This window comes from Scyliorhinus canicula, chromosome 1, assembly GCF_902713615.1.
Source record: "Scyliorhinus canicula chromosome 1, sScyCan1.1, whole genome shotgun sequence".
Taxonomy (NCBI): Eukaryota; Metazoa; Chordata; class Chondrichthyes; order Carcharhiniformes; family Scyliorhinidae; genus Scyliorhinus; species Scyliorhinus canicula.
In genome coordinates, this window is record NC_052146.1 from 99,448,954 (window position 1) to 99,571,161 (window position 122,208).

The 122,208-nt window shown below is 46.1% G+C and overlaps 1 protein-coding gene across 1 annotated transcript; it reads right to left on the bottom strand.

Moving 5' to 3' along the window:
- Positions 1-5,682: 5,682 nt before the first annotated feature.
- Positions 5,683-121,200, bottom strand: LOC119974417 (lethal(3)malignant brain tumor-like protein 4). The gene is made up of 18 exons (XM_038813682.1): positions 121,111-121,200; positions 117,020-117,107; positions 115,486-115,580; positions 112,902-113,006; positions 104,652-104,787; positions 80,015-80,094; positions 79,733-79,884; positions 75,290-75,366; positions 75,033-75,118; positions 63,832-63,942; positions 33,582-33,696; positions 30,658-30,760; positions 27,385-27,555; positions 21,343-21,510; positions 21,160-21,245; positions 14,064-14,230; positions 12,296-12,358; positions 5,683-6,953 (listed from the first exon to the last, which is right to left on the bottom strand). The coding sequence occupies exons 1-18, from the start codon at positions 121,198-121,200 to the stop codon at positions 6,807-6,809; spliced, it is 2,040 nt and encodes a 679-aa protein (XP_038669610.1). The 3' UTR covers positions 5,683-6,806.
- Between the last annotated feature and the right edge of the window lie 1,008 nt (positions 121,201-122,208).

Genomic DNA, 122,208 nt, shown 5'->3' on the forward strand with positions numbered 1-122,208 from the left:
GAGCCACAGGGACTGACTCAGTGCTGGAGATCCGTTCACCGTGGCTTACCCCTGGTAGGTCGTCCCCCTCAACAGTATTCAAAACGGTATACTTGTTACTGAGGGAAAGAACCACAGAGGATCCCTGCACTGACTGCTCCCTCCCAGCCCCCCTCACCGTCACACATCTATCTTGATTCTTCAGAGTAACTACATCCCTGAAGCTACTATCTATGACCACCTCTGCCTCCCGAATGATCCGAAGTTCATCCAGCTCCAGTTCCCTAACGCGGTTTCTGAGGAGCTGGAGATGGGTGCACTTCCCACAGGTGAAATCAGCAGGGACACTGACGGCGTCCCTCACCTCAAACATTCTGCAGGAGAAACATTGCACTGTCTTCCCTACCATCCTCTCTAGATAAAAAAAGAAAAAGAAAGAAAGAGCTTACCTGTTATTCACTCTACCCCTTAGGTTAAAGGAGGCGGAAGGGTGGGGGACTACACTACAAGTGTAGTGTCTAGGGTTTAGGAACTGCCCAACTTAAATAGAGGTAAAAATAAAACACTTAACCAGCAACCACTGCGCCCCACACGAGAACAGAAATCAGCTGTTATGGGCCTGCGCAAACACTTTAAATCTTTACTACTTACCCAGCAGTCACTCTGTCCTCACTCTGACCGGATTCAGCTGGAAACTGCCAACACTAAGTTTTTTCTCAGCAAGCACTCACTCAGCAACCACTGCGCTCCACACGAGAACGCCTCAGGGAAAAGAAAAACTACTTACCAGTCACCAGCTAATCACTTACCTGCAGGCTGTGATGTCACGGTTCAACTTCTTTCTACTTCTACCTGCCCTCCAGTCTCCCTCTTTATCTTTACTTGGCTCGGATCCTTAGTGATTGTTTTTTTGGGGGTTAGAGGAGGAGGTATGGAGGGAAACACTGAAGAAGTATTTGGGGTTTAACTGTCACTTGACAACAGCTCCTCCACAAACGACCTTCAAGATACAGTGACCGCAATGCACTGAGGCAAATTTTCCCCGCAACAGCCAATCAGCAGCTCCGCTCTACTGCCCTCTGCTGGATGCTTGCCTTCACTTGACCACGGAGGGTGTCTTGATCAGGTACACGTTCTGGATGCAGTGACCGCAATGCACTGATGCAAATTTTCCCTGCAACAGACAATCAGCAGTTCCGCTACCCTCTGCAGGCCTGATGCGGGAGTAACGATTCCTGGCATGCTCATGGACAACGCACGTTTCAATGGCAACGGAGAGGGTCAACTGTTTTATTTTGAGGAGCTGCTCCCGCAGGGAGTCGGACTGGACCCCGAAAACGATCTGATCCCGGATCATGGAATCAGCCGTCAAGTCATAATTACATGACTGCGCTAAGATGCGGAGATGGGTCAAGGACTGAAAATTTTCATCCTTACCCTGAAGCCTCTGTTGGAAGATGTACCGTTCAAAGCTCTCATTCACCTCAATGTCGCAGTGGTTGTCGAATTTCAGCAGAACCGTCTTGAATTTTCTTGTCTTCGCCATCGGCAAATGTGAGCGAGTTATAGATGTGGATGGCATGCTCCCCCGCAGTTGACAGGAACAGCGACATCTTTTGGGCATCCGATGCTGCCTCAAGGTCGTAGGCCTCGATATACAGGAGGAACTTCTGTTTGAAGACTTTCCAGTTGGCGCCGAGGTTGCCGGAGATCCAGAGGAGGTTGGATCTTTTCCATGCCGCTGGATGGCTGCGTGCTGGTCGTTGCAGATTCACTCGAGGTAGGTTCATTAGAGTTAATAGCTCTCTGGTACCATGTGTTATCTGTGTTGGTCTAACATCGACTGCAACTGGATGCAGTAAAACGAGAAACAGGCTTCCGACACAGGAGATGGTCCAACACTGTTTTATTGAACCTGTTGATTGCTATACATAATCTGCTTTGGGTTGACACTCTATTAACCAAACTGATAACTTCCTACTGGCTTGACCAGACTAGCTCTCTACCACATGGTGATGATCATTGACTTGTGCACTGCGACTATCTTCCTGGCCATGTCCTGTGAGAGAGGGAGAGCCTTAATGCCCTGTGGGCTTTATAGTGGTGGTGTCCTGTCTGGTGATTGGTTGTTCTGTGTCGTGTGTGTTCATTGGTTATCCTGTGTGTCAATCACTGCCTGTCTGCATCTCATGATATACATGAATGGATATTATGACATAGGTGGACTCAATCTTTGTGACAAAGATGTCCAAGGAGTGTGAGCGGAGATCATATTGCGCTGACAGAGGGTTGTGAAAAACTATGCCAAAGATTCTCTTTGCATTCCAGTACCATCCCGATGTAGCGAGCAGTTTGTCAGATTAAAGTGTTAAATTTAGGCAGGATCATTTATTTGTGACAGCTTTAAAGACTCATTTTGGAACTTTGTTTACTAAGCAGCTTGTTCCCAAATATGTTAAACCACAGAGATCATTGCTTGACATTTTAAATTTATGAACCCACAAATAGCTTTTAGAATTACAGCTACAGCTTTAAAAGGTTAACAACTTGAACTAAGGACTGTGAAAGGTCACGTTCCATGCAGGTTCAGTTTGTGTCCTCCTGAGCAATGCTCTGGTTCCACTGAAATAATGTCGCAACTCACTAGAGTTTTAATCTTTAGAGAGGGACACTGAAACCATACTCAATCATTCTGTATAAATTTCTGCATTAATAACTTCAGCTAAGAAAAAACTTTTAAATTAAGGCTGTTTGAGACTGGCACCTTTGTATTCTCTTGTGCTGGCCATTGTATTTCTGCTATTAACATCTTTAATCTGTTACTGATTAGTGGTATTTTAAATAGACTTTGGGGTAAATTTTCCAGTCCCGCCCACCACAGGCATCGGCACGGGTAGGACAGAAAAGTTGACAAAACATTTAAAGGTCCGTTGACCTTAGGCAGGAATCTCTGGTCTCAGGGTTAACCCGACCGGAAAATCACACCTTTTGTTTCTTAATATTGACAGTACAGTACACCTGCATATCATAATACCACTTCTGCCCCAATATACATGTAGGAAACAACGTAAAAATAAAAATCTCTCCACAGGTTTTAATTGAGTAACCAGATGATCTTGCCAATGCTGCTAGTAGATATTATTCCATATTCTGCATGTCATATTAAGCAGGTAGACTTAAGTCTCCTGCTCATATATTGCTGCAGGGATGTTAGCCATTTTTCTAGTTTGTCAGCTTCTTGGCTCCTTCCAGTGCTACCTCAACAAGCTCTACAGGCTACATCAACGTATAGGAGCAACTCTTTTTGCATACTTTAAAACAATGTCTGTATGAAACGCATGAGGCACTCAAAACTTTACCCATCAAGAAAAAAAAATCAACTGTGCTCCAAGCTAGTGCGACCATAACTAATTGCATTAGGCTACAAATGACATAGAAATTACGCTGATTTAATAAAGGTAGAAGGAAAACATGCAAGCTGGGTATGTTTTGATTTTAGCTAGTTCTCTCATTTTCAACTAAACAGATTTACTAACTACGTGGTTCCTGCATCACAAAACTCTAGGGGCTGAGCATAATGGTATCCTGTCATTACAATTGGAAGGATGTTTTGGTTACAATATGTAACTAGTTGTTTCTCCAACTGATTTAAAGAAAAGCTGCAGAGCAAATTTGCAAGCCACTTCCAGGCAAAGTTTCCCAAAACTACTATTTCAGTAGTCATCGAAGACTGACTTTGAGACACTGATAAATACAATGAAAAGGAAAAATCATTTAAATTCTAAATCAATCATTGCTCACAGAAAATGTATTTTTCACAGGGATAACGATAGCATCTGCACAGGCTATAACCATTTCAGTAATGTTTTCTAAATGCAAAATTATTGAAAGGTTAATTTTAATCTAGTCTGTTCACCTCAATCACTCCTTGTAGCCAGATCTACGTTCCAAGCCCCTTCCGGTCTCTGGCAAAAACCATTTTATATTTATGGTGTACAGTTTTGGTCTCGTCTGTAGGTTGAAATATCCCAATGTCTATTCTAATAACCCTTTTCGGTGTCCTGTGGCTGCAAGAGTAGAATTATTGTGGGAATCGCATCTTCTCTAAGCTGCCTTCCAAGTCAGACACCATCCTGACTTGAGCTATATTATTAATCCTTCATCGTCTCTAGGGGCAGCACAGAAGCACAGTGGGTCGCACTGCTACTTCACAGCTCCAGGGTCCCAGGTTCGATTCCCGGTTTGGGTCACTGTCTGTATGGAGTCTGCACACTCTCCCTGTGTCTGCGTGGGTTTCCTCAGGGTGCTCCGGTTTCCTCCCACAGGTCCCGAAAGATGTGCTGTTAGGTAATTTGGACATTCTGAATTCTCCCTCTGTGTACCCAAACAGGCGCCGGAGTGTGGCAACTAGGGGATTTTCACAGTAACGTCATTGCAGTGTTAATGTAAGCCTACTTGTGACAATAAAGATTATTATTAATATTCTGAAATTTCACCCCACTTAATAGCACAGCAGGAGTATCAGCAAATATAGCAGTGGTTTAAACAGATGGGCCTCCACCACCATGTGGCTTTGCCAATATCACGCGTGATTCCTGAAAACAATAAATAAAAGCTCACATTTCCACAGGCAACCTGCTAATTATGCTTTTGATTTTCTGGACGTTGAATATGGATGAGCAGATAATCTAGGCCTATACATCTTTTGAAAAGGTCATGACAAACAATTATTTATTTGGCTTGGTTGCAAAACAAGCCTTTTCTATTAAAAACAATATTCTCAAGCAAACCGATAAATTTAACACATTTTTTGAAATATATACCTATTCCTTGCTGCACCACTGATCACTAAAACTTGGGAGCTTAAAAAGGTGTGCAGGAGCACTTCTGGATGCTCTATCCTCTGATTATCTCCCTGGCGGAAATGATCGGATGTTGCTTCACATCTTTCTCGCATAGGCTTGGGAGATCTATTGAGCGCCAAAAATCGGTACTGCAACTGAATATGTTGGTTGCAGTGCATTGAAATTACTTTATGAAATCTTGGCGGTAATGCAGCTTGATTTAATAAAACACTGTGGCAGTGAGTGGCAGGATGTGGGTTTTGCCAGTAGAGTGGTATTTTAAATTTTTAACAGGTTTTTTGTTATTACACTAATATTCTTGTTACTATGGAAAAGAGGACAGCAGTCTTGCCAAAAGAAAAGATGTTAAATATGCAAACTCCTTTCAAACCAACAAATCTTGGCACCAATTCCTAGTTACCACTGAAATTACTTTTCTTAAAAGGGGAATTCAGAGAGATCACATACAAGAGATAAAAGGCACAAAAAATAGTGCTAACATTCAAGAGAGTTAAATATCGCAATTTTTAAAGAAAATATTTTTTAAAAATAGGATTACAAGCAGTACTGTATTACCCAGAAGCTATCCCTGGCCCCAGAATACATTTAAATTATTCAATCTTAACTGCAATGTTGTAGAATGGATGATAGCTAGCTTCCAGCACATTCTTTATTAATAACAATAAGAATCAGGATAGTGTCAGTAGAAATGGGCAAGAGATGTAAAATGGCCTGGCAATTAGCTGTCACACATTCTGTTATCACGCTAACTCAAGACCTATTCAGTATTGTGTTCGATACAGTGCCAAATTTACTTTAAGTTACAAATCTACTTTAAAAAAACAAGAACTTCACAGAATTTGGGTTTGCAACTTTATGAGAAATACCAGACGAAATCTTCAACCAATGTTACACACAAACAATTCTACTAGGTTTTTAAAATCAGAGAAATACAAACATCCCCCTTTTATCTGAATCTTACCTGTGTTCTGTCACAGAAGGTGAACCTGTCTTCTTGACAGTTGTCCATTTTCTGAACAAAGTTACACCAGAACAGTGGAGAACTAGTAAATTACAAACATTTATAACATGTTTTTACTTTACAGTTTAATCTAGCGTAAACATTTCACCATAATGTGCACACACGAAAAACAATTGGATGACTCTGGCAACCACAATTCTCATTGAAACCTTCACATTTAAAATTCTTCTGAGAGTTAATATGAAGCAGTGTTGATTCGTTTGTGACTTTACGACTCAACAACGGCTCAACTACTCCACTTCAATATTCCTCACAACTCATTATACAAATAATCAGACAAAATTAGTTTATACCAGAAATGAATAGAGAGCACACTGTGTTCCTGCAGGTTATAACTGCAATCACATATTGAGATTCAGTTCATGTATTCATCTTAATTGTATAGTTCATCACATTGTCGCAGAGAAAACAAGTCTAACTGTGCTGAACGGTGAATTTGACTTAATAATGCTGGGACAAGGGTTTATTTTTTTGAATCCTCCTAGCTTCTACCACCTCTTTGCATTTACTGTTTTTCACATATATTGTTCCCAATAAAAGAAGTACTTGAAACCCAAACCAATTGGCATTAAGAAAGAAAAATTATTAAGGTGAAGACAAAATTTTCAGATCAGTTTGGGTGGAAGACACTGGAAATGAACATCAATGACATAACGATCAAGGCTGCAATGATCCCCTATTCATTCCCTACACGAGGGTTGTGCATGCTTAAAATTCCGTATACTTCGAAGAAATATCACTCAGAATAGCATAAAACAGGAAGACAATTCTTTCAAAAATAATCTCTTTTGTCTTTGAAGGCTGTGGTCTTCACCCACTGATGTTGGCACCACAGATATTGTTCATTACTAAATGTTAAATGAGTCAGAAAGTTGAGAAGAAAAATCATCTCAAGCTGAATTTAATTCCAGTCTGCAGGTCCTTGTGCTTAAAAATTACATTTACAAATCTTTAGAACACTCATTTTCTTCTGCATTTTTAAACATGAGGATGGAGTTGTAAATCTTCAGCGCAGGCCCCAGTTTGATGCTCATAATTTTGACAATGTCCGTCTGAGTCAGTAGCAAAAAGGCTTCTCCATCTATTTGCTGCATAGACAAAATTTAATAAAGCAAAAATGAATGGATTATCAAATTTTTTTGTTGACACTTTCGTCCCCATTTCTTGTTATAGACACTGGAATATGGTTTTACAGGTTCTGAATGTCCTTCAGCATTTTATCCAATTGTCTATTCTTTACACTTAAATACTGAATGTCAAAAATATATGTTGGTTGCAGTGCACAAAAATTACTTTTAAATTATATTAGCAAGCCTCTTTAACTAAGGGATGTTCTGCAGCTCAGTCTAGTCCCTCCCTATCCAGTATCCTTGCTCACTAATACACTTTGAACCACATGCCTACACATCACTCACACACACAGACATCACCGAATCAAGGGGGGGGGGGGGTGTTTGAGGCTACTATTTCTCCAAGGGCAGATGTCAATTACAGCAACCCAACTGCTATCACAGCTGAGATCAGCTAACACAGCATCGTGCAGGAATCAAATCCGCAACCTTCTGCTCTGAATTAGTACAGACCGGGTGAGCCTTTACTCACTCATCCAGCAGAAAGCAGGTAATATAGCATAACACGAACCCAAAGGATGAAAAGCATTAAGTGGACTGCCACAAATTCAAAGTGTTGCTTATATTTGCTAAATAAATCTTATTGGCTCCAATCCTAATTTCAGATTGTAATAACTAAGATACCAAAAAACTACAGCCTGGACGTTTCTTGATTGGAATCAAATATTTTAATCATTCAGTTCTCCAAAATACTGGTTGTCATGATTATGTGGAACATTTGAAAGCGCAAAAACAGCAGAATAAGAAAACACCAGCTTTTTTTATAATCTTAAATTTAACTCCGAGTCTAGAACATTGAAGAGAAAACTCCCAAGTGAAAAAAATACTTCGAAGCCAACGTTTTGGTTTAGTAATTCCAGCTCAACTATGGGAAATTCAAATAGCTCCTCGTTTGAGCCAAATACTTCGCTACAAAAAGTTTTCCATCTGTCGCTAAGCAGCTACAAAAAAAAATCTAATGTTCAGTTTGACTATTTTTAGATTGAAGCAAGACAGATACCCGTCAGGGCAGTGGCTAGCACTCCTGCCTCACAGCGACGATGACCCGGGTTCGATCCCGGCCCCCTGTTCGTGTGCAGTTTGCATATGCATCCTGTGTCTAGCCCCACATCCCAAAAAGATGTGTAGGGTAGGTGGATTGGCCACTCAAAATTGTCCCTTAATTGGAAAAAAGAATTGGGTACTCTAATTAAAAAAAAGACAAGATACCTGCCTCTGTCCAGATTGGACATCTAATTGCCAATGTAAACGTGACAAACTATACACACTGTTTATCAGCCAAAGCATAATATTACTGCATTCTGGGCTAGATTTCATGCTAGGATTAACTTAGAATTGTTGGAGGGGAAACAGTTGGTGGATTCACTGACATTAATAACATAGAACATAGAACAGTACAGCACAGAACAGGCCCTTCGGCCCTCAATGTTGTGCCGAGCAATGATCACCCTACTCAAACCCACGTACCCCCCCTATACCCGTAACCCAACAACCCCCCCATAACCTTACTTTTTTAGGACACTACGGGCAATTTAGCATGGCCAATCCACCTAACCCGCACATCTTTGGACTGTGGGAGGAAACCGGAGCACCCGGAGGAAACCCACGCACACACGGGGAGGACGTGCAGACTCCACACAGACAGTGACCCAGCCGGGAATCGAACCTGGGACCCTGGAGCTGTGAAGCATTTATGCTAACCACCATGCTACCATGCTGCCCCAAAATATTCAGAATACAATCTGTTTTACATGTGTTTAGTTTCAGCCCGCTTTTTAATGATCGTGTGTTATCATAGATTATCATAGAATTTACAGTGCAGAAGGAGGCCACTCGGCCCATCGAGTCTGCACCGGCTCTTGGAAAGAGCACCCTACCCGAGATCAACACCTCCACCCTATCCCCATAACCCAGTAACCCTACCCAACACTAAGGGCAATTTTGGACACTAAGGGCAATTTATCATGGCCAATCCACCTAACCTGCACATCTTTGGACTGTGGGAGGAAACCAGAGCACCCGGAGGAAACCCACGCACACACGGGGAGGATGTGCAGACTCCGCACAGACAGTGACCCAAGCCGGAATCGAACCTGGGACCCTGGAGCTGTGAAGCAATTGTGCTATCCACAATGCTTCCAAACCCAAAAATAAACCTCAACATGTCTTTTTGTATGAACACAGTATTAAGGGTACCCAAGGAGTTTGTGCACAGCAGCAGAAGAAAAAGAAACAAACACCATTTGCAATCTTAACCCTGATGCTGTGACCACCAAGAATTAGTGATGCAAATCGGTGCAGTCCCACCACTTCACCTGCTCGGCCTACTTTTATTGCAATTGCCTGGTATTAACTGGTAATTGGCTTCAAAATAGGGTCAGCAGTATTACAGCCCTGTTACCACCAGCAATGAAAGGGTATCCAAAATGCCCACCTGTTTCAGGTGTTGGACCCCTTTTAAATATAGAAATTGGGGTCCAATGACGAGTGGGGATCCCAACTGCCATTTTCCATTAGAGGTGGTCAGCATGTCCATTCTGACTAGTTTCACAGGTGATGGAACCAGAGGCCAATCAAAAGTGGGTGTTGAATTAGTTTTGTGCTCCTCTGGAACCCACAAAAATAATCTGGGCCACTGCCATATTGAGCACTGTATCATAGATTATGCTGTTTCTGCTAGTATTAAAGTAGACAAATTCCCTGGGCCAGATCGCATCTGTCCCAGATTACTGAGGGAGACAAGAGATGAAATCTCTGGGCCTCTAACAGAAATCTTTTGTTTCCTTGTTGACCACAGGTGAATTCCCAGTGGATTGGAGGATAGCCAGTGTTGTCCCATTGTTTAAGAAGGGTAGCATGGTAACCTGGGTAATTATAGGCCAGTGAGCTTGATGTCAGTGATAGTGAAATTGTTGGAAAAGATTCTCAGAGATAGGATCTATGCACATTTGGAAGTGAATGGTCTTATTAGCGACAGACAGCATGGTTTTTTACAAGGGAGACCATGTCTCACTAATTTAGTTGTGTTTTTTTAAGTGGTGACAAAAATGATTGAAGAGGGAAGGACTGTGGATGTTGTGTACATGGACTTTAGTGAAGCATTTGATAAGGTCCCTCATGGCAGGCTGGTGCAAAAGATTAAATCACATGGGGTCAGGGGTGAAGTAGCTGGATGGATCCAGAACTGGCTTGGCCGTAGAAGGCAAAGGGTAGCAGTGGAAGGATATTTTTCTGAATGGAGATCTGAAACTAGTGGTGTTCCGCAGGGATCGGTACTGGGACCGGTGCTGTTTCTAATATATTTAAATGACTTGGAAGAAAACGTAGCTGGTCTGATTAGCAAGTTTGTGGATGATACTAAAATTGCAGGAGTTGCAGATAGTGAAGAAGATTGTCAGAGAATACAGCGGATAGGCTGCAAAACTGGGCGGAGAAATGGCAGATGGAACGTAACCTGTACAAATGAGAGGTGATGCATTTTGGTAGACTCAATTCAGGTGGGAGCTATAAAATAAATAGCGTAGAGACACAGAGATCTGGGCGTGCAGGTCCACAGTTCCTTAAAGGTGGCAGCACAGGTGGAAATGGTGGTAAAGAAAGCATATGGCATGCTTGCCTTCATGGGACGGGGTATTGAGTACAAAAGCTCGCAAATTATGTCACAGATATATAGAATGTTGTTCGGCCACATTTGGAATACGGCGTCCAATTCTGATACCACACTACCAGAGGACATGCGGGCTTTGGAGTGTACAGAAAAGGTTCATCAGGATGTTGTCTGGTATGGAGGGTATTAACTATGAGTTGAGATTGAATAAACTAGGATTGTTCTCCTCGAGAGACGGAGGCTGAGGGGCGACTGATAGAAGTTTATAAAATTATGAGGGGTATAGATAGGGTGAGCAGTTGGAGGTTTTTTCCCTGGGTGGAAATGACAATTACGAGGGGGCACAAGTTCAAGGTGAGGGGGGAAAGGTTCAGTGGAGATGTGTGAGGGGTTTTTTTTAACACAAAGGATGGTGGTGGCCTGGAATGCACTGCCAAATGAGGTGGTTGAGGGAGATACATTAGCGACCTTTAAGACTTATCTGGATAGACACGTGAACAGATGGGGTATAGCAGGATATAGGCGATTGGTCTAGATAGGACACATAATCGGGGCAGGCTTGGAAGGCCGAAGGGCCTGTTCCTGTGCTGTACTGTTCTTTGCTCTAAAGTAATGTGATTGTGCTTGTGTTATTGCAGGATAGGCATCAGTGAAAGTTAATAAGGCAATAAGGCATTTGTAAATGCTGAAAAATAAGAAATGATATCAAGGCTTTGGAAAGAGGACAGAGTTTAAATATCATAATGATGCCTTTCATGGAGTGTTTGCAGAAGCTGGTATTGTTCTCCTTAGAACAGTGAAGGTGAAGGGGAAATTTAATAAAGATATTCAAAATTCTGAGGGGTTATAGTAATAGAGCAAGTAGGGAGAAACATTTTCCTCTGACAAGCATGCCTGAAACACAGGATTGTGGGTTCAAGTCCCATTTCAGGATTTGAACACAAAATGAAAGGTTGACACTCCTGTGCAGTACTGATGGGAGTGCTGTCTTTCATAAGGGCCATTAAACCAATGCCCCGTCTTCCCTCTCAGGTGGATGCAAAAGATTCAATGCCACCATAATGCAGAACAGCAGGAGTTAACCCCAGGGTCCTGCCCAATATTTGTCAATCAACATCCAAAAACAGATTACATGGTGATTATCATATGGCTGTTTGTGGGAGCTTACTGACTTTCCTCCATTACAATAGTGTCTACAGTTTCAAAAATAGTCCATTGGCAGTACAGCACCTTGGGACACCCAGTGGTCACAAAAGGTTCAACATAAATACAAGTTTCTTTCTACAAATTTAAAATAACTGGCAAAATAAACTAGAAGGGAAATTAAGAGAATTTTGAGTCTTTACATTTCTGAATGTTTTGGTTCGGGGAAAAAAGACTGAGGATAAAGATCAGGGAAACGTCTTTGGACATAGAGTCGTTACTCAATGGGCCACTTTGTTGCAAGGAGAAGTTGAGGCAAACAACATTGCACAGTTTAAGGGACAGAAAATAATTATTTGGAGCAGAAGATAATGAAGTGTTATTGGCAGAGAAAGGAACAGTAAAATTTGTTTCTGAATTGCTCAAGCAAGGAGCCAACATAGGCCCAATGGGTTAACTGACCTACCTTCTTCTGCACTGTAAACATTTATGGTTTTGTAATTGCCATTTCAATGCATTAATCACCACTGACTATTTACTAAGCACTTACCTCTTCCCTGAAAACAGTGGCTTGATCTTTACATCCTGGTAAACTTTGTACAAAATTGGCTACCTGTAGAATTCAAACATGCGCTCAAAACTTTGAACACTTTAGATTAGAAAATTACAACATCCATGAGCTTAACATATTACACAGCTTGAAATATGGGTTGCCCAAAACACTTCTCCTAAATTTTCTTGCAATATTTCTATTCTCCTCAACGTGTTTGGTCTGATTGGAAAGGAGCACCACGGCACCTTGCCCATTGGGATATTTCACTTTGTGGGGCCAAAGCAGAAGCAGCTATCCATACCGATGTGACTTCCATAAAAGGATGCAGGAATTCCAGATATGATCCTCTCCCGAACTCAGGTCCACTACAAACATCTCTGACGGAGAACCAATAATTCATCACGGACCCAAGAATCAGACCTAGTGTGTTATTGGTCTTTGTGGCTCAATTATTCATTGGATGAACTGATTCATCAGAATGGCAGGGGAGAACTAATTTTTAAAACAAAAATGTTCCATCCTGAACTATAGCTACATATAAAAATCAAGGCAAAGTGCTCACCTCGCACTTTCATGACTGAGATTTTTCATTGCCGTTCACGTTGGTGGGTTTGGAGGCGAGAGTGAAAAATATCACGAGAAGGACAAAGTCACGTTTCACGTTGACATAAAAGGAGGGAATGCTGGTCCCCTCCCCTCGTCAGTGGAAGGCCGCGTTTTCTGTCATTCAACTTCCAGAACTGAACTGGAATACATTATACATGTCATTATTGGGCCCAATCCTGGAATCATACCCCTGTGCCAAATAATGTGTTCACGGCAGCTTGGGTGACAGAACTGCACGATTACGACTGGTCTCAGAGGGCATGCACCTGGCGAGCAGTACTCTGAGGAGTTTAGAGGTGAGCACCGTGCACAGGGTGGAGTGGGTCATGCCAGTTTGATGCCCTGGGTGCAAACTGTTTCCTGGTGTGCTCATTGGGCATTGGGGTGGCCTTTAAATATAGCGTCCAGTTCACTTAAGTCCTGAGTTGTTGACAGGATGGACAAATCAGAGGCCGCCAGCCAGTGACAGTCGTGAAACCCCTGCTTGCCTGCTTTTTGCACTATGTACTGTACTATTCAGCATAAAAAGCCACCATTGCCAACAGCAGCCTCAACATTGTTTTTCCCACTGAACATCAGACTTTGCTGATATCGGAGACAATCTCATCCTTTGTTTCAAAAAACATTCCCAGAGTCATGAAAAAATTAACCTGTTGGTTCAGGGCAAACTTTGATAAATTATGCACCATTCAATACAAGTTAGTTAGTTCACAGTTTAATTTGGCGCCAACTATGGATTTGCAGAAGGATTCTTAAAACTTTAAAACGCAGTAGTGACTTTGAAGGAGTGAATTCCATGATTTTGCAAAATTATGCACTTCGCATCCCAAAATTCCCCACACTCACTCCCAATGGGTGAGGTTGCCAAACTTTATCAAAAAGTCCAGAGAATTACCCCAAAGAATACAAAAAATGGAGTGTATTTCTAGAAAATAGAGAAGAGTTGTTAAGTTGAAGAGAACGCATGCACACACACCACGAGAGAATTTCCTTGAGAGAGGAAACAGCCTGTGCAGAAGGCTGTAAGAGGGTTAAGGAGACCTTGAAATTAAAGGATTCCTGGTTTCAAACAAGAAATTAGAGAATTGACAGGCAGTCCCCTGCTTTGGAGGGGGAGGGGGAGTAAGCGAGGGGGGGAAAAACTGGATTCTCGGTTTACCTCTTCTATAGACCACTTTGCCACTTTCTTTGCAGTGTGACCTGTCACCTCAGGCAGTAACTTGCTGTGCTGTTCCCAACAGAGGTACAGACGTTGTGTGGGATGTGGAGAGACAGAAGACATAAACACGGACTGGTGAAGAGCTTGCTGGAGGTTGTAGTCACGCTCTACAGAAAGGCAAGATATTAACATTTTTGTAAGTAATCAAATCCAGCAAGAGACCCAAATACTACATCATGAATATATTTTTAAAATATCTAATTTGGGATCAGTTTGGATTGTGCACTGCATTGCCAGTTCATAGAACTCCAACCAATGATAATTGTGCTTTACATGAAACCTCCCTATCGGTTCATAGCTGTCTTTTTAAAACAGGAATTTACTCCAGCATAAAGATAATAGAAAGAGCTGAGAATAAAAGAATGTGGAATGAATCATTACCACATTGAAGTCTCTCACTCTAAAGAGACATTTATAAAGAGGGAGTGGTTCTAACAACCTTTTAAAAGCGATATTATTTATTGATTTCCATCCTTTTCCAACTGACCACAAGGCTGTACTTCTGTTCCCGGTTTATAAGCAAAAACTGAAGTGGGAGAATCCGTCAAAGAAAGTTGTGCATTGTTGGTCTGAGGAATCGGATGATCTCCAACGGGACTGCTTAGAGTCAGTGGACTGGTCAGTATTTAAAAACTCTGGTGACCAGCCTGAACAAGTACGCCACTACAGTAACTGACTTCATTAGTAAGTGTGTAGAAGATTGTGTACCAAAGAAACAAATCCTCGTGTTTCCCAACCAGAAACCCTGGATGAACAGGGATATCCACTGCTTGCTGAAGTCCACATTTGAGGCATTCCAAATCAGGTGACCATGACCTCTACAAGAAAGCCAGATATGATCTAAGGAGATCCATCAAAGATGCTAAAGGACAGTACTGGACCAAGCTCGAGTCCCACACGGAACCCGCCGACTATGGCAAGGTCTGCAAGAAATAACGGGCTACAAGATGAAGGCATGTAAAATCACCGGCTCCAACGCACCCCTCCCTGATGAGCTCAACGCATTCTATGCACGCTTTGAACAAGAGGTCAGCGAGAACAAGCCCTCCACCACAGAAGCCTCGGATGAACTTGTATCTGAGATCACCACTGCAGATGTCAGAGCAGCCTTCTCGAAGGTCAACCCTCGGAAAGCCACTGGCCCAGATGGGGTACCCGGACGGTCACTCAGGTGTGGTGCGGATCAGCTGGCGGGGGTATTCGCAGACACCTTCAAGCTCTCTTTACAACAATCTGAGGTCCCTATCTGCTTCAAGAAGATGACCATCATACCTGTACCAAGAAAAAGTCAAGCAGCGTGCCTTAATGACTATCGTCCAGTGGCTCTGACATCCATCATCATGAAGTGCTTCGAAAGGTTAGTCATGGCACGATTCAACTCCAGCCTCCCGGATTGCCTTGATCCACTACAGTTCGCCTACCACTGCAACAAGTCCACAGCAGACGCCATCTCCATGGCCCTGCACTCTACCCTGGAACATCTAGATAATAAAGACACCTATATCAGACTCCTATTTATCGACTACAGCTCAGCCTTCAACACCATCATTCTGATGAACTCATCTCCAAACTCCGTGGCCTTGGCCTCGGCTCCTCCCTCTGCGACTAGATCCTGAACTTTCTAACCCACAGGCCACAACCAGTAAAGACATGCAACAACACCTCCTCCGCGATCATCGTCAACACTGGTGCCCCACAAGGCTATGTCCTCAGCCCCCTACTATAATCCTTGTATACCTATGATTGTGTGGCCAAATTCCCTTCCAACTCGATTTTCCAATTTGCTGATGACACCACAGTAGTCGGTCGGACTTCAAACAATGACGAGACAGAATACATGAATGAGATAGAGAATCTGGTGAACTGGTGCGACGACGACAATAATCTCTACCTGAATGTCAACAAAACAAAGGAGATAGTCATCGACTTTAGGAAGCATAGCGGAGAACATGCCCCTGTCTACATCAATGGGAACGAAGTAGAAAGAGTCGAGAGCTTCACGTTTTTAGGTTTCTCGATCACCAACATGTCCTGGTCCCCCCCATGCCAACACTATAGTTAAGAAAGCCCACCAATGATTCTACTTTCCCAGAAGACTAAGGAAATTTGGCATGTCACCTACGACTCTCACCAACCTCAACAGATGTACCATGGCAAGCATTATTCTCGTACCAGCCTCCCCGGACAAGTGGAGGAATGTGGCGACTAGGGGCTTTTTACAGTAACTTCATTGAAGCCTACTCGCGACAATAAGCAATTTACATTTAATTTTTCATTTCATTTCTGGTTGTATCACAGCTTGGTATGGATCCTGCTCTGCCCAAGACCGCAGGAAATTACAAAAGGTTGTGTATGTAGCCCAATCCATCACACAAACCAGCATCCCATCCATCGACTCTGCCTACAATTCCCGCAGCCTCGCAAAGGCAGCCAGCATAATTAAGGACCCCAAGCACCCTGGACATACTCTCTTCCACCTTTTTCCGTCAGGAAAAAGAAACCAAAGTTTGAGGTCACGTACCGACTCAACAACAGCTTCTTCCCTACTGCCATCAGACTTATGAATGGACCTACCTCGTATTAAGTTGATCTTTTCTATACACCTTGCTATAACTGTAACATTATATTCTGCAGTGTCTCTTTCTTTCCCTCTTATACAGCATGCAAGAAATAATACTTTTCACTGTATACTAATACGTGACAATAATAAATCATATCAAATTTTCTCACTTTTCATAGAATTTACAGTGTAGAAGGAGGCCATTCAGCCCATCGAGTCTGCACCAGCTCTTGGAAAGAGCACCCTACCCAAGGTCAACACCTCCACCCTATCCCCATAATCCAGCAACCCCACCCACCACTAAGGGCGATTTTGGACACTAAGGGCAATTTATCATGGCCAATCCACCTGACCTGCACATCTTTGGACTGTGGGAGAAAACCCACGCACACACGGGGAGGATGTGCAGACTCCGCACAGACAGTGACCAAAGCCGGAATCGAACCTGGGACCCTGGAGCTGTGAAGCAATTGTGCCATCCACAATGCTACCGTGTGTTTCAGTGCTAAGTACTGCCCTGTCTATGACAGACAGAACTGTGCATCTGAGTTATGAACCTTGAACTTTGAGGCAAATAAAATGGTAGAATCATGGAATCACTCCAGTACAGAAGGAGGCCATTCGGTCCACTGAGTCTGCACCGACCATCCGAAAGAGCAGTCTAACTAGGCCCATTCCCCCGGTCTATCCCCCTTTCCCCACTGAACCTCTGGACACTAAGGGGCAATTTGGCATGGCAAATCCACCTCATCTGCATATCTTTGGACTTTGGTGGAACATGGAATTTTACAGCACAAGAAGTGATCATTTGGTTCATAATGCTTGTAGCAGCACATTGAAAGAGTTATTCAATTAGTGCCAAGCACCATTCTCCATCCCAATTCAAGTATATAACTAACTCCTTTTTGAAAGTTGCAGTTGAATCTGCTTCCATTGGTCTTTCAGGAATGCATTCCGGATTAACAACTTGCTGCATTTAAAAAAATACTGCTAATCTTCCCCTGGCTCTTCTAATTATCTTTAGTCTGTGCATTTTGGTCATTGATGCTCCTGCCAGTTGAAGCAGTTTCTCCCCATCTATCCTATCAAAACCTTTCATAATTTTCCCTTGGGATAATGTGGCTGAAATCAAATTAAATTGAAATCCAAATAAACTGACCTTCACATATTTAAAATTGCTGAATTAAGAAGGTGCACTTCAATCAAGGACAATCATGACAAATGTTATAAGCTCAGCATGCTGCAGGCACACAAGTACATATCCTGCAGGGTTTAATGGTTGCTTGCCAATTTCCAAGAGTTTAGCTTGTCTGTTGCATTTTAAATTTATCCCCATGATGAATAATCAGCATCAGTTCAGTTGGTGACGCCTTCTCACTGTTTGAGCCAACAACTTTAATGTAATCAAATGTCCCAAGGTACCACACATGTTAGAAATAAGACCCAAAGCACAGGAGAAGCTATTAGGTCAGATGTTGAATAGTTTGCTCAAAGAGAAGAGTTTTAAGGAGCATTCTAAAAGAGAAAGGTGAGGCAGTGAGTGGAGAAGGGAATTCCAAGGTCTGGCAGCTGAAAGCATGGTCACCAATGGCGAAGCCATTAAAAATCAGGGATACTCAAGAGGCCAGAACTAGAGGAGAGCTGACATCTCTTTGTGACTCCTGACCCACAGCAATATGGTTGACTTTTAATTGCTGTCTGAAAAGGCCTAGCAGGCCATTCAGTCAAAGGGCAATTAGGGATGGGCAATAAATGCTGGCCTTGCCAGCGATGCCTGCACCCCATGAAAAGAATAAATAAAAGATACAACTCGTTTTCACTGTAGTGCATGATCAAAATAGTAGCTGCCATTTTTTGCACTGTTAACTCTTCATCAGAGTGACTAAAGGACATTTGCTTTTCATTGACTATAGAATTCTAACATCAAACATGGGGAAAAAAAGCTAAAGAAAGATTGAAACTTGCAACCTCAAAACAATTAGCTTCAGTTGGACTTGTACTTCATTCCGAGTATAAGGCTATATTGACTTGAACATAATGTTAATGCTCTAGTTTGCCAACTGTTCACGATCAGAGTTGAGTTCAGAATTACCCAGAGTAGAACAGGAGCTACAAGTGATGGTTCAATTGAACAGAAATTGCAGAGTGCGCAAGCTGAGAAACGATGGGCCACAGTACCTGAATTTCCATTAAATTTAAAATTAGGAACTCACGGACCTGCAATTCCTGATCCATGCTGGCTATTAATTTTATTCTGCAAAGGAAATTCTGGCTGCAGAAAATGGGGAAAAGTGTTAGGAAATATTTCAACATTTTGACAGGTTTTGAGAGAAAATACAGAGACCCCATTTCCATTGGCAAGAGAGTGAGTAATCAGGGAACACAGATTTACGGTAATTGTTAAAAGAATCAGTGAGGAAGAGTAGGAGATTTTTTTTACGCAGAAAATTAAGATCTGCAATTTACTGTTCAATGGGATAAAAATGCATGAGATAGGAGCAAGACCATAAGGCCCATCGAGCCCACTCCACCATTCAATATTACTGCTTCAACTCCACCTTCCCACCACTCCCCATACCCATTGATTCTCACAGACACCAAAAACATGTCAATCTTAAATATACTAAATGGTGGACGCATTGACATAGAAAATTACGAAGATTCATAACCGTTTGAGTGACTAAATTCCCCCACATCTCAGTCTTCGATAATGGGTGGTGGAAGCAGACTCAATGGTAACTTTGAGTAGTGTAGCCATCTAAGATGGACACTGGGCTACAAAATGGAGAACCGCAAGGAACGCAGGGAAAAACAGTCATAGTGAGGACACACAGCTTGCAAAAGACTGTTCTGCATTTTGCACGTACAGAAACCAGTTTCCAAAGAGTTGCAGAGTTTCAGCCAAAGGTGCAAATGGGAAACAGATCTGCATATTAATGAGGTGATCCCGGCTCAGACTCAGGTACAATAGAAACATTTAAGTATCAATGGATACTTTTCCATAGACGCCCAGACAGAATGGCACCAAAGCAACCAAAACAAAGAGCCGTAGCGACCGCCCCAAACATCGAGAAACGACCCTAGGATTGGGGAGTTTGAAAGATATCGATTGGGAAAGACCCAATCGATACCTAGCAGGTGAAAGAGACTGCCCCAAGGGGCACGGACGTCTTAGGACCTATAAAGAGGTCAAGCACATGACTCGGTCTGTTGCTTCCAGACTCCGGCCCAGACCTGTTCCATCGCATCCTGACTCCAGTTTCATCACCGGCCGTTGAGCATCAGCCACCGAACTGTAAGTGCCAACACAACGATCGCTACGTGATCCAGACCTTGCTAGCCCTTGACAACTTTGCCGAATCAGAAAGTTACAGACCAAGAACGGGACAAAGGCCTTGCTCCCTGACCTTGCCTGTTCCTGTCTAGATAAGTATTTAGTTGTTGAGTATTAGAAGTAAGTTAGTCTCTTTAGCGTATGCATGTGTATTTATTATATTGGTTATAATAAACACCAATCGTTTGGACTTACTAATCGGTGTATGGATTTATTGCTTTGAACCCGACCTTGATATACTTGTGACGGTGTCTCAATACGACACCTGGCGACTCCGAGCATAATTACACATACAGAGCCATAGTAGTGTTAAGCACACGGCCTTTAAATGGAGGCGTGTTAATCCCACTCCAGTAAAACGAGCAACAGTAGGTAGTACTTTAAAGGGGGAAATGTGCACGGCTGTGAGGAAAAAATAGGGAAGTGGAATCAAAATGATGTCCCCTTCAAAGAGTTGAAAGGTATTCTACTTTGGTACATTTTACTGGTACTGCATGTTTGCAAAGCACATGTGAAATCCATAGAGGAATAAACATAGAAACAGAGAAAATAGAAGCAGGAGACGGCCATTCAGCCCTTCGAGCCTGCTCCACCATTCATTATGATCATGGCTGATCATCAAGTTCAATACCCTGATCCCGCCTTCCCCCCATATCCCTGGATTCCTTTAGCCCAAAGAGCTATACCTAATTTCTTCTTGAAATTACACATTTTGGCCTCAACTACTTTCTGTGGTAGCGAATTCACCACTCTCTGGGTGAAGAACTTTGACCTCACCTCCGTGTTAAAACTATGACCCCTAGTTCTGGACTCCCCCACTATCGGGAACGTTCTTTCTGAATCGAATCGTAAAAGGAGCAGACCATATGGTGGCTGCAGCTGCACCATCATTCAGTAAAGTTATGGCTGATCTTCTCTCCAACTCCACTTCCCTGCTCTATTCCCATAGTGCCCAATTACTTTAGTGTACAAGTGAAACATGTGTGCAAACAGCACTACATTTACCCTATCAGTCTGACAAGTAAATTTGAACATAGAACTGTACAGCACAGTACAGGCCCTTCGGCCCACGATGTTGTGCCAAACTAGTCTGAAACTAAGATCTGCAATAATTTGGATAGTGCCATCTGATTAACATTAACCTGCCATTTCTTTTAGTCTGTCCAACGTTGTTTCTTCGCCTTCTTTCACAAACTGGAGTTTTAAGTACTTTGGTGGCCGTCCAACTCTAAATACAACAGACACATCATTACAACACATGGAGCAATAGAAGCCACAAATTTTGTTTTAAAAATCAAGAGGGTAATCATATACAGATGATTTACTTTCTTGGTTTTGTCTTGCCAGCAACTGATGCTTCGGGCTTTTTGGCTGACATTTCTTCACAGTGATCTTCTCCAACTTCTTTTGTCTGCACATTTTCCACAATGGGATGACCCGTCAGGTGACCCATTTCGATTTGGTTCCCACTACTATTCTGCGAAACAGTTTTTCTGGTGAAATTGGGAGACGGCCAGAATTTATTAAAATTACAGACAAGCTTTTAAGGTCTAAGAATCCATATCAAGTACCCATCAACTGCATGAAAGAAAGGTTTGATTAACCAAAAAAGGGAAGAATCACTGCTCTCTCTGGTGGCGAGTTGGAGGCGGGAAGGGCATTTAATTCCGAGGAATAATTAAAAAAAAATAAAAATTTACAGTACCCAATTCATTATTCCAATTAAGGGGCAATTTAACGTGGCCAATCCACCTAGCCTGCACATCTTTGGGTTGTGGGGGCGAAACCCACACAAACATGGGGAGAATGTGCAAACTCTACACGGACAGTGACCCAGAGTCAGGATCGAACCTGGAACCTCGGCGCCGTGAGGTAGCAGTGCTAACCACTGCTCCACCATGCTGCCCAAAAGAGTACCGGAAATGACGCGCAAAACGGTGCATTTGTGAGGTCATCCGCGCATGCGCGGGTTGCCGGTATCAACTCGCGCATGCGCGGATGACTTCATCGCGCAGACGGCGCGAACTGCACATGCGCGGTGGCCGTCTTTCTCCTCAGCCGCCCGGCAAGACGTGGCGGCTTGATCTTGCCGGGCAGCGCCTGTCCCCTCCCGAGCACAGTCGTGGTGCTCCCGTGCCAATCGGGCCCCTTGATGCCCCAAACGGGCATCTGGCACCCGTTTCACGAATGCAGCGATCAGGTGTGGTTGCTGCCGTGGTGAAACGGGTGTGAAGGGCCGGCCGCTCGGCCCATCGGGCTCGGAGAATCACCGTACGCCGTGAAAAACGGGGAGTGGCGATTCTTCCGAGCCCGGGGGGTTGGGTGGGAAGAGAGAGAATCATTGGGGGCGTGAAAAATGTCGGGAGGCCCTCCCACGCCATGTGGGGAGCGGAGTATTCCGCCCCATATGTGTTATGTACAGGGAAGTACTGGCAAATGAGAATTGGATGCTAACTATGTCTCAACTTGCAGATATCTTCAATTCTAAACAGACTGAACCTCAAATTGCAAGGGAAGGATGATAATTGCTTTCAGCACTATGAAGAAATACATAGTTTCCAGAAGTTATTGAAAGTTTGGCATGTGAGAGCACAATGCCAAAACTACTACCTGTTCCCCACACTACTCTTACACATCGAAGAAAACAGTGTTCGTAAGGAATTGTCAATAGACTGGCAAAGCCTTATTCAATCACATCTGGCTGCACTGATCAACCATTCATGGTAGAAAGGTTGTTTATAAATTGACTCAAAATTTAGAAAAATTAATAGCTTTAAACGCAACCGCTCCAGACTGCTCTGTCATTCACTAAAATTATGGCTGACCATCTACGTCAACTACCACTTTCCCCCTCAATATAAAAATAAATTTACAGTACCCAATTCATTTTTCCAATTAAGGGGCAATTTAGCGTGGCCAATTAACCTAACTTGCACATCTTTGGGCTGTGGAGGTGAAACCCACGCAGTCATGGGGAAAATGTGCAAACTCCACATAGACAGTGACCCGGCGCTGGGATTGAATCCGGGTCCTCAGCGCTATAGGCAGCAGTGCTAATGAATCAATCAATCTAGTTTTTTTTTAATAAATTTAGATTACCCAATTATTTTTTCCAATTAAGGGGCAATTTAACGTGACCAATCCACCTACTCTGCACATTTTTGGGTTGTGGGGGCGAAACCCACGCAGACACGGGGAGAATGTGCAAACTCCACAAGGACAGTGACCCAGAGCCGGGATCGAACCTGGGACCTCAGCGCCGTGAGGCGGTTGTGCTAACCACTAGGCCACCGTGCTGCCTTGAATCAATCTCGTTAAACTTTTGTTGCACCTCTTCTATGCCAAATATATACTCCTGGTATGGTCACACCCAAGTCCTTTGCTGGAAATAGTGGATAGGGCCAGAACAGCAAGGTAAATTACTTTTCCGTAAGTTTTCTTGTTGCCCAAGAGGATCAGAAGTGTCCCTTCTACAAAGAAACCTTTCGCTTTTCCGCTCCGACTTCCCCACCTTGTCAAGGATATTTCTTAAACCGTAAAATTCTTTCAGAAAAGCCTCCCAAAGAGCTAATGGGCACATCGAACAAAAGTTGAAGTCGCGTTTGGTGGGGTGTTTCTCGGTGACTGCAGCGCCAAGATTCACCCCGCTATTTACTGGCACTTTGCTGGGAGAGTTTCTCCCCGCTAATGCCCCACTTAGGCAAACATCCTGCACTGTTGAGCTCATCTCTCCAGCAGGGTACCTCTTCACAGATCTCTAAACACCCATTCAGCCACTGCCCCCACCCCCCTCAAACTTTGTCTGGGGCCCGAGAACCCCTCTTCTCACCCCGGCTCTTATAGGCAAGACTCCCCCGGGCCTCATCCCTGGCGCTGCCAACCTATCACCTTGGCACTGCCAGCCTGGCAATGCCCCTGGCTCTCTGGCAGAGCCATGTGGGAGTCCTGGCAACACTAGTCTGGCAATGTTCCTAGCAGTGTCAGGAGGAGTGCCAGGGTACTACCCTGCTCTGTCCCCGAACACCCAGGGATCTCTCATGGCCTCGAGGTGCAGTCATACCTGGTGCACATTTGTGAACACCAGTGTTACACGGTGTAGAAGTGGATTTCATTTGGAACTTCGCTGATAGGGTTAATATAACAGTTCTGAAAAGCTCTGTGAAAGAGATGTCAACAGGTCAAGGGATGAAATAAAGGGAGTGTGTCTGACCGGCATCTGTAAAAGCAAAGATGTCAGAAGGTTATGGGATGGAATATAGGGAGTGTGGCATTGGTACTAATTAATGTTCTGACCCGTAACTGTAAAAGCAGAGAGGTCAAAAAGGCAAAGAATGGAATGAATGGGAACCGTTACTTTATTGCAGAGATAACATAATTAAGCTCGTTTGACCAGTTGGAACAAATAAACATTGAAATGTAAGGGGGACTGTCTTTGGAGTGAGTTGAGCCATATGGCCATGGGATACAAAAACCTTTGTATTAATATTGATAGTGACTTGTGCTAATGATTATGTCAAAAATAACCTCCCGACCTCGAAGAATAATTCCATATATGTACATGTTCTGGATCCTTGCCAAATCATAGGTGTATCTAGGAATTTAAAGGGACCACCCCTAAGCTATAAGATGTATAAAGATACCGTCCTTATTCTGGGATTTTGGCACTTCTCGAAGGTAGTTACCCGACTGCTTAGAGATTTGTCCCGGCCGTAAATAAACGAATATTCGTTACTGACGTGTTCGAGTGTTTTACTTCTGGACTGACGATCAGATACGTGAAAGCGCAATTCACAACGGCACCCTGGCAAAGTTTCACAGGCACGGCCGTTGACTCCCGGGTGCATATGGCACCAGTGTTTGAATGAGCCTAATAGTTCCTTTAAATGTGCAGATCAGGATCTCGTCCAGCTAGGGCAAGATCCAGAAGATGTTGGACGGAAAGAGTCGGGTGACTCATGATCAGCCCGGTGCAGAGCCCGTTTTGGGACTCTTGCGCAATTTACCCGTTGCACCCAGATCCGTACCGGGTGCAACACGGTTGCTGAATTGCGGCCAGTAGATCTTTTAGTGAGCAACAGATTCGAAAAACTTATTTTACTTTGCCTTAAAAGGTTTGATGGTGCTCAAATTCTTGAAATCTTTTCCTCCGCCTGGTTAGCTCAGTTGGCTGGTCAGCTGGATGCAGATCGTCAGCAACTGCGTCGGTTAACATCCTGTACCGGTTGAGGTCATCCACGAAGGCTCAGCTTTTGCAGCCTTGCCCCTTACCCGAGGTGACTGACTCGAAGGTTAAACCATCACCAGTCATCTCTCTCTTAAAAGGGTGGAGCAGCCTAATGATCTCTGGGCAATGGCAACTTTCATTTCATTACTCCCCAGCAATCAATGGGTCTCATTATCAGTGCCCTGCCCTCCTCAGATTCAAGGAGTTGTTACAGATGGGGAGTGAAGTGTTGGCTAGTGTAGACTTGAGAGATGAACAGACACTTCCAACACTGATGAAGGTTCAACTCAATTTTATTAACTACTTCTAACTAACTAACACACGATGACTGTGGGTCTAAATGGTGCTAACTTAAACTAGAGACCTAAGCCTTGTCCGAACCAGTTGATTCTCTCAGCAAGTGTTGTAAGTCTGTGCTGGGCTGGATGAGTTCTTGTTACACTAGGAGGCAGCACCCAGAATGAGCGGGAACCGTGGTGCCCTCTGCCTTTATAGTGTGTGTATTCTAACTGGTGATTGGCTGCGGTGCTTGTACATGTTGATTGGTCCCTGTGTGTGTCCATCAGTGTGTATCTGCACCATGATATACTGGTGTATATTATGGCAGGAAGAAACATGCCATGGAGGCCAAAAAAGTTGCACACAATTTTTATTCTGGACTAAAGAATACCAAAGGCCTTAACGTCTCCCAACATTGGTGGCCATTTCCACTGCAGGAGAGACTGGATTTTGCCACCATTTCCAGGCACAAGCTAAGGGGCTGGAGTGAACCTGTGGTCCATGAGGCTAAGTAAACGTACCTGACCCCAGAAAAATAGGTGGGCGCAGGAAGGTTAGAGATTGAGTTATAGTTTTCAGGATTATGTACCAAATGGGATTATTATACTAGTGTTGCTCCCCAAGGAGCAGACACAGTTAAGAGGTGATTTGATAGAAGCATTCAAAATTATGAATGCATTTGAAAAACAAAATAAGGACAAACTGTTTCCAGTGGCAGAAGGGTTGATAATCAGAGGATACAGATTTCAGGTGATTGGCAAAAGAACCAGAGGTCATATGAGAAAACATGTTTATTGTATGGCTTGTTCTTAAAACATGATGCTTGAAAGGGTGATGGAAGCAAATTTAATAGTAACATTAAAAAAACAATTGCTAAATCCCTGAAGGATAAAAAAAATAGGGCAATGGGAAAAAGCAGGTGAGTGATAGTAATTGAATAGGTCCACTAAGGAGCCAGCACAGGCACATCATTTTATGATTTCAAATGACTACATGGCTCCTTTACAAGTGAAGCAGCCCAATGCCTGAAATGAGAAATTATCAGTTCAAGTTTGTTTCAAATAAATTAGATACAGTAGAATGAATAATATTTCTGTTTGTGTCATTTCTTCACTTCCCTCTCCTTTAAGCCCCAATCTGAAGTTAACTGTTGAGAAAATGGTGAATCACGTAAGTATGAAGGGGCTGATTTGGAGCTTGCAATCTACCCATACCTTCAAATAAACTATTACAAACTATCTCTGAGACAAGAGACTGCATGTAAACAAATAAATCAAAAGAGGGGGGGATATTATTTTTAAATGGCCATTTTGTTGGAAATCCACAATAGTGCAGCATGAGGAAAAATGCTGTTATGCAATGAGTAGTCACGGTTTGGAATGCTGTGGACACAGATTTATTAGTTTCTTTAAGAAGCGAACTGGATAAATTCCTGAAGAAGAAAAAAAGCATTGCAAGGATTTGGGGAAAGAGCTGGCTTGTGGGGCTAATTGGACTGGTCTTCAAAAGAGTTGATGCAGACTCATGGGTTGAATGGCTTCCTTCTATACTATTCTAGGATCACAACAGATGGGAGAGTGGAGAATGTTTTCACGGCAAAAAACTTTGCTCTCAAGATTAATTACAATAAGCTATAACAAGCATAATATACTGGACAATCTCAACGGGTCTGACAGCATCTGTGAAGAGAGAAGTCTCTCTGTCAAAGTCATCCAGACTCAAAATGTTCGCTCACTTCGCTCCACAGATGCTGTAAATCCTGCTGAGATTGTCCAGTATTTTCGTTTTTTGTTTCAGATTCCATCATCTACAGTAATTTGTTTTTGTTAAAGTAAGCTACATCTGGTGTGTTACCACTACTCACGTAAGCATGGAGGTGTCTTCTGATGACTCGGATGTCAGTGAGATCACCTGCGTTCCCATTTTCTTTAGCTTTTGAGCAGCCGAGATAGGTGACTGCCTCTCTCCACTTAAACGGTCTGGTAAAACGGTTTCTTTGTTGAGGTTAATTTCCGAATATGGACAACTAACCAACCTAAAATAGAAAAACAACATATCACATTTTGGAGGGCTTCTAAACTTATATCACAAAATATTACCTGTGTACAGTTAATATAAAAGTGATCAACATTGCTGCCAACAGTTAACTGAGATCTACGCCTATTTCCTGTCACCTTTTTCCATTAGAAACGCCCATGTCCACACATACAATGGAAATTGCCTATGTAAATATGTCATGCTGTAATTCTGCTTACGCACCAGCTGAGGTGCTGTAGTTCTTCAGTTTTGCATCTTTCAACTGCTCAGCCTGTACTACATAGTCATTCCTATGTTCCAACCAATTCTACTTTCAAATTGCTACAAATTTTGTTTAACTATAATTAATATTTTAATGCAATAATTGTATTTTATAAAGGCCAAATATAAGACTGCAAAATGGAGACTGAAGTACATCTTTGTGCCCTGGTCAGACGATTCCCTGACCCTTCCACAGATCAACTAACAGTTTTATAAATTTTCTGCCTCTCAGATTTGCATCACCACTAACATTGCACCTTCCCCTAAATGATTGCCATTTCACATTCATGAAAAGGATGCAAATTTTTATTAAGAACTTAAACTAATTAGTAATCTCTACTCACTGTAGATGCCCCTCTATTCTAATGCAATAAATGTACGTTGCTTCTCCTGTTAATCTTACTGAAGAAGATCCGGGAGTATATCTCACTTCAGACTCGACCAACCTTTCTTTTACCAACAATGTAAGCACTGATAAATAAACAATAGTTAAAAGCTGTCAATCAATTATTTTTTTTAAAAAACGGTTAATGTTAGCACAGAGGATGAATATTAATTATTATAAATATTTAAACACAAAATCTTTACAATCCAGAAGGAGGCCATTCCACCCATCAAGTCTGCGCTGGCTCTCTGAAAGAGCACTCCCCCCCCCCCCCCCCCCCCCCACCCACCCCCCCGGCCTTATCCCCGTAACATTCCACACTTGCTCTTTTCAGATAGAAATCAAATTCCCTTTAGAATACCTCAATCAAATCTGCCCCCATCACCCTCTCAGGAAGCTCATTCCAGACTCCAGACTCCCGCTGGGTAAAACATTTTTACTCACTTCATTTTTACTCCTTTTGCCAATTATTTCCTGATGTACTCATGAGAGGGAACAGTTTCTCGTAAATTATCCTGTCCATACCCCTCAGGATTTTGAATCCTCTATCAAGTCTCCTCTCAGCCTTCGTTTATCCAAGGAAAACAGTCCAAACCTCTCCAATCTATCATCACAGCTACAATTTCTTATCCCAAGAATCATTCTCGTGAATTTCCTCTGTTCTCGCTCCAATATCCTTCCTCAAGTATGGCCCCCAAAACTGGACAGTCTCCAGGTGAGGCCCAACTAGTGCCTTACACAAGCTCAACATGACTTTCTTACTCTCGTACTCGATGTCCCTATTAATAAAGCCTAAAATACTATATGCTTCATTAACTGCTCTCTCAATATATGCTTGCCATCTTCAATGACTTATGTAAATATATACCACGGCCCCTCTGTTCCTGCAGAACCTTTAAGGGTTGTTTCCTTTATTGAATACAGTCTTTCCATGACAAAATGAAAACCTCACAGTTCTCAAAATTAAACTTCACCTGCCACTTGTCTGCCCAATTCACCAAATGTCAATGCCCTTTTAAAGTGCAAGACTATCCTCATCACAGTTGATAACATTTTCATACCATTTGCAAATTTTGAAATCATGCCCAGAATACCACAATCTGGACCATTAATATAGATCAGGAAGAACAAGGGTCCCAACAGTGACCCCTGGGGAGCTCCATTACAAACCATCCTCCAATTTGAAAAACAACCATTTGTCACTATTGTTTCCTGTCACTCAGCCAATTTCTTTTCCAAGCACCTACTTTCCCTTTTATTCCATGAGCTAAAGTTTTGTTCAAGTCTGTTGTGTGGCACTGTATCAACTGCCTTTTGAAAATCTGTACACACCACATCAACAGTGTTGCCCTTATCAACCTTATCTGTTGCCTCCTCAAAAACCTCAAGCAAGTTAGTTAAACATGACTTTCCCAGGGCAACAAGGTGGCAGAGTGGTTAGCACTACTGCCTCACAATGCCGAGGTCCCAAGTTCGATCCCGGCTCTGGGTTACTGTCCATATGAAGTTTGCACATTCTCCCAGTGTTTGCGTGGGTTTTGCCCCCACAACCCAAAGATATGCAGGCCAGGTGTACTAGCCACGCTAAATTGCCCCTTAATTAAATGCGTACTCTAAATTTATTTTGAAAAACAGGACTTTCCCTCAATTAATCCATGCTGGCTTTCCTTAATTACCCTGCACTTGTCAAAATGACTACTGTATTGATTTTGTCCCAAATTATAGTTTCCAGAAGGTTTCCCTATCACTGAAGCCAATCTGACTGGGCCGTGGTTGCCAGCTTTATCCTTGCACCCCTTTTTGAACAAGGGTGCCACATTCGCCATTCTCCTGTCCTCTGGCACCACCCATGTCTAAGGAAGACTGCAAGGTTATCACCAGTGCCTCTGCAATTTCCACTCTCACTTCCCTTTGGTGCATCACATCCCTGGTACCTTATCAATTTTCAAAAGACAGCTTTCCCAACACCTCCTTCTTCTCAATTATAAATTCTTGCCCGAGTAGCATCTCGTTCCTATGTAAAGACAGATGCAAAGTAAGAGTTTTATACCTCTGCTATTTTTCCTGCCTCCACAAGTCCTCTTTTTGTAATTCCCAATTGGCCCTACTCTTTCTGTTACCACTTATTTATTATTTATGCTTATTGAAGACCTTGGGATTCCCTTTAATGTAAGTTGCCAGTGTCTTTTCATGCCCTCGCCTTGCTTTTTGGATTAGTTTTCTTCACTTCCCCCTCTGGTCTTTCTATGTATAGCCTGATTCTCATTGTATTTTCTACCTAACATCTGTTGTATGCATGCTTTTTCTTTTTAATCTTCACCTTCTAGTGCTCTGGATTTATTTGTGCTACTTTTCCCCACCTTGACATTGCCTGCAATACTTTTTCTTTGAAGGTGAAACAAGTTATTCTTTTTTTTAAAAAGCAGATGGTACTCATAATTTCCCCTCACATACGTGTAGTGCGCAGCATATCTTGCTCCTTTGATGTGCCCTATTCCTTTACAACCAGGTGTTGGGCATCCTCCTTGTCCTGGACTTGCTGCCAAGTCAGTGGGGCCTAATTGCGGGGAGGGTAAAGAAAACACAATTACTTTGGTTTTATAACAAACCCATTTGACTAAATATATATTGCCTAAAATACATGAAATGCATCATAGGTTTGTCAGTATCGGATAGATTAATAATTGAAAACGGAGGCTGTTTGGGCAGAATTTCCCCAGTGCCAGGGTGGAGATATGTGGCTCGGAATATTGCACTGAGTGCTACCGGGAGAGCTCCCACCTCCAGGAAGGAACGTGGATCAGTTATTCATTGCAAGGTGGCAGGAAGCCAATCTGCATATTTAAGGCACAAATTAGGAGACATTCAGAGGGCACCAGCATCTTCACCACCTGCGGAGGCTGGCACTTAATGGAGACGGCCTCCCTAAAGCATTTCAGGGGCCACTGGAGCGGGAGTTTCTACACAATCCCCCCCACCCCCACAAGGATGCCCTGGGCCCCAACAATGCCACCGGAGGGGGTTTCGCTCCAAAAGGAGGAGTCTAATTTAAAAAATAATAATTTCACTGTTCCGAAGGTTCCCATTTTGAGGCACCCTCACTTTTACCAACTGTCTCAGCAGTGCCTACTTCTCCTGGTGAGGCTGTCAAGACTGTAGAACTGATGGACCTGCAATATCAGGGGTGGACGGTGAGCTCGAAGACAGCTAATTAGGAGCCCACAACCAGAGAAATAGCTTCCCCGGTTTAGCGCCCAGCAAGTACGGGCTTGAGTGCCCATGTAGTCCCACTGTCAGGATTCCAGATCCCAACCCAACGGAAAATCCTCTCCTTTTATCTTTCAATAGACATGACAGTTCAGATAATAACATTCCTTCATGTGATTTGGGGGGGGGGGGAGAGAGAAACAGGTTTTCCAATTTCAGAGATGAAGTTAATGGTTAGCAGGTGGTCTGTAATTAAATAGAAATAGCTAAATAGCTGGAAACAAGTCATTATTCCACTAATACCGAAAAGGGAATAACAGGCCAGAACCCCTGTCAAAGCTGGATGAAGAGACACAAAACATGAGGCAGCTTCCTCACCCACTGGACACCAACAAACCTTCCCTTGGCCGTGAACAAAATAGGGAATATAGTCATTAAAGTGGTTACTCAGGCCAGATAGAGTAAGGAGTCTTACAACACCAGGTTAAAGTCCAACAGGTTTGTTTCAAACACGAGCTTTCGGAGCGCAGCTCCTTCCTCAGGTGAATGGAGAGGCTCCGAAAGCTCGTGTTTGAAACAAACCTGTTGGACTTTAACCTGGTGTTGTAAGACTCCTTACTGTGCTCACCCCAGTCCAACGCCGGCATCTCCACATCAAGGCCAGATAGATGCAGAGAACCCACAAGAAAGCAGATTCCGGTTTCTTGCAATGAGCATGATTAGAACTGTGTAGAATGTCAAAGACAGAGGTGTACCAACTTTCAGATGCAATTTAAAATATCCAATAACGGACTTCAACATTCATCCTTCAGCCAGTGGCACAAAAACAGAACAAGCGGCCATTCATTTCATTAGTGTATGGGATCTTGCTGTGCACAATTAGCGGGTATGTTTGCCTGACAAAATCACAGACAGTTTCAAATTCCTAGGGGTGCACATCACCAAAAATCTGTCCTGGTCCACTCACGTCAACGCTATCACCAAGAAAGCACAACAGCGCCTATCCTTCCTCAGGAAACTAAGGAAATTCGGCATGTCCACATTAACCCTTACCAACTTTTACAGATGTACTATAGAAAGCATCCTATCAGGCTGCATCACAGCCTGGTATGGCAACTGCTCAGCCCAGGACCGCAAGGAACTTCAGAGAGTCGTGAATATCGCCCAGTCCATCACACAAACCTGCCTCCCATCCATGGACTCCATCTACACCTCCCGCTGCCGGGGGAAAGCAGGCAGCATACTGAAATGAAATGAAAATCGCTTATTGTCACGAGTAGGCTTCAATGAAGTTACTGTGAAAAGCCCCTAGTCGCCACATTCCGGTGCCTGTTCGGGGAGGCTGTTACGGGAATCGAACCGTGCTGCTGGCCTGCCTTGGTCTGCTTTCAAAGCCAGTGATTTAGCCCTGTGCTAAACAGCCTCAATATGAAAGCGCCCAACATGGGGCTCGAACCCACGACGCTGGGATTAAGAGTTGCATGCTCTACCGACTTAGCTAATAATCAAGGAGCACTCCCACCCGGCTTACTCACTTTTTCAACTTCTTCCATCGGGCAGGAGATACAGAAGTCTGAGAGCATGCACGAACAGACTCAAAAACAGCTTCTTCCCTGCTGTTACCAGATTCCTAAATGACCCTCTTATTGATTGACCTCATTAACACTACACCCTGTATGCTTCATCCGATGCCAATGCTTATGTAGTTACATTGTATATCTTGTGTTGCCCTATTATGTATTTTCTTGAATTTTGTTTAATTCCCTTTTCTTCCCATGTACTGAATGATCTGTTGAGCTGCTTGCAGAAAAATACTTTTCACTGTACTTCGGTACACGTGACAATAAACAAATCCAATCCAATCCAGGCTACACATCATTGTGAAATAATTCATTGGCAATGAAGTATTTCGGGATGTCAAGAGGCTTTGAAATGTGCTATAAAATGGATGTTTTTCTTTTCACAGTGGCTGTGAAAAATGTTGGCATCAAATAAGGAAAAACGGATTGTCTCTCCACTCTGGAGAGTACAGTTCACACTCCACTTTTAACAAAATCAGGGCAACACAATTATCAGACCTGGTGTCTCTCTGCAGTGAAAGGAAGGCATATTCTAACAAATGGCTTAAATGTAAAGTAAAAAGAGAAGACACAGCCAGGATTCCAACTTACTAAGAGGTATCTGTAGCGAATGTCCAGTTTTAGCACACCAGCCAGCAGGATGGATGTCTGGGCTATCTGCATCTATCCAGTGATCATAGTCATGACTCCAGCCATCCAAATGGATCTGAAATACCATATTGATATTATGCATTATTTATTCTAAATAAAGTAATATATAATGCTCATGTCATGCAAGTGCTCAGTAACAACTATTGCCAAATTCCTCTTGGTTGTTAATAGCGGCACCATCTCGAAGTTCCCCACCTCCACCCTCAGGAGGCAGCCTCCGAACACAGCTAACTAGGCCAGTTCAAAAGCACCTCCACAAGGGTAGGACCAGGGTTGGTTCACAAATAGATCACCTCCTGACCCCTCTGTGCCTCTCCTTCATCTCAAGATTTGAATTGGGGGTGCTGGAATGTCCACCATTCATGTGGATGGAGTCACAGCAACATTTCACAAGCTCACCACCATCCACGAGTAAGCAGTCTGCTTCATTGGCATTAAACTAAACATTAAACTCCATAATCTGTGCACTGTACCTGTAGTGTGCACCCAAAGTCTAGTGCACCAACACACCAACCGTATTCCAACAGAAACCCCAGCCAATGACCTCCACCATTAAGAACAAAAGCAGCAAGGTGACTGGATCACTTGTACCTCCAAGTTGCTTCCTAAGCCACGTACAGTCCCGATTTGGACATTCACCTTCATTCTTTGTTGCTCACTCACAATTCATGGAATTCCCTAACCAACAACATTGTGTGAACTGCATCAACAATAGATTTACAGCAGTTGCCATTAGAACAATTTCCAAACTCTCCTCAATGTAATTAGGGATGGTCAATAAAGATAGCATTAAAATGAAATAACTGTACATTCACCAGATATACATTGTTAAATCAATCAGATAAATACATCTCCCCCACCCCAATGTGGGGGGGGGGGGGGGGGGGGGGGGGGGGGGGGGGGGAAGAGAAGAGCGAGGGAGAGAGACCCGAGGTGTCCAGGCACGGACCACCATTGTCGCAGTCTGCAAGGCAGCCATCTTGCTGTGCAGCCAACTGACCGCCCTTCGTGGCCCGTGATTGTGCATAGTGACCCCCCCACCAAACTTGCCGCCATCAAGGCAGCACACGGCCCACCCAAGGGCAACGTCTACAGTTACCGCTGTAACAGGTCGCCGAACAAGGGCTGTGGAGCGTACTGCTGGCAGCAGGGATGAGCGTCAGGGTCAGAGGCCTGCAAGGTGTAGGGCAACCTGGCCAGGGGTGCAGAGGGTAGAGTGCTAGGGGGCAACAGCCACATGTGGGGAGAGAAATGTGGGAGCAGGGTCTGCTGTGCAGACCGGGACCACCGTGTCGCCCGGCAGACCTGGCCAGGCACGGGTGTACACACCATGCTACGTCTGACTTTCTGGGAGAGCGGTTTGCAAGCTTGGAGGAGTTGAATGAGAAGTTTGGACTGGTGTGGAAGGAGAGTTTTCAGTACATGCAGATGCGGGACTTTGCGAAGAAGGTTTTTTCGACCTTTCCAATAGAGCTCGCTTCCTCATTGTTGGAGGGCAGAAAAGCGGGGTCATCTCTGCTATTTATTGGAGGATTCTGGAGGAGGATAAGGTGCCAATGGTTGGGATTATGCTTAAGTGGGAAGAAGAATGGGGGCAGGGATTGTGGTGTGAGGTGCTGTGGATGGTGAATGCCTCAACCTTATGTGCAAGGCTGGGGCTGATACAGCTGGAGGTGGTCCACAGAGCGCACCTGATGAAGGCATGGATGAGCCAGCTGTTTGAGGGGGTAGAAGACATCTGAAAGTGGTATGGGAGACGCCATATGTACATAAGTTCTGGTCTTGTTGGAAAGGGTCTGGACGCTAGTTTTTAAGCACCATTTCTGCAGTTCAGTATGGGGATTTGGCGCCCGATCCCCTGGAGGCCATATTCGGGGTGTCAGACCTGCCGGAGATGTGGTGGGTACGGGGGCAGATGTTTTAGTGTTTTAGCCTTCGCTTTGCTGATTGTTCGCACCCTGTTGGGGTGGAGGTCAGCTTTTCCAGCATTTCTCGGCGTGGCAGGAGTACCTAATGGAGTTCTTCACCCTGGAAAAGGTGAATTTTGCCTTAAGGGTGGCGTGTGATGGGTTCCACAAGAGTTGGGGTTTGTTCATGTTGCAGTTTGGAGAGCTGGTTACCGTTGACCTCTAAGGGGTGGTGGGAGGGGGGTTCTCTTGAGAGGAGGTTTAATATGTTAGGTGTATTTTTCCTTTGTCATTGTAAAATGTTGAAAATTGGAAAGAAAATACTTTTTTTTTAAAAAAGACATGTCTGACTTTCACCCCCTACAGATAATGGACTTCGGAATTAAACCAGGAATAATGGCCTTCATCCTAGTCTCTGCAGCCCTGTGGATGCACTGCGGCTGTACGAGCTTGAGCTGCACGAGGCGGACCCTACAGCAGTGGAGTCTGCTTCAGACAAACAGGAGGCAGCCGATGAGTATTGGGAGCTGGCCACCCACCAGACCAAGGAGGTGGGAAGGTGGCACTGCATGAGGCCTCAAGTGTACCTGCAGCACCAGTCATTCGAGGGCCTGCCGGGCCAGGCATGCCGCCAAAGACTCTGGCTGAGCAGGGGGACAGTGCAGCATATCTGCCAGATCATCAGGTCTGGTCCACGGGATGAAGGATGATGACTACCCTCTCAGGGATGAGGTCTGGTGCTCCAGATTATCTGACAATGTCTGACTCCAGCCCATGGTAGCACTTTCATATTGTCCACCTGGGTGATCCTGCGTGCGAGCTGGCCATTCCATCACACGGTTCCATTAAACCCCTGGGGTGGCGGAGGTGGGGACGGTGAGGTGTGGGGCAGCGCCAGGGCAGTGAGCGCTGGCTGAATTAGGATCCCTGCCCACCCCCACTCCACAAACATCTCTCCTCGCCTATCTCCCTCCTTCCCACCCCTTCTGCCCCCACCCACGCAGCACCCCCTCAGCAGCCAGCCTAGTTTATGCCCTAGCCCCTATTGCTATCCTATGTGCTGCACCTGTGCCAACTTAACAGTGTTAGACCACGCAGCATAGTGGTGGGCAGCTGGTGACCTTCGTGGCTAATGGGCAGCTGGTGACCTTCAACCTCTAGTGTCATTCACTACTCCGGCGAGTTGGATACCGTTTTTCATTGGAATTGATGTGTTCCACGTAGCGCTGTTGGAAGCCCATTGACAGCTGATGAATTGCTCTGGGAACGGCAGCAATTCTGCTGACGCAGAAGTCCATCGATTCAGCCCCAGTGTCAACACTTCTATTCTACTGATGCTCAGTGAGCATTGATATGGACTTTGTTGCTCGTTATGCTTTCCCTTAATTTGCTGTTTTAATTACCTTTGCTCAAGAGTCGCCAGGTATCTTTCTGATACCACCACAGGGTTCAAAGCCAAGTACTGATCAATGACTCAATACACCAGTTAGTAAGTTTGAAATCTTGGCTGGTGCTTGGTGGGCCTCTCGGTGCTGAGAGCCAAAACCAAGGTGAGAGTTCTTCCAAGAGAGCGAACTGAACTTGGGGACTCTGTTTTATACCCCAAGGGGTTTTGCGCCCTTCTGGGCGGACCCCGGACTTGGTCCTAATTAATTGGACCATGTCCCAATCGTTCCTATTGATTTTCTCCAATAGCGGAGTTGTTCCCTGATCGTTGGGCCGTTGTGCTATGTGGCCGTTGGCCTGCCTTTGTTTTAGCTCCCATTGGCTCCGGGGAGTCTGTCCTGGTCTCGATTGTTTCAATGTTTCTTTTTGTCCCTGGAGATAGCTCATTAATATGCTAATGGCTATTGGTTTCAGTTCTGTCTGGGTTCTGCAAATCTTAATACACAGGACACCTTGCACCTGCTTGTTTTCTCTGGTGTTGTCCGTTTTCCCCTGCACTCCTTGCGAATGTCCATTTTGAATCGGGATATTTCCTGTGGTCAAGTTCTTATCAATGCTCACTTTCAAGGCTCACTCATAAACTATGTCAATTGGGCAAGCTACTGGAAGGCTGTGTTCACCTGTTGTATTATACCCAAGTAATAGTTGCTGAAGGCATGGAAAAGGGAGTGGGGGAGACAATGGAGGCAGACAAGTTGAAAATAAATACTTTACGGCATTTCACCAACTTGTTTTCTCTCATGATTGCTTTTTGTGTACAGTTCGTCGGGCATCAGCAGCCCTTTAGAACCTAACCCCAGTGACCTATGTTTCATGTGCGACCATTGATGATCACTTTAAAGGGTATTCAACCACAGGAAACATGACAAACAATTCTGTTCTCACCCAAATCCATGTGTTGAACACCTTCTCATGGGAATATAGCACAGTGGGCGAAACAGCTGGCTTGCAATGCAGAACAAGGCCAGCAGCGCGGGTTCAATTCCCGTACCGGCCTCCCCGAAAGGCACCGGAATGTGGCTTTTCACAGTAACTTCATTGAAGCCTACTTGTGACAATAAGCAATTATTATTATTATTCCAGTATTGAACAGCGTGCAGAATTAACAGGATTACCAGTTTAACTTATTGGCTTCACGTAGCAATAGACTTTCTAATATAAATGAGAGATGGATGGCGTTGAAGCATTGCAAGAGAAAAGTATAGTTTTTCTATTGATATGTGAAGTGTTCATCATTACTGTCATGAGTTTCTTTTCACGTCGGCTATGAGTGATTAATGTGCAACTTTAGGATCCAGAGTAATAAATATGGACAGAGCTATATTTTAGCAACAGGATCAAAAGACAACAGTTGAGAAAGCCTACTAGACATTAGAAACTGTTTGAGGGGAGTAGCTTTCAACTGTTTACATCTTCAAAGGATTTACTAACAGATACTTCCAAGTTTTATTTATGGCCTGCATCTTTGATGTGGGCACAATGTGATGCAAAAAGGAGTGTGATTTGCATAGTTCTGCAGAGAGGTAGAGAAATCAGAGAGCTCTCTTTCTGTATGCAGTTAGGCCAATCACTATCCTTCATATCAATAACATCTGCTTTGTCTCAGGATTGCCCAAAAGGTGTTCTTGCAAACCACAAGGCTTACTGAATAATGACTGAAAAAATAATGCCCAAATACTTTCATTTCCTCAAGCCTGGCCATTCTGGGGCCAATGACAACAAGCATATCATAGCTCACCCGAGATCAATTAACTCTGTGCATACCAGGGATCAAACCTGAGCCCTTCCTGATATGAGACTAAGTACCAAACCATGCAGTGACGCTACTGAATAAACTTAACAGTAGATCTTTAAAAGTAATTCCGTTACCAAAATATTGCATTGCGAATACCTCAGAATACTGCAGGTGCCAGAAAACTTCACACAACACAGGAAAGTCACAACATCCATTTTAAAAATTATTAGGTTATTAGACAGGTTTATTATTTTAAAACCGCAAGTGATAAAAAGGTGAAATAATTTAATTTGAGAGTTCCTCAAATATTGAACCGGTGAAATGTAGTTTCAAACTAAAATTAGCTTGATCATTCAAGAGTGCTGGGCAGCACAGTAGCATGGTGGTTAGCATAAATGCTTCACAGCTCCAGGGTCCCAGGATCGATTCCCGGCTGGGTCACTGTCTGTGCGGAGTCTGCACGTCCTCCCTGTGCGGAGTCTGCACGTCCTCCCCGTGTGTGCGTGGGTTTCCTCCGGTTTCCTCCCACAGTCCAAAGATGTGCGGGTTAGGTGGATTGGCCATGCTAAATTGCCCATAGTGTCCTAAAAAGTATGGTTTGGGGGGGGGGGGGGGGGGGGGGGGGGGGGGGGGTTGTTGGGTTACGGGTATAGGGTGGATACGTGGGTTTGAGTAGGGTGATCATGGCTCGGCACAACATCGAGGGCCGAAGGGCCTGTTCTGTGCTGTACTGTTCTATGTCTATGTCTATGAGTGCGAACAGAATATTTGTTTGAAGACTGTAACACGCAAGGCAGCACAGTGGTTTGCACTGTTGCTTCACAGCACCTGGGTTCGATTCCCGCTTGCGTCACTGTCTGTGCGGCATCTACATGTTCTCCCCGTGTCTGCATGGGCTTCCTCCGGGTGCTCCGGTTGCCTCCCACAAGCCCTGAAAGACGTGCTTTTTAGGTGAATTGGACATACTGAATTCTGCTTCAGTGTACCCGAACAGACGCTGGAGTGTGGCAACTGGAGGCTTTTCACAGTAACCTTATTACAGTGTGAATGGAAGCCTACTTGTGATACTAATAAAGATTATTATTTACTGGATTGGTGACATTTGTGGCACCATATCGTTCCCACCATTGCAGTAGTTTGACATCACACAATACGGGACAGCCCTGTCTGCGAACCAGTTTTCTATCCATCTTAATACACTACCACCAATTCCATGTGCTTTAATTTTACACATTAATCTCTTATGCGGGACAACAAAGCCCTCTCCTGGCTTTTATTTTGCAAATCGCATTTTACACTTCGCACAAAGTCAAAATGATCACATACCCTTCACTTTTGCAGACTGTTGAAAATGCGGAGGATCTAAACTTTAATCACAAAACTTTTTATTAATCCTGCAAACAAGCAGTTATTTGGGTCTGAATTATTAAATGAACATCGTCTGGACAATTTACATGGATTATTTCAATATGTTTTAGATTGGGGAGTCAAAGGCTTGGATTAAAGAATCAGTAGAAAACCCACTGTATTTAACAATTGCTGTAACTACTGGGATTATGCAGGCTGTTGCAGGTGGTGATTAAATTAAGACAACATGGAGTTTCACAAATAAATTCCACTGAAAGTAGAATTGCAGCATTAAAAAAAGACATCAATGGAACCATGAGAGTTCATCTGACAATATAATTCTCCTAGAAATAGCGGATGCATTGGTGATCATCTTTCAAGATTCTATAGACTCTGGGAACTGTTTCCACAGATTAGAGGGTAGCTAAAGTAACACCATATTTAAAAAGGAAGGTAAAGAGAAGACACGGAATTATAGACCATTTAGTCTGATGTACGGAGTAGAGAAAATTCGAGAGTCCGTTCTCAAGATTTGATAGCAAAGGACTTGGAAAACAGCGGTAGAATCAGGCAGGGTCAGCATAGATTTACAAAGGGAAATTGTGGTGACAAATCTACTGAAATATGAGGATGTAAACAGTAGAGTCAATGAAGGGGAGCCAGGTGATGTGGTTCATTTGGGCTTTCAGAAAGCTTTCAACAAAGTCCCACCTGAGAGATTAGCGTGTAAAACTAAAGTACATGGAGTTGGTGGTCATGCATTAAGATGCACTAAGACCCCATCCATTGATTCTGTCTATAATTCCCGCTGCCCCGGAAAGGCAACCAGCATAATTAAGGACCCCACGCACCCCAGACATAACTCTCTTCCACCTTTTTCCTTCAGGAAAAAGATACAAACGTTTGAGGACAACCGACTCAAGAACAGCTCCTTCCCTGATGCCATCAGACTTTTGAATGGACCTACCTCATATAGGGGCTAGTTTAGCACAGGGCTAAAGAGCTGGCTTTTAAAGCAGACCAAGGCAGACCAGCAGCATGGTTCAATTTGCGACAGGCCTCCCCGAACAGGCGCCGGTATGTGGCAACGAGGGGCTTTTCATTTGAAGCCTACCTGTGACAATAAGCGATTTTCATTTCATTTCATATTAAGTTGACCTTTTCTCTACATCCTAGTTATGACTGTAACATTACATTCTGTAATCTCTCCTTCCTTCCCTATGTATGGTATGCGTTGTCTGTATAACATGCAAGAAACAACACTTTTCATTGTATACTAAGACATGTGACAATAATAAATCAAATCAAATCAAATCATGGATAGAACATAGGGACATAAGAACATAGGGACTAGGAGCAGGAGTAGGCCATCTGGCTCCTCGAGCCTGCTCCGCCATTCAATGAGATCAGGGCTGATCTTTTTTGGACTCAGCTCCACTTTCCAGCCCGAACACCATAACCCTTAATCCCTTTCTTCTTCAAAAAACTATATATCTTTATCGTAAAAACATTTAATGAAGGAGCCTCAACTGCTTCACAGGGCAAGGAATTCCATAGATTCACAGCCCTTTGGATGAAGAAGTTTCTCCTAAACTCAGTCCTCAATCTATTTCCCCTTATTTTGAGGCTATGCCCCCTAGTTCTGCTTTCACCCACCAGTGGAAACAACCTGCCCGCATCTATCCTATCTATTCCCTTCATAATTTTATACGTTTCTATAAGATCCCCCCACATCCTTCTAAATTCCAACGCATACAGTCCCAGTCTACTCAGCCTCTCCTCGTAATCCAACCCCTTCATCTCGGGAATAACCTAGTGAATCTCCTCTGCACACCCTCCAGCGCCAGTACATCCTTTTTCAGGTAAGGAGACCAAAACTGAACACAATACTCCAGGTGTGGCCTCACTAACACCTTATACAATTGCAACATAACCTCCCGAGTCTTAAACTCCATCCCTCTAGCAATGAAGGACAAAATTCCATTTGCCTTCTTAATCACCTGTTGCACCTGCAAACCAACATTTTGCGACCCATGCACTGGCACACCCAGGTCTCTCTGCACAGCGGCATGCTTTAATATTTCATCATTTAAATAATAATCCCTTTTGCTATTATTCTTACCAAAATGGATAACCTCACATTTGTAAACATTGTATTCCATCTGCCAGACCCGAGCCCATTCACTTAAATTATCCAAATCCCTCTGCAGACTTCCTGTATCCTCTGCACTTTTTGCTTTACCACTCACTTTAGTGTCGTCTGCAAACTTGGACACATTGCACTTGGTCCCCAACTCCAAATCATCTATGTAAATTGTGAACAATTGTGGGCCCAACACGGATCCCTGAGGGACACCACTAGCTACTGATTGCCAGCCAGAGAAACACCCATTAATCCCCACTCTTTGCTTTCTATTAATTAACCAACCTCTATCCATGCTACTACTTTACCCTCAATGCCATGCATCTTTATCTCATGCAGCAACCTTTTGTGTGGCACCTTGTCAAAAGCTTTCTGGAAATCCAGATATACCACATCCATTGGCTCCCCGTTATCTACTGCACTGGTAATGCCCTCAGATAATTCCACTAAATTAGTTTGGCACGACCTACCCTTTATGAACCCATGCTGCGTCTGCCCAATGGGACAATTTCCATCCAGATGCCTCGCTATTTGTTCCTTGATGATAGATTCCAGCAAGGTTAAGCTACCTGGCCTATAATTACCCGCTTTCTAACTACCTCCTTTTTTAAACAGTGGTGTCACGTTTGCTAATTTCCAATCCACCGGGACCACCCCAGAGTCTAGTGAATTTTGGTAAATTACCACTAGTGCATTTGCAATTTCCCTAGCCATCTCTTTCAGCACTCTGGGATGCATTCCATCAGGGCCAGGAGACTTGTCTACCTTTAGCCCCATTAGCTTGCCCATCACTACCTCCTTAGTGATAACAATCATCTCAAGGTCCTCACCTGTCATAGCCTCATTTCTATCAGTCACTGGCATGTTATTTGTGTCTTCCACTGTGAAGACCGACCCAAAAAACCTGTTCAGTACCTCAGCCATTTCCTCATCTCCCATTATTAAATATCTCTTCTCATCCTCTAAAGGACCAATATTTACCTTAGCCACTCTTTTTTGTTTTATATATCTGTAGAAACTTTTACTATCTTTTTTTATATTCTGAGCAAGTTTACTCTCATAATCTATCTTACTCTTCTTTATAGCTTTTTAGTAGCTTTCTGTTGCCCCCTAAAGATTTCCCAGTCCTCTAGTCTCCCACTAATGTTTGCCACTTTGTGAAAAATCGCTTGGAAGGTTCTCCACTGTTCCTCAACTGTTTCAGCATAAAGTCTTTGCTCCCGGTCTACCTTAGAAAACTGGTTCACAGACAGGAAACAAAGAGTAGGAATAAACGCTTTGACAAAGGGTAATCTGGACTCAAAACGTTAGCTTTTTCCTCTCCCTACAATGCTGCCTGACCTGCTGTGATTTTCCAGCATTTTCTCTTTGGTAGTAGGGTAAAATGGCAGGCAATGACTAATTGGGTACTGCAGGATTGGTACTGGGACCCCTGATATTCACAACACATATTTAGTGTGCCCAATTAGTTTTTTCAATTAAGGGGCAAGTTTGCGTGGCCAATGCATCTACCCTGCACGCCTTGGGCTGTGGGGGAAAAACCCACGCAAACACGGGGAGAATATGCAAACTCCACACGGACATTGACCCAGAACCGTGTTCAAACCTGGCACCACGGCGCTGTGAGGCAGCAGTACTAACCTCTGCGCCACCTGGTGCCCCAGAATATATATTAATGATTTAGATGAGGGAACTAAATGTAACGCCTCCAAATTTGCGATGACACAACTAATAATAATCTTTATTAGTGTCACAAGTAGGCTTACAACACTGTAATGAAGTTACTGTGAAAATTCCCTAGTCGCCACATTCCGGCGCCTGTTTGGGTACATTGCGGGAGAATTCAGAATGCCCAATTCACCTAACAAGCACGTCTTTTTGGACTGATTGGAGGAAACCGGAGCACCCGGAGGAAACCCACAAAGACATAGGGGGAACGTGTAGACTCCACACAGTGACCCAAGTGGGAAGCTGGGTGGGAGGATGAACTTTGAGGAGGATCCAGCAGAGCTGAGCCGCTGATTGGATGTTGCCGGAAAATTTGCATCAGTGCATTGCGGTCACTGTATCCAGAAGGTGTACCGCAGCAAGACACCCTCCGTATCCAAGTGAAGGCAAGCGGGCAGCAGAGCAGAGCCGCTGATTGGCTGTTGCAGGGAAAATTTGCATCAGTGCATTGTGGTCACTGTATCCAGAAGGTGGTTTGTGGAGGAGCTCTTGTCAAGTGACAGGGTTAAGGGAAATCCCAAAGCCTTTTATTCATATATAAGGAGCAAGAGGGTAACTAGAGAAAGGGTTGGCCCACAAAGACAACGGAGGAAAGTTATGCGTGGAGTCAGAGAAAATGGGTGAGATTCTTAATGAGTACTTTGCGTCGTTATTCACCGAGGAGAGGGACATGATGGATGTTGAGGTTAGGGATAGATGTTTGATTACTCTAGGTCAAGTCGTCATAAGGAGGGAGGATGTGTTGGGTATTCGAAAAGGCATTAAGGTGGACAAGTCCCCAGGTCCGGATGGGATCTATCCCAGGTTACTGAGGGAAGTGAGAGGGGAAATAGCTGGGGCCTTAACAGATATCTTTGCAGCATCCTTGAACACGGGTGAGGTACCGGAGGACTGGAGAATTGCTAATGTTGTCCCCTTGTTTAAGAAGGATAGCAGGGATAATCCAGGGAACTATAGATCGGTGACCCTGACGTCAGTGGAAGGGAAGCCGCTGGAGAAAATACTGAGGGATAGGATCTATTCCCATTTGGAAGAAAATGGGCTGATCAGTGATAGGCAACATGGTTTTGTGCAGGCCAGGTCATATCTTACCAACTTAATAGAATTCTTTGAGGAAGTGACAAAGTTGACTGATGAGGGAAGGGCTGTAGATGTCATATGCATGGACTTCAGTAAGGCGTTTGATAAGGTTTTCCAATGTTAGGCTGATGGAGAAAGTGAAGTCTCATAGGGTCCAGGGTGTACTAGTTAGATGGATAAAGAACTGGCTGGGCAACAGGAGACAGAGTAGTGGTGGAAGGGAGTTTCTCAAAATGGAGAACTGTGACCAGTGGTGTTCCACAGGGATCCGTGCTGGGACCACTGTTGTTTGTGATATACATAAATGATCTGGAGGAAGGTATTGGTGGTCTAATTAGTAAGTTTGCAGATGACACTGAGATTGGTGGAGTTGCAGATAGCGAGGGGTCTGTCAGAGAATACAGCAAAATATAGATAGATTGGAGAGAAACTTCAGATGGAGTTCAATCCGGGCAAAGGCGAGGTGATGCATTTTGGAAGATCCAATTCAAGAGCGAACTATATGGCAAATGAAAAAACCCTGGGGAAAATTGATGTACAGAGAGATCTGGGTGTTCAGGTCCATTGTACCCTGAAGGTGGCTGCGCAGGTCGATAGAGTGGTCAAGAAGGCGTAGGGCATGCTTTCCTTCATCGGAAGGGGTATTGAGTACAAGAGTTGGCAGGTCATGTTACAGTTGTATCGGACTTTGGTTAGGCCACATTTGGAATACTGTAATTGAAAATACAGAAAAATGTGTCATTTGAAACATGGAAGTCTGGCAATATCTGGTCTGAGAGGATACAGGAAAAGATCCCACAAAAGGTGAATAGCAGCTGCAAAGAGCAGGATTATAAAATACAGATTCTTTCTCACAAGCAGGCTTATCAAACACACAGGATCCTTGTGGTAAGCTAAAACAATGGCTCACACCTTCATTGAAAGTAACTATCTCAGGAAGCATCTGGAAAGGCATGGATGAGAGTTTCAATTGAATTAAGTGACGAATGTTTAAAGCAGGCAGGTCTTTCAAATCATAACCAAGTTAAATTTTAGCATACAGCTAAAAGCAAAGTTTCACACCTTAATTGAAATAAACTATCTTAGTAAACAGCTGGAAAGGATGGATGATGCTCAGTCGAATTTTGTGTCAATTCTAAGTGTAAAATTCTACGAACATCAAGTCAATTAAAAGAAAATTGGAGACGACCTGTCTGCGAGAGACATAATTTAAAGTCAAAATCAAAGGCAAAGTTATGAGCTGGGGACAATTGGAAAATTAAACGATTTGAAATCACAGAAATAAAAGTAACACCTATTGAAACCAAAGCATTTTGTAATCAGATCTGAGAGGTGACGTTATGCCTAAAATGAATAATTAGTTGTATTCAAATGTTTACATCAAAGATACTTTTTAACAATCAAAGTGAAACAAGCTCATTTACAATAAAGTCGTTAAAACTTAATAACACTTCGAAAGAGAATATAAATCCAAAGAAAGGGGACTGCCAGCAGAGCCAGCTCTCACAGCTCGGTACATGGGAAGAATAGGACACAGCAACCGAGTTCACCAGCGAATACATCTAAAGAAGACCAGATTTTAAAGAAGATTGATAGTCAAGGTGGGCCTGAAGGTCCCTTCAACCAACAGGAAGGATCCAGAAGCAAGATCTTTTTACCTTTCTGTAAAGAAAGTGTTTGTAGTTTTAAAAGAAAAAATATATAATAAAATAACTTACTTAACCTGAAAAAGTGTTTTTTTCCTAAAGTCTACTTTACTTACTTAGCAATGCAGGACCCTGGACATTGATGCTACTAAGTGGTAAGTAGATAAAATCTTCGGTGAAGGTATGGGCTATACCGGGGGATAACTTGAAAATATAGTTTGACCTGAATAGCACCCACCGAAGCCTGCATTGGAGTCAGGGAATGAGAATCCCTGTTCACCATTTAGAATATCGACCCTTTTTTGGTATAGGGGGAATTCTAAGAATAGTGGTGAGTTTTAACTTCAATACTATGTGCAGTTCTGGTCGCCACATTACCAAAAGGATGTTGATGCTTTGGAGAAGTTGCAGAGGATGTTCACCAGGATGTTGCCTTGTATGGAGGGCGCTAGCTATGAAGAGAGGTTGAATAGATTAAGATTATTTTCAATAGAAAGACGGAGGCTGAGTGGGGACCTCATTAAGGTCTACAAAATCATGAGAGGTACAGACAGGGTGGATAGCAAGAAGCTTCCCCCCCCCCCCCCAGAGTGGAGGACTCAATTACTAGGGGTCACGAGTTCAAGGTGAGAGGGGAAAAGTTTAAGGAAGATATGCGTGGAAAGTTTGTTACGCAGAGGGTGGTGGGTGCCTGGAACGCATTGCCGGCGGAGGTGGTAGAGGCGGGCATGACAGCGTCATTTAAGATGTCTCTAGACAGATACATGAATGGGCAGGGAGCAGAGGGATACAGATCCTTAGAAAATAGGCGACACTTTTAAATATAGGATCTGGATCGGTGCAGGCTTGGTGGGCCGAAGGGCCTGTTCCTGTGCTGTAATTTTCTTTGTTCTTTCTTTGTTCTAGATGCTCCAGTGTGATTTAGACACACTGAATGGGCAAATGTATGGCAGATGCAGTATATTGTGGAAAAATGTAGTGTTATTTATTTTGGAAGTAAAAACAGGACAGCGGATTATCTGAATGTGGCTAAGAGGGAATATGCAACGAGACCTGGGTGTCCTTGTTCACCAGTTGCTGAAGGTGAGCAGCAGAAGTAAAGAAGGAAAATGGTATGTTGGTCTTTATAGCAAGAGGATTAGAGTACAGAAGCAGGGATGGTTTGCTGCAATTGTACAGGGCCTTGCTGAGGCCACACCTAGACCATTGCATGTAGTTTTGGTCTCCTTATCTGAGGAAGGATGTTCTTGTGCTAGAGGGAGTGCAGAGATAGTTTACCAGACTGATTCCTGAGATGGCAGGACAGACGTACAAGAAGGGCTTAAATTGGTTAGGATTACATTCACTGGAGTTCTGACGCACGAGAGGGGGGTTCTCATAGAAACTTATATAATTCTAACAAGACTAGACAGAGTATATACAGGAAGGATGTTCCCAATGGCGGGGGTGCCCAGAACCAGGGGTCAAAGTCTACGGATACGCGATAAATCTTTTAGGACTGAGACGCAAAGACATTTCTTAATCCAGAGTGGTAAGCTTGTGAAATTTGCTACCACAGAATGCAGTTGAGGCCAAAACATTGTAGGTTTTAAGAAGGAGTTAGATATAGTTCTTGGAGCAAAAGTGATCAAAGGATATAGGTTGGGGGAGAAGCCGGAACAGGTTGCCGAGTTGGATGATCAGTCAAGATCATAATGAATGGTGGAGCAGGCTCAAAGAGCGAAATAGCCTCCTCCTACTCCCTACTTTTCAATAAGGGTGATGTAATTTTTCAGTCATGAATGGGTAGAATGAGTTTCAAAATTCTTTGAAATAGCAGCGAATACATATTTAGCTTTCTCAATACTTACAATGTTGCATAATAGTATTACTGTGGATGAAAGCTATGCAGAAAAATTCTTGCTGCGCTTCCGGTGGTGACCATGAAGTGAGTGGTCGCACATTTCATGGCTCCCGCTCAAGGTTAAATTTTTTGGTCCTTCCCCACCTGACTGAGGGGGTGTTTGCTCATGTGAGGTGCCCGAATGCTGAGGGATTGCAATACTCCACCAGTGGAGCTGGTTTATGCCTTACCAGGCGAGGAGGGTAACAAGTAAGAGGTCGCAGCTTGACCAAGTGTATATTCGAGTTGTTGCACAGGAAAAGATGGCGGAGAGTTCTGTTGCGTCGTTGCCCATCCAGTGGTCTATTTAACAGCTTGTGAACTTTTTGAACTCCAAGTTCCAGCAGCAGAGGAACGAGGCTTCAGAGGACTGGTGGAGCAGCTTATGGCGCTAGCGGGTGGAACAGAGGCTGGAGGCACAGGATCTGGCACTCAAGGTGGAGTCGATGGGAGAGCATGAGGACCGGTTGGCCTTGTTGGAGGTGGAGATGGTGCTTGTGGCGGACAGCCAGAAGAGTTTGAAAGAGAAGGTGGAGGACCTTGAGAACCGTTCCAGGAGGCAGAATTTCTGGATCGTGGGGCTGCCCGAGGGGATCGAAGGAACACAGGCCACAAATTATGTGGCAAATATGCTGGAGAAGTTTGTGGGGGGGGGTTTGGACCATGGACTGGGAAGGGTGTGAGGATTCTGAACTTTTGGAGGAGATATTAATGTGGTGAATGTGAGTTCACATGACAAGCAGATTGGTCTATTCAATGAATATGGATGTGGAGTGGGCGAGTGTACTTTAATTTATGTTTGTTCTGGTTGTGGGTAAAAGTCTGTGGTGGGAAAGGGGAGTATCTGGAGGCCTCGGGTGGGGGCCACTATGCTAGACAAGTTAAAGGGAGTGAAGTGGATCAACTGGAGTGGGGGGAGGGGAGGGGGGGGGGGGGGAGAAGGGGGGTTGGCTTTGCTTTGTTTTTGGTTATGGGGGGGTTGCAGGGATGCTGACATGGGTGCTGTTGATGTGGCGCAATTGGTTAAGAGGGGGCGGACATCTTGGGGAGGGCCCGAGGGACAGCGAGACGTAGACTGGCAAAAGGAGTATAGCTGACCAGCAATGGAGAACAGAGAACATGGGAGTGGGGAGCCCCCCGACCCGGTTGATTATATGGAACGTATGGGATTTAAATGGCCTGGTCAAACGATCAAGCATTTTTGCACATTTAAGGGGTTTGAAGGCGAATGTTGTGTTTCTTCATGGGATGCATCTGAAGCTGGGAGACCAGACAAGGCTGAGGAAGATTGGGTGAGGCAAATGTTGCACAGGGTTGGATATGAAGACGAGGAGGGTTGCTGTGCTGCTAAACAAGAGGGTGGCCTTTGAGGTCGGTGGTATTGTATCCGATTCTGGAGGTAGGTTTGTGATGGTTAGTGGGAACTTAGGGCGCTTGTGGTGCTAATGAACACTAATTTTCTGAAGCGGGTCTTAGGGAAGATTCCGGAACTGCACACGCATCAGCTGGTTATGGGGGGAATTTTCAACAGTTCTGAAACCTAGAATCGACAGATCCTGTCCTAAGTCGTTGAAGGTTTCGACTAAGGCGAAGGTGTTGATGGGGTTTATGGAGCGTATGGGGAGGGCGGACTTGCGACGATTTGCGAGACCAAGGTCGAAAGAGTTTTGTATTTTTTGCACGTGCACTGGGTGCACTCCCGGATTGATTTCTTTGTGTAGACTGGGTGCTGCTGGGTGTTTGGATTAGAGTATTCAGTGAAGGTGGTCTCTGTGCACACGTCACACAGGGTGGATCTGCAGGTGGTGCAGAGGTAGCTCAGCAACTGCAGTAGAGGTTAAATATGGGATTACTGGCATTCAAAATAATGTGGAGCTGAATAATACAGGGGAGGTCATGGCCTCCACGTTGTGGGACGTGCTGAAAGCAGTGGTAAGGGGGGGAATTCACATTGATTCGGGTGCATAGGGAGAGAGTGGAAAGGGCGAGGGCAAGTGGACTGGAGATATTCGGTGGTGCCCGACGACGCGTTATTAAAGGGGAGACAGAGGTGCCAGATGGAGTTTGGGCTGGTATCCACTGGAAAGGCAGTTGTGGAGTGCCGGAGGGGAGGTTTATGAGTTGAAAGCAGGTAGAATGCTTGCGCATCAGTTGAAGAAGCAGGCAACGGAGAGAGAGAAAGACACTGTAAGGGTGCAGGGATGAGGGGGGGGGCATGGTGGTATCAGAGATGGAGGGAGTGAATCGGGTTTTGAGGCCTTTTATCGGACGGAGGTTGTATGAGTCGGAGCCTCCGGTGGAAGATGAAGGGAAGTGGCAGTTCTTAGACAGGTTAGAGTTCTCGAGAGTTGAGGCGAAGGTGAAGAGATTTGGGGCCCCAATTGGGCTGAGGGAGGTGATGCGACTGTGTGGGTTTGTGCAGATGGTGAAGGCCTCTGGTCTGGATATGTTTCCAGCTGGGTTTCCCTCCTCCCACCATACACATACACACACACACACACACACACACGAATGTGGGCACAAAGTTGTTGGCATCGCGGATAGTTGATTTGTGTGCGGAGGGTGATAGATGACCAGACAGGGTTTGTGAAGGGCCGGCAGCTGTCGGCGAACATACGAAGGCTGCTTAATGTCATTATAATGCCCTCGGAGAGTTGGGAAGTGGAAGCGGCAATGGACACAGAGAAGGCGGTCGGTCAGGTTGAATGGGCGTATTTGTTGGAGGTGTTGGTTCGATTTGGGTGCAGTTTGTGGATTGGGTTTGGCTGTTGTACAAGACGCCCAAGGTTAGTGTTCGGACAAACAAGCTTAGTTCAGAGTACTTTGGGCTACACCGGGACACGAGGCAAGCGTGCCTGCTTCCCCCCTGCTGCTTTTTGCCCTGGCAATGGAACCATTGGCAATGGTGCTTAGGGTGTCGAGAGGGTGGATGGGGACTGAGCGGGGAGGGGTCGAGCATAGGGTTTCTCTGCATGCAGATGACCTCCTTTTGTACCTTCAGACCCTGTTGGGAGTTTTCATAGCATCATGGGGATCCTGGGTAAGTTGGGCTGCTTTTTTGAGGTATAATTTGAATATGGGGAATTAATGCGAGGGGATAGGAGGGGCTTCTGGGGAGAATTGCTGTTTCGGGTTTTGGGGGTGAGCTTTCGCTATCCTGGGGTACAGGTGGTGCGAAATTGGACCCAGCTGCATAAACTGAACTTTGCGGCTGGTGGAGAGAATGATGGCGGATTTTAGGAGGTGGGATGTGCTGCCATTGTCTTTGGCGGAACGCGTGCAGACGGTGAAAGCGACGGTGCTGCCAATGTTTCTGTACGTATTTCAGAACCTCCCCGTTTTTGTTCCAAAGTCCTTCTATAGAAAGGTGAATGGGCTGATTTTAAGGTCTGTGCGGGTGGGGAAGGGTGAGAAGATGTTGCTGGAGAGGGATGGGGGCTGACTTTGCCAAGCCGGTTGGATTATTACTGGCCAGCAAACACACAATGGTTAGGAAATGGGCGGTGGAGAAGGGGTCAGTTTAGGGGTGGTTGGAGGTGGCCTCATGTAAGGGGACCAGCTTGAGGGTGTTGTTGTTTGTGGCCCTTCCGTTCTCACTGGTTCAGTACTCACAGAGCCCACATGACAGTATCCAGGATGAGTCAGATGAGTTGGTTACCTGTTGCCGTGGTTGGCTTCTGTATTTTTGTGATTTTGTATGTATGAACAATGCCTTCAATAACATGTTTTTCCAAAATAAAGAGAAAAACTCTTGCTGTCGCCCTTTGTGAATGGTACAATTACTTCATACATGCATTTCTATCAAATACAAGAATTCTGCAAGCACAAGAAGTCGGCACATTGGAAACGCTGCAGGTTTTCAAATTACAAAACATAGCATATAAAAGAAAGTCACAAAGGAATTTGAATTTCATGCTGATTGGATTTGATCAAGCCAAACCGGAGCCCTTTCAGCAACTATAAATATTCTGAAAGCTTACTATGTAGCATGCAGGGTCTAAAAGAAGCAAGCAACCATATGTTAATTGTCTGCTTTTCTACAATTTAATATGAAACTATTTTGAGAAATTTTTTAAAATGTATTTATTCAAAGTTTTTCAAAAGGTTTTCCAGAACACTCCAAAAAGGAAAACAGGACAGAGAAAAGGGCAATATGCCAACCAAACAGAACTTAACCCTCTAAACGATAAATAGTTTAACAAATTAACACCCAACTCAAAACAAAAGCGCCCTTTCAAAAAGGAAAAGAAATTAGACCCCCCACCACCCCCGGGTTGCTCCACCTAACGTTCCGCGAGAAAGTCAAGGAACGGTTGCCACCGCCCGGAGAACCCCTGCAAGGACCCTCGCAAGGCAAACTTCATCTTCTCCACCCTAAGAAACCCTGCCATGTCATTGATCCAAGCCTCCACACTTGGGGGCTTTGCGTCCCTCCACAATAACAAGAGCCTTCTCTGGGCTACCAAGGAGGCAAAGGCCAGAACGCCGGCCTCGACCCCGCACTCCTGGATCCTCCGATACCCCAAATAACGCTATCCCCCAACTCGGTTTTACCCGAGTGTCCAAGACCTTGGAATGACCTTTGCAAAGCCCTTCCAGAACTCCGCAAGCGCCAGGCACGCCCAGAACATATGGGCGTGGTTTGCTGGGCTCCCCGAACACTTCACACACCTGTCCTCCACCCCAAAAACTTACTCATCCTCACCCCTGTCATATGCGCCCTGTGTAACACTTTAAACTGAATCAGGCTGAGCCTGGCGCAAGATGAGGAGGAATTGACCCTGCCCAGGGCGTCAGCCCACAGGCCCTCACCCAGCTCCTCCTCCCATTTGCCCTTCAACTCCTCCACCGAGGCTTCCTTCGCCTCCTGCAGCTCCTGGTATGTCTCAGAGATCCTACCCTCTCCGACCCACACACCCGAAATCACCCTGTCCTGTATCCTTCGGGCAGGCAGCAATTAAAATTCCCCTACCTGCTTCCTGACAAACGCCCGAACCTGCATGTACCTGAAGGCATTTCCCAGGGGTAACCCGACTTTCTCCTCCAGTGCCTTTAAGCTAGCAAAAGTCCCGTCAATTAATAGATCCCCCAGCCTTCTAATTCCCGCCCGGTGCCAGCTTCGGAACCCACCATCTATCCTGCCAGGGGCAAACCTATGGTTATTCCATATCGGGGACCAAACTGAGGCCTCCGTCTCCCCCCTGTGCCACCTCCATTGCCCCCAAATCTTTAGTGTCGCTGTCACCACCGGGCTGGTGGTATACCGCGTCGGCGGAAGCGGCAACGGTGCCGTCACCAGTGCCCCCAGGCTAGTACCCACACAAGACGCCGCCCCCTCTCCCTCCATCACCCACTTCCGAATCATCGACACGTTTGCTGCCCAGTAGTAGCTGCACAGGTTCGGCAGCGCCACCCCCCACACTGCGCTCCAAGAACAGTCTTTTAACCCTCGGGGTCCTATTGGCCCACACAAATCCCATAATACTCTTGCTCACTCGCTTGAAAAAGGCCTTAGGGATGAGGATGGGCAGGCACTGAAACACAAACAAAAACCTAGGGAGGACCGTCATCTTGACAGACTGCACCCTACCCGCTAGGGAGAGCGGAAGCATGTCCCACCTCTTAAAGTCCTTCTCCATCTGGTCCACCAGCCACGGCAGATTGAGCCTATGCAAGACCCCCCAGCTCTTAGCCACCTGAATACCCAAATACCGAAAACTCCTCTCCACCATCTTGAGCGGCAGCTCCTCCAACCTCTTTTCCTTGCCCCGCGCATGCGCCACGAAGAGCTCACTCTTGCCAACATTAATCTTATGCCCCGAGAAGTCTCCAAACTCCGAGGGTCTGCATAACATCCCCCATCCCCTCTACTGGGTCCGTAATATACAAAAGCAAATCATCCGCATATAGTGAGACGCGGTGCTCCCCTCCCCCTGGACCAAACCCCTCCAGCTTCTAGATTCCCTCAGCGCCATGGCCAATGGCACAATTGCCAAAGCAAACAGCAGGGGGAACAGAGGGCACCCCTCCTCGTTCCACGATATAGTCTAAAGTACTCTGTCCTCAACCGATTCGTCAATACACTCGCCACTGGGGCCTGGTATAACAATTTAACCCACCCTATGAACCCCTCCCCAAACCCAAACCTTTTTAAAAAATAAATTTAGAGTACCCAATTAGTTTTTCCAATTAAGGGGCAATTTAGCGTGGCCAATCCGCCTAGCCTGCACATCTTTGTGTTGTGGGGACGAATCCAAACCCAAACCTACCCAGCACCTCCCATAGGTACTCCCACTTCACCGTGTCAAAGGCGTTCTCCGCATCCATAGCCGCCACCGCCTCTGCATCCACCCCCTCCGAGGGCATCATGATCACATTCAGAAGCCTCCGCACATTTGCATTCAACTGCCTGCCCTTCACAAATCCCGTCTGATCCTCATGTATCACTCCCGGGACATAATTCTCAATCCTAGTGGCCAGGACCTTCGCCAACAACTTGGCATCCACATTAAGGAGTGAAATCGGCCTAAACGAGCCACACTGCAGCGGGTCTTCGTCCCGCTTAAGAATAAGCGAGATCAGAGCTCTCAACATCGTCGGGGGAAGACTTCCTTTTTCTCTCGCCTCGTTAAAAGTTCTCAACAGCAACGGAACCAACAGTTCCGAGAACTTCCTATAGAATTCAATCGGGAACCACATTTAAGGGGTTTGAAGGCGAATGTTGTGTTTCTTCATGGGATGCATCTGAAGCTGGGAGACCAGACAAAGCTGAGGAAGATTGGGCGAGGCAAATGTTGCACAGGGTTGGATATGAAGACGAGGAGGGTTGCTGTGCTGCTAAACAAGAGGGTGGCCTTTGAGGTCGGTGGTATTGTATCCGATTCTGGAGGTAGGTTTGTGATGGTTAGTGGGAACTTAGGGCGCTTGTGGTGCTAATGAACACTAATTTTCTGAAGCGGGTCTTAGGGAAGATTCCGGAACTGCACACGCATCAGCTGGTTATGGGGGGAATTTTCAACAGTTCTGAAACCTAGAATCGACAGATCCTGTCCTAAGTCGTTGAAGGTTTCGACTAAGGCGAAGGTGTTGATGGGGTTTATGGAGCGTATGGGGAGGGCGGACTTGCGACGATTTGCGAGACCAAGGTCGAAAGAGTTTTGTATTTTTTGCACGTGCACTGGGTGCACTCCCGGATTGATTTCTTTGTGTAGACTGGGTGCTGCTGGGTGTTTGGATTAGAGTATTCAGTGAAGGTGGTCTCTGTGCACACGTCACACAGGGTGGATCTGCAGGTGGTGCAGAGGTAGCTCAGCAACTGCAGTAGAGGTTAAATATGGGATTACTGGCATTCAAAATAATGTGGAGCTGAATAATACAGGGGAGGTCATGGCCTCCACGTTGTGGGACGTGCTGAAAGCAGTGGTAAGGGGGGAATTCACATTGATTCGGGTGCATAGGGAGAGAGTGGAAAGGGCGAGGGCAAGTGGACTGGAGATATTCAGTGGTGCCCGACGACGCGTTATTAAAGGGGAGACAGAGGTGCCAGATGGAGTTTGGGCTGGTATCCACTGGAAAGGCAGTTGTGGAGTGCCGGAGGGGAGGTTTATGAGTTTCGAGAGAAAGCAGGTAGAATGCTTGCGCATCAGTTGAAGAAGCAGGCAACGGAGAGAGAGAAAGACACTGTAAGGGTGCAGGGATGAGGGGGGGGGCATGGTGGTATCAGAGATGGAGGGAGTGAATCGGGTTTTGAGGCCTTTTATCGGACGGAGGTTGTATGAGTCGGAGCCTCCGGTGGAAGATGAAGGGAAGTGGCAGTTCTTAGACAGGTTAGAGTTCTCGAGAGTTGAGGCGAAGGTGAAGAGATTTGGGGCCCCAATTGGGCTGAGGGAGGTGATGCGACTGTGTGGGTTTGTGCAGATGGTGAAGGCCTCTGGTCTGGATATGTTTCCAGCTGGGTTTCCCTCCTCCCACCATACACACACACACACACACACACACACACACACACACGAATGTGGGCACAAAGTTGTTGGCATCGCGGATAGTTGATTTGTGTGCGGAGGGTGATAGATGACCAGACAGGGTTTGTGAAGGGACGGCAGCTGTCGGCGAACATACGAAGGCTGCTTAATGTCATTATAATGCCCTCGGAGAGTTGGGAAGTGGAAGCGGCAATGGACACAGAGAAGGCGGTCGATCGGGTTGAATGGGCGTATTTGTTGGAGGTGTTGGTTCGATTTGGGTGCAGTTTGTGGATTGGGTTTGGCTGTTGTACAAGACGCCCAAGGTTAGTGTTCGGACAAACAAGCTTAGTTCAGAGTACTTTGGGCTACACCGGGACATGAGGCAAGCGTGCCTGCTTCCCTCCCGCTGCTTTTTGCCCTGGCAATAGAACCATTGGCAATGGTGCTTAGGGTGTCGAGAGGGTGGATGGGGACTGAGCGGGGAGGGGTCGAGCATAGGGTTTCTCTGCATGCAGATGACCTCCTTTTGTACCTTCAGACCCTGTTGGGAGTTTTCATAGCATCATGGGGATCCTGGGTAAGTTGGGCTGCTTTTTTGAGGTATAATTTGAATATGGGGAATTAATGCGAGGGGATAGGAGGGGCTTCTGGGGAGAATTGCTGTTTCGGGTTTTGGGGGTGAGCTTTCGCTATCCTGGGGTACAGGTGGTGCGAAATTGGACCCAGCTGCATAAACTGAACTTTGCGGCTGGTGGAGAGAATGATGGCGGATTTTAGGAGGTGGGATGTGCTGCCATTGTCTTTGGCAGAACGCGTGCAGACGGTGAAAGCGACGGTGCTGCCAATGTTTCTGTACGTATTTCAGAACCTCCCCGTTTTTGTTCCAAAGTCCTTCTATAGAAAGGTGAATGGGCTGATTTTAAGGTCTGTGCGGGTGGGGAAGGGTGAGAAGGTGTTGCTGGAGAGGGATGGGGGCTGACTTTGCCAAGCCGGTTGGATTATTACTGGCCAGCAAACACACAATGGTTAGGAAATGGGCGGTGGAGAAGGGGTCAGTTTAGGGGTGGTTGGAGGTGGCCTCATGTAAGGGGACCAGCTTGAGGGTGTTGTTGTTTGTGGCCCTTCCGTTCTCACTGGTTCAGTACTCACAGAGCCCACATGACAGTATCCAGGATGAGTCAGATGAGTTGGTTACCTGTTGCCGTGGTTGGCTTCTGTATTTTTGTGATTTTGTATGTATGAACAATGCCTTCAATAACATGTTTTTCCAAAATAAAGAGAAAAACTCTTGCTGTCGCCCTTTGTGAATGGTACAATTACTTCATACATACATTTCTATCAAATACAAGAATTCTGCAAGCACAAGAAGTCGGCACATTGGAAACGCTGCAGGTTTTCAAATTACAAAACATAGCATATAAAAGAAAGCCACAAAGGAATTTGAATTTCATGCTGATTGGATTTGATCAAGCCAAACCGGAGCCCTTTCAGCAACTATAAATATTCTGAAAGCTTACTATGTAGCATGCAGGGTCTAAAAGAAGCAAGCAACCATATGTTAATTGTCTGCTTTTCTACAATTTAATATGAAACTATTTTGAGAAATTTTTTAAAATGTATTTATTCAAAGTTTTTCAAAAGGTTTTCCAGAACACTCCAAAAAGGAAAACAGGACAGAGAAAAGGGCAATAAGCCAACCAAACAGAACAACTTAACCCTCTAAACGATAAATAGTTTAACAAATTAACACCCAACTCAAAACAAAAGCGCCCCTTTCAAAAAGGAAAAGAAATTAGACCCCCCACCACCCCCGGGTTGCTCCACCTAACGTTCCGCGAGAAAGTCAAGGAACGGTTGCCACCGCCCGGAGAACCCCTGCAAGGACCCTCGCAAGGCAAACTTCATCTTCTCCACCCTAAGAAACCCTGCCATGTCATTGATCCAAGCCTCCACACTTGGGGGCTTTGCGTCCCTCCACAATAACAAGAGCCTTCTCTGGGCTACCAAGGAGGCAAAGGCCAGAACGCCGGCCTCGACCCCGCACTCCTGGATCCTCCGATACCCCAAATAACGCTATCCCCCAACTCGGTTTTACCCGAGTGTCCAAGACCTTGGAATGACCTTTGCAAAGCCCTTCCAGAACTCCGCAAGCGCCAGGCACGCCCAGAACATATGGGCGTGGTTTGCTGGGCTCCCCGAACACTTCACACACCTGTCCTCCACCCCAAAAACTTACTCATCCTCACCCCTGTCATATGCGCCCTGTGTAACACTTTAAACTGGATCAGGCTGAGCCTGGCGCAAGATGAGGAGGAATTGACCCTGCCCAGGGCGTCAGCCCACAGGCCCTCACCCAGCTCCTCCTCCCATTTGCCCTTCAACTCCTCCACCGAGGCTTCCTTCGCCTCCTGCAGCTCCTGGTATGTCTCAGAGATCCTACCCTCTCCGACCCACACACCCGAAATCACCCTGTCCTGTATCCTTCGGGCAGGCAGCAACTGGGGCCTGGTATAACAATTTAACCCACCCTATGAACCCCTCCCCAAACCCAAACCTTTTTAAAAAATAAATTTAGAGTACCCAATTAGTTTTTCCAATTAAGGGGCAATTTAGCGTGGCCAATCCGCCTAGCCTGCACATCTTTGTGTTGTGGGGACGAATCCAAACCCAAACCTACCCAGCACCTCCCATAGGTACTCCCACTCCACCGTGTCAAAGGCGTTCTCCGCATCCATAGCCGCCACCGCCTCTGCAACCACCCCCTCCGAGGGCATCATGATCACATTCAGAAGCCTCCGCACATTTGCATTCAACTGCCTGCCCTTCACAAATCCCGTCTGATCCTCATGTATCACTCCCGGGACATAATTCTCAATCCTAGTGGCCAGGACCTTCGCCAACAACTTGGCATCCACATTAAGGAGTGAAATCGGCCTAAACGAGCCACACTGCAGCGGGTCTTCGTCCCGCTTAAGAATAAGCGAGATCAGAGCTCTCAACATCGTCGGGGGAAGACTTCCTTTTTCTCTCGCCTCGTTAAAAGTTCTCAACAGCAACGGAACCAACAGTTCCGAGAACTTCCTATAGAATTCAATCGGGAACCCATCCGGTCCCGGGGCCTTGCCCGCCTGCATACTCCCAACCCCTTAACCAGCTCCTCCATCCCGATCAGGGCCCCCAAACCCTCTACCTGCTCCTCCTCCACCCTCGGAAACCTCAATTGGTCCAGGACCCGCCGCATCCCCCCCCCCCCCCCCTCTCCCCCTCTCCTCCCGGGGCTCTGATTTGTACAAGTTCTCATAAAAGTCCCTAAACACCTCATTTATTCTGACTGGACTCCGCACCGTATTCCCTCCCTTGTCCCGGACTCCCCCAATTTCCCTAGCCGCCTCCTTCTTCTGCAGCTGATGCCAGCATCCGACTCGCCTTCTCCCCATATTCATACGCTGCTCCTTGTACCTTCCTCCACTGGGCCTCAGCTTTACCCATCGTCAACAAGTCAAACTCCGTTTGGAGGCTCCTGCGCTCCTTCAACAGCCCCTCCTCGGGGGATTCCGCTTTTCTCCTATCCACCCTAAGTATTTCTCCTACCAATCTATCCCTCTCCCTCTTCTCTCTGTGAACCCTGATGGAGATCAGCTCCCCTCTAATCACCGCCTTCAGCGCCTCCCAGACCACATTCACCGAGACATCCCCATTGTCATTGGCCTCCATATACCTCTCTATACACCCCTGGATCCGGCCACAGACCTCCTCATCTGCCAATAATCCCACATCCAAGCGCTACAACGGGCGCTGGCCCCTCTCTTGTCCCAACTCCAGCTCCACCCAATGCGGGGCGTGATCCGAAATCGTGATGGCCGAGTACTCCATCCCCTCTACTCTCGGGATCAGTGCCCTGCTCACCACGAAAAAGTCTATCTGTGAATAGACATTGTGCACGTGGGAAAAGGAGAACTTCCTCGCCCTTGGCCGAGCAAACCTTCACGGATCCACTCCCCCCATCTGATCCACAAACCCCCTCATGACCTTGGCCGCAGCTGGCCTCTTACCCGACCTAGACCGATCCACTGTCAGGTCCAGTACCGTGTTGAAATCCCCCCCCCCCATAATTAGGTTCCCCACCTCCAAATTCGGGATCCGACTTAGCATCCGCTTCATGAACCCTGCATCGCCCCAATTTGGGGCATATACATTCACCAGCACCAACCGGGCCCCCTGCAGCCTACCACTCACCATCACATACCGGCCCCCTGTATCCGCCACAATGCCCACCGCCTCGAAAGTCACCCGCTTGCTCACCAGAATTGCTACCCCCGTTCTTCGCGTCCAATCCTGAGTGAACGAACTGCCCTCCCCATCCCTTCCTCAGCCTGGTCTGATCCGCAACTTTCAGGTGCGTCTCCTGTAGCATGGCTACGTCTGCCTTCAGTCCCTTTAAGTGCGCAAATACCCGGGCCCTCTTGACCGGCCCATTTAAGCCTCTCACATTCCACGTGATCATCCGGATCGGGGGACTACCCGCGCGCCCCCCCCCCCCCCCCCCCCCCCCCCTCTCCACCTCCCCAGCCGACTAGCAATCTCCTTTTTTGGGCCAGCCACGTGCACACGTCTCCCGCTCCTTCCAGCCCCCCCAGGTGGAGGCTCCCCGCCCCGACTCTCCCTATTATCTCCAGCTCCCCTTCTATCAATACAGCAGCAACCCAGTGGTCCCCCCCGCAACAACCCCCTCCCCCGGCCAAGCAATTGCTTGACCTCCCTACTCCCCCCACTGTACTCCCGTATGTCAGCTGACTCCTGCTGACCCCGGCCACTCCGGCCTCTGGCAATTATCCCCGCAGAATTCTCTCCTAAAACCCAAGTGCCCACCCCTCCACACCATTGTCGACTCCAGTCCAATACCGCCTTCCTGCATCCGGCCCCGCCCCCTCTCTTTCCACGGGAAAAGAAAACACGCGTTCCCAGTCTGGGCTGACACCGCCCTCTATGGCGCAGCTCCATTCTCCTACAATCTCACCCCATCCTCAGAGGCCTAGGGTTCCCGGCCCCTTCTCTCCCCACCGAACGCAGGGAACAACTCCTCCCAGATCAGCGTCTGCACAGAAAAAAAAAGAAACATAAATATCACCCTCTCCCACTCCACAACATCCCCCAAGACATGCTACAGACCACTAATTTGAGTCCACCTTCTCATTTTTGATAAAGGTCCACGCCTCGTCTGGCGTATCAAAATAGTGGTGATAGTCCTTATATGTGACCCACAGTCGCACGGGCTGTAACAGCCCAAACTTCACCCCTTTTCCATGGAGAACCGCCTTGGCCCGATTGAATCCTGCCCTCTTCTTGTCCAGCTCTGCGCTCCAGTCCTGGTAAATGCGAATTTCAGCATTCTCCCACCTGCTGCTCCGCTCCTTCTTCACCCATCTCAAGACGCACTCCCTGTCGTTGTAATGGCGAAACCTCACCGCCAGAGCTCTCGGTGGCTCATTCGCCCTCGGTCTCCTCGCCAGGACTCTATACCCCATCCAGCTCCAAGGGCCTCGGGCAGGCTCGCACGCCTATCAGCGTGCTCAGCATCGTGGCTACATACGCCCCAGCATCCGACCCCTCCGCACCTTCAGGGAGACCCAGAATCCGCAAATGTTTCCTTCTCGACCTGTTCTCCATTTCTCCTGCCACTTTCTATGGAGCGCCTCGTGCGCCTCCAACTTCACTGCCAGGCCCAGGATCTCGTCCTCGTTATCAGAGGCCTTCTGCTGCACCTCTTTAATCGCTGTCCCCTGCATCCTCTGGGTCTCTACCAGCCTTTCTATCGATGCCTTGAATTCCGCAAAGCAGCTTCGTAGAAACTCTTGCTGCTGCCGCCACCATTGAGCCCACACTGCCTGGTCTCCTCCCGCCGCCAGCTTTCTTTTTCGCACCCGTTCTCCCCTCTTCTCTAATGCCCTGTTTTTGACCACACCGCTCGCAGTCCACTCCATACAGTGCTGGGGGGGAACCTTACTGCCGTCTTCCCACACCGAGAATCGCTGGGGCTCCTTAAAAGGGCCCAAAAGTCCATTTTCGGCGGGAGCTGCCTAACGTGCGACCTACCAGGCATAGCCACAACCCGAGGTCCCTATTTTGAGAATTTTAATGAGCTGTTTTACAGCAGCATTTTCAAGGGATCTGCAAAGTAGTATAGTGAGGAAAGGTTGCGCAGGTTACGTGGCTGACTCTTTTATTACATTTTTCTCAGACAGTTACCTCAGTAAATGTAAACACAGTATTAGGATGTGGCAACACAGTAGCACAGTGGTTAGCACTATTGTTTCACAGCGTCAGGGTCCCAGGTTCAATTGGCGGCTGGGTCACTGATTGTCTGCACGCTCTCCCTGGCTTCCTCCGGGTGCTCCGGTTTCCTCCCACAAGTACCGAAAGACGTGCTGTTAGGTAATTTGGACATTTTGAATTCTCCCTCAACGTACCCGAACAGGCACTGGAGTGTGGCGACCAGGGAATTTTCACAGTAACTTCATTGCAGTGTTAATGTAAGCCTACTTGTGACAATAATAAAGATTATTATTTTTATGGTTGCCTAACATGGTAGCATCACGAGAGGCAGGGAACAAATTAGATATAACAGGCCCAGGCCAGGTGAGCAAAAATCAGTTCAGACTTAGCGTACTGATTGTCAGAAGATTCCTTTGGAGCTTGAGCAGCCTCATAATGCAGCTTTCAAAGTTGTCAGATCTAATTTTGTTTGTTATTCAATCTTACAGCACAATACAATCTGATGCTTAAAAAGGGGAAGGAACTAAGGTAGCAGTACCACCACTGGCACGTTTATCCAGGAATGTGTTCCTCAAAATTGGGCATCAACCAAAGTGACGATCTCCAATAATGGAACCACCCCGAGATGTTCCACATTACCAATACCCTATGCAACAATCTTGTCATGGTCACCCAATATGACAGATCTTCCTTAATGTCAATGGACCTTCATTAATGCCAATTTTTAAAAAAGTGTAATATTTCTACACTTTCTACCTCCTAAAACGAGAAGGGGAATAACATTGAAGAAGTCATTATTAAGATATTCCCCATAACCAATCCAAAGGCAGTACATTTATTTTGCGGAAATGGTGCTCAGATGCAGAGGCAATAAGAAAGGCGTTGGTTACACCGCAAAGTATGCGCACAGTTGCAATGCAATTAATATTTAACGGTAGCAGCAATTAACAGCAACATTTTGCAGTGATGCCAATGCCTTTATATATCGGAAAATTCCTCAAGTGCTTCGTAGAAGCATGGAAGGATGGATGGTAAATACCTTTATTCTATGATCTTCTGTATCCACAATAGTTGCCACTCGTATTAGCATGGGATTTCTCTTATCTACAGCCTCCAGTTTCATGTTCAAATGAAAGCCATGGGGTGGGCGCTAGAGGGGCAGAAAACAAAATATAATTGAAACATGAGAACTGACATGTGTCGCAAACTAGTATTTTGATCTGCATAAACAAATTTTAAACGTATTTTAGGCAATTAATGAACAGTTTCACCAGATGTTGGAAGAGACATGCCTGTTGCATAACAAATACACATTAGCACAAACAGGTGTTAGCACTGCTACCTCATGGCGCCGAGGACCTGAGTTCGATCCGTGTAGAGTTTGCACATTCACTCAGTATCAAAAAAGCATCCTTTTTTTTTCTAAAATGCCTACTCAGCCTGTTGCACAGACCTTAATCCAGCGAATTAAATACAATAAATCCTTTCTGAAGTTAGGTTCTCCATGATACGCATATCATCTGTAGTCAAAAAGGATGATGGGCAACTTACTTAAATCGCTGCGGTTGCGACTTAAAAAGCCAAGTGGATTTATGCAAGAGCAGCTCATAATGAACACTCCCACTCATTTCTCCCTGTATCTCCATCTCAAAGCATCAGGTGCAGCAAAAAGAGTGAAACCTGGTGCAGCCGGGCCAGTCGGCACTACCATGATCCACCGTGCCTCGTGTCATGTGAGAGTAACTTTAAGAAATGGGTGTCTATCAGTGATGTCAGAGTGTGGGTGGAGCTGGGCTGTCTGTCAGCTTTTTACTTTTGTTTTAGGCTGTTTACTGCAGGATATGTTTTAATTTTGTTTTCAGTGTTGGAGCCAAAGCCAGACAGAGCAGGTGTACTGTTGATCTCTCTGCTATGAAAAGGCCATCTCTTGATCATTTGGTGAATTCAGAATTATAGATGTTCTCAGTAGTGAATGTGAACCTAATGTGCTTCTGTTAAAACGTGTTTCTTCTGGATGTTGTTTGGGAAGTTATTAAGGATTACTTAGTGTTGTATTCTTTGGGGGTTGTATTTGAATTGATGTTTGCTAAGATGTTCACTGCATGTTTAAAAAGATTAACTTGAATTTATAGAATAAACATTGCTTTGCTTTAAAAAATACTTTTCCAAATCTGCTGTACCACGCCTGTAGTGTGGGCCGTATGCTCCCCATACCACAATCTATTAAAAGTTGTGGGTCAGATGAACTCCATGAAACACTTTGGGGTTCTCTAAACATTAGCCCGTAACAAAGTGGAGGCTCGTCTGGGATAAAGGTCTATCTATTGGATTGGCTTAGTGAGCTTAAAGACACTGAGGGGTGAGCATATTGTGGTTGCTTTTCAGGTGTGGTATTTCAGTTTAAGTAGGGAGTGTGTTGTGGACCATGGCTCTTTCAGAGGCTCTTGGTGGTGGAGACAGTCACACGCAGTACCTTATGGACAAAGACTAAAAGCAGGCTGTTAGATTTGTCAAAAACATTGCAGTTAACATTACCTGACAAAATGCAAAAAGAGGTAATTATGGCGGTGGTTAAGCATTTAAAGTTGCCAGAGATACAGTCTGGCTCATTAGAAATGGCAAAGATCCGGTTGCAGATTAAGCAACTTGAACATGAGAAAGAATTAAAGCAGTTTGAATATGAAAGAGAGGAAAAAGAAAGAGAGAGAGAAAAAGAAAAGGAGAGAGAAGAAAGGAGAAAAAGAATAGCCCTAGCAGAACAAAAAGACAGAGAAAGGGAGATACAGATCAGGGAAAAAGATAGAGGGCGGAATTCTCCGCTCCCGGGAAAAATCGGGAGGGCCGTCGTGAACTCGGCTGAGTCTCACGACGGCCTCGGAGGCCGCTCCTCGCCCCCTATTCGCCCCTCCCGGCGGGGCCAGGAGCGGCGCTCCGTAACTCTCGGCCGCGGGGGCATTGCGCCGAGAATGACGCGGCCGGCGCGCCTAATGGTGTCAGCCATGCGCAGGTTGGCCGGCTCGAACACGCGCATGCACGGCTGACGTCACGACGTTGGCAGCTCGAACCCGCGCATGCGCGGTGGCCGTCTTTCCCCTCAGCCGCCCCGCAAGACATGGCGGCTTGATCTTGCAGGGCGGCGGAGGGGAAATAGTGCGTGCGTCCGATTGAGACGCCGGCCCGACAATCGGTGGGTACCGATTGCGGGCCTATCCCCTCCCGAGCACAGTCGTGGTGCTCATTCCCCACCAGATCCCCTACAAGCCCCAAACGGGCATCTCCACACCCGTTTCACGACGGCAGCGACTAGGTGTGGTTGCCGCCGCCGTGGGGCGCAAAATTTGTCGGGGGGCCCTCCCGCGCAGCGAGGGGAGCGGAGAATTGCGCTCAGAGAGATTGAACTTCGGAAAATGGCTATGAAACATGACAGACAGTTAAAATTGGCAGACGTAAAGGGAAACGTACAGTTGGATGATAGTAGAACATAGAACAGTACAGCACAGAACAGGCCCTTCGGCCCTCAATGTTGTGCCGAGCAATGATCACCCTACTCAAACCCATGTATCCACCCTATACCCGTAACCCAACAACCCCCCCCCCAACCTTACTTTTTAAGACACTACGGGCAATTTAGCATGGCCAATCCACCTAACCCGCACATCTTTGGACTGTGGGAGGAAACCGGAGCACCCGGAGGAAACCCACGCACACACAGGGAGGACGTGCAGACTCCACACAGACAGTGACCCAGCCGGGAATCGAACCTGGGACCCTGGAGCTGTGATGCATTTATGCTAACCACCATGCTACCGTGCTGCCCTAAATAGTGATGAGGATAGTGAGAAAGAGTATCAAAGTCGAAGGCTTGGTGGGGATCTATTTAAATATGTCCAAGCATTGCGAAGGTTAGACGAGAAGGAGGTAGAAGCCTTTTTCATTTCATTTAGATAGCTAAACAATGAAATGGCCACAGGACATGTGGGCATTACTGATTCAAACAAAGCTGACAGGTAGGGTGAGTGAGGTGTTTGCATCACTACCGGAGGTGGTATCTGGGACGCATGAGGTGAAAAAATCCATCTTGGGTGCAGATGAACTAGTGCCTGAAGCGCACAGACAAAGGTTTAGAAATTTCATAGAATTTACAGTGCAGAAGGAGGCCATTCGGCCCATCAAGTCTGCACCAGCTCTTGGAAAGAGCACCCTGCCCAAGTCCACACCCCCACCCTATCCCCACAACCCAGTAACCCCACCCAACACGGAAGGCAATTTTGGACACTAAGGGCAATTTAGCATGGCCAATCCACCTAACCCGCACATCTTTGGACTGTGGGAGGAAACCGGAGAACCCGGAGGAAACCCACGCACACACGGGGAGAATGTGCAGACTCCGCACAGACAGTGATCCAAGCCGGAATCGAACCTGGGACCCTGGAGCTGTGAAGCATTGTGCTAACCACTATGCTAATTTAAGGAAAGAATTTAGTCAAACATGCATGGAGTTTGAAAGGCTCAAACAGAGTAATTCTGGTAGGTGGATAAGGGCTTTGAAAATAGACCAAACGTAAAAGCTCTCAGAGAAATTATACTTTTGGAGGAGTTTAAAAATTCAATTCCTGATGTAGTGAGAATTCATGTGGAAGAGCAGAGGATTAAAACTGCGAGGTTAGCAGCAGCAATGGCAGATGATTATGAATTTGTTCATAAATCAAAGCTTGGTTTCCGACATCAGTTTCAGCCTGTGACGGATAGAAACTGGGGACATGAGAAATACTCAAGTGCTAAAGGTAAAGGTGATCGGATGGGAGATAATAAGGACAGAGTACCTCAGATTAAAAAAGAAATCCAGGAGGGTGACAGAGACTTGAAAAGTTTCAAATGTTTTCACTGTAATAAACTAGGCCATGTAAAATCACAGCGTTAGTGGTTGAAGATAAGCACTGGGAAGGCTGATGTGGTAAAACAGGATAAGCCTGTGGGGTTTGTTAAAGTGGTAAAGGAAAGCCAAGTGAAGCGAGGGAGGTGCAAAAGATTGTAGCCTGATCAAGAAGTGATTGATAAGAAGGTGCCAGATCTCTTTAAAGAATTTACTTGTGTGGGTAAAGTTTACTCATGTGTATCAGGAGGAGCAGGTAAATAAGTCAAAATTTTAAGAGATACGGGAGCTAGTCAATCTTTAATTATAAGAGATGAGGAGTTATGTAGTTTGGGAAGAATGTTGCCAGAAAAGGTGTAATATGTGAATTCAGGGTGAGAGGAGTAGTGTTCCATTAAATAAGGTAAGGTTGGAAAGTCTAGTGAAGAGTGATGAAGTGGTAGTCGGAGTCATAGAGAAACTATCTTGTCTAGGAATGCAGTTTATCTTGGGTAATGACATAGCTGGATCGCAGGTGGGAGTGATGCCTCCTGTGGTTGATGAACCAGTGCAAAATCAGACAATTGAAGTGTTGAAGGATGAATATCCTGGGATTTTTCCGGATTGTGTAGCAACAAGGTTGCAAAGTCACAGGTTAAGACAAGAGGATAAATCAAAGAGTGAAGATGAAGTTGAAGTGCAATTATCAGAAACAATTTTTGATCAGATGGTTGAAAAAGAACAAGAACAGGTGAAGGATGAGGTGGATATTTTTAGTTCAGGAACATTGGTGGAGTTACAACAAAAAGATATAGAAATAAAACAGATGTATCAGAAAGCATACACAGAAGAGGAATCGCAATGTATACCAGAATGTTATTACCGTAAAAGTAATGTCTTGATGAGAAAATGGAGACCTTTACATATGCAGGCGGATGAAAAGTGGGCAGAAGTTCATCAAGTAGTATTGCTGGTAGGGTACAGAAAGGAGGTGTTGCGAGTTGCACATGAGGTACCAGTGGGAGGTCATTTGGGAATAAGGAAAGCGCAAGCTAAAATCCAGAAACATATTTATTGGCCTGGACTACATAAAGATACAGTTAAATTTTGTTAATCATGTCACACATGTCAAGTGATAGGGAAACCTCAAGCAGTGATAAAACTAGTGCCCTTAATACCCATTCCAGCATTTGAGGAATCTTTTACAAGGGTCCTAATTGATTGCGTAGGACCACTTCCTAAAACAAAAAGTGGGGATCAATATCTTTTGACGATAATGGATGTGTCTACTAGGTTTCCAGAGGCCATTCCAGTACGTAATATTACAGCTCAAAAGATTGTGGAGGAGTTATTTAAATTCTTTACTAGATATGGACTACCCACAGAAATACAACTGGATCAAGGATCGAATTTTACTTCAAGGTCATTCAAAGAAGCTATGGATAGATTAGGAATAAAACAATTTAAATCAGCTGCGTACCATCCAGAATTGCAGGGAGCATTAGAAAGGTGACATCAGACATTCAAGACAATGTTGAGGGCTTATTGTCAAGATTATCCAAAGGATTGGGATAAAGGGATTCCACTCGTACTGTTTGCAATTAGGGATGCACCTAATGAGTCAACCAAATTTAGTCCTTTCGAACTAAGTTTTGGTCATGAGGTAAGAGGACTACTTAAAAATTATTAAGAAAAAATTGGTGAGTGAGAAATCGGAAATTACATTATTGGATTACGTGTCAAAATTTTAGGGAACGATTAAATAGAGCAGGTGAATTGGCTAGACAACATTTAAAAGTTGCACAAAATGTGATGAAACTGGTCAGGGACAAGAAATCCAAAGTTCGTAGTTTTGCCAGTGGAAATAAAGTTTTAGTGTTGTTACCAGTGATAGGTGAGCCTTTAGGTTTTTTGGACCATATCAGATTGAAAGGAAAGTAAGTGAGGTGAATTATGTGGTAAAAACACCAGATAGCAGGAAGACTCACCGAGTGTGTCATGTGAATATGCTTAAAAGGTACTTTGAAAGGGAAGGAGAGCAAAAGGAGGGGTTTCAATGATTCTAACTCAAAGTGACAAACCAAATCCAGATGACTGTGAATTTGACATACCTCAAATTAAATTGGAAAACGAGGATGTTCTTAAAAATCGGGAAAAAATGTTGAGTTACTTTCCAGAGGAAAAACGAACTGACCTGAAAGAGTTATTGATATCACATGGGGACGTTTGTGGAGATAAATTGGGAAGTACTAAAATGGCTATACATGATGTAGATGTGGGAAATGCTGTTCCGATCAGACAACATCCATACAGACTTAACCCTTTAAAACTGGCACAGGTTAACAAAGAGATTGAGAGTATGCTTAAAAATGGCACAATTGAAGTGGGTTGCACCAATGGAGCTCACCCATGTTATGGGTCAGGGTTTAGGCATCATGGAGATCACCTGACCCACAACTTTTAATAGACTGCGGTATGGGGAGCACACGGCTCACTCTGCAGGTATACTACAGCAGAAATGGACCAGTGTTTTTTAAAACAAAGCAATGTTTATTCTATGAATTCAAGTTAACCTTTTTAAAGCAAACAGTGAATATCTTAGCAACCATTAATTCAAAGATAACCCCCAAAGAATACAACACTAAGTAATCATTTAAGCTGTCCTTTTAACATCCAAAAGAGTGAACAAACCTTTAAACAGGAGCACATTAGGTTCACATTCACTATTGATAACATTTATAATTCTGAATTCACCAAATGATCCAGAGATAGTCTTTGGATGGCAGAGATCAGTGGCAGCTCACTGGAAAACCCAGACACACCCAAGCTTTTCTCAAAGTGAAACTAAAAAGCAGAACCAGAGCTCAACTCCACCCACATCACTGCAGTAACATAAGCAGCTAACCATTTCTTAAAGCGACATTCTCATGACACCCATAATGATGGTACCAAAACCAGACGGAACCCAACGGTTATGTGTGGACTATAGAAAGGTTAATAGTTACAAGAATTGACTCTTATCCTATCCCCGTTTGGAGGATTGCATTGAGAAAGTGGGACAATCAGCTTTTATTTCCAGACTGGATTTACTTAAAAGGTTACTGGCAGGTACCTTTATCCTAAAGGGCGAAGGAGATTTCAGCTTTTGTGGCTCCAGATTGTATATATCAATTCAAAGTTATGCCATTTGGCATGAAAAACTCACCAGCCACATTTCAACGGTTAACTAACAAAGTTGTTTCAGGATTACCCAATTGTGCGGTATACATCAACGATCTGGTAAATTTCAGCCTGGCATGGAAAGAACATTTAAAACATCCGATGGAGTTATTCGATCAACCTCAGAAGGCGGGTTTGGTGATAAACCTAGCCAAAGGTGAATTTGGGAAAGCCCAAGTCACTTTCCTTGGCCATACAATCGGACAGGGTCAAATCGTCATACGGGATGTGAAACCAAGAGTTACTGAGTTTTCAATACCCGTGAGTCGAAGGGAAATAATGCGATTTCTTGGCATGAGTGAATTTGATCGAACATTTGTGCAAATGTTTTGTAGCGTGATGGACTTGCTGAAGAATTTCAGTGGACAGCAGACTTTCAACAGGCATTTGTCGGCCTGAAAACTGTGATAACCAATGCTCATGTGTTGGAGAATTACAAGGGACTCTGTGATCAGATTGAACTATAGTATCTACCTTTAAGGGGAAATACCGAGGCGTAGCGAAATGGACAGATCGTGCAAGGATCTTCTCGTTGAGACTGTCAATCGAGAAGGATTTCAGTTGGAGGAAGAATAACAAAAATGGACTATATTATTATATCTGTTTGCATGTGTTGTTTTTCTGAAACGAAAAAGTATATTTAGTGTGCGCATTTCTTAAAGGATAGTGAAAAGGTGAAAAATGAAACCATCTTGAAGTTGATGGTTTGTTTTTTTTTCTTGGGGGAGGTGTCATGCAAGAGTACCTTTAAGAAATGGGTGTTTAAGAAATGTACCTTTAAGAAATGCATGTTTATCAGTGATGTCAGAGTGTGTGGGGAGCTGGGCTGTGTCAGCATTTTATATTTGTTTCAGGCTGTTTGCTGCAGGGTGTGCTTTAGCTTTGTTTTCAGTGTTGGAGCCGAAGCCAGACAGAGCAGGTGTACTGTTGATCTCTCTGCCATGAAAAGACTATCTCTTGATCATTTGGTGAATTCAGAACTATTAATGTTCTCAGTAGTGAATGTAAACCTAATGTGCTTCTGTTAAAAGGTGTTTCTTCTGTCTTCTGGATGTTATTTGGGAAGTTATTAAGGATTACTTAGTGTTGTATTCTTTGGGAGTTGTATTTAAATTGATGGTTGCTAAGATGTTCACTGTATATTTAAAAAGGTTAACTTGAGTTCATAGAATAAACATTGTTTTGCTTGAAAAAATATTTTTCCATTTCTGCTGTACCACACCTGTCGAGTGGACTATGTGCTCCCCATACCACAATCTATTAAAAGTTGTAGGTCAGGTGAACTCCATGACACACTTTGGAGTAATCTAAACCCTGGCCCATAACACTTGGCACAGGAATGCCTGCCGTACACAACCGATTTAAGAAGTCTTTGCACAAAGATGGGAGGTAAGTGAAAAGAATAGATTTTTTAAAAACTTGCAAATTTAAATTTAAGATGACGGGGATTTGTTTTAAATATAATGGGTCAAAAGAATTAATGAACCCTGAAATCACTCATTATTGAATCATAAATGTTATGACACTAGCTTTGCCCACGTTCAAACATGTGCTACATGGAGAATGGCCATTAGCTGTCCTGCACAAAGTGATTTACATCAGATTTCATAAGTCTTTTTACTGAAAGAAAATGAAGTATTGGTTGTCACAACACAACAGGTAAAAGAAAATCCCTAAGCCATTTAATCTATTTGCTCCTTCCTGAGTAAATGATATCTGAATTTTCTATGTTTATATCTCTACATAAAGTTTACAACAGGAAATAATCAAAGGTTGCTCAGTGACCTTTCCGTGTTCAATTTCTAATAATCTCCTGAGCACAAGTTTGCCACCTCAAATACCTCATAGAGGTACTGGAGCGGTTCGGGCTTGGAACAGGGTTCACCGCTTGGGTAAAGCTCCTATACAACGCTCCCATGGCGAGTGTACGGACCAACAATACCAACTCCCAATACTTCCAGCTGCACAGGGGCACCAGACAAGGATGCCCACTGTCCCCGCTGCTGTTCGCACTAGCAATCGAACCGCTAGCAATCGCGCTCAGGGCAGCAAAAAATTGGAGGGGGATCCGAAGGGGAGGTAGAGAGCACAGAGTCTCACTCTATGCGGATGATCTGCTCCTCTATATCTCGGACCCACAAAGCAGCATGGACGGAATCATAGCGCTCCTGAAAGAGTTTGGAGCCTTCTCGGGCTACAAACTCAACATGAGCAAAAGTGAGATCTTCCCAGTACACCCGCAGGGGGGGGGGGGGGCCAGCACTAAAGGGGCTGCCGTTCAAACAAGCCCGAAATAAATTCCGCTACCTGGGGATCCAAATAGCCCATGACTGGAAAGGGATCCACAAATGGAACCTCACCAGCCTGACGGAGGAAGTTAAAAAGGACCTGCAAAGATGGAACACACTCCCGCTCTCCCTCGCGGGGAGAGTCCAGACGCTCAAAATGAACGTACTGCCCAGGTTCCTTTTCCTGTTTAGATCCATTCCGATCTACATCCCCAAGGCCTTTTTCAAAGCGCTGGACAAACATATCATGGCGTTCATATGGGGGGGGGTAAAAATGCTAGGATCCCAAAGAAGGTCATACAAAAAACAAAATCCAGGGGGGGGCTAGCCCTCCCGAATCTACAATTCTACCACTGGGCGGCAACAGCCAAGCGAGTAAGGGGATGGATCCAGGAGCCAGAAGCCGAGTGGGTGCGTGCGGAGGAGGCCTCCTGCATGGGAACCTCCCTCCGGGCCCTCGCCACGGCAGCACTCCCATCCCCACCCAAAAAACACTCCACCAGCCCAGTGGTGACAGCCACCCTCAAATCCTGGAACCAACTGCGGCAGCAATTTGGCCTGTACAAAATGTCGGACAAGGCTCCCATCTGCAACAACCATAGGTTCAAACCAGCACTGACCGACGCCACCTTCAAAAGGTGGAGGCAGGACGGGGGGACACTGACAGTCAGGGACCTATACACGGACGACAGGATCGCAACACTGGACGAACTGACAGAGAAATTTCAGCTAGCTGGGGGGAACGAGCTACGGTACCTGCAGCTCAAAAACTTCCTACGAAAGGAGACAAGGACGTACCCACAACCGCCACGACAGACACTATTGGAAGACCTACTGGACGCAAGTATCCTAGAGAAAGGGAACTGTAGTGACATGTATGACCGACTGGTAGATAGGGACGACACCGTACTGGACGCAACAAGAAGGAAATGGGAGGACGACCTGGGGATGGAGATAGGGTGGGGACTCTGGAGCAAAGCACTGCATAGGGTCAACTCCACCTCCACGTGCGCAAGGCTCAGCCTGACGCAACTAAAAGTGGTACATAGAGCCCACTTAACGAGAAACCGTATGAGTAGGTTCTTCCCGGAGGTGGAGGACAAATGTGAGCGGTGCCAGAGAGGCCCGGCCAACCATGCCCACATGTTCTGGTCTTGCCCCAGACTTGTGGAGTACTGGACAGCCTTCTTCGAGGCTATGTCCAAAGTGGTGGGGGTGAGGGTGGAGCCATGCCCGATAGTGGCGGTCTTCGGGGTTTCAGACCAGCCAGATCTATTCCTGGGGAGGAGGGCGGACGCCCTTGCCTTTGCCTCCCTGATTGCCCGCCGTAGAATCCTGTTTGGCTGGCGGTCAGCAGCACCACCCAGAGCTGCAGACTGGCTGTCCGACCTCTCGGAATCTCTCCAAATGGAGAAAATCAAATTCGCCATCCGAGGGTCGGACGACGGCTTCCACAGAACGTGGGAGCCATTCATGCAACTGTTCCGGGACCTGTTTGTGGCCAACGTACATGAGGAAGAATAGTCGGGTGGCCAAGAACCAGGGGAAAATGGACGGGAATCGGGGGAAGGTAGCCGGGGGGGGGGGGGGGGAATACGGGCTCGGTATGGGGGTTTGATGGCAAGCCAAGGCCCAAAACCAAACTATAAATAAATGCCTATAAACATGTGCCTCGGCCATATTGGGGAATGTAAAATATGTATGCTGGCTAAAGGGGGCGGCCACAATTATTGTTAAGAAGATGCTTACCTGTAAATATTCATGTTAAATTTTTGTGTTTTCCTTTTTTTTTTCTCTCTCTCTAATAACTTGTAATTTGTCATATATAAAATATGAAAACTCAATAAAAAAACATTTATAAAAAAGTTTGCCACCTCATACCTGTTTAAAAGCACGTGCTGGAGTTGCTTGTGCACCAGAGCTCTCCAAATATGTCTCCCAGGAAAAGTCTTTGGTATCTTTATACTCTGTAAAAAAAAGTGTGCAGTGATGTCAATTAAAATAGTAATTTAGGTAATGGAGGTTTTAAAGTTTTAATCTGGACATAGCGGTAGTTGGTTAATATTTTTGATGAAATATTCATCAAATATTCTGCTGTTTAAACAGGATTCATATTTTGAAGTGAAATAGAAACTAACCAGGTGGTGTTGTAAGAGGTAATCCAGATGCCTGACATGATCCAACTGGGCGTATATATGGACTGCTGGCATCACACCTACGAACAGAAAAATATTCCAAAATCGACAATAATGCTCAATTCTGCCAAATGATGCAACAAACCTCCCTGACTGCAAGTTAAGCCTAACCTTCTTGTCACTCACATTAATTAAAATTAAAAATTTCAATTAAAAACAATAAAATTAGTACAATTTGAAGAAAAATCCAAGAACTAAAATTTCAAGAATCCACAAAACTTATGTTTTCATTAAGGACCAAGAGGATGCCAACTTGGTTCATCAAGGTCTGCAGGAATGGACCTTGGTGGATACACCTGGAAAAAACAACCTGGTAAAACGTACAAGGGGTACCCCGAAATGATAGACACTAACAAATTATAATCAATGGATAGTCTGCAGTTCACATAGGCATTTTACAACTTAAAACTCAGCTTACTGCGAAACTACTTGGAAACTGAACTGGGACCAGAAGCACTGTCACTTTCTCTTGTGGCGTGCTCATTTCCTTTCTGTCCCCAGCTTCTTGAGGTCAGTGTACGTCAGTCAGCATGAGGTGGCAGCGTGTTTTGTGAAAGAAACATTTTTGTGGAAAGGGGAGCACTTTACCCAGAATGTAGAGGAGGGGAGGAAAATGAATATCTGTACAGTCCCAACCAAAGGACATAGATTCCATTCTCTCAGGTCGAACCCCAACATTGTTAGATTTAGATGTATTGTGACGTGTACCGAGGTACAATGAAAAGTATTGCGCTGCGTACAGTCCAGGCAGATCGTTCCATACATGAAAAATATTGGATGAGATGTAGGAAGAGGGTGTGTGGGGAGAGCTCGCAGAGAGTCGCCACACTCCGGCGCCATCTAAACCTGTTGACAAAAGTGGTGGATGTTGTTGTTTGGCATATCAACTTCTACCTTGCAGAACTTCTTACCTTCCCCTAGACCATGACCCCACCACTAAACATCAAGCCATTGTTTCCAGGACTGTCACTAACTTCATTTCCTCTGGAGATCTTCCCTCCACAGCCTTGAGCCTCATCGCACTCACCCCTTCGAAAGCCTCCTTTCACCCTCTTTCGAAAATCCATAAACAGGACTGTTCTGCAGACCAATCATTCCAACCTTTTCCTGCCTCCATGAACTCATTTTTTCTCCCTTTGCCCAGTCTCCCCCACCTATATTTGTGATTCTTCCAACAACCTATATCATTTCAACAATTTCCAGTCTGCTAACCCTACTGGCCTCCTCTTCACTGTGGAGATCAAATATCTCTACACCCACATCCCCCACTAAGGTGGTCTGAGGGCTCCCCCCTTCTTCCTTGAACAGAGACCCAAACAATCCCCACCCACCACCTCTGCCTGGCTGAACTTGGTTCTCTCGTTGAACAGTTTCTCCTTTAACTTGTTTCACTTCCTCCAATAAAAAGGTGCTGCTGTGTGTTCCCATATAGGCCCCAATTACCCGTCTTTTTATGGGATATGTGGAACATTCCTTGTTCCAGTTCTTGGGGTGGCACAGTGGTTAGCACTGCTGCCTCACATCACCAGGGACCCGGATTCATTTCTGGTCTTGGGTCACTATCTGCATGTAATTTGTACATTCTCTCCGTGTCTGCGTGGGTTTCCTTCAGATGCTCCTGTTTCCCCCCAGTTAAAAGATGTGTTTAGATGGGGTTACAGGAGTGGATCTAGGTCGGGTCTAAGAGGGCTGGTACAGACTTGATAGGCCGCATGGCCTCCTTATGTACTGTCAGAATTCCATGGTACTCAGGTCCCACCCCAACCGCCTATTTTTCGGTTTCATCAATGATCAGTGCCACTTCCTGCTCTTGCCTGAAAATGGAAAGTTTCATCAAGTATACTTCCAATTTCCAAGCTTCTTTCACGTTCAGTGTCCCCACTTCCGGGGGGGTCAGGCTATTTACCGATATTCATTACAAGCTGACTGACTCCCTCAGCTACCTTGATTATGCTCCCTCTTCCACAAATAATCATTCCATCCTCCCCATTAGTCTGAAGGTGCTCCCTTCCACAGCTACACTTCTGGCATTTCTTCCTTTTCCCTCAATTGAGGATTCCTATCCTGCACTTCTCCACTCTCACCTTCCCGTTCCTCTCAGAACCGTATTAGGGTTCCCTTTCTTCACTTTCCACTCCAACAACCTCCACATTCAAAGGATCATCCTGTGCCATTTTCACCACCTCCAGCGTGATGCCACCATTAACCACATTGTCTCCTCCCTATCAGCAGTCTGAAAGGACCCTTTCCTCTGCAACACCAGCTCATCCCCTTCCTCCGGCACCCTACCGTGTAACTTCTGCCCTTCACTTCCTCTCACCTCACCGCCCAAGACCCCAAACACTCCTTTCAGGTGAGCAGGCATTTATTTGTACTCCTTTCAATTTAATCTTCATTTCAAAAGTTGTTTCCAGACAGCTTGATAACTTAAAAGAGATAATTGCTTTCTGAAAGGAATTCAAACCTGCTGTTTGGAAAGGGGAACAAGAGTATCAATACCAAGTCTTAAGGACAGTAAGAGTACCGTGTGCTGGGCCACACCTTTGAAAAGGAGTTTCTGGTTTATGGGGTCTTGTTATTAAATTGGAACAGTTAAAGGGGGAATTTATTAAGGGTTATACATAGATTACCAGAGTAATGTGGGGTATTTATGTTTGTAGTTGATAAAAATGCTTACTGTGTGTGTTTATAAAAATTTTAACTAAATTCGTAGAATAAAGCTTGTTTTTTGATTAAAACCACCAAAGACCTCTGCTGAATAACATCTGAAAGGCAGGCTCTTGTGCACATCGTAACCAAAATCAATAAACAGTTGTAGGTCAGGTGATTTCCATGATATACTTTGGAATTTTCTAAACCCTGGCCCATACAGACTCAAACATCAACTCTGTCCCTCTCTCCACAGATGCTGCCAGATCTGCAGCATTTTTCCATCTCTTTCTGTCTTTATATCAAGGGATATGGATGTTGGATAAATAACCCATCCTTTACCCCAACACAGTATACACAACAATGACAATTTGGAAAGAAATCTTCCAAGAATCGGATGCCAAACCTCCAGGGGCTGGTTTAGCACAGGGCTAAATCGCTGGCTTTGAAAGCAGACCCAGGCAGGCCAGCAGCACGGTTCAATTCCCGTATCAGCCTCCCCGAACAGGTGCCGGAATGTGGCGACTTGGGGCTTTTCACAGTAACTTCATTTGAAGTCTACTTGTGACAATAAGCGATTTTCAGTTCATTTTTCAGTTTCAGGTGTCTATAATTTACAGCTCTCATTGCATACAGTGTTCTTGAAGTCAATATTGGTGGCAGGATTGATGCTGCATTCGCAAATGTACTCTAAGACAACATAATTCACCAATACAGCAGATCAGAACTACTTTAGTTTACATAAATCACCAAATAAACAGCAAATATGAGGCACAAAATTCATGACCAGGACTTTATCGTCGCGTGGCATTCCTGCTCAAAGTCAACAGATCTTTGCTGTGTTAATGTTGAATTTGTGTTACAATTAAATACATGTCTGGGAAAAACTTGAAGAGTCTGTGACTTTGCCTTGGCGACTTAGAAATAAACCTGCTTTAGGTAGAGACTAGCTTCAGACTCACTCGCCCTCAACATACAACTGCTGAAATTACCAGGCTCCGTCATACCCATGATGATACCTGCTGCAGGCAGGACCAGAAAACGCTGGCCTATGTGTCCCATATAATAACTTGATTCTTATTCTGCATTCCATTGCATAAAGTAGAATCAAATTAAATCTTAACAGCGTCCTTCACACAAATATATCACTGTAGCACGGTAGCACAAGGGGCTAGCACTGTGGCTTCACAGCGCCAGGATCCCAGGTTCGACTTCCCCGCTGGGTCACAGTCTGCACACTCTCTCCGTGTCTGCGTGGGTTTCCTCCCTCAGTCCAAAGGTGTGCAGGTTAGGTGGATTGGCCATGCAGAATTGCCCTTTGTGTCCAAAAAAAAGGTTAGGAGGGGTTTTGGGTTACGGGGATAGGGTGGAAGTGAGGGCTTAAGTGGGTCGGTGCAGACTCAATGGGCTGATTGGCCTCCTTCTGCACTGTATGTTCTATCCTGGCTTCATTCCAAACAGGGTTTAAAGAGATTTCACACACACACACACACACACACACACACACACACACACACACACACACACACACACACACACAGGAGAGCAGTTGAAATCACCTACCTCAAAACTTCAATTACAGTTTAAAAAACTAACAGTCTGGAAACATAACTTTTTTTGAAATCAGAGCTACACATTTCAAATGATGTAAATGTACTGCAGCATTCGCAAGGTTTATGATGAAAGCTAATATGTGCCCCAACAGAATTACAAATTAATGCATTCCAGATTCTGTACCAATAATCGTAGCCGTCATCCCAGTTGTCAAAGTGTATCAGCAGGCGGTTATCCACAATATCAGCAATAGTAGCCACACATGTAAGGGAGGGGTTCTTCTTATCGACGGCCTCCAACTTCATCCCCCCTCGGAAACCAGAAGGGGTGATAGGCTTCAAACAAAAAAGAAAATTTGACATTTTAGTTTGACATCTAAAACAGTTGGTCTGTAATGTAACACTAACCTAAAGCTAGCACTAGCCTCAAATTCTGCAGTTTGAGTACAGCATTTTAAACACTTACCACATTCAACGACCTGAAGAGATTTTTAGGGGCTGCTTGAGCTTTACAAGACTTTAAGTAGGAGACACTATCTTTGTATCCTACAAAGTAAAAAAAAATCAAATTGATAGGAATTTCTTTCAGCGCAAATTCATGTAACAATAATTTAATGTGAAGAAAATAAATGTCAAAGTACAAGGGAAAATGCCATGTTACTTTGTCTCCAAAGATGCTAAGCTTTCACAATTAAAATTCAGATTAGTCCCATAAAAAGTACTATACAGTCTATACAGTACTGAAAAGTACAATAAAGGAGGCGTGGAATATTTTTGGAATCATGTGAAACCAGCTTATTGAAAATTTGTCATAAAGATTGAAGGGAGTGCAATACCTTAGTGAGCACACATGCACATCATTCAAGTGCTAGGACTGTCATGAAAATGCCAAACTCTTAAATAATGTTGGTCTTTCAACTGTAAAATGTTAGCAGCAAACAACAGATAAATAAAATACATATCCTCTTTCAATGCACTCGTGTCAAAATAGAATACTTTATGGAGGTATTCAATATCCTACTGTATTTTTATTTCATCTCTATCTGCAGCCCTGTGTTGGAGCTGAAGCTCCGCAAGCCGCAAGTCCCCCCCCCTACCCCCACCGGTGCGGTGCCCTGCGCCAGCCCCCACCCTGTAGGACTGGAAAAAGGAATGATCCACATACCCCACAAAAAGAAAGATTCTGTGGCCGCAAACAGGAATCCAGATGGTGTGTTGCCTCCCGGGTGCCAGGGCCAAGGATATCTCAGAGCGGCTGCAGAACATTCTCAAGGGAGAGGGTAGGCAGCCAGAAGTCATTGAGCACACTGACACAAATGATGTAAATAGAAATAAGGATGAGGACTTGAGGAATGATTATAGAGAGCAGATAAAAAGGTTAAGAAGCAGGACCTCGAGGGTGGTAATCTCTAGATTACTTCCAATGCCATGTGCTACTGAGGGTAAGAACTGAGAATATGGCAGATGAATGCGTGGCTAAAGAATTGGCGCAGGGGACAGGGATTCAGATTCTTAGAACATTGGGATCTTTTTAGGGGCAGAGCTGACCTGTTCAAGAGGGACAGGTTGCATCTGAACTGTGGGGAGACCTATATCCTGGGGGGCAGATTTGCTAGTGCTACAAGGGATGGTTTAAACTAATTTGGCAGGGGGATGGGATCCTCAGCACAGGGAAGCAAATGAGGGGCTGAAAGGATATTCAGTACTCAGCAATGGCAAGCTGAATAGACACGATAGGCAGGAGCACGGCAGGGAGCTGGGAAAACCTGTTGGATTAAACTGCATCTATCTCAATGCAAGAGGGCTGACAGGTAAGGCTGATGAACCCAGGCATGGATAGGTATGTGGGGCTGGGGTATTATAGCCATAACTGCAACGCGGCTACGGCTAAGGGAGTGACAGGACTGGCAGCTTAATGTTCCAGGGTACAGGTGCTTTAGGCGGAACAGATGTAGGGGGTGGGGGTGGAAAGAGAGAGCGAGTTTCATTTTTGATTAAGGGAAGCATCACAGCAGTAGTCAGAGATGAAATAACCAAGGGATCATCCAACAAAGGTTTGTGGGTGGAACTAAGAAATAAGAAGGGGATGGTGACCTTATTAGGGTTGCACTATAGGCCCCCAAATAATCAACGGGAATTAGATGAACATGCAGGGTGATTGGGGAGAGTTGTAGGAGTTGCCATAGTATGGGATTTAAATTTTACTAACATTGACTGGGACTGTCACAGTATTAAGGGTTTAGATGGGGTGAAATGTGTTGAGTATGTCCAGGAAAGTTTCCTCAGGAAGTTTGTGGAGAGTCCTACTCAGGAAAGGGCAAAACATGACCTACTCATGGGCAACATGGCAAGGCAAGTGACCAAGATAACGGTGGGGGAACCACTTTGGGACCAGTGACCATAGTTCTATTAATGTTAAAATAGTTATGGAAAGGGTCAAAATTAGTCTGCAGGTGCAAGTTTTAAATTGGGGCAAGGCGAATTTTGATGGAATTAGACAGAGCTTGCAACGGTTGATTGGAGTAGCTTGTTTGAAGGCAAAGGTACTTCTGGGAAGTGGGAAGCCTTTAAAAGTGAAATAACTAGAGTTATTAACTAGGGTGAAGACTGGCAGGAATACAGAACCCTAGATGACAAACCATATTGTGGTTTTGGCCAGAAAAAAAAAGGCGTCATGGATCAGGTACAAGCAGCTGGAATCAGGTTCCCTGGAGATGTACAGGGGTTACAGGTGTATACTCAAGAAGGAAATTAGGAGGGCAAAAAGGGGGCATGAGGTACCTTTGGCTGAGAGGATTAATGTTAATCCAAAGGGATTATTTAAGCATAATAAAGGAAAAAGAATAACAAGAGAGAGAATAGGACCCCTCAAGGCCCAAAGTGGACGCATATATGTCGAACCGCAGGAGATGGGCGAGGTTCTCAATGAATATTTCCCCTCAGTGTTTACCTGTGTGGCAAAATTTGGCTCTAATCGGTCCATAAATTGGATCTCGAACAACGATGAGTCAGAGTACAGGAGGGAGATCGAGATCTGAGTGGTGTGGTGTAACAACAACAATCTCTCCCTCAATGTCAGCAAAACTAAAGAGCTGATCATTGACTCCAGGAAGCAAAGTATTGTACACATCAGTGGTGCGGAGGGACTTCCGGTTGCGGCCATGCTTAGCTAGGTCGCACGTTCGGCAGCTCCCACCAAGAACGGACTTTTGAGCCCTTTTGAGGAGCCCCAACGGCATTTGTTCCAAGGTTCCCAGTGTGGGATGGTAATAGTAAGGTTCTCTCAGCACTGTATGGAGTCGACCTGGAGTGGAGCGGTCAAAAAAGTGGTTTTGGAGCAGCGGAGAGAGCGGGGGAGGAAAAGCAAGATGGCGACGGGTGGAGATCAAGCAGTGTGGACACGGTGGTTGCGGGAGCAGCAGGAGTTCCTCAAAAACTGCAATGCGGAGCTGAGAGCATAAATACTGGCGCCAATGAAGGCGTCGATAGAAAAGCTGGTGGAGACCCAGAAGGCCCAAGGGGCGGCGATTCGAGAGGTGCGGCAGAAGGCCTCAGAGAACGAGGATGAGATTTTGGTCCTGGCGGTGAAAGTGGAGGCGCACGAGGCGCTACACAAGTGGCAGGAGAAGTTTGAGGACCTGGAAAACAGGTCGAGGAGGAAGAATCTTCGGATTTTGGGTCTCCCTGAAGGAGTGGAGGGGTCTGACGCTGGGACATATGTAGTTACAATGCTCAACACGCTGATGGGCGCGGGAGCTTTCCCGAGGCCCCTGGAGGTGGATGGGGCTCATCGAGTCCTGGCAACGAGGCCCAAAGCCAACGAGCCGCCAAGGGCTGTAGTGAGGAGGTTCCACCGCTTTATGGACAGGGAGTGCATCCTGAGATGGGCTAAGAAAGAATGGAGCAGCAGGTGGGTGAATACAGAGATCCGTATCTACCAGGACTGGAGTGCGGAGGCGGCCAAGAAGAGGGCTGGTTTTAATCAGGCCAAGGCGGTTCTTCATTGGAAAGGAGATGAATTTTGGAATGCTGCAGCCAGCGCGATTGTGGGTTACGTTTCAGGACCGTCACCATTATTTTGAGACGCCAGATGAGGCGTGGACCTTTATTCAGACTGAAAAGTTGGACTCAAACTGAGGGTTTGTTGTGGGGCAGGTGTTTATCGTATTGTGGGGGTGTTCTTCTTCTGGTTTCGGGTTGGGAAGAGGGGACATGGGAAGGGGTGATTGGATATGATGTGGGGGTTGAGAGAGTGTGGGCGCCGATACTGTAGGGGCAGGTCCCCGCTGATGAAGGGGGGTTTGGAGGCCCGGGGTCGGGGAGCTGGGGCGAGGTCGCAGAAAAAGGAACTGCGCCATGAAGCGCGGGGCCGGCTCGGATGGAAAGGCTCGGCTTTTTCCTGCGCTAAGGAAGGGTGGGGCGGGGCCTGGGGGGAAGGGCGGTGCTGGAGGAGAGCGCATATTGATCGGCAGAGGGAGGTGGGGTATTCCCACACTGGGGGGTCGTTGGAATGGCGGGAGGGGCCGGGGTCAGCAGGAGTCAGCTGACTTACGGGAGCGTAATGGGGGGAGCGTAATGGCTGGACGGTGGTCTGGCTGGGGGGGGTGGAAGAGACTGTGTTGCTGCTGTATTGGCCAAAGGGGAGCTGGAGGTAGAAGAGGGAGTTGGGGCGGGGGTCTGCTGCCTGGGGGACTGGAGGGTGCGGGAGGCGCGGGCACGTGGCTGGCCTAAATAAGGGGATGGCTAGTCGCCAGGTGGGGTGGGCGAGTAGCCCCCTGATCCAGCTGATAACATGGAATGCGAGGGGACTGAATGGGCTGGTCAAGAGGGCCTGGGTGTTCGCGAACTTAAAGAGACTGAAAGCAGATGTGGTCATGCTTCAGGAGGCACACTTGAAGGTGGCAGATCAGGTCAGGCTGAGAAATGGATGGGTCGGGCAGGTCTTTCAACACGGTGCTGGACCCAGCACTGGACCGGTCCAGGTCCAGGACGGGTAAGAGGCCGGCTGCGGCCAAGGTGCTCAGGGGGTTTATGGACCAGATGGGAGGAGTGGATCTGTGGAGATTTGCCAGGCCGGTGGCCAGAGAATTTTCTTTTTTCTCCCACGTCCATAAAGCCTATTCCCGGATAGATTTCTTTATAATGAGTAGGGCATTAATCCCGAAAGTGGAGGGAACGGAATATTCGGCTATAGCCATCTCGGACCACGCCTCGCATTGGGTAGAGCTGGAGTTGGGGGAGGAGAAGGACCAGCGCCCGCTATGGCTCCTCAATGTGGGACTGTTTGGCAGATGAGGAGATGTGCGGGCGGATTCGGGGGTGTATTCAAAGATACATGGAGGCTAACGATAATTGGGAGGTGCAGGTGGGGGTAGTCTGGGAGGCTTTGAAGGTGGTGGTTAGGGGAGAGCTAATTTCCATTAGGGCCCATAGGGAAAAGAGAGAGAGGAGGGAGAGAGAGAGATTGGTGGGGGAGATATTAAGAGTGGACAGGAGCTATGCAGAGGCCCCAGGGGAGGGGCTGCTTAGGGAGCGACGAAATCTCCAAATGGAATTTGATCTATTGACCACGGGAAAAGCAGAGGCGCAGTGGAGGAAAATGCAGGGGCTGTATATTAGTATGGGGAGAAGGCGAGCCGGTTGCTGGCACATCAGCTGCGTAAGAGGGAGGCAGCGAGGGAGATTGGTGGAATTAGAGATAGAGGGGGGAATACTGTGCGGAGTGCGGTGAGAATAAACAAGGTATTTAGGGACTTCTATGGGGATCTGTATAGGTCTGAGCCTGGGGGGGGGGGAAAGAGAGGAGATGCGGCGATTCTTGGATCAACTGAGGTTCCCGAGGGTGGAGGAGGAGCAGGTGGTTGGTTTGGGGGCTTCGATTGGGCTAGAGGAGCTGGTTAAGGGATTGAGGAGCATGCAGGCGGGGAAGGCTCCGGTACCAGACGGGTTCCCTGTTGAATTTTACAGAATGTATGTGGATCTGCTGGGCCTGTTGCTGGTGAGAACTTTTAATAAGGCGAGGGAGGAGGGGACCCTGCCCCCGACAATGTCCTGGGCACTAATCTCGCTGATTTTGAAGCGGGACAAGGATCCATTGCAACTTGGATCGTATAGGCCGATTTCATTTCTCAATGTAGATGCTAAGTTACTGGTGAAGGTTCTGGCTATGAGGATTGAGGACTGTGTCCCGGGGGTGATCCATGAGGACCAGACGCGGTTTGTGAGGGGCAGGCAGTTAAACACGAATGTGCGGAGGCTCTTAAATGTGATCATGATGCCCTTGGTGGAGGGGGAAGCGGAGGTAGTGGCGGCTATGGACACGGAGAAGCCCTTTGATCGGGTGGAGTGGGAGTATCTCTGGGAAGTGCTTAGGAGGTTTGGGTTCGGGGAAGGGTTCATAAGGTGGGTCAGGCTGTTATATGGGGCCTCAGTGGCAAGTGTGGCTACGAACCGGCGGAGGTCAGAGTACTTTAGGTTGTACCGCGGGACGAGGCAGGGGTGTCCCTTATCCCCCTTGTTGTTTGCACTGGCAATTGAGCCGCTGGCCATGGCACTGAGGGAGTCTAGGAACTGGAGGGGATTGGTCTGGGGGGGGGAACACAGGGTGTCGTCATATGTTGCCGACCCAGTGGAGGGGATGGTGGGGGTTATGCGGATCCTTGGGAGTTTGGGGTCTTTTCGGGTTATAAGCTCAACGTGGGGAAGAGTGAGGTCTTTGTGGTGCATGCGGGGGACCAGGGAAGGGGGATAGACGAGCTGCCGCTGAAGAGGGCGGGGAGGAGCTTGCGATACCTGGGGATCCAGGTAGCTAGGAGCTGGGGGGCCCTGCATAAGCTCAATTTGGCATGGTTAGTGGAACAGATGGAGGAGGATTTCAAAAATGGGATGTGCTGCCACTCTCCCTGGCGGGTAGGGTGCAGTCGGTCAAGATGACGGTCCTCCCGAGGTTCCTGTTTGTGTTCCAGTGCCTGCCCATCCTAATCCCCAAGGCTTTTTTTAAAGCGGGTAAGCAGGAGCATTATGGGATTTGTCTGGGCGAATAAGACCCCCGAGGGTGAAGAGGGTGTTTTTGGAGTGTAGCAGGGACAGAGGGGGGCTGGCGCTGCCGAATCTATGTGGCTATTATTGGGCAGCTAATGTGGCGATGATCCGTAAGTGGGTAATGGAGGGAGAGGGGGCGGCGTGGAAGAGGCTAGAGGTGCGTCTTCTTGTGTGGGTACGAGTCTGGGGGCGCTGGTGACGGCACCTTTGCCACTCCCACCGATAATGTATACGAGTCCGGTGGTGGCGGCGACCCTGAAGATCTGGGGGCAGTGGAGGCGACATAGGGGCCTCAGTCTGGTCTCCGATACGAGAGAACCACAGGTTTGTTTCGGGTAGGATGGATGGGGGGTTTCTGAGCTGGCATCGGGCAGGGATTAAAAGAATGGGGGACCTATTCATCGATGGGACTCTAGCGAGCCTAGGGACGCCAGAGGGGAAATTTGGGTTACCTCCTGGGAATGCTTTTAGGTATATGCAAGTGAGGGCGTTTGTGAGATGGCAGGTGAGGGAATTTCCGCTGCACCCAGCACTAAGGATTCAGGACAGGGTGATTTTGGGCGTATGGGTTGGAGAAAGCAAGGTCTCGGCGATCTATCAGGAACTGCAGGAAGTGGAGGAGGCCTTGGTGGGGGAGTTAAAGGGCAAGTGGGAGGAGGAGCTCGGGGAGGAGCTGGATGAGGATCTGTGGGCTGATGCCCTGAGTAGGGTTAATTCCTCCTCCTCTTGAGCCAGGCTCAGCCTAATACAGTTCAAAGTTGTTCATAGGGCACATATGACGGGGGCGAGGATATGTAGGTTTTTTGGGGTGGAGGACAGGTGTGCGAGGTGCTCGGGGAGCCCAGTAAATCATGCCCATATGTTTTGGACGTGTCCGGCGCTGGAGGGGTTCTGGAGGGGCTTTGCGAGGACGATGTCCAAGGTGGTGAACACCTGGGTCAAGTCGAGCTGGGGGATAGCATTATTTGGGGTATCGGACGAGCCGGGAGTGCAGGAGCCGAAAGAGACCGTTGTTCTGGCCTTTGCGTCCCTGATACCAGCGGAGGATCCTATTAATGTGGAGGGATGCGAAGCCCCCAAGTGTGGAAGCTTGGATCAACGATATGGCAGGGTTCATCAAGCGGAGAGGATAAAGTTTGCCTTGCGAGGGTATGTGCAGGGGTTCTCCAGGCGGTGGCAACCGTTCCTAGACTTTCTAGCGGAACGTTAGGTGGAGGTCAACAGGGGCTGTTTTTTCTTTTTTGTGGTTTAAATTAGAGTGGGGTGTTTTCCTTACTGGCGTGTTTATTTGTTAAATAATGGTTATTGTATTTTGTTGGAAATCCCATGTATAATTTTTGCTTGTTTTGTGCTTTATTCTTTTTTCTGTTTGGAGTGTTTTGTTGAAAATTTGAATAAATATATATTTTTTTTTAAAAGATCAATGGTGCGGAGGTAGAGATTGTTGACAGCTTCAAACTACTAGGTGTGCACATCATCAACAATCTGTCCTGGTACATTCACGTTGACGCTACCACCAAGAAAGCATAACAGCGCCTATACCTCCTCAGGAAACTAAGGAAATTTGGCACGTCCACATGCACCTTAGAAAGCATCCTATTTGGCTGCATCACAGTCTGGTATGGCAACTGCTCGGCCCAAGGCCGTAAGAAACGACAGAGAGTTGTGAATACAGCCTAGTCCATCACGCAAATCCACCTCCCATCCATTGACTTTGTCTACACCTCCCGCTGCCTTGGGAAAGCAGGCAGCATAATCAAAGCCTCCTCCCACTCGGCTTACGCACTCTTCCAACTTCTTCCATCGGGCAGGAGATACAAAAGTCTGAGAACATGCACAAACAGATTCAAAAACAGCTTCTTCCCCACTGTTACCAGACTCTTAAGTGACCCTCTTATGGACTGATCTGACCTCTTCACACATCCTCTCTACGGAGTAGTACTGCAATCCTGTATGCTTCACCCGATGCCTGTGTCTTATGTATTTACATCGTGTATTTATGTATGCCCTATGTTTTATTTCATGTATGGAATGATCTGTCAGACTGTACGCAGAATAATACTTTTCACTGTACCTCGGTACACGTGACAATCAACAAATCCAATCCAATCTATTCATCTTTCGTATCTGCCAGTTGAAATGGATCCCATCTCTTAAAATCCCCCCTAATCTCCTCCACCAAAGTTATCGAATTCTACCGGTGGATTGTAGCCCATTCGCTCGTCACCTGAATCCAATACCCAAGCCTTTCCCTAGCCTCCTTGAATGTCAAGTTAGACCCCGCCCCGCCACATCCACTGAAAACCACCTCACTCTTCCCGACACTCAACTTATACCCAGAGAAGGCCCCAAACCTCTCCAATATTCCCATGATCAGACTCATACTCTCCAGCGGGTCTAACACAAACAACAACAGGTTGCCATGGACAACGACACCCGGTGCTCCTTACTCCCCCTCACAATCCCCTCCCACTCCACTGACCCCCTAAGTCCATTGCCAAGTGCTCTATCGTCAGCACAAACAACAATGGCGACAGCGGACATCCCTGTCTTGTTCCCTTTATAGTCCAAAACTCCGTGAACCCATCTCATTAGTATGAACACTTGTCACCGGGGCTACATACAACGTCACAAACTTCAGGCCAAACCCAAACCTTCCCAAGATCTCCAATAAATACCCCTACTCCACCAGATCAAAAGACTTCTCTGCATCCATAGACAATAGCCTCCGGCACTCACCCCACTGACGAAGTCACAACCACATTTAACAGCATCCTGATGATACTAGAGAGCTGCCTGCCCTGTACAAAACCCATTTGATCCTCAGCGACCACGCCTGGCATGCATCCCTCCATCCTCCCCGCCACTAACATAGCCAGCACTTTCACGTCTGTGTTAAACAACAAAATGGGCCTATACGACCCACACTCCAACGGATGCTTCCCATTATTCCGGATTAGCATGATCGACGCCTGTGTCAGGGTCTCATGGCACTGTCCTCACTAGCATCCGTAACAAATGCTGTGCCAACTCTGCCAGAAGGCCCTGGAGCTATATATTGAATTATAGTCATTATTAATAAAAAAAATTGTTTACATTTACAAACCTGGTGTCTGTAGTTATTGGGTAGCCAGAGACCAAAGACTTGATATTTTCTAAGAATTAATTGTTAATTTCAATTGTGTTACAACTCCAGATCAAGAGGGGGCTGGAATTGACCGCCCACTGGCCAGGGTGTCATAACACCAGTTTGACTCCATTCATAGAATTTACAGTGCAGAAGGAGGCCATTCGGCCCATTGAGTCTGCACCTGCTCTTGGAAAGAGCACCCTACTTAACCCCACATCTCCAACCTATCCCTGTAACCCTGCAACCCCCCACGGGCTAGGAGCTGGCCTAGGAAAAGTCATGGTTGATCGACAGGGGCGAGGGGCAAGCCCCCCCCCCCCCACCCCCCCCACCCTCCCACCACCACCAGACTGGTTATGTGGAATGTTCGTGCATTGAACGGGCCGGTTAAGAGAGCAGTGTGTTCGCACACCTGAGAGTTAAAAGCGGTCGTGGCCATGTTACAGGAGAAAAACCTGAAGTAGGGAGACCAAATTAGATTGAAGGAGGGATGGGTCGGGCAAGTGTTTCATTCAGGACTGGACTTTAAAATAAGGGGGATGGCTATCCTGATTAACAAAAGGGTGACATTCAAGGTGGGAAGGATAGAGGCAGACCCAGGAGGCAGACTTGTTATGGTTTGCAGGAAACCAGAGCGAATGGCAGTGGTGCTGGTGAATATATATGCCCCAAACTGGGACAATGTCGTGTTTGTCAGGAAGGTACTGGGAAAGATCCCAGACCTTGACTCGCACCAGCTGATCATGGGTGGTGACTTACGGTCCTGGACCCAAGATTGGACCGGTCGAGTGCTAGGTCGGGGAAACTATCAACAATGGCAAAGGAACTGCGGGGGTTCGTGGAGCGCGTGGGAGGGGTAGATCGTGGAGATTTGAGAGACCAAGGAACAGGCAATATTCATTCTACTCCCATGTACGTAAGGCTTACTCCAGGATAGATTTATTCGTGCTCGATAAAACATTGTTAGCAGGGGTTGAGGACACTGAGTACTCAGCAATTGTGGTTTCAGATCACACACCACGCTGGATAGACCTACGGACAGGTATGGGAATGCCCCAGCGCCCACAGTGGAGACTAGATACAGGGCTGTTAGCAGATGAGGAGATCTGTGAACGAGTGAGAGGCCATTCGGGGTACATAAAGATCAATGACACGGGAGAGATTGCAGCTGGGGTGGTCTGGGAGGCACTGAAAGCCGTTATTAGAGGGGAATGTATTTCGATTCGAGCCCACAGGGATAAAACTGAGCAGTCGGAGCTGGACAGGTTGGAAGGAGAAATCTTACAGAAAATAGACAGGAAATATTCGGAGTCTCCAAATGAGGAACTCCTATAGGCTGGTTTAGCACAGGGCTAAATCGCTGGCTTTGAAAGCAGACTAAGGCAGGCCAGCAGCACAGTTCAATTCCCGTACCAGCCTCCCCGAACAGGCGTGGGAATGTGGCGACTTGGGGCTTTTCACAGTAACGTCATTTGAAGCCGACTTGTGACAATAAGCGATTTTGGTTTTGATTTTCTGAAGGAGCGTCAGAGACTTTAAATGGAGTTTGGGCTCCTTTTCACAGGTAAGGCGGAGGGTCAGCTGAGGGGGGTAAAAGTGGGAATATATGAACATGGGGAGAAAGCTAGCAGGATGCTGGCGCATCAACTGAGGAAACAGGAGGCAGACCTGGGGTGGTGAATGAAGTGTTCCGGGAATTTTATCGCCAGCTAAACGAGTCGGAACCTCTGTTTGGGGAGAAGGGCATGAATCAATTTCTAAGGCTTTTTATTTTAATAAACATTTTATTGAGTTATTTTTTTGGCATTGTAACAGCAGCAAGATAGAAAATGTTCATAAAAATATTAACATAGTGCAAATACCGCCTCCCTCTCCCACAGGTTCCACCATTACTTACCTACGCTAGCCTAACCGCCCCCCTGCTGACGATCAATTCTCTGCGAAGAAATCGAGAATGGTTGCCACCTCCAGGCGAACCCTAACACAGAGATCCTCTCATGGCGAACTTAATTTTCTCCAGGCAGAGGAAGCCAACCATGTCCGATAGCCAGGTCTCCGATTTTGGGGGCTTCGAGACCCTCCATGCTAGTAATATCCGCCTCCGGGCCACCAGGGAAGCAAAGGCCAGAACATCTGCTTCTTTCTCCTCCTGGATTCCAAGATCCCGCGACACCCCGAAAATCGCCACCTCTGTATTTAATACCTTGGACATGACTTCAGCAAACCCCTGCCAAAATCCCCTCAGCTTTGGACATGCCCAAAACATGTGGACATGGTTCACTGGCCCCCCCGCACACTTCGCACACCTATCCTCCACCCCAAAGCATCTGCTCATCCGGGCCACTGTCATGTGAGCTCGGTGCACAACCTTAAATCGGATCAGGCTGAGCCTGGCACATGTTGACCCTACTCAACGCGTCCGCCCAGACGCCCTCCTCTATCTCTCCCCCCAGCTCCCCCTCTCACTCTTGCTTTAGCTCTTCGGTCTGCATCTCCTCTAATCCCATAAGCTCCTCATATATGTCCAAAACGCTCCCCTCTTCTATCCATCCTCTAGAAACCACCCTCTCCTGAATCCCCCTTAGTGGCAGGAGTGGGAAGGTTGTTTGTTGCCTCTGGAGAAAGTCCCCCACCTGCAGATATCGGAATTCATCTCCCCCCGCCAGTGTAAACTTCTCCCCCAGCGCCCACATACTCGGAAAGCTCCCCTCTATAAACAAGTCCCCCATCCTCTCAATCCCTGCCCCCCAAACCCAGAACCCCCCCCCCGTCCATCCTCCCCGGGGCAAACCGGCGATCATCGTAGATTAGGGACCAGACCGAGGCCCCCTCTGCTCCCACATGTCCCCTCCACTGCCCCCAGACTCTCAGGGCCGCCGACGGGAAGGGCAGGAGGGGCAACTGGGCCGTTACCAGTGCCCCCAGATTTGTGCCCTTACAAGAAGCCGCCTCCATACACATCCATGCCGACTCTTGCCCCCCCCCCCCCCCCCCCCCCCCCCACCAGCCACCTCCGAACCATGGCTATATAAGCCGCCCAGTAATAATTGCTGAAATTCAGCAGCGCCAGCCCACCCTCCTCCCGACTCCACCCGAGCACCCCACTGGCAGGGACCCGCCCCCACACAAAGCCCGCAATAACTTTATTGACCCGCTTAAAAAAGGACCGCGGGATGAAGACGGGGAGACACTGGAAAACGAATAGGAATCTCGGGAGGACCGTCACCTTCACCGTTTGAACCCGTCAGAGACAATGGGAGCGCATCCCATCTCCGGAAATCCTCCTTCGTCTGATCTACCAACCGGGCCAAGTTCAATTTATGTAGCCTGTCCCAGTCCCTCGCCACTTGGATACCTAGGTACCTGAAACTGTCCCCTACCACTCTGAACGGCAGTTCCCCCAGTTGCCTCTCCTGACCCCTCGCCTGGACCACAAAAATCTCGCTCTTCCCCATAGACCAGGCGAATTCCCCTAAAATTCCCATCCCCTCCATTGGATGAGACATACAACAGCAGGTCGTCCGCATACAGCGAGACTCTGTGCTCCACCCCCCCGGACCAGCCCCTCAAGGCCCTCGGAGCAATTGCCAGCGGCTCTATAGCCAGCGCAAACAGCAGTGGGGAGAGGGGGCATCCCCGTCTCTTCCCACAGTGTAGTCTAAAGTCGTCCTGTTCGTCCGTACACTTGCCACAGGAGCCTGGTACAGCAATCCGACCCAGTCAATAAAGCCCCTCCAAAATCCGAACCGCTCCAGCACCTCCCACAAACATTCCCACCCAACCCGGTCAAAAGCTTTTTCCGCATCCATCGCAACCACCACCTCCACCTCCCCACTCTCCGGGGGGCACCATGATCATGACCTAACAGCCTTCCCACATTGGCCACCAGCCGCCCAACCCCAACAAACCCCGTCTGATCCTCCACAATAATGCCCGGTATACAGTCCTCAATCCTGGAGGACAAAACCTTGGCCAACAGTTTGGCGTCAACGTTCAACAGGGAAACTGGCCGAAAAGATCGACATAGCTCTGGGTCCTTGTCCCAGGTCCTTGTCCCGTTTCAGGATAAGCGAAATCGTGGCCTGTGACATCGTCTGGGGCAGAACCCCTCTTTCCCTTGCCTCGTTAAACACCTTCATCAACACCGGTCCCAATATCCCGGAGAACTTTTTGTTGAACTCCACTGGGTACCCGTCCGGTCCTGGGGCCTTACCCGACTGCATGGTCTCCAAGCCCTCCACTATCTCTTCCAACCCGATCAGGGCCCCCAGCCCTTCTACCAGCTCCCGGTCCACCTTAGGGAAAGTCAGCACCTCCAGGAAGTGCCTCATCCCCTCCGGCCCCGCACGGGGTTCCGACCTGTACAACCTGCTGTAGAAATCCCTGAACGCCTTGACTCACCCCTGCCGAGTCCCCAACTAATTTCCCATCCCAGTCAATAACTTTCCCTATTTCTCTAGCTGCCTCTCTCTTTCCGAGCTGCTGTGCAAGTATCCTGCTGGCCTTCTCACCATGCTCGTAAATCGCCCCCTCGCCTTTCTGAGCTGTTCCACTGCCCTCAGTGTGGTTAACAAACCAAATTCCGCCTGTAGCCTCCGCCATTCCTTTAAAAGCCCTGCCTCTGGCGTCTCCGCATACCTCCTGCCAACTTGTAGAATCTCTTTTACATATGCACACCCCCCATTGTGCTTCCGTGAGCTAGCTCAGCCAGCTAGCTTGGTGGCCCCCACCCCCATAAAGTCTCCCACCTATTGTTCCCTTGCTCCCCTCCCCCCCCGCTCGTACAAACAAATTCCATCCTCTAACAATCCCCAAACCCAGCAAGAAAAAACAAAAAAGAACCACCCACCCAAACTCAAACAGGCACGCCTCCATCCCACAAAAGTGCACATCAATGAAAAAAAAAGGACATTGCCAACATCCACCGATAAAGGAACCCGAAAACAGAAAATAAACTCCCCCCCCCCCCCCCCCCAAACATAACTCCTAAAACAGAAACGAAACAGAAAGAGGAGACAAAACCAATTTAAAACAGAAAAAAGGGCCCAATATAGGCCAACAAGTTGCAACAAAGTTTGAAAGTTCTCAGACCCCCACCAGCCCTTTTCTTTTAGCAACGTCCAGCGCATCCTCAGGCGACTCAAATTAATGATGCTGGTCCTCATGTGTGACTCAAAGATGAGCTGGATACAGCAGCCCGAACTTCACCCGCTTCTTGAAGAAGATTGACTTAACTTGGTTAAAGACTGCCCTCTTTGTCGCCACCTCCACACTCAGGTCCTGGTACACCTGCAGGATACAGTTGTCCCACTTGCAGCTCCGCGTCGTTTGGCCCACCGAAGAATACATTCCTTGTCCAGGAACCTATGGAATCTCACCACCTTTGCCCTCGGAGGGTCCCCCGCTCTCAGCTTCCTCGTAAGCGGTCGGGGGAATACCCCCTCCCCCAGCAGCTTTTCGAACATACCCGCTACGTATGCCCCAGTGTCTGCTCCCTCAGCCCTCTCCGTGAGCCCGACAATTCTTAGGTTCTGCTGGCGGGACTGATTCTCCATGTCCTCCACTTTCTCCAGAAGCCTTTTCTGCTGGTCCCAAAGCATCCCCACCTCCAGCCCCACCGCTGTTTGATGCTCCTCCTGCTCAGCCAGCGCTTTCTCAACCTTCTGGATCGCCTGATCCTGGGCGTCCAATCTGTGCTCCAGCCGATCAATCGATTCATTATTCGGATCCAAACATTCCCGCTTCTGCTTGGCAATAAAGTTCTGGATGGCTTGCATCAACTGCTCCGTTGGTCGCTGCGCCGCCATCCCAGGAGTCCAGTCCTCAGCCATGCTGTCTCCTGCTGCTGGTTCAACACAGCTCTTGGCTAACTTTTTATTTCTGCCTTTCCGTGCACTTCTGGTTCTTTTCTCCATACACTAATACGTGGAAACGGTGCCCAATTGCCTCAGCCTTCGAATTCATCGTCTAAACCCAGAAAAAGGTCCGGGGGAAAGGTCCAAAAGTCCGACCAGAGCGGGAGCTACTAAATGTGTGACTTACTCCTTCATAGCCGCCACCGGAAGTCATCCTGGTTTAGGCTTTTAATGAGTCCAAGGAGCTGGGAGTACTGCCCCCAACGTTATCACAGGCATCAATTTCTCTCATCCTGAAGCAAGACAAGAATCCGGAGAGCTGTGGATCGTATAGTCTAATTGCCCTCTTGAATGTAGATGCCAAATTATTGGCAAAGATCCTGGCCATTCGAATAGAGGATCGTGTCCCGGAGATAACTGGAGAGGATCAGATGGGATTTGTAAAGGGCAAGCACCTGACATCCAACATTAGACGGCTTCTTAATGAAATTACGATGCCAGCGGAGGGGCGCGAGGCTGAGGTAGTGGTCGCCATGGACGCGGAGAAGGCTTTCGACCGGGTGGAAAGGAAGTATCTATGGGATATTTTAGGCAGGTTTGGGTTTGGGCAGGGATTTGTTGATTTGTTATTGTACCCTGCCCCGGTGGCAAACGTAAGAACTAACCGAGTTCAGTCGGAATACTTTAGTCTCTGTTGGGAGACAAGGCAGGGATGCCCGCTCTCCCCATTACTGTTTGCCCTGGCCATAGAGCCCTTAGCTATGGCCCCGAGAGCAGCAAATGCCTGGCGGGGCATAGTGAGGGGGTGGGGGGTGGAATACAAGGTCTCTCCCTATGCGGACGATTTGCTGCTTTTCGTCACGGACCCGGTTTTGGGGGGGGGGGGGGGGAGAATAACCAGAATCATGAAGATATTAGGAGAATTTGGGTGATTTTAAGGCTACAAGTTAAATATGGGAAAGAGCGAGATGTACGTGATGCAGGCATGGGGGCAGGACAGGAGACTGAAGGAGCTACCTTTTAAAGTGGTTGGGAGGAGTTTTAGGTATCTGGGGATTAAAGTGGCCAAGGATTGGGAGCAGCTTCACAAGTTAAATCTGGGCAAAGCAGTGGATCGAATGAGAAGGGATTTCCGTAGATGGCACATGCTCCCACTGTCGCTGGTGGGGAGGGTTCAGACGGTGAAGGTGACGGTCCTTCCGAGACTGCTTTTCTTTTTTCAATGTCTCCTGATTTTTGTCCCAGAGGCTTTTTTCAAAAGTATGAATGCGGCGATATCGAGGTTTATATGGTCGGGTAAAACCCCAAGAGGAAAGAGGGCACTCCTGGAACGGACCCGCGGAGAAGGGGGTTTGGCTCTCCCGAGCTTTATTAACTATTACTGGGCTGACAACATATCGATGGTCAGGAAGTGGGCAGTGGGGAGGGGTCGGTCTGGGAGTGGATGGAGCCAGCATCCTGCAAAGGTACGAGTCTGGAGGCTTTACTGACGGCATCCCTGTCGTTCTCGCCAGCTCGATACTCTACAAGTCCTGTGGTGGTGGCAGCCCTAAGGGTGTGAGGGCAATGGAGGCAACATACGAGACTGAAGGGGGTGTCAGTATGGTTACCGATTTGTGACAATCACTGGTTTGCCCCGAGGGGGCTGGATGGAGGCTTTAAGGTATGGCAGCGGGCAGGGATTGAAAGGTTTGGGATCTATTCATCCAGGAAGGCTTTCCAACCTTGGAGACTTTAGAGGAGTTTGATTTGCTGGTGGGAATGGGTTTCGGTACCTTCAAGTGCGGAACTTTGTACGGAAGTAGGTCCCAAGCTTTCCTCAGGATAAGGTAATGTCAAACACAGGGGTTGGAGGTGGGAAGGTTTTGGAGATAAGAACATAAGAACTAGGAGCAGGAGTAGGCCATCTGGCCTCTCGAACCTGCTCCGCCATTCAATGAGATCATGGCTGATCTTTTGTGGACTCAGCTCCACTTTCCAGCCCGAACACCATAACCCTTAATCCCTTTATTCTTCAAAAAATTATCCATCTCTATCTTAAAAACATTCAATGAAGGAGCCTCAACTGCTTCACTGGGCAAGGAATTCCATAGATTCACAACCCTTTGGGTGAAGAAGTTCCTCCTAAACTCAGTCCTAAATCTATTTCCCCTTATTTTGAGGCTATGCCCCCTAGTTCTGCTTTCACTCGCCAGTGGAAACAATCTGCCCGCAAATATCCTATCTATTCCCGTCATAATTTTATATGTTTCCATAAGACCCCCCTCACCCTTCTAAATTCCAACGAGTACAGTCCCAGTCTATTCAACCTCTCCTCGTAATCCAACCCCTTCAGCTCTGGGATTAACCTAGTGAATCTCCTCTGCACACCCTCCAGCGCCAGTACGTCCTTTCTCAGGTAAGGAGACCAAAACTGAACACAATACTCCAGGTGTGGCCTCACTGACACCTTATACAATTGCAACACAACCTCCCTAGTCTTAAACTCCATCCCTCTAGCAATGAAGGACAAAATTTCATTTGCCTTCTTAATTACCCGTTGCACCTGTAAACCAACTTGATGCGACTCATGCACTAGCACACCCAGGGAATTGTTAGAGTGGGAAGGGGCCCCTATCAGAGAGGTGACGAGGAAGTGGGAAGAGGAGCTAGAAGGGGAACTGGAAACTGAACTGTGCGAAAAAGCCTTGAAAAGGGTAAAAGCTACCTCGCCCTGTGCTAGACTTAGCTTGATTCAGTTCAAGGTAGTCCACAGGGCCCACCTAACGGTAGCCCGGATGAGTAGGTCCTTCGAGGAGGTGGAGGACAGATGTGGACGGTGTGGCGGTAGCCCGGCCAACCACGTTCATATGTTTTGAGCTTGTCCGAAACTGAGGGAATTCTGGCAGGGATTTGTGGATGTTATGTCAGAAGTCCTGGAAGGTAGGGTAACTCCGAATCCAGAATTGGCAATATTTGGGGTGTTGGAGGATCCGGAGAAGGGGGGGGGGGGGGGTGAGGGAGGCTGATATCCTGTACTTCTCGACCCTGGTGGTCCGGAGACGGATCTTGCTGAAATGGAGGGACTCGGAGCCCCCAAAGTCAGGACTGTGGATCAGCGACATGGTAGGGTTTCTCAGTCTGGAGAAATCAAGTTCGCTCCGAGAGGATCAATACAGGGAGATTTGCCTGGAGTTGGCAGCTGTTCATCGAATTCTTTAACAAAAATTGAACATCAGCAGTAAGGGGGGGGAAAGAGAGAAAGGGAAAAGGCGGTTGGGAGGAAAACAGGAGGCATGGTAATGTTAAATAAGGAGAGGGAAATTAGTATACAGGTAATTGGGGATAGGGCGGAGATAGTGGGGTATTTTGTGCGCCCACCCGCTGGGTTGTTTTAGAAATGTCGTTAAATTGTGAAAATTACAAATGCTTCAATAAAGTATTTTCTAAAAAAAAAAATCACTGCAACCCCATCTAACCCAAGGGAAATTTGGCATGGCCAATTCACCTACCTGCATATCTTTGGACTGTGGGAGGAAACCGGAGCACCCGGAGGAAACCCACGCAGACACTGGGAGAACGTGCAGACTCTGCACAGACAGTGACCCAAGCTGGGAATCAAACCTAGGACTCCGGCACAGTGAAGCCATAATGCTAACCACTATGCTACCGTGCTGCCCCACTCCCTCTCTCCCCTAGTCCAGTCTCTTCCCACTTACCCTTGTGATTCCTCTGATACTCGGGCCCCTTAACTGTCCTTTCAGATGAAGCAGAATTTCAGTTGCATCTCCTTTTGGTTAGTCTGCTGTGCTTGCCGTCCCTAATGCAGGTCTCCTCTACATTGGAAAGACTAAATGCAGACTGGGCGACCACTTTGCGGAACACCTTCACTCAGTCCGTAAGCACCACACTAACCTTCCTGCCACATGCTATTTTAACCTGCTACCCTGCCCAGTGGCCACATTTCCATCCTTGGCCTGATATTTACAGTGGAGGAACAGCACCTCATCTTCAACAGGCACTTTACAGCCTTTTGGACTTAACACTAAATTCAACAACTTCAGACCTTTCTTTCCTTCACTTTGGTAATTTTTTCTCCCAACCTGGAATCCACAGGTTGCAATCCACAGTGCACCCTGTAACTTGTTTTGCTTTCACAGAGTGCTGACCCTTGGTCTGCTATTAAAACATTGAACTATCTTTATGCCATCATCATCACCTTCTTTAGTCTTTAACACTACTTCATCAAGAGAATTCACAGATTCAAAATAATTGGCCAAAAAGGTATGTGAAAAAAACCTTTTCACTGAAAGGATGGTGGAGTCTGGAACAAACTCTGAGAGTGGTGGCGGCAGATTCAATCGAGGCATTCAAAAGGGAATTGGATTGCTATCTGAAAAGTGAGAATCGGGATAAGACAGGGGAGTGAGACTAGGTAGGATACTCTTTCAGGGAGCCAGTGCACACTCAATGTGCTGAATAACCTCCCTCTGCACTGCATTCTGACGCTGTATGGGCTCCAACTTCCAGGAATTCTTTCCTAAATATCCAAACTCTGGATCCCATCTATCTGCCTTTTCTAGTCCAGTCTACAGGCTCTATGTATGTCTATTTAGTCAGAGTCTTTAATGCGGGGGCATCATGGAAATAAAAAATGACAAAGCTTCCTAAGGACATATTAGGACAGATGATGAAAAGCTTGGTTAAGGATATAAAGGAAACCAAGAAATGGAGAGGTTTAGGGAGGGTAGACCAAAGCCTAGGGCCTAGGCAGCTGAAGGCTCAGCCACGGACTTTAAAAAAATTAATTTGCAGGTTGTGGGCGTCATTCGTTAGGCCAACATTTATTGCCCATCCCTAGAAGGTGGTGGTGAGTTGCCTTCTTGAACCCTGTAGTCCTTGAGGTGTAGGTATAACCATAGTGCTGTTAGGGAGGGAGTTCTAGAACCTTGCCCCAACGACAGTGAAGGAATGGTGATATAGTTCCAAGTTGGTGTGGTGAGTGACATGGAGGGGAGCCTCCAGGTGATGGGGTTCCCAGATATCTGCTGCTCTTATCCTTCTAGATGGTAGTGGTTGTGGGTTTGGAAGATGCCTGGACATTGTCCAGGTCTTGCTGCATTTGGACATGGACTGCTTCATTTTCTGAGAAGTTGCAAGAACATTGTGCAGTCATTCTCAAACATCCCTACTTCTGACCTTATGATGGGAGGGAAGCATCATACCATGCAGTGCTAGTCTGAGTCACCCGAGGACATCCTCCGCGACTGCTTGGAGTTTGTGGACTGGTCCATATTCAAGGCTGCGGCAGCTAACCTGGACGAGTATGCAACCACCGTAACAGACTTCCCCAGTGTGTCAAGGACTGTGTACCAAAGACGACAATGTGGGTGTTCCCCGCTCACAAACTCTGATTCAACCAAAGGGTTCACTCCCTGAAGTTCCGGACGGAGGCGGTCAAGTCTGATGACACGGACCTATAGATGAAATCCAGGTACGATGTACGGAAAGCCATCAGGGATGCGAAAAGACAATACTGCATTAAACGGCAAAAAAGGCCAACGTCACTAACCTAAGCAGGGCCTTCATAGCAAGAGGATTAGAGTATAGGAGCAGGCATGTCTTGCTGAAACTATACAGGGCCTTGGTAAGGCCACACCTGGAATACTGTGTGCAGTTTTGGTCTCCTTATCTGAGGAAGTACGTTCTTGCTATAGTGCAGGGAAGGATTACAAGGATGCTATAGTGCAGGGAAGGATGACTCCTGGGATTGACGTTTGAGGAGAGATTGAGTCAGTTAGGATTATAGTTGCTGGAGTTCAGAAGGAGTGTGGGATCTTATTGAAACCTATAAAATTCTAACAGGACTAGACAGGATAAATGCAGGAAGGATGTTCCCAATGGTGGTGGTGTCCAGAACTAGGGGTCATAGTCGAACGATACAGGTTAAACATTTTAGGACTGAGATGAGGAGAAATTTCTTCACCCAGAGTGGTAAACCCGTGGAAATCACTACTACAGAAAGTAGTTGAGACCAAAACATTGCATGTTTTCAAGAAGGAGTTAGAGTTTATCTGTTGGGGCTAAAAGGCCCCAAAAATGTGGGAGGAAAAGCGGGTACAGGTTACCTGGTTGGATGATCAGACTTGATCACATTTAATGGCGGAGCAGGCTCGAGAGGTCTTCTCCTGCTCCTATTTTCTATGCCTGCCTCATTATTGTTTTTGGAACTTTGCTGTGCACAAATTGGCTGCCACAACGATTAGCACTGTTGCTTCAGAGCGGCAGGGTCCCAGGTTCGATTCCCGGCGTGGGTCACTGTCTGTGCGGAGTCGAACACGTTCACCTCGTGTCTGCGTGGGTTTCCCCCGGGTGCTCCGCGGAGTTTCCTTCCACTAGTCCCGAAAGACGTGCTGTTAGGTGAATTGGACATTCTGAATTCTCCATCTGTGTACCGAAACAGGCGCCATAGTTTGGCGACCAGGGGATTTTGACAGTAACTTCATTGCAGTGTTAATATAAGCCTACTTGTGACAATCATCAAGATTATTATTAACTTATAGTAAACCAATGCCTATGAAGCGCTTTGGGATCTCCTGAGCAGGTTAAAAAAAAGTGATACAAGTTCTTTGCAAGATATTGAAACTGATTTTCCACTTTTATGCCCATTCATTTTAATGGGTGGAAAGCCACAGCCCAGGTGAGGACAAAAGCAGAAAATTATTTGGGTGTATTTTTAGATATTGAAAGTTTCTTCGGCATGTAAATTTTACAAAGTCTCTCCCAACATTGGGGCTATAATTCAAGTAGCTCCAGCAGAGGGCAGCAGAGCAGAGCTACTGATCAGCTGTTCTGGGGAAATTTGCATACGTTCAGTGCGGTCAGCCTAAGTTGAAGGTGGTTTGTGATGGGGCTGTTGTCAAGTGACAGTTAAACCCGAAACACTTCATGAGTGTTTCCCACCCTACCTCCTCCTCTAACCAAACACCCACCCCACGGTGGTTGGGAAGCGGGAGCAGGGGCCTGTCGTGAAGGTGAGTGAGTGCCTTTAAATTTGCTTACCTTTCAGCGGGAGCAGGGTTTGAGGTAATATCAGGTAAGCTCTTCCTTTCTTTTTCTTTTTCTTGTTTTTTTTTTAAATCTAGAGGTGATGTCAGGGAAGGCAGTACAATGCTCCTCCTGCAGAATGTTTGAGGTGAGGGGCGCCGTCAGTGTCCCTGCTGATTTCATCTGTGGGAAGTGCACCCAACTCCAGCTCCTCAAAAACCGTGTTAGGGACCTGGAGCTTGAGTTGGATGAACTTCGGATCATTCGGGAGGCAGAGGGGGTCATAGATACAGTAGGAGCTTCAGGGAAGTAGTTACACCAAAGACTGGAGATAGATGGGTAACTGTAAGAGGGACTGGGAAGAAGCAGTCAGTGCAGGGACCCCCTGCGGTCGTTCCCCTGAGTAACAAGTATACCGTTTTGGATACTTGTGGGGGGGACAACTTACCAGGGGTAAGCCATGGGGTACGGGCCTCTGGCACGGAGTCTGTCCCTGTTGCTCAGAAGGGAAGGGGGGAAAGGAGTAGAACATTAGTAATTGGGGACTCAATAGTCAGGGGCACCGACAGGAGATTTTGTGGGAGCGAGAGAGACTCACGTTTGGTATGTTGCCTCCCAGGTGCAAGGGTACGTGATGTCTCGGATCGTGTTTTCCGGGTCCTTAAGGGGGAGGGGGAGCAGCCCCAAGTCGTAGTCCACATTGGCACTAACGACATAGGTAGGAAAGGGGACAAGGATGTCAGGTAGGCCTTTAGGGAGCTAGGATGGAAGCTCAGAGCGAGAACAAACAGAGTTGTTATCTCTGGGTTGTTGCCCGTGCCACGTGATAGTGAGATGAGGAATAGGGAGAGAGAGCAATTAAACACGTGGCTACAGGGATGGTGCAGGCGGGAGGGATTCAGATTTCTGGATAACTGGGGCTCTTTCTGGGGAAGGTGGGACCTCTATAGACAGGATGGTCTACATCTGAACCTGAGGGGCACCAATATCCTGGGGGGGGAAGATTTGTTAGTGCTCTTTGGGGGGGTTTAAACTAATTCAGCAGGGGCATGGGAACCTGGATTGTAGTTTTGGGGTACGGGAGATTGAGAGTATAGAGGTCAGGAGCACAGATTTGACTTTGCAGGAGGGAGCCAGTGTTCAGGTAGGTGGTTTGAAGTGTGTCTACTTCAATGCCAGGAGTATACGAAATAAGGTAGGGGAACTGGCAGCATGGGTTGGTACCTGGGACTTCGATGTTGTGGCCATTTCAGAGACATGGATAGAGCAGGGACAGGAATGGTTGTTGCAGGTTCCGGGGTTTAGGTGTTTTAGTAAGCTCAGAGAAGGGGGCAAAAGAGGGGGAGGGGGAGGTGACTTAATAGAGGCATACAAAATGATCAGAGGCTTAGATAGGGTGGACAGCGAGAGCCTTCTCCCGCGGATGGAGGTGGCTAGCACGAGGGGACATAGCCTTAAATTCAGGGGTAATAGATATAGGACAGAGGTCAGAGGTGGGTTTTTTACGCAAAGAGTGGTGAGGCCGTGGAATGCCCTACCTGCAACAGTAGTGAACGCGCCAACATTGAGGGCATTTAAAAGTTTATTGGATAAGCATATGGATGATAAGGGCATAGTGTAGGTTAGATGGCCTTTAGTTTTTTTCCATGCCGGTGCAACATCGAGGGCCGAAGGGCCTGTACTGCGCTGTATCGTTCTATGTTCTAGCTGTCAAGATTTATTAATTCTCCATTCCAGGACATTCACGCACGTTTAAACTTAGGTGCTGATGTAGTCCAATGAAATGGAGAGCCTGGACAATATCAGACTGTAAAGAACCCCTAATGTTTCAGTCATTGTCAGATGAAACAAAGTATCAGCCAAGTAAACCAAATTATCCACCTGTGCCCCTCTATTATTTTTAATTTGCTAACCCCAAGATGTATTTCTTAGATTTCCAAATAAATACAGATGGCAATGTGTTATCAGAGTAATGTGGCATTTTGGAAAACAGACAATAACCAAGATTTCATCATTAAAGCCTAGACACATTTAAGTCACTTTAAAAATACCTTTTGGAAGATGTAGTTTATGGCCCGTTTTCTCACACCAACCTAAAGGATGGATGTCAGGGGAGTCTGCATTTATCCAGAAATCATAGCATTCAGAGTAGCCATCGAAATGTAACCTGATCCTGTATCCATGGACCTGCCAACAATTTCACATTATTAACCATTTTATATTTAAAACACTCTTTTGCTACAATTAATTGCATTAATGTTTTGATTTCTAATCAAAATTACAGATCACAGGCCCTTGATACCTCAGACTGATTTCCTCTTTAATTCTTCCCTTAGGCAGTCCGTAGGAGTGAAGGATGACTTGCTTTCAGACACAAACCAAGTTCTCAAATGACCGAGGAGCCCAATGCATTACCTACAGTCTCTATCACATGAGGCTTTGAAGTTGTCCTTGAAGCCTGTCCATCTGCCTTCCTTGGGCTTGCTTTCCATGTCAAAGCTCCAAGTAGAGCACTTGGTTCGAGGGTCCAATGTCAGGTATGCAAACCATTTGGCCAACCCAGCGGAGGTGATCAAATGTAGTCAATGTTTGGGTGCTGGGGATGTTGGTCTGAGTGAGAACACTGATGTTTGTGCACCTATACAGCCAATAGATTTGCAGGATCTTGGGGAGGCAGTGCTGGTGATACTTCTCCAAGGTTTTGAGGTACCTTTTTTAAAAAAAGGTATTGCCAGCTGGCCCAGCATTTATTGCCCTACCCTAATTGCCCTTGAGGGGGCATTTAAGAGTCAACCATATTGCTACGGATCTGGAGTCACACGTCGGCCAGATCAGGTAAGGGCTGCAGGTTTCCTTCCCTAAAGGACATTAGTGAACCAGATGGGATTTTGTGACAATCGACAATGGTCATCATTAGACATTTCATTCCAGATTTTTATTTAATTCAAATTGCTTCATGGGCCGTAATGGGATTCGAACCAGAATTCCAGGAGCTTTATCTTGGGTCTCTGGATTACGAGTCCAGTGACAATACCACTACACCGCCGTCTCCCCGCATCTGCTGTACATAGTCCATGTTTCTGAACCGCATGGGAGGGTGAGTATCGCCACTGCTCTGTAGACCATGACCTTGGTACCAGGTTGGAGGTCCTGGTCTTCAAACACTCTCTTGCTCAGGTGACTGAAGGCTGCGCTGACACATTGAAGGCAGTGTTGAACCATGTCGTCAATGTCTGCCTTTGTTGACAGTAGGCTCCCAAGTTATGGAAAGTGGTCCATGTTGTTCAAGGTGCTTTGTCATGGGATTTTGTTTCCCGGGGGAAGCTTTGCGGCAGGGGAAGGTTGGTCTTACGGATGTTTAGTGTAATGTCCATGCTTTCATGCTTGTCAGTGAAGGTGCTGATGATTGCTTGGAACAATCCCCTGTAACTCTCATATTTTAGAGTTTTAATTTTTCAGTTTTGCACAGAAACAAAAGAAATCCAAAAAGAGGCACTCAAACCTATGAAAATATGTAGAGCCCAAAAATAACAAGATTAACTGGATTGTGAATGCCTCATCCATGAGTTGATTAAACCTCGTTTGATCAATTACTTGACACTTGCGTCCCAAAAGGTTCACATGATCACAACAAATAGGAGTAGGCTATTTAGCCTATTGAGCCTGTTCTGCCATTCGAAAAGACCATGCTGATCTGGTTGGACCTGAACACATTCCTGCCTTTGCCCTTTGTCCATCAAAAATCTAACTCGGCCTTAAATGAGCGGGGGCGAGAGAGGGGCGAGGGCGAGAGAGGGGCGAGGGCGAGAGAGGGGCGAGGGCGAGAGAGGGGCGAGGGCGAGAGCGAGAGAGGGGCGAGGGCGAGAGAGGGGCGAGGGCGAGAGAGGGGCGAGGGCGAGAGAGGGGCGAGGGCGAGAGAGGGGCTAGGGCGAGAGAGGGGCGAGGGCGAGAGAGGGGCGAGGGCGAGAGAGGGGCGAGGGCGAGAGGGGGGCGAGGGCGAGAGGGGGCGAGGGCGAGAGAGGGGCGAGGGCGAGAGAGGGGCGAGGGCGAGAGAGGGGCGAGGGCGAGAGAGGGCGAGCGCGAGAGGGCGAGCGCGAGAGAGGGCGAGCGCGAGAGAGGGCGAGCGCGAGAGAGGGCGAGCGCGAGAGAGGGCGAACGCGAGAGAGGGCGAGCGCGAGAGAGGGCGAGCGCGGGAGAGGGCGAGCGCGAGAGAGGGCGAGCGCAAGAGAGGGCGAGCGCGAGAGAGGGGCGAGGGAGGGCGAGCGCGAGAGAGGTTAGAGGGAGGGCGAGCGCAAGAGAGGGGAGATGAGCGCAAGAGAGGGGAGATGAGTGCGAGAGAGGGGAGAGGGAGGGCGAGCGCAAGAGAGGGGAGAGGGGGGGTGAGCGCAAGAGAGCGGCAAGGGTAGGTGCCAAAGCAGGGGATGCTAAAGGGAGCGCGCAAGAGTGAGTGCGCTCCTTGCATCTCCAAAAATCAATCCACTCGAGTAGGACCCAATCACCACCTGGGCAAAATACAGCCTTTTGGCCAATTCATTGGTCACCAGCCAATCAAGCGAACTAAGTTTCACCTGAATCGTTCGGGTGCCGAAAGGTCTTGGTTTTGCTGTCCAAAGCTAGCAGCACCAAATACTATGTTGCAACTTTTTGAATTCCTCCTTCTCTCTGCTGCTTGACTTAAAGATACATGTCCATTAAACATCCATGGATCAAAAATTATAACGGCAAAATCAAAGAAAGGGGAAATAAGGGAATTACCATGCAGAACCTTCCCGTACACCTGTCAAGTCCCCATCAGAATCTTTCAAAAACAAATTAACCTAAATATTAGATGATATCTGAAGTAATAATAACGTAGATGGAACCAAGCAGCTGAAGGACAGCAGTATCTGACGAAAGATCACGGATCTGAAATATTAACCCCAACGTCGAATCACTTTGAAGGAGAGACTGTGGTGTAGTGACATTGTCACTAGACTAGTAATCCAGAGATCCAGGGTCAAATCCCACCAGAGCAGATGGTGAAATCTAAATTCAATAAAAATCTGGAATTTAAAGTCTAATAATGACCATTAACCATTGTCGATTGTTGTAAAAATCCATCTGGCTCACAAATGTCCTTTAGGGAAGCAAATCTGCCATCCTTACCTGGTCTGACCTACATGCAACTCCAGATCCATAGCAATACGGTTAACTCTTAAATACCCCCTCAAGGGCAATTAGGAATGGGCAATAAATGCTAGCACAGCCTGCAACGCCCACATCCTATTAACAATTTTTTAAGAAACACAGGTCATTTGGCCCATCATGTCCATGTTGGATCTCCTGCAGAAATCACGTATTGCCACTCCCCTGCCCTCACCCCAGTTTTGTTTATTCACTCGTGGGATTTGTGCTTCACTGGCTAGGGCACCATTTATTCCCCATCCCAATTTGTCCTTGAGACGGTAATGGTGAGCTGCTTTCTTGAACCACTGCCGTCCATGTCGTGTAGGCACACCCACATTGCAGTTAGGGAGGCAGTTCCAGGATTTTTATCAGCACAATGAAGGAACGTCGGTATATTTCCAAGTCAGTATGATGAGTGGCTTGGAGGGAACGTCAAGGTGGTGTTCTTATGTATCTGCTGCCCTCGCCCTTTTTATATTAAGGAGCAATTTAAAAAGTGGTCAATCCATCTTTCCCGCACATCTTTGCGTTGTGAGGATGAGAACCACGCAGACACCGGGAGAACGTGCAAACTCCACACGGACAGTGACCCGGGGCCAGGGTCCAGGGTCGAGCCCAGGTCCGCAGCGTCATGAGGTAGCAGTGCTAACCACTGCCGCCCTTGTCCTTCTAGATGGTAGCCGCGTGGGTTTTGAAGGAGCATTGGTTATTTTCAGATATTTAGAGAATATAGCAAAAAATTTCAGCACAGAAAGCAGCCACTTGGTCCATTAGATAAACAAGCTCGTCAGACTAATCCCATTTTCCAGCACTTGATCTGTAGCCTTGGAGGTTACAGATTTTAGATGCATATCCCAACACCTTTTAAATGAGCTGAGGGTTTCTGCCTTGATACCCTTTCAGGCAGAGAGCTCTTTACCCCTACAACCCTCTGTGTTAAAACATTTTCCTCATCTCCCCTTTAATCCTTCTGCCAATCACTTTAAATCTATGTGCCCTAGTTACTGTCCTTTCCACTAAAGGAAATGGGTCCTTCCTATCCACTCTATCCAGACCCTCATAACCTTGTGCACCCGAATCAAATCTCTCCTCTATTCCAAGGAAAAAAAACAGCTTCACCAATCTTTCTTGATAACTGCAATTTTACAATTGCCTCTGTACCCTAATATAATTATATACTTTCTGTACTAAGGTGACCACAACTGCACATACTACTCAAATTGTGGCCTCACTAACATTTTACATAATTCCAGCATAAACTCCCTGTTCGTGTATTCTGTGCCTCAGCTAATAAAGGAAAGTATTCCATATGCCTTCTTAGCCACCTTACTGACTGGTCTGCTACCTTCAGCACGAGTAGCACAAGTGGATAGCACTGTCTGTGCAGAGTCTGCATGTTCTCCCCATGTCTGCGTGGGTTTACTCTGGGTGCTCCGGTTTCCTCCCACAGTCCAAGGACATGCAGGATAGGTGGATTGGCCATGATAAATTGTCCTTAATGACCAAAAAGGTTGGGGGGGGGGGGGGTTGTTTGGGTTACGGGGATGGGGTGGAGGAGAGGGCTTAAGACTCGATGGGCAGGGTGGCTTCCTTCTGCACTGTATGTTCTACGTTCAGGGATCTGTGGACATGCACTCCCAAGTCACTCACTTCCTCTGCACTTCCTCCCATTTATTGTGTATTCCTTTTCCTTCTTTAACCTCCCCAAATGCATCAAAGAATAAAGAACATTCCAGCACAGCAATAGGCCCTTCGGCCCACCAAAACTGCACCGATCCAGATTTCTTATTTAGACCTACTACTTATTGCCCAATCGTATATCTCCATTCCCTGCCTGTTCAGGTGTCTATCAAGATACATCTTAAACGTTGCTATCATGCCACCTCCACCACTTCCACTAGCAAAGCGTTCCAGGCACCCACCACCTTCTGTGTGAGAAACTTTCACCGCACATCTCCCCAAAATTTCACCCCCCCCCCTCACCTTGAACATGTGCTCCCTTGTAATTGAGTCTTCCACCCTGGAAAAAGGTTCTATTCAACTTGTCTGCATCTCTCGTAATTTGGTAGACCTCAATCAGGTCTCCCCCCAGCCTCCGTCTTTCCAACGAAAATAATCGGAGTTAATCCAACTTCTCCTAATAGCTAACACCCTCCAGACGAAGCAACATCCTGGTAAACCTTCTTTGCACTCTCTCCAAAGCACCCTTGTCCTTCTGGTAGTCATGATGTGGAGATGCCGGCGTTGGACTGGGGTGAGCACAGTAAGAAGTCTTACAACACCAGGTTAAAGTCCAACAGGTTTGTTTCACACACGAGCTTTCGGAGCACGGCTCCTTCTTCAGGTAGTGTGAAGACCATAACTGTACGCAATCTTCCAAATGTGGGCCAAATAAAGTTTTATACAACTGTAACATAACCTGCCAATTCTTGTACTCAATGCCCCAACCAATGAAGGCCAGCATACCGTATGCCTTCTTGACCACCTTTTCCAGCTGCATTGCCACTTTCATGGAACTATGGACCTGAATGCCCAGATTCCTCTGTATGTCAATGCTCCTTGCATTTGTCTGGATTGAACTCCACCTGCCATTTCTCTGCCCAACTCTCCAATCTTTCTATATTCTGCTGTATTCTCTGACAGTCCCCTTCATTATCTGCAGCTCCACCTATCTGAGTGTCATCTGCAAACTTGCGAATCAGACCATCTACATTTTCCTCCAGATCATTTATATACATTAGAAATAACAGTGGTCCCTGCACTGATCCCTGTGGAACACCACCTGTTACAGATCTCCATTCCGAAAAACTCCCTTCCACTGTTACTCTCAGTCTCTTATTGCCAAGCTAGTTCTTTATCCATCTAGCTAGCACAACCCGAATCCCATGTGACGACTTTATCTTTTGTACCACGAGGGACCTTGTCAAACGCCTTACTAAAGTCCATGTAGATGACATCCACAGCCTTTTCCCTCATCAATTAATTACGTCACCTCCTAAAAAAACTATATCAAGTTGGTAAGACATGACCTTCCGCACACAAAACCATGCTGCCTATCACTAACAAGTCCAATCGCTTCCAAATGTGAATAAATCCTATCCCTCAGTATCTTCTGAACAGCTTCCCCACCACTGAATTCAGGCTCACTGGCCTATAATTACCTGGATTATCCCCGCTTCCCTTCTTAAACAAAGGGGCAACATTGGCTATTCTCCAGTCCTCTGAACCTTGCCTCTGGTCAAAGATGATGCAAAGATATTTGTTAAGGTCCCAGCTATTTCCTCTTTTGCCACAGTAACCTGGGATACATCCCATCCAGCCCAGGGGACTTGTCTATCTTAATGCATTTTAAGATATCCAACATTTCCTCCTTCATTATGCTGGCATGTCCGGGAGTATTCATACACCCATCTCTAACCTCAACATCCGTCATGTCCCTCTCCTTGGTGAATACCAATGCAAAGTACTCATTAAGGATCTCACCCACTTCGTCCTTGAGTGGACCTTCTCTTTCCCTAGCTACCCTATTGCTTCTTTTAAATAAAAACGGTCTTGGGATTTTCCTTGACCCTGCTTGCCAACGACAACTGCAAAATGTTCCCTAACAAGTAATGCAATTCCCTCACCCTTCCTGCCACGCCCCGTCTTATCTAAAACATTGATATCCTGGAATGTTAAACTGCCAATCCTGCCCCTCCTTTAACCATATCTCCGTAAGAGTAACAAACTCATAATTACCCACATTAATCCGAGCGCTACGTTCATCCGTCTTACCTGTTATACTTCTTGCTTTGAAGCAAACGCACTCCATGCCCACTAACATCAGTGACTTCCCTCTGCCTGCTCTCCCTCTTTGCTATATTTGTCTTAGTCTCAAGCTGTTCCCCAATCTCTACACTTGCTGGCCTACTGCTCCGGTTCCCACCCCCCTGCCATACTAGTTTAAATCCTCCCAAACCACATTAGCAAACCTCCCAGCCAGGATATTGGTGCCCCTCTAACTTAGGTGCAACCCGTCCTGCTGGTGTAGGTCCCACCTTCCCTGGAAAACATCCCAATGATCCACATATTTGAAGCATTCCGCCATACACCAGCTCTTTAGCCACGTGCTCAACTGTAGAATCTCTCTGTTCCTAGCTTCATTAGCACAGGGAGTAATCCTGAAATGACTACCATAGAGGTCCTGCTTTTTAGCTTACTACCCAACTCCCTGTAATGTCTTTGCAGGACCTTGCTGCTCTTCCTGCCTATGTAATCTGTACCAATGTGGACTATGACATCTGCCTGTTTTCCCTCCCGTTTCTGGATGTCCTATACCCACTCAGAGATATCCATTACATTGGCACCAGGGAGGCAACACACCATCCTGGAATCTCTTTCGCGAGCACAGAAGCGCCCATCTGTGTCCCTGACTATCGAATCCCCAATTAGTATTGCTCCATTATGCTTTTGCACCCCCCCAGCTATATACCCGAATCGGATTCTCACCACCCTTAGGTTGAAATCACAAACTGAGTGTACATCTGAATTTCAAATGAGGGTCAAGATAATAATCTTTATTATTGTCACAAGTAGGCTTACATTAACACTGCAATGAAATTATTGTGAAAATCCCCAAGTCGCTACACTCTGACGCCTGCTCGGGTACACTGAGGGAGAATTCAGAATTTCCAATTCACCTAACAAGCAAGTCTTTCGGGACTTGTGGGAGTAAATCGGAGCACCCAGAGGAAACCCATGCAGACACAGGGGGGGGGGGGGGGGGGGGGGGTGGGGGGGGGGGGGGGGGGGGGGGAGTCGGTGCAGACTCCGCACAGGCAGTGACCTAAACTGAGAATTAAACCCGGTTCCCTGGTGCTGTGAAGCAACAGTGCTAACCACCGTGCTTCCGTGCCGCCCATATTAGAGCCTAAATCTTCCAGGTATGCACTTGGCAGCAAGTAACTTCAACCACGTTTGGCACATATTGAGAAATTATGCGTAGTGTCCTTGATTTCACCACTCACAAAAGGTATTGTCATATCTCAAAATACTGGAACAGGATTCACACATTTCACAGCTCGTGTATCAGCTTTACTTTTAAGGTATCCAATGTGAATCTGATGTAGGAGCCTCTGATATTTAGAGAAGCTTACCTCAGCAACACTAAGGACACAAAAGACTGATGCATGTTCTGGGTCAATGCCCTCTAGTCTCATGCCCAATTTAAATCCATTACGACTCTGGGGAAACAGCTGATACTGTAGAGAAAATAAACATGGCATAAGATGATTTTATATCATTCACTACAACCAACAGTCGAGCTAAACTTGATCCCAGATTGTTCCAGGAGTCAAACTCCAACTCAGGAGTCAATTCAAATTGAGACAAAGTACTAACTCTCTTAAAATCTAGCAACGTGGTTTCAATAGTTAGACAAAGAATGTACAAGACTTCAAAAAATATTCAACATTGAACGATTACATAACCATTCTGCACAGAATGCTGCATTGCTAAACAAAAGTGCTTTTGGAATTGGGTGAAAACAGGGAGTTAGGTGAAACCAGGAGAAGGCAAAGCTAAAAAGACTAAGTGTTGAACTCAGTCTCAGTCCAGGCAGGAGCAGAGCTTAGCTGAGCTTCATAAACATCAAGGTCAGATTCCTGCTCTTATTCACCTCTATGTCAGTGTCACAGTGAAGCAGTTGCGATTTTATGTTTCTTTTTGGAAGAAGGGATTTACTGAGAAACGACACAAATAAGTGAAAGTCAGCATCATTATAATAACGTAATATAAGTAAACAAAGTATGATAAGGGAAGTAAAGTTAGCATAAAGAGATAATTTTTTGTTAAAAAAGGATGCTATTAATTTGAGTAAATAAGGGGCTTAAGGGTAGTCATGGCAGGAGAGCTTGCACCCGTGATATGCTCCTCCTGTGCTATTGGCAAATCACAGAAGGTTCAGTTGCTCCTGGTGACTACATGTGCAGGAAGTGTGTCCAACTGCAACTACTGGGAACCACATTTTGGAGCTGGAACTGATGGTGGATTCACTGTGGAGCATCCGCGATGCTGAGCAAATCATGAATATCACGTTCAGTGACTGGTGACACCACAGGTTAAGATTGAACAGGTAGAAAGGGCATGGATAACCACCAGGCAGAGTAGAAGAAGGCAGGTAGTGCAGGAGTTCCCTGTGGCCATCCTCCTTTCCAACAGATATACCGTTTTGGATACTGTTGGGGGAAGATGACTATGTAGGGCAGGGGTGGGCAAACTACGGCCCGCCAAAGGTCTTTATGCGGCCCACCAAGATCAAGTCATTAAAAAAAAGTGGGTTTTTTTATATTTTTTTTATAAGGTTAATGGGGCTGTTGGGTTACTGGTATAGGGTGGATACGTTGACTTGAGTAGGGTGATCATTGCTCGGCACAACATGTGTTTCATGTGAAGTTTCTTCTTTAAAATATTAATTAATACAAATTAATTGTTTTTTTTTCTTTAAAAACCTTTTATTTTGGCTATTTGAAATATTAATTATTTTACTTATTATACTATGCGGCCCTTTAAAATTGTGAATTTCTGAATGTGGCCCTTGCACGGAAAAGTTTGCCCACCCCTGATGTAGGGGAAAGCAGTGGCAACCAACTTCAGGGCACCTGGGTGGATCTGCTGTACAAGAGGGGAGGAGAAAGAACAGCAGGGCTACAGTGGTAGGGAATTCACTGGTAAGGGGAACAGACAGGTGCTTCTGCCGCCGCAAAAGAGACTCCAGGATGGTATGTTGCCTCCTTAATGCCAGGGTCAGGGATGTCACTGAATGGCTGCAGGGCATACTGAAGGGTGAAGGTAAACAGACAGCTATCGTTGTACACATTGGTACCAACGATACCAATTAGAAGGATCAGAGGGACATAGTGTGCATGCACACTGGTCCCTCAAGATAGAAGGGCAGGTAGGTACATAGTTCTACTAAGTAACTAAATAGACCTATTAGTGAGCTATACAAATACCCACTTCTACTTAAATTACACTATCGATGGTGAGTTTTACCATAACATTTTATTTTAAATATAAATATAAATGAGGCATACGGTATACTTGCCTTTGTTAGTTGAGATATAGAGTTTAAGAGCAGGCATGTTGTACTAGAACTGTATAAAACGTTGGTTAGGCCACAGCAAGAGTATTGTGTGCAGTTTTGGAATCCACATTATAGGACGGATGTGATAGCACTGGAAAGGGTGCAGAGAAGATTTACCAGGATGTTGCCTGGACTGGAGAGTTTTCGCTATGAAGCGAGATTGGATAGAGAACGGTTGTTTTCCTTGGAACAGAGGAAACTGAGGGGGCACATGATTGAGATGTATAGAATTATGAGGACTATAGAAAGGGCTGACAGGAAGAATGTTTTCCCCTTGGTGGAGGGATCAATGACCAGGGGGCATAGATTTTTTAGTGGGAATGAGAGGGAAAATGTTTTCAACAAGGGGGTGTTGGGAGTCTGGAACTTACTGCCTAAAAGGTTGGTGGAGGCAGAGACCCTCATAACATTTAATACACATTTAGATGTGCACTTGCAATGCCAAAGCATAGAAGGCCAACTGCTGGAAAATGGGATTAGTATACTTAGGTGGTTGTTTTTGACCGGTGCAGACGTGATGGACCAAAAGGGCGTTTTCTGTGCTGTAGACCTCTATGACAAGCAGCTGTTATAAAAGTTCTTAATCAAACATAAACCTCTTTGAAGAGCTTGAGTGGTGCAGCTTGCATTTTCTCTTCTTCCAGATAAGAAGCCCAGTTCCAGGTTTTCTTCTTGCCAGGAATAGCCAGGGCTATATTGATTAAAAAAAAGAGAATTGCTAACTTCCAACTCTGAAACATTTACCAACTGAACCCTAGCACTTACTCAGAATTTATTAAAGAAACAATTGTAAGTTACGAAAGCTAGTGTCAAAATACACATAGTTCTACTAAGTAACTAATTAGACCTATTACTGAGCTATGCAAATACCCACTTCTACTTAAATTACACTATCGATGGTGAGTTTTACCATAACATTTTATTTTAAATATAAATTTAGAGTACTCAATTAATTTTTTCCAATTAAGGGGCAATTTAGTGTGGCCAATCCACCTAGCCTGCACATCTTTGAGTTGTGGGAGTGAAACCCACGCAAACACAGGGAGAATGCACAAACTCCACACAGACAGTGACCCAGAGCTGGAATCGAACCTGGGACCTCGGCGCCATGAGGCAGCAGGGCTAACCCATTGCGCCAGCGTGCTGCCCACCATAACATATTGTAATGAATGGAAAAGCTGACATACTCAGTCTTATTTGTTGCCTTTCCCAGTTGCTCAAATCAGAGCTCTCCTGTTTGGTGGTTTATTATAAAACTGCATTAACTGCTGTTTACTTCCTCAACGTTTCTGGTCCACCATACAAAGAACCATTCAGGTGAGCTGTTCTTGGGCTTTACCTCAATGTCACTCTTAACAATCCTTCCAACCCTTTAAATGATGTGCAATATGTGCCTTGGCTTCCAACATTTCAACTTTTCACCAAATGAGCCTTAATTTCCAAATACAGTAAAAAATAAAAGATTTCCAGCAAGATCAACTGATATAAGTTCGATTGCAATAATATTTACTGGAAGAACTCGGTGGGCTGAATGGCCTACCTCTTGTGAAGCGTCCGATTCTGCAAAGCTTTTATCTGTATTGCTCAATTTTAAAATTATCATTGCTGTTTTTAAATCCCTGCATTGGCTCCTTTCTCCCCATCTCCGAAATTTTCTTCTGCCCCATAACACACTGCAATATCTATGATCCTCCAAATCTGTAATTTTAAAACAGTGCCTCCTAGTTCTGGATTCACCCACAAGAGGAAATATCCTGTCCACATGCACCTTGTCAAGAGCATTCTGGATCTTATGTACTTCAATTAAGTCACCCCTTACTCTTCTAAACTCCAGCAGAAACAAGACCAATCCATTTAACCTTTCCTTCTAAGACAGCCCGCTCATTCTAAGTATCGATCTCTATGTTCGTATTCCTTCAAATCTACCTCTTTAAGCTTTTGGTCAGCTGCCCTAACATTGCCTTATGTGGCTCAATGTCTTATATTGTTTTATAATGCCTCTGTGAAACACCTTAGGGTATTTTATTACAGGAAAGGTGTGAAATACATATAAGTTAGGTTAATAAACAGTTTATTATTTAAAATGAGGAACCTACAGCTTCAAAAAGTAGCCAATATTAATTAACATACCTTGTTTTAATAGTTTTGGGCCTCTGCGGCCTCGGAGATGAGGATCCTGAGCTATTTTGGCCTTTACTTTGAATTCTTCCAGTGCTTCCTATGAACATTAGAAAACTTCAGTTTGGATGACAAAAATAATGTATTTCATTAAAATCTTAATTAGTATAATTTACCAAAGGTTATATCAAAATGAATTTCCCCAATTCTTTGTGCTGAAAAGTTAATAATCTGATCTCCGTTCTATGAAAGGTTATTTTTTGCTCAATTACCTTCCATTTCTTCCTCCATTGGCTAGCTTGTACCACACAGATGGTAATGTTTTTGAACCCAGTTACAGCATAGAATCATAGAAAAGTTACAGCACAGGAGGCGGCGATTTGGTTAATCTTGTCCATGCCAGCCAGAGTACTCCCAAGTGCCTTTTCTAACCCCACCCTCCTGCACCCAGTCAATAGCTCTGCAGTTTAGAACACTTGGTGTGCAGGTCCAAGTACCTTTTAAAAGAGTTTAGGGTCTCTGCCTCCATCACCAACTCGGGCAGTGAATTTCAGACACCCACTACCCTCTGCATAAAAAGGTCTTCCTTATGTCCCCTCTACACCTCTGCCTTTTCTCTTGAATCTGTGTCCTGGTTCTAGAATTCTCCACCAAAGGACGCAATTTTATCCTGTCCACTCTATCTCTTCCCTTCATACTTTTGTACACCTCAATTAAGTCATCCCTCAGCCTTCTTTATTCCAAGGAAAATAACCCCAATCTATTTAATCTCACACATAAAGACTACAACACAGAAAGAGATAACAAAATGGACTGGTTGGGCCAGGTTATTTATCCTCTAAATGAGGGCGTAGTTCTAGCCATATTTCCCTCACCCCCTCCCCCATTCCTTTCATCCACACAGAAAAAGTATTACATTTTCCTTTATCTCGAAAAGAGATGAAGCACAAAATGACTCTTAAAAATTGATGGATACTGATAAGTTTTTAAAACAATTATCTTCTTGGATAGCCCTTTGGACCAAGGTTGTCAATGCGGAGTTATCTTTAGCTGCTGTCTTACAGGTTTGGTTACATCTTTAAACCAGCTTTGTACTAATTAGATACTACTCCTGGCAGTCATTGATCAATTGTTAATGTTCATATCATCCATGCATACAGGGATAATGAAAATTATACACATAAATAGTTTTAAGTTTTGTAATATAGTACTCAAAGAACAGTACAGCACAGGAACAGGCCCTTTGGCCCTCCAAGTATGCGCTGATCATGATGCCTGTCTAAACTAAAGCAGTCTAACTTCCGGGGTCTGTATCCCTCTACTCCCATCCTTTTCATGTATTTGTCAAAATGCCTCTTAAACTGTTGTGCAATTTTCATTATTGTTGTAATGCCACTCAGCATCTTCGCCAATTCCATACTATTTCTTCCTGCATCAACTTCTTGAAGCATCAGGGAGCTGACCTACTCCAGGGCTTTGTTCATGCACCTAGCAACCAGGATGTCATAGATAGATTCATAGATGTTTACAGAATGGAAACAGGCCCTTCGGCCCAGCTTGTCCATACTACCCAGTTTTGATCACTAAGCTTAGTCCCACTTGCCCACATTTGGCCCATATCACTCTATACCCACCCTTCCCCTGTAACTGTAACTGCTTTTTAAAAGACAAAATTGTACTCGCCTCTTTCCACTGCCTCTGGCAGCCCGTTCCAGATTCTCACCAACCTCTGTGGTCTTTTTTGTATCTCTCCCCTCTCACCGTAAGTATATGTCCTCTAGTTCTATATTCCTCTACCTTTGGGAAAATATGTTGACTATCTACCTCATTGATGCTCTTCATTATTTTATAGACCTCTGTAAGATCACTCCTCAGCCTCGGATGTGCCAGGGAAAAAAAGCTCCAGCCTATCCTTATAACTCGGACCATCAAATCCTGGTAGTATCCTCGTAAATCTCTTCTGCACTCTTTTTAGTAATATCCTTCCTATAATAGGGTGACCAGAACTGAACACAGTATTCCATGTAGGGTCTTACCAATGTCTCGTGCAACTTCAACAAGACATCCCAACTCCTGTATTCAATATTCAATAAAACCAAGCATGCTGAATATTTTCTTCACTGTCCTGTCCACCTGCGACTCCACCTTCAATGAACTATGAATCTGTACTCCTAGATCTCTTTGATCTGTAACTCTCCCCAACTCCCTACCATTAACTGAGTAGGTCCTTCATTCAGAGGGTAGTGAATCTTTGGAATTCTCCACCCCAGCGTTCTGGAGGCTCAGTCGTAGAGTATGTTCAAGATTGAGATCAATAGATTTCTCGATATTAAAGATATCAAGGGATATGGAGGTGGTGCAGGAAAATGGCATTGAGGTGGATGATCAGCCAGGATCCAACTGAATGGTGTAGCTGGCTCAAGGGGCTAAGGCCTAATCCTGCTCCTATTATTATTATTTCCTATTAACATCTCTAATTGGAATTAACCTACAGTTTCTGCATTGTATTGCAAAACAACTTGAAACATTAATCAGTATTAAAAATAAGCACACAATGGCAAGTAGGCATGCTTGAAGCATCTATCTAGAAATATATTTGAAAAACACCTTTATATTAAACATCTCATCCCTTTTCAAATACCTGTCCCAATATCTCCTTATGAGGCTGTATCAAATTTGCTTGCTAACGCCCATGAAAAGTACTTGATGACATTAAAGGTGCTATGCAAGTTGTTCTTCATCACCTGTGCCACTTATCCTGCTTCAGAAATATCACTTATCCTTCCAATTGCAATCTAACATATATTCATTCAAAAATATATTGATTTGTATGAAAGTGCCCAGGGGTGAACGCCCAGGGCAGCACAGTGGCGCAGTGGTTAGCATTGCTGCCCCACGGCACTGAGGACCCAGGTTCAATCCCGGCCCCAGGTCAGTGTGTGTGGAGTTCGCATATTCTCCCTGTGTTTGCGTGGATCACACCTCTACAACCCAAAGGTGTGCAGGATAGATGAATTGGCCACACTAAATTGCCCCTTAATTGGAAAACAAATTGAGTACTCTAAATTTTTTTAAAAAGGTGATCAGCCAAACAAATTTCCCTCCTTTGCCACTCCCTCCGCTGTACAATTCATTTGGAAATTGGCTATGTAGCACAATAACTTTGTTATTAGTAAACCTTTCTAATCTACCAGGAAGGCATCCAAGATTCCAAAATTTAAATATTTGTTCCTCCTTACCTGAAGGAGCCAACTCTTGCCAGAATAAGTTCAAAGGGCATCAACCAAGTAAGCCACAATTTATTTTTTATAAATTCTCTCTCAGGATGTGGGTGTTGCAGGCAATGTCTCAAGGAGGTGGAGGTGAGCTACCTTCTTAAACAGCTGCAGTCTCAGTGGTGAAAGTGTACCCACAATGCTGGTAGGTAGGAAGTTCCAAGGTTTTGGCAATGAAAAAATAGTGAGATCTGTCCACATCAGATGATGCAAGATTTGGTGGGGTTCTTACAGTTTCCCATGCACCTGCTGCCCTTGTCCACCTCAGTGATGGAAGCTGAAGTTTTGAAGACACCGCTAAAGATGTTTTGTGGAGTTGTCAGTACACACGTAGCCACACTACTCTAATGAAGGCAGTGGATGGAATGCCAACAAAGTCAACTACTGCTTTTGTGCTGAATAGCATTGAGCCATGAATGTTATTGGACCAGCGCCTATCTAGTTAAGTAAAGAGTACCCATTATGTTGTGACTTCATAGATAAGCCAAGACAACTAAATGTTGATAGGCTGTTTTCATAGAATCGTAAAAACACAGGCTTTGACTCATCAAATAAATGCCTTTTTTGACTAGCAATCCAATTAGATCCATTTCCCTGCTCATTCCCCATATCCCTGCATTTTATATTATTTTTCAAGTATTTCTCCAATTTCCGCTTGATGGCAATATTAAATCTATACTACCAACCCATCAGGTCACACACTCCAAATCCTAACTATTCCTTGTGCAAAAATGTTTTTCCTCTTATTAACTTTGACTCTTTTGCCCATCATCTGCACCTTCTAGATATTGGTCTTTCAGCCACTGGAAGCTGTTAGTCTTTATTCACTTTATCTGAACACTTTCTGATTTTAAGCACCTCTATCAAATCTCCTTTTAGTCTTCTCCACTCCATGGAGAAAAATACTGGCTTCTCCATTCTGCCAATGTGTTTGCTATCCTCAGCCTTGGAAACATTTTAGCAAATCTCTTGTGACAGATGTCAGCTGTACTGGTAGCACAGATTCTCACCTTAAGTCAGAAAGTTATGGATTCAGGTTCCACTCCAGGATTTGAGCATTAAAAAAAAATGAAGGCTGGCACTCCAGTGCAGACTGAGAGAAAGTTGCACCGTGAAAGCTGCCATCTTTCAGATGAGGCATTAACCATCTACCTTCTCAGGTGGATGCAAAAGATCCCATGGTACTATTTCAAAGAAGAGTTATCCTCAGTATCGTGGCCAATATTTAGCCCTCAACCAACATCACAAAAACAGATGACATGGTCTGCTGTTTGTGGAGGCTTGCTGTACGCAAATGTTTCCCATATTACAACAGTGACTACACTTCAAAAGTACTTCAATGGCTCTATAAAAATGCAAGTCTTTCTTTTAGCGCAATCATCAAACTGATCAGTAAAATTCAAACAAATCTGAACCCTTTAACTCTATTCTAAAAATATAATTGCTACACATATACATTTGAATTACCAACTACACATTTCTTTTAACCTTCTTTCTATCCCTATTTGACAACTCCTGTTTAAGCATTTCACACCTCCCACCATTGAAGTTGCTGCTACATCATCACTGACAAGGGGGTGCAATTACGACATGATTATTTTTTTTATAGGTAATTTGTATCGTAGTATCGTAAATGTGCAATGTTAAAATTACCCTGTTTGTCTTCACTCTCATGTGAAATGGCACAGCAGGCTAGTTAATTTTATTCATTGGATATGGGTGGCCCTGGCTGGGCCAGCATGCACTGCCCATCCCTAATTTCCCTCCAACTGAGTGGCTTTGCTAGGCCACTTGAGAGGACATTAAGAGTCAACCACACTGCTGTGGATCTGGAGTCACATATAGGCCAAACCAGGTGAGGACAATTGATTTAATTCCCACAAGGACATTAGTGAACACGATGGCTTCTTACGACAATCGACAATT

Bases quoted from the DNA above. Each gene is read 5' to 3' on its own strand.
- LOC119974417 (XM_038813682.1), bottom strand. From the start codon at position 121,200: ATGGAGAAGCCAGTATTTTTCTCCATGGAGTGGAGAAGACTAAAAGGA. The intron at 117,108-121,110 runs GTGAATAAAGAC...TAATGTTCATAG, and splicing joins TCAGAAAGTGTTCAGATAAA to GAAGCACTGGAAGAATTCAA. The intron at 79,885-80,014 runs GTAAGTGTTTAA...TTTTGTTTGAAG, and splicing joins TCTTCAGGTCGTTGAATGTG to CCTATCACCCCTTCTGGTTT.